The sequence below is a fragment of the Cibotium barometz genome, chromosome 27 (genome assembly GCF_041138505.1).
Source record: "Cibotium barometz isolate CiBa-2024 chromosome 27, ASM4113850v1, whole genome shotgun sequence".
NCBI lineage: Eukaryota > Viridiplantae > Streptophyta > Polypodiopsida > Cyatheales > Cibotiaceae > Cibotium > Cibotium barometz.
This window is the reverse complement of record NC_141072.1, coordinates 1,522,442-1,666,620: the sequence shown is the minus strand read 5'-3', so window position 1 is coordinate 1,666,620 and position 144,179 is coordinate 1,522,442. Positions and strand designations below refer to the sequence as shown.

General features: G+C 42.3%; 1 protein-coding gene across 1 annotated transcript; it reads right to left on the bottom strand.

The window, feature by feature from the left end:
- Positions 1 to 39,049: 39,049 nt before the first annotated feature.
- Positions 39,050 to 121,877, bottom strand: LOC147622985 (ribose-phosphate pyrophosphokinase 1-like). Its single transcript, XM_086821012.1, has 9 exons — positions 121,521 to 121,877; positions 111,648 to 111,830; positions 105,451 to 105,699; positions 85,535 to 85,678; positions 85,260 to 85,427; positions 40,212 to 40,281; positions 40,032 to 40,113; positions 39,768 to 39,927; positions 39,050 to 39,653 (listed from the first exon to the last, which is right to left on the bottom strand). Exons 1-9 carry the CDS (start codon positions 121,692 to 121,694, stop codon positions 39,615 to 39,617), a joined length of 1,269 nt encoding a protein of 422 aa, XP_086677138.1. The 5' UTR covers positions 121,695 to 121,877; the 3' UTR covers positions 39,050 to 39,614.
- Positions 121,878 to 144,179: the final 22,302 nt, after the last annotated feature.

Here is a 144,179-nt window from a genome sequence, read left to right as displayed (position 1 = left end):
AGATCATCCCTTTATGCCTTGCTCTCTTTGGCACCTGAGATGGTTTTCCAAAGCATATCGACTATGTTCTTGAATATGTGCATAGGTTCAAGAAGATGATTGGCTAGAAGATCACTTCAATATGGGAGTAGATGGATGCATGGTTCACATAATTATTCCTCGCTTTGTTATAGCCCTTTCTCCAAACTTCTTAGATGCATCATGCATTTGAATAACATCCCATAACATGCATAGCTCTCCAACTAATGGAGCCAAGTGGACGTCCATGTTCTTCACCTTGTACTTCCCTAGGACTATTAGGGGAAGTAAAAGGTTCCCCTTCTTTATCACTAATCATGGTGGCAGGTTATAGTACAGTAGTTGACTAGGCAAACGGACCATGTACTTCATGATGAACTTTGTAAGCCAATGGATTGACTCCATCCATTGCTAGTCTGAGACGAATGTGACAAGGCTCTTCCCCAATGTCCACCCACTTCACTTCCATATGCCTCCATGCTTGAGAATCAGTAGGGGCACACACATAACGTCATCTGTGGATTGTTTGAATACATGGAATGATGGGGAAGTAAGCCAATGGATTGACTCCATCCACTGAGACGAATGTGACAAGGCTCTTCCCCAATGTCCACCCACTTCACTTCCATATGCCTCCATGCTTGAGAATCAGTAGAGGCACACACATAACTTCATCTGTGGATTGTTTGAATACATGGAATGATGGGGAAGTGTTGTAAGACTTTAGTAGGAACCCTTTGTCCTTAGACATCTTTCCTATATCTCGATGAACCACATTGTGGACACTTGTGAAGAGTGACGTACTCTTGCCTAAAGAGAATACAATTCTTTAGACAAGCATGGTGTGTGTTAAACTACATCCCTATGGAGTGCATCATTTATTTTACTTGTGCACAATCCGAAGGCATTTCATTGTCTTCTAGTAGAACTTGATTCTTCAATAACATGTATGATATAACACAACGAATAGTAAAGGAGTTCTAAAGAGAAGCCATTCATGCAAGCATGTGAAACACAGAGAGGGGAAGGGACACATACCCCATAAGTTTTGAAACTCTTGTATCAGACTATCCATATATTGATTTCAAGTTCAATATAGAGAGGCAAGAGCACAAAACTGAAACACTTTCTCCATAGTAAAGTGGTAGGCGGGCAAGCCTACGTAGCTCTTTCTCCTCTCGAGAAGCATGCTCCACACATTGTCTGATGTCTTCTACTTCTTGGGCTATTTCGGACTCCGCATCATCATGATCGTCTACTGCGTGTGTCTGTGTCATTCATGGCATCTATCATGTCATCCATGTCATGTTCTAGAACTTGATCCAAGTCTGTTAAAGCTTACTCGAGCTCCATTCCCATCGAGTCTCTACCCTTGCTCGTTTGCTCCGCTCAGGTTGAATATCCACACGATTGACCACTTCATTGTTGTTTAGATGCACATTAAGGCCACTAAGTAGATTCTACTTGTTGTGCAAATTCTTTGACATTGGGCGACTTGTTACTTTCACAAATGACTGCACATGCACAGTGTTTTCTCCTCTAAATTGACAAAATTTAAAATGTTCATAGCACTCAACAAACTCCATGTATATTGAATATGCATGTGAATTAGGGTATAAATGAGGGGGGGGTGGAGCTTCTTTTATAGTTCACGCATGGCCTAGTCGGTATATTCTAATTTTTAATAGAAAGGTGTTGGCCCACCAAAAAGTTCAAATTTTGAATGAGAATTTGCATGTAAAGGTGACAAGATGCGAGAATCTAAAAAATCGTCGAAATGTGAATATCTTATTTTGACATTATTTTCAACACTTTTATTGATGCATATTTTGACGACTTATCCAACTGATATTTTGACTATGGGAAATTTTTAACAGAAGCACACTGTGTCACTTATAGCGTTTTCACATATTTTTCATGTTGTAGAACAAAACCTTATTTATCATGTATTCTCTCCTCCCCCTATCCCTAAACCGTAAACCTAAACCCTTCCCTCAACTCTTACTTCTCATTTTGTGTGTGTGTGTCTATGGTGTGTGTGTGTGTGTGTGTGTGTGTGTGTGGTCTTTCAAAATTTCTAACATGTTGTGTTTTGTTTGTTTTGTAGGCTCACAAGTGGTCTCTCATGTTGCAGACCCTAAACCCTTGAGACTTCAGCTAGTAGATAGCCCTTCTCCTTTTCCCTTGCTTTTTATTTAGTTTCCCTTGCTTTTGATTGTATGTGTGTGTGGTGTGGGGTGTCTATGGTCTTTCAAAATTGCTAACATGCTGTGTTTTGTTTGTTTTGCAGGCTCACAAGTTCTCCTTGGTCTCTCATGCTACAAACCCTAAAGCCTTAAGACTCTAGGTAAGCGGTATCCCTTCTCCTTTTCCCTTGCTTTTGATTTCTTTTCCCTTTCTTTTGATTGTATGTGTGTGTGGTGTGGGTGTGGGTGTGTGTGTGTGTGTGTGTGTGTGTGTGTGTGTGTGTGTGTGTGTGTGTGTGGGCACAAGCTCTCTCTTGGTCTCCCCCACTCAAGCCCTCCCTCAAGACTCCAATTAGCTTACAATCTCTTCAATAAGTGCCCTAATCCCTTTTTTAAAAAAAATACATCCTCTTGCTTTTGATGTTTCCCATGCTCCTCTCATTATTAGAGGAGTCATGGCATAAGCATGAGCATGTTAATGCCCCGTGTTTATGCCATGCAAACCCTAAACCCTAAACATTGGTGCCCTTGCATAATCATGCACATAGCCACCTTTAATTATATGTGTGTAGACTGTGGATTGCACATTAGATGACACACCCACATACAGCCCCAACATATGCACCGTGCCTACACCATAGACAATGTCCCCGCACCAGTTTATAATTTCATCTCACAAATGAGCCTCGATCAAAGGGCTATGGCTTAAGCCTACTTTGGGGGAGATGCTAGAACTTTTGCAAAACCATCAAAGCCCACCACCATGCAAGCCACATCGACGAACACTCCCCGGCAAGTCACACAAACCCTACCCATCACTCACTTGACTAACTCGAGTCGTAGGAAGATGGGATCGCTTGTTGGTTTGTTGCCATGGTGGTGGCTCCATAGACACTTCTACCCCTCAACGCGAGCGCCCACCGATTGCCATTTTGTGAGGGGACACCACGTTCACATTCATCCCGCTGCTTCGACACAAACCCCTCTACCCCTAATCCAGCTCGTTTCTTCCCAATACCAAGTAGTGGAGGGAAATGTGGTCCTCAACAATGTTGGCAATGAGATGAAGACTCAAATCCATGAGTTATTCCATATAGTCTTTGCTCCATGACTTTATGACTACATGGCATAAACTTGATAAAGTAAAGAAGGACTGATTCAGCAATCAAATCAAATCAAGAGTGAGTTTAGGCCATGACTTTATGACTACATGGCATAAACTTGATAAAGCAAAGAAGGACCGAGTCATCAATCAAATCAAGAGTGAGTTTATGCCAGCACCAGGTAGTGAAGAGGTCCATCTTAGATGGATTGGTGAATATAATGAATCACTAGGGCAGTAACTTACACATAGGGTAAATATAGGGGGAGAAAATCTATGGCATTGTGTACAAGAGATTTGGGATGAGGTGTGCAGGAAGCACGATGCAAATCCCCACAAGTATAAGTAGTAGGAGCAGGACAAAGCCAAGAAGATGGAGAGCATAAGGAGATCCCATCTTGGGAGTGGTGGGGCTAGGATCCTTTCCACACATACTTTGTAAGTATTAACAATACACACTCACTTTTGTTAACGAGCATTTCATTTCTGTTTAGTATTTATGCTTCATGCTCAAAGAGTGGTAAGTCATGCAACGAATGTTACAGAGGAAAGGTACACCTTAAAGCACGGCACGTATGCCCTCCTTGAGAAACTTGAGCAAGAGAGTGTCAACATCAACTGGACAGATGTGGCCAATCTGGTAAGCCTCTACATTTTTCACCCATCAAATAGTTTTTGCATCACTTGCCATTTCTAAGTTTTTTGTGTTATAAATATTCTTTGTAGGGACCAATGCCAAATAGGCCACCAATGATTAGTTTTATCCTTGCTCGCAAGGCACTATGTACAGGAGCAATGCCTTTAAATACGTTTTTGTCGACTCCATGTGTATGAGCATATATTGTAAACATAAATAAAATGCGCTATGTAACTTCTTATAAGTATAGATGTTGTAAGTACTATTCAATGCTGGCATAGTGGTGCATTCAACTCTGCAGAAATGCACCTAGATGTGCCATTATGCTCAAAAAAATTGCACCTGCCAAAGTATTATTTGGTATACCAGTCGAAATATGTGGCAAAGTACTGGCTTGTATACCAGTCGAAATACATGTTGGTAAAAGTGTATTTCAACAATTGTTTTGCAAAAGTTTTGATGAATATTTTGACAAAACGATACCGACGCTTGTATCAAACATGAATATCGATGGTTTCAAAGTTTTGATGAATATTTTGACAAAACGATACCGACGCTTGTATCAAACGTGAATATCGATGGTTTCAAAGTTTCTTTACATGTTCATTTCCGTCAAAAAAAAGCATCACAAATAGACCCGCCTGAATAGTGTTACAAAAATATTGATGCCTAAAAATGCAACCATAAAAAGTGTTCACGTATCTTCCATAATATCCCATAGTGGTCCAACACATGTTCCACCTATGCAATTAATACATAATCTGCCACTCATTCATTGCCTACATCCAAAATAATATTAGTCAATGCACACAGTTGATTAAACACATTAATCCTAACCATATCATACCAATGCAAATAGCTAATTAAACACATTAATCCTGGTAGACATCATATCAGCACATATAGCTTGATTAAACCTATTAATTGGAGTAGATGATATAAATAAAAGGTTCATCCAAAATAAATTATCCCCAAATAAAATAATGGGCATCCCTATAGAGATTATGACTAACAAGCCTACACTTTCACATTTCCTTAATCTCATCATTTTTGTTGAAATTGTTGTATGCTCATATTGAGATAAGATGTGTGTGTATGTGTGTAGCAAAACATATCATGTTGAGATAAGGTTTGTGTGCATCATCAAAACCTAGCCTAGAAGCTATAAAGGGATCAACTCTCTCTCATATTGTGTGAGAGGAGAAAGAAACTTTGTAAGTCTTTTTCCAAATTCTCCAATACAGTCTTTTAAGCAATCCATAAGCTTTTTGCTACATGTTTCTCCCTCTCTCCACGTAACCTTATCTTGTTTTCTTTCCATTGTTCTCATCCTTTCAACTTGGTATCCGAGCCAGCTCTCATCAAACATAGTAGCCTCTTGGTTTCTTGGTTACTGTTGTTCTTGTGTCTCTCTTCCAAGTGTGGCTCACCCAGGCTTTTGTTATCTTCAATAGACTGAGCCTCTTAGCAGTCGATTGATGTCTGCTACGCTGGGTTCTAGCGCTTATCCTCTAAGCGGTAGTATGGGCTGTAAAACCTTAATATAAGGCTTATAAAAGCCTTATTAGAAGGATTATAAGCCTTATTAGAATTCTTATAAAAGCCGTAAAAATCATTTTGCCTGTCCATTTATGTGCATCACCCTGACGTTCAACCCACTATGCCTTCATACAATCGACACAAGCGCTGCGCCTCTACCTCACCAGCTACCGCCACCTCTACAACACTACTCCTGAGTGTGAGGCTATCCTCTGCCCATCCTGAGTGAGAACCTAATTTTGAAGGCATCGAGGCAAATATCCTTGAAGAAGATCAACGACTAAGTGTGAAGAATGGAGGATCTACATCAACTTCTCCTACTACATCAAATGAGGTTCTTGTCATGAAGCATAACCTTAAATGCTCTTATTGTAACAAAAAAGGACATATGGCCGATCAGTTTCAAAAGGTATCCCCATAAGTTCAAATGTAGTAAGTGTGGAAAGCAAGGACACACTACTTCAAGGTGTCCATAATAACAAGCTTCTAAACAAGAGGCGAGGAACTTTGTATCCAATACCTCTACTCCTAATGAGGGACTCCTATGATAAAGGAGTGTTGTAATAAGCACATATTGTAAATAACAAGCTAATTCTTGTACAATCCTATGTCATAAAGTCTTTTACCCTTCTATTGGTGTATGAATATGTCCAATGCCTTTCCATGTCCCATGGTTAGCATTGAGGGGGGGTGTTGAAATTGTTGTATTCTCATGTTGAGATAAGGGGTGGGTGGGTGTGTGTGTGTGTGTGTGTGTGTAGCAAACCATCTCATGTTGAGATAAGGTTTGTGTGTATCAAACCCTATCCTAGAAGCTACAAAGGGATCAACTCTCTCTCATATTGTGTGAGAGGAGAAAGGCACTTTGTAAGTCTTTTTTTAGCTTAAGCAATCCATAAGCTTTTTGCTACATAGCTCTCCCTCTCTCCACGTAACCTTATCTTGTTTTCTTTCCATTGTTCTCATCCTTTCAACTATTTTGACAATCTGATAGAATGCATCCCAAGATCATCATTAAAAAAATGAGAATCCAAAAATATAAATCATTGAGGTTTTTCATGCTATGAAAATGCACACTTTTCAAGTCCAATAAACCTTTGGCACATGTCACTAGTCCATCACACCTACTTTGCTTTTAATTTCACTGTCATGATCGTTATAGCATTGCTATTTTGGATTTGATATCATCTATTGACTTCGCTTTCACTTTAATTCTCTTTCTCTCTCGAGTGTTCGTGTGCACCATTGCTTATAGTGCCTATGGAGGTAGTGCATGTCTCACCATCATCGTCTTAAGCAGCACATCAAGGACTTCTCAGCATCTACATCATCACCATCAAGGGGCTTGGATTAACTATACCCAAGTTTATGCTTCTTATTTTCTTGAATGCTTCTTTCCTTTATTTCTAGCATTGTGCTTTGAGTAAGAAACTCAAATCATCTCTCTGTGCATTTCCTACTGCGCTTTTTATTTGTTTCCTAACCCCCTTATTTGGATATCCTTTTCCCTCCTTTGTCCATGCATGCATGTTTATTATAAGAGAACACAACCCTTATCACCATATAACACCTCAAAAATCAAACTACTTGCATTGTGAAAATTTCTTCTGCCATGAAAAAACACACTAGTTTTTCATGCCACATCACCATGTCAAGGGAATTTGCCAAATTTCAAATTGACTGCATATATAAATGGCTAGTTGTTGCACTTAAATATTTACACCATCATGAAAACTAAACATTATCCAGTGGTGTATTACACCAACTAACACCTGAGGTAGAGTTCCCTTACTTCTCATCACTAACACCTTAACCTAACCATGTGGTGTTGCTATGCACTAAGGCTAGCTGGAGAACATTAACTAACACCTAAGATAGAGTGCCCATACTTCTCACTAACACCTCAGCCCCCTAACCACTATGGCATGGCTATGTACGTGGCCAGGGGCACATGATTGTAGCCATGTAGTAGTTGTACTGGGGGGACACAAAGTTGGGGTTTTGACTTCGGTCACTTCTTAGAATCAAAACACACTTGTATGAAACCTCACAGCCTCCTCACCTCCCTTTCTCTCCCTAGGTTAAGATGAAGATAAACAAATCAAATGTGACTCATGCATTCCTTCTACATCCACATCTATATCCACATTCACATACATCCACATCTATATCCACATTCACATACATCCACCTCCACATTCCCATTCACATCTATACATCCACATCTACATCCACATACATACATACATCCACATCCACATTCCACATTCACATCTATACAGCCACATCTACATCTATACATTCCACATTCACATCTATACAGCCACATCTACATCCACATTCACCTCTATGCATATACATCTTCATGCATGCATCCATTTTCACATTCATACATCCACACTCATCTTCATGCATACATCCATTTTCACATTCATACATCCACACTCCCATCTCCACATCCACACATCCACATACATACATCTCTTATCGCATTCTATCCCTTCCCATATCTATTTATAGAATATAAGGGAATTCTTATATTTGATATAAAATTTCTTTACGCATCTAATTATGCATAAATTCCATTTAAGGATACTAACACTTTCGAAATAAAAATCAACCTTTTATGCATCTTCCTATGCATAAATTCATTTTAAATGAGAATGACACTTTGAATTAAAATTCAATCTTTTATGCATCTTCCTATGTATAAATTCATTTTAGATGAGAATGACACTTTTGAATTAAAATCAATCTTTTATGCATCTTCTTATGCATAAATTCAATTTAGATGAGAATGACACTTTTGAATTAAAATCAATCTTTTATGCATCTTCTTATGCATAAATTCAATTTAGTAGGAATTACACTTTTAGAATAAAAGAATTTCTCTTATGCATCTAATTTATGCATAAAATCTATTTATGATGAAAATCACACTTTTAGTATAAAAATATCTTTTATGCATAACTCTATGCATGAAATCCAATTATGATAAAAGTAACATTTTTACAATATAATAATCACCTTTATGCATACCTCTATGCAAGAATTTCAAATGTGATAAAAGTAACACTTTTACAATAAAATAATCATTTTTTTTCATATCCCTATGCATGAAATTCAATATGCTAAAAGTAACACTTTTGATATAAAAATTTATCCATTATGCATACTTCTATGCATGTAAATAAAAATGATAAAAGTAACACTTTTGATATAAAAACTTATTCTTTATGCATAATATAAAAATTTAATTTCTCCATGATTATAATGAAATTCTTTCAATTAATCTAGGATGATAATTCCTAGAATATGGTAGGAAGTCCTCTTTTTATGCTTTGAATGAAATTATTTTATGCATAATTTTTATAAAAATTTTGCCATAGCTTCGCTGCTATGACTGATAAATCTCAATTTTTCTAAGGGATAAAGCTTATCATTAAGGAAATAATTAAAATGATCTCTAATTGGATCATCAATACATAATGGATTGAATCATCAATATACATAAACTAAAAGCATAGAAAAAAGCCATTAATTTGGCCTCAAGCATAGCTTAATCTTGGGTTAAGGAAAAGCTTTATGAAAAGCTTAATTTGGATTGATAATGGGTCATGAGTATGACCATTTCTTGAGTGAGAGAGAGAGATTACATAAAAACCATTAGAATTTAAACATAAATAAAAATTAACTTCAATAGCATTTATTAAATTATGTACTCTTCACTACTATTCACCAATTAACTTCAATAGCATTTTAAAAACCATACCAATTAAGCTTCTCAAGCTTGAGAGGGGTTGAGAAGAGAGAAACATTGAGAAATTATAGAAAAGATCCATATTCACTAATTACCTTACAAATTGCTTGATTCTTTGTTCACGGTAGAGGCCCCCAACCAATCAATTGGTTAAGTATGTTGATGGAGCCACTAATGGGGATTGAAGAAAGAGGGAAGCTCCAAAAACTAGTGAATTATTAAATGAATTCACAGTTCTTGGCTTAGGTGGAGTAGAGTAACGATGCATAAACACTATATATTTTTCAACAAGGGGGAGGCTTCTATTTATAGGAAAAATTGAGCTCCTAACCAAACAAACTGATTCTAGAATTTTCTAAATCAGTTTGGTCAATATTTGACCATTTTTAGGTCAGTTAAGCTAACTTTTTGGATCTAGACTTGAATGAGGAGAGAGGAGAGATGAAATATCTCAATTTTTATGAGTTTAAAACTCATTCAAGCATGTGAAATATGCACCTCCTTTAAAGAACTCCCCTTCCTTACATATGTGTCATAATGGAATCATTATACCCAAAATATCTCATTTTTTTAATATTGTTCATAGTTTTTTACTAATAAACCTTGTACATTTTCAACTCTTCATCTTATGTGAATTATGCACCTCCTTTAAAGAACTCCCCTTCCTTACATATGTGTCATAATGAAATCATTTTAATATTGCCCATAGTTTTTTTACTAATAAACCTTGTACATTTTCAACTCTTCATCTTATGTGAAATATGCACCTCCTTTAAAGAACTCCCCTTCCTTACATATGTGTCATAATGAAATCAATTTAATATTGCTCATAGTTTTTTTTCTAATAAACCTTGTACATTTTCAACTCTTCATCTTATGTAAAATATGCACCTCCTTTAAAGAACTCCCCTTCCTTACATATGTGTCATAATGAAATCATTTTAATATTGCTCATAGTTTTTTACTAATAAACCTTGTACATTTTCAACTCTTCATCTTATGTGAAATATGCACCTCCTGTAAAGAACTCCCCTTCCTTACATATGTGTCATAATGGAATCATTTTAATATTGCTCATAGTTTTTTACTAATAAACCTTGTACATTTTCAACTCTTCATCTTATGTGAGCATTTACTCATTTTTGGATACCCAAAATATCTCATATTTTTAATATTGCTCATAGTTTTTTACTAATAAATCTTGTACATTTTCAACTCTTCATCTTATGTGAGCATTTACTCATTTTTGGATACCCAAAATATCTCATATTTTTAATATTGCTCATAGTTTTTTACTAATAAATCTTGTACATTTTCAACTCTTCATCTTATGTGAGCATTTACTCATTTTTGGGTATCTTCTTTTACAAATTGGATTTATCTCCTCCCTACACATGGATTGATGCTATTGGCCCATAGGAACCTTAATTGGACCATAATCCAAAAATTTCTGAAAATCTAGACCCTTAGGCTAAGGTCCTTCATATCCATTTTCAATTAATTCTAATTGAACATTGGAAAGTTCTTTTTGAATTTCTGTTTCAGGGGAACTTATTTTAATAAGATGAGTTATTTTTCTACCCAAAAATATTCATAATCTGAATATTCTCTCTCTAGAATATTTTCTCTCTCTATGCCAAAACAGGCAGAGACAAGATCTCTTATATTTCAGAAAAGGGAATTGATTACAGGGGAAGATGCTGGACATTTTGAGAGGCTGGGGAGGAATCTTACATTCTCTCCCACTTGAAAAACGCGAGATGCCCTCATCTCGCAAACTGGGGGTAATTTCGCAAGAAGCACAAGTATGAGACTGAGAGAATTTTTTTTAATTAAGATTAATCACCAATTAAAAAAGTCTCAAAGAGAGTAAGGGTCAAGACAAGAACAAGATTTAAACTTATATTTATTCTTGGAACATATACAGTAAAGATAGAAGAACTCTTTACACTTCCATAAGCCCGTCCATCATATGATCACAAAAGCAGCACTCACAAGCTGCGCATGTATAAGGTAACTCATCTATAGGAATAATTCTGTTGGTTATTTCCGCACCTATCTCAGTGGTATGAGGTGTTCTAACAAAAGGACCTCTGAGAGGCAAGCCAAAAACGGGGTAAAGGCATATCTTCTGATGAGGAAGAAAACACGCCAGTAAGAAGACCCGCTCAGAAAACCCAAGATGCCTTGATCTCATGACGCAGTAGTATCGGGGATCCAAACCTAAGGCTTCAATAACCATGGCCAAGCGGACATTGTTACGAAAGTGCTGCTGACCCCAGGGTGTTACCCTAGTTATTTCTTGATAGGTCCGCCATTTGGTCTGAGCTACAGAAGTTCCTAGGTGAGGAAAAAGTGAGCGCTCATACTGTTCAATAAAATCTTTCTTCACAGACTCACTTGCGTCTTGAAGGTGAGAAATCATCATGGATAAAACTAATTCCTGTTGCCAAGCCATGAAGGAGATTAAGAAGAAGGGAGATCGATGGAAGTAAGATTACTGTGAGCGACAGGTAAAATTTATGACTTATATAAAGGAAGGAGTTAGCGTAACCTAGAAGCTAACAGTATCTCACTGAAGTTTTACCGTCTTTCCTTGATTTGGGTTTGGCACATATTTCTATGAAATACATTAAGAACTTTGAGATGAGGAGGTAAAAGGCTAAGTCACCTACTTTCATTGAATTCAGATATAAGGCTCACAATATCTGGGGGATAAGTTCTTATACTCCCCAAGAGATAAAGAACTTTTGGGCCGTACTCAAATGAAAACCAAAACCTTGGTATCCAAAACACCGATTTTCACTTCTGAACTCATTGTTCTGAATCCTTAAAACAGCGTGACTCCTGAGAAGTATTCTAGGGAAAGGGTCTTCCTTTTTTTAAACAGAATCTTTCTTTTATTTTAGAGAGGGAATAATTATAAGATCAAAAAGGGAGATTCTTACTCCTGTATACCTCGAAGGCAGGGGAGGAATCTTACATTCTACCCCACTTAAAAAAGTGCGAGATGTTCTCATCTCGCCAAGTAGAGGACAACTCTTTTTCTTAAGATCCAATTTATTCTAGGGTTCCTTATATTCTGGTCAACCCAACAGAATACGGGGATAAATATCCCTTATATAGAACTCATCATTAAATAACAATTCATTTCAGATCATATCATTCATATCTTTAACACGATAATGGTCCATCAGATCGAAAATTTTTCTTTCTGAACATTCCTCCACGGGAATTTCAGTCAAGCAAGTTTTCAATTTGTCATCCCTTAACTTGATATACCGAGTCAAGTGTTAACAGTAGCACTTTGACAGCACAATCCACTAATCTCATAGTGATTTGCTGAAATCACTATCATCATTCCAGTTATGAATATCATCACATGGACTCGTCCCATTCATCCTCATTGAGGTTTCGCTCAGCTTATTACACTTCAACCAATTTTCAGGGATCATCATTTTTCAATCAGAATCCAAATCAATTCATCAATTCTCAAACAGAATTAAAAATCATATCAACCACATTCGAATTCATCATCTGGATAGCATTAACGCTTATAATTTCAAGTCTTAGATTTACTCGTATATACTGTCAGTAAAGAGCTGCAGTTATACTCTCGGTATATACGGATAGTCACAGCCCTTGGAATTATAAGGTAAATACCATCATGTCTAGGCCTCAAGCAAGTCAAGGATTCTATATAATTGCGGTACTTCCATCTGAAGACCCAATTACCAAATTACGAATTTCAGTTTGAATATCAAATTGTATGAATTATATCACACAATTACAACCTTTTTTTTGTGCTTCTTGATAAATTTTTGACATATTTGGTTTCTCAGTTGATCTTTATTAGCCAAATGCTCTGATACCAACTGTAAGATCCCACTGTTCCCACCGAGAAACGGATTCAAGATACTGGCAGCGGAAGTAGCACTTCTCGCGCGGGACAGGGGTCCCACATTCAGGGCCTCACCCACGGATATCCGGATAAGAGACTAATCCGTCGGTTGTTCTAAAACCGAACCCGGAAAAACTTCCTTTACCGGAAAGCACGGGTGATTCCACCAAGAAAACTTTTTACTCTGACGTAGTCAAGATCATTTCTGATCAAACTGATCCAATTACATCTTCAAGATACTTGATCAGATCAAGGAAGAAACTTGCACTTGGATCATTGGAATCAACGCTTTTTTCCCCATTCAAGAGGCACAGCCGTTGATTCCTATCCATAGAATAATTACTGTCCGGGATTTACTTTATCTATCGTAATAACAAAAGTTGAGTCTCGATTTACGGATCCATCAGTCCAGCCTAACCCCATCCAGTCCCATGGGTTAGCCAACCGCCCAACCACTGTAGTGATGGGATCCAATTTGGAATTTGGTTAGGTTTGGTCCCGGGTACCAAGGAAAAGAGTTCCAAGACCCCCTAGCCGGAAGTTCAAGCAAACATAAAACTAGCCACACCACTTACACACCCAATATGAAATTGCCTTTTCCTTAGCATCAGCTAACTTTAAAACAATCCTTTAATGAAACCATAGTACCACTGATCACAATCTTCCAATTTATCCAGTTGATTCATAATTTCCCATCATTCCTTCATCAGAGTATCTATGGCATCATTGGCAACTAGAACGCTCACCACCTGTCCACACAGGGGCCTTTTCAATAGTTCCTAGCCCATAATACTCGAAAATATAATCATTTATAAAAATCAAGATGGACTCTCGTTGAAGATCAGCAAGATCAACCAACATATCCATATAAAGAGCCATGGACTCATCCATTGAAGACCAGCAAGGTCAATCAACCAGATCCATGCCCGGTTTCACAAAACAACTCTTACTCCTTGTTCCAATATCTTCCTCGACGCACGCGTGGGTATCCTGGGCGACCCAGAGCCCGAGCACCGTATGGTCAGCACCCTCTAGGATCCTTCGCAGGTGACCTAGCGCTTCACTCATAGGCCGCTTCCTTGGTCCCTCATCCACCGTACCGGAAGCTCACCATTTTAATCGAACCGAGGCTGGTCAAGACCTCGGCCGACCTTGCTACGCGAGACGTCCTCCATTGACTCTCCGTCAGCAGTTGCAACTTTATCAGTTAGGTCTCCACGACCTTAATCACAAGACGGTCAAAATGCTTTCCCAGCATTCTTGACATAAAACAGCCATTTACAAACAGCATTTACAAACAGTTTACAAATACAATTTCTATATTAACTCTCATTTTTCCACATTATCCCTCATATAATCCACATTACTTATTCCACATTCCATTTATATGTGTACTCATCCAATCACATCATTTTCCATCTCTTCACTTCAGATTCCTTCACATCACATATCATATATTCACATCCATACATCCACATCCACATCCACATCCACATTCACATCCATACATCCACATCTACATGCTTACCTCCATTTTCACATCCTCATTTATACATCCACATCCCATATCCACATTCATACATACACATCCATATCCACATCCATACATCCATACATCCACATGCATACATCCACTATCACGTCCTCATTCATACATCCACATCCACATACATACATACATCCACATCTACATCCACATCCACATTCCCATTCACATCTATACATCCACATCTACATCCACATACATACATACACCTATATCCACATTCCCATTCACATCTATACATCCACATACATACATCCACATCTATATCCACATTCACATACATCCACATCTATATCCACATTCACATACATCCACATCCATATTCCCATTCACATCTATACATCCACATCTACATCCACATACATACATACATCTATATCCACATTCCCATTCACATCTATACATCCACATCTACATCCACATACATACATGCACATCTATATCCACATTCACATACATCCACATCTATATCCACATTCACATACATCCACCTCCACATTCTCATTCACATCTATACATCCACATCTACATCCACATACATACATACATCCACATCCACATTCCACATTCACATCTATATAGCCACATCTACATCCACATTCACCTCTATGCATATACATCTTCATGCATACATCCATTTTCACATTCATACATCCACACTCATCTTCATGCATACATCCATTTTCACATTCATACATCCACATTCCCATCTCCACATCCACACATCCACATACATACATCTCTTATCGCATCCTATCCCTTCCCATATCTATTTATAGAATATAAGGGAATTCTTATATTTGATATAAAATTTCTTTACGCATCTAATTATGCATAAATTCCATTTAAGGATACTAACACTTTCGAAATAAAAATCAACCTTTTATGCATCTTCCTATGCATAAATTCATTTTAAATGAGAATGACACTTTGAATTAAAATTCAATCTTTTATGCATCTTCCTATGTATAAATTCATTTTAGATGAGAATGACACTTTTGAATTAAAATCAATCTTTTATGCATCTTCTTATGCATAAATTCAATTTAGATGAGAATGACACTTTTGAATTAAAATCAATCTTTTATGCATCTTCTTATGCATAAATTCAATTTAGTAGGAATTACACTTTTAGAATAAAAGAATTTCTCTTATGCATCTAATTTATGCATAAAATCTATTTATAATGAAAATCACACTTTTAGTATAAAAATATCTTTTATGCATAACTCTATGCATGAAATCCAATTATGATAAAAGTAACATTTTTACAATATAATAATCATCTTTTATGCATACCTCTATGCAAGAATTTTAAATGTGATAAAAGTAACACTTTTACAATAAAATAATCATTTTTTTTCATATCCCTATGCATGAAATTCAATATGCTAAAAGTAACACTTTTGATATAAAAATTTATCCATTATGCATACTTCTATGCATGTAAATAAAAATGATAAAAGTAACACTTTTGATATAAAAACTTATTCTTTATGCATAATATAAAAATTTAATTTCTCCATTATTATAATGAAATTCTTTCAATTAATCTAGGATGATAATTCCTAGAATATGGTAGGAAGTCCTCTTTTTATGCTTTGAATGAAATTATTTTATGCATAATTTTTATAAAAATTTTACCATAGCTCCGCTGCTATGACTGATAAATCTCAATTTTTCTAAGGGATAAAGCTTATCATTAAGGAAATAATTAAAATGATCTCTAATTGGATCATCAATACATAATGGATTGAATCATCAATATACATAAACTAAAAGCATAGAAAAAAGCCATTAATTTGGCCTCAAGCATAGCTTAATCTTGGGTTAAGGAAAAGCTTTATGAAAAGCTTAATTTGGATTGAGAATGGGTCATGAGTATGACCATTTCTTGAGTGAGAGAGAGAGAGATTACATAAAAACCATTAGAATTTAAACATAAATGAAAATTAACTTCAATAGCATTTATTAAATTATGTAACTCTTCACTACTATTCACCAATTAACTTCAATAGCATTTTAAAAACCATACCAATTAAGCTTCTCAAGCTTGAGAGGGGTTGAGAAGAGAGAAACATTGAGAAATTATAGAAAAGATCCATATTCACTAATTACCTTACAAATTGCTTGATTCTTTGTTCACGGTAGAGGCCCCCAACCAATCAATTGGTTAAGTATGTTGATGGAGCCACTAATGGGGATTGAAGAAAGAGGGAAGCTCCAAAAACTAGTGAATTATTAAATGAATTCACAGTTCTTGGCTTAGGTGGAGTAGAGTAACGATGCATAAACACTATATATTTTTCAACAAGGGGGAGGCTTCTATTTATAGGAAAAATTGAGCTCCTAACCAAACAAACTGATTCTAGAATTTTCTAAATCAGTTTGGTCAATATTTGACCATTTTTAGGTCAGTTAAGCTAACTTTTTGGAACTAGACTTGAATGAGGAGAGAGGAGAGATGAAATATCTCAATTTTTATGAGTTTAAAACTCATTCAAGCATGTGAAATATGCACCTCCTTTAAAGAACTCCCCTTCCTTACATATGTGTCATAATGGAATCATTATACCCAAAATATCTCATATTTTTAATATTGTTCATAGTTTTTTTACTAATAAACCTTGTACATTTTCAACTCTTCATCTTATGTGAATTATGCACCTCCTTTAAAGAACTCCCCTTCCTTACATATGTGTCATAATGAAATCATTTTAATATTACCCATAGTTTTTTTACTAATAAACCTTGTACATTTTCAACTCTTCATCTTATGTGAAATATGCACCTTCTTTAAAGAACTCCCCTTCCTTACATATGTGTCATAATGAAATCATTTTAATATTGCTCATAGTTTTTTACTAATAAACCTTGTACATTTTCAACTCTTCATCTTATGTGAAATATGCGCCTCCTTTAAAGAACTCCCCTTCCTTACCTATGTGTCATAATGGAATCATTTTAATATTGCTCATAGTTTTTTACTAATAAACCTTGTACATTTTCAACTCTTCATCTTATGTGAGCATTTACTCATTTTTGGATACCCAAAATATCTCATATTTTTAATATTGCTCATAGTTTTTTACTAATAAATCTTGTACATTTTCAACTCTTCATCTTATGTGAGCATTTACTCATTTTTGGATACCCAAAATATCTCATATTTTTAATATTGCTCATAGTTTTTTACTAATAAATCTTTCTGAAAATCTAGACCCTTAGGCTAAGGTCCTTCATATCCATTTTCAATTAATTCTAATTGAACATTGGAAAGTTCTTTTTGAATTTCTGTTTCAGGGGAACTTATTTTAATAAGATGAGTTATTTTTCTACCCAAAAATATTCATAATCTGAATATTCTCTCTCTAGAATATTTTCTCTCTCTATGCCAAAACAGCAGGCAGAGACAAGATCTCTTATATTTCAGAAAAGGGAATTGATTACAAGGGAAGATGCTGGACATTTTGAGAGGCTGGGGAGGAATCTTACACTCTGAATTCTCTAACTGGAAAAATAAATCCAGTTTCAAGCAAATTCGTTACCGCATTCTTAAGCACCTCCGCTTGCACTACTCCCGAACGCCTTAAGCTGCTGTACCACTGGCTTACTTTGGGACTTGAGATCAATCTTGTGCTCTACTAGGGTGACTTGGCGTACTTGTGATTGAGTAGCTATTTACAAAAAGATTAGAATTGCCTTCACTTGGCGAAGCCATGGCTTACCCAATATCAATGGGTAAGCCCTAGCATCAGGCTTTGTAGGAATGACTTGGAAAGTTGTAGGCACAGAAATACCACATACATCCACTCCCAAATTCCTAACAGTTCCTAAGGTTTTCACCCTAGTATTATCAGCAAGTTTGATGTGATAGGGAGAGTTAGTAGAAGACAACTTTAAATCGGCATCTTTCATTGTTTTTTCACTCATGACATTGATTGACGCACCTCTGTCAATGTATGCATTAGAAATTGTTTGCCCCTCAATGATGACATCAATTATAGGCACATCATCTCCTACATTAATATCCACCTTTTGAGCCATAGGAATCCCATTATCCCTCTTCTTCTTTTTCTTAGATTTCCTTGTGCTAGCCAGCTTGCCCCATTCTTTTCTAAGCTTTGGAGAGAGTGCCAAAAGCTGTCCAAATGTGATTTGTGCCGTTTTCTCCCTAAGATCTGTTTAGAGGTCATAACTAAGAGATCCTTGTCCACAAGAGGAAAGTAAGATTGTCCAATTTTTCTCGTAGACGACTTCGTCTTCTTCTTATTTTTCTCCTCTTCTTCAAATTTATATTCTTGTTCTTCTTTTTCTTGGCTCCTAGTTTTACGACTCCTTTTTGCCATTAATGGCATCAATGTTTCCTCTTCTTCTTCTTCTGAGCATGTTTCCTCTAAAAGTGCCAAACTTTTATCCTCTCTTTTTCTCAATTTTAGACACTCGTGCGATAGTGCCCCTTCTATCCCTAGGTTTATCCTCAACTCGTGGAACCCTAGGTGGCCTTGCGTTGACTAAGTGTAACTTCAAATCATAAAATTCTGCCATAAGTTGTGCAAGGTTATGATCCAAGGATGGAGCTTGTACCTGAGATGTTGAGGCTATCTCTACTCGTGGTGGGGTCGGCACACTCGGAGAAGATTGGAATGTGGACTGAGTGGCCTCCTTCTTCAAAGCAATACAAAGAGCCTCTTTAAAAATAGTGGGATCTTTGCTAAGAACTTTTCGGGGATCTAAAGCCATGATAAACTTGCTCATCTTAAGGTGCTTCATTGCTAAAGAACTCTTTGAATCTCCGATAGAAGGTGAAAAAGAAGAAGCAACAACATGTAAAGTAGCTTGTTGATATTTGATGAACAAGGCTTCATACCTCACTAAAAAGGCAGAAACTGACTCTCCTTCCTTTTGGAAAATCTGATCCAATTGCAATAGTAAAGCATTTGGTGACTCCACTGTCCCAAATCTCTCCTTCATTGCTTTGGTCAACCTTTCCCAATCATTCTTGGACTCCTCTGGCAAAGCCTCATGCCAAGCTAAGGCCACACCCTCCAAGAAATTTGGAAGTATTTTTGCCCTCTCTTTCATAGACCAGCCTGTCAAACAAGCGGCATGCTCAGTTAAACTCTCGCAGATAACTCCCCGGGTCTTCTTTTTCCGATCCTTGGAACACCAGAATGTTGTACATCTTGCACCAAAAGATGAGTAGCAGCAAGGGAAATTTACTTATTTCAAAATAACTTTTCTTTAACCATACGGGACCTTGAGGTTAAAATAGAATAATTCTAAGTAAAACTTGCTCACCGTCTCCACCAAAAGATGACACAAAGTTGGGGTTTTGACTTCGGTCACTTCTTAGAATTAAAACACACTTGTATGAAACCTCATAGCCTCCTCACCTCCCTTTCTCTCCCTAGGTTAAGATAAAGATAAAGATAAACACATCAAAGGTGAGATCATAATTCATGGAAGGAAAGATAAAAGGCTCAGGAGAAGCAAGAATTTTTGCCAGTCTTGCAGCTCCAAACAAGAGGGCAATTCTTTGTTGTTGGAAGAAAATCTTCCGAATCAGGATTATGTGAACGGAAACATACGAGGAATGTTGGTAAGGTTCATCCGTTCGAATTGGGCGATTTGGACGATGGACATCTTAAAGTAAAAGAATATAGCAATCACTTACAAGAGAAAAAGATACATGGGATTTACTTTTTGATAAGAGATTAAGAGAAATTAATCATTATTAAGAAGAAATAACGGCCAAAAGTTTATAAAAAACAGAGATACATAGAGAATTTCAGTTTTAAATTCATAAAGACTATACAAAAGAGGATTACATAGGTATGTAGAGCTTGAAGAGAGCTTCATGCCTGTATAAAAACTTTTGAAAACGGGCAACCAAGCAAAAAGTTATGAGCATTTTACTACAAGACTATAAAAGTGCTAAAATTCGCCTAAAAGTTAGCAACTTTGGGAGATATTCTGATCATCAATGAAGTAAAGGATTAAGAAATTAGTTATATGAGTGGAAAAAGCATATAAAGAGCTTCCTAGACATATGATCAATTTTAGAAACCAATACCTGAGTGATGAGTAAGTACCAGTTGAAATTCGAGTATTAGACCACAAAAACTGCACTTCCCTCTCTTTGCATGAAACCTCAATTTTCACATAGCCTCTTGCCTTTCATCTCCTTCATGATTCCAGCTAGAGGGTAAGGGTTACATTACTCAGTAGGCAGGCAATCGTAAAGATTTACCTATGGTCCCCATAGTCTTTCCACATGCTCATTACCACTAAAACCATTAGTACCTCCAAAGTAGGGTGGCAATAAGGCAAGGGCTACCTTGAGAAGTCACAGGCCCACCAAGATAATAACTCCTTATCCCACTTATCATGAATCATCAAAGAGGTCAAAAAAAAAAATTAAGCATGAGGAGCTAATGCTAAATGAGACATTCACATGTAAAGAGAGTGTTTGAATAAGGGTTTGAAGATAAGAGAATGGCAACGACAAAAAATGCTCAATTGAGGAGGCTTCATTCATTGATTTGAAAAGGAGAGGAGGGCTCCTTTTATAGGTGGAGAATCACTCTCTCTTCCATTGTTACAAATTACAACATAAAAATCTTCAACCCTTCAGTGACATAAGGGTAGATGTCACCATCATTTGTTCTCTTAGGCTAAGTCTTCTATTGATTATTAAATTGAAGACTTTTTTACTTTGAAAGTGTGATGAGATAATAGCCAAGTAAATAGAATGCTGTTATTAGGGTAGCCACCAAGCCGCCGCATCACCACATCATTATTCCATTGTGGGCGCCACAATCTTCTTGGACAAGCTTCCACCTTATTACCATTGAGAAACCATCAAAATATGTACAAAATTGAAAATGAAAGATATCAATTTGTCATGTCACATCTTTCCTCCCCTAGCAGATCCTCCATGCTAGTCTTGGGGGTCTGTTGGCCATGGTGCTCGTCGAGGGTAAAATATCTTTAGTCGGTACTCATTGGCATGTCTGAGAACCTCTTGGCCACTTGCATCCTCTAGAAGATAGGTGTTATTTTTTAACTTTTTCTTTATCTCCTGAAGGGGCCTTCCCAGGGTCGAAGAAGCTTCTTATCTAGTTGTTTCTCCACACGGCCATCATACCTCATGATGACTTAGCTTTCTTGCTTGAGTTCTGGCTTCTTCTTCTTCTTCGTGAGAGTGTCATGCCTTGCCTTACGCCATTGTTGTGCACCCTCCAAACTTTGAAGTCGCCTCTCATCCAAGGTCTCCAGTTGTACTAGGCGTTGGGCATGTGTTTCTTCTTCATTATTCAAGCATGCAAAAGATGTGCGAAGGCTTGTGATTTTCAATTCTATTGGCAAAATAGCCTCAATTCCATAAACTAACTGAAAAGGTGTGAAACGAAGAGAGAGTTTGTGAGTTGTCCTATAGGCCCATAGGACCTCTCGCAAATGCACGTCCCACTTTCTCTTCATGGTATCCACTAGCTTAGACAAAGATCCACAAAGCAGTCCATTAGTTTTTTCTACTAAACCATTACATTGGGGATGATTTCTCAATTTTAGACACTCGTGCGATAGTGCCTCTTCTATCCCTAGGTTTATCCTCAACTCGTGGAACCCTAGGTGGCCTTGCGTTGACTAAGTGTAACTTCAAATCATAAAATTCTGCCATAAGTTGTGCAAGGTTATGATCCAAGGATGGAGCTTGTACCTGAGATGTTGAGGCTATCTCTACTCGTGGTGGGGTCGGCACACTCGGAGAAGATTGGAATGTGGACTGAGTGGTCTCCTTCTTCAAAGCAATACAAAGAGCCTCTTTAAAATTAGTGGGATCTTTGCTAAGAACTTTTCGGGGATCTAAATCCATGATAAACTTGCTCATCTTAAGGTGCTTCATTGCTAAAGAACTCTTTGAATCTCCCATAGAAGGTGAAAAAGAAGAAGCAACAACATGTAAAGTAGCTTGTTGATATTTGATGAACAAGGCTTCATACCTCACTAAAAAGGCAGAAACTGACTCTCCTTCCTTTTGGAAAATCTGATCCAATTGCAATAGTAAAGCATTTGGTGACTCCACTGTCCCAAATCTCTCCTTCATTGCTTTGGTCAACCTTTCCCAATCATTCTTGGACTCCTCTGGCAAAGCCTCATGCCAAGCTAAGGCCACTCCCTCCAAGAAATTTGGAAGTATTTCTACCCTCTCCTTCATAGACCAGCCCGTCAACAAACGGCATGCTCAGTTAAACTCTCAGAGAGATAACTCCCCGGGTCTTCTTTTTTCGATCCTTGGAACACCAGAATGTTGTACATCTTGTACCAAAAGATGAGTAGCAGCAAGGAAAATTTACTTATTTCAAAATAACTTTTCTTTAATCATGCACGACTTTAAGGTTAAAATAGAATAATTCTAAGTAAAACCTGCTCGCCGTCTCCACCAAAAGATGTGACACAAAGTTGGGGTTTTGACTTTGGTCACTTCTTAGAATCAAAACACACTTGTATGAAACCTCATAGCCTTCTCACCTCCCTTTCTCTCCCTAGGTTAAGATAAAGATAAAGATAAACACATCAAAAGTGAGATCATAATTCATGGAAGGAAAGATGAAAGGCTCAGGAGGAGCAAGAATTTCTGTCAGTCTTGCAGCTCCAAACAAGAGGGCAATTCTTTGTTGTTGGAAGAAAATCTTCCGACTCAGGATTATGTGAACGAAAACATACGAGGAATGTTGGTAAGGTTCATCCGTTCGAATTGGGCGATTTGGACGATGAAACATCTTAAAGTAAAATAATATAGCAATCACTTATAAGAGAAAAAGATACATGGGATTTGCTTTTTGATAAGAGATTAAGAGGAATTAATCATTATTAAGAAGAAAGCCAAAAGTGTATAAAAAACAGAGATACACAAAGAATTACAGTTTTAAATCCATATAGACTATAAAAAATAGGATTGCAAAGGTATGTAGAGCTTGAAGAGAGCTTCACGCCTATATAAAAACTTTTAAAAACGGGCAACCGAGCAAAAAGTTATGAGCATTTTACTACAAGACTATAAAAGTGTCAAAATTCGCCTAAAAGTTAGCAACTTTGGGAGAAATTCTGATCATCAATGAAGTAAAGGATTAAGAAATTAGTTATATGAGTGGAAAAAGCATATAAAGAGCTTCCTAGCCATATGATCAATTTTAGAAACCAATACTTGAGTGATGAGTAATTACCAGTTGAAATTCGGGTATTAGACCACAAAAACTGCACTTCCCTCTCTTTGCATGAAACCTCAATTTTCACATAGCCTCTTGCCTTTCATCTCCTTCATGATTCAAGCTAGAGGGTAAAGGTTAACATTACTTAGCAGGCAATCGTAAAGATTTACCTATGGTCCCCAAGGTCTTTCCACATGCTCATTACCACTAAAACCATTAGTACCTCCAAAGGAGGGCGGCAATAAGGCAAGGGCTACCTTGAGAAGTCACAGGCCCACCAAGATAATAACTCCTTATCCCACTTATCATGAATCATCAAAGAGGTCCAAAATAAAGTTAAGCATGAATGCTAAATGAGACATTCACATGAAAAGAGAGTGTTTGAATCATAGGGTTTGAAGATAAGAGAATGGCAATGACACAAAATTCTCAATTGAGGAGGCTTCATTCATTGATTTGAAAGGGAGAGGAGGGCTCCTTTTACAGGTGGAGAATCACCCTCTCTTCCATTGTTACAAATTACAACATAAAAATCTTCAACCCTTCAGTGACATAAGGGTAGATGTCACCATCAATTGTCCTCTTAGGCTCCTTTTATAGGTGGAGAATCACCCTCTCTTCCATTGTTACAAATTACAACATAAAAATCTTCAACCCTTCAGTGACATAAGGGTAGATGTCACCATCAATTGTCCTCTTAGGCTAAGTCTTCTATTGATTATTAAATTGAAGACTTTTTGACTTTGAAAGTATGATGAGATAATAGCCAAGTCTAAGTGGCATGTAGGTGGAGTCTTCATTGATTTGAAAGGGCTCCTTTTACAGGTGGAGAATCACCCTCTCTTCCATTGTTACAAATTACAACATAAAAATCTTCAACCCTTCAGTGACATAAGGGTAGATGTCACCATCAATTGTCCTCTTAGGCTCCTTTTACAGGTGGAGAATCACCCTCTCTTCCATTGTTACAAATTACAACATAAAAATCTTCAACCCTTCAGTGACATAAGGGTAGATGTCACCATCAATTGTCCTCTTAGGCTAAGTCTTCTATTGATTATTAAATTGAAGACTTTTTGACTTTGAAAGTATGATGAGATAATAGCCAAGTCTAAGTGGCATGTAGGTGGAGATCCCACTTACACATGGCGGAATTTTCCTCTTCCATGTAGGAATTCTAGAAGAATCTTTCCCAATTATGCACCTACACACACTCCTCCACATGCCTTCCACACTCCCCCAACTTGTAGCCTTATGGTGAATACTATATTAATAATAAAATTAAAATCCATGTGAGCATGGAGGCCCACTTTTAATTTCCACATCCTCACTAGCCTATGTACCATACCAAAGTATTTATCAAGCATACTTGTGGCATTTACAATGTGTGCACCCTAAATCAAGTAAAACCATTATATTTGAAAATAAAATGCTGTTATCAGGGTAGCTGCCAAGCCGCCGCATCACCACATCATTATTCTATTGTGGTGGGCACCACAATCTTCTTGGACAAGCTTCCACCTTATTACCATTGAGAAACCATCAAAATATGTACAAAATTGAAAATGAAAGATATCAATTTTTCAGGTCACATCTTTCCTCCCTAGCAGATCCTCCATGCTTGTCTTGGAGGTCTGCTGGCCATGGTGCTCGAGGGTAAAATATCTTTAGTCGGTACTCATTGGCACGTCCGAGAACCTCCTGGCCACTTGCATCCTCTAGAAGATAGGTGTTATTTTTTAACTTTTGCTTTATCTCCTGAAGAGGCCTTCCCAGCGTCTCGAAGAAGCTTCTTATCTAGTCGTTTCTCCACACGGCCATCATACCTCATGACTTAGCTTCCTTGCTTGAGTTCTGGCTTCTTCTTCTTCTTCGTGAGAGTGTCATGCCTTGCCTTACGCCATTGTTGTGCAGCCTCCAAATTTTGAAGTGCCTGAAGTCGCCTCTTATCCAAGGTCCCCAGTTGTACTAGGCATTGGGCATGTGTTTCTTCTTCATTATTCAAGCGTGCAAAAGATGTGCGAAGACTTGTGATTTCCAATTCTATTGGCAAAATAGCCTCCATTCCATAAACTAACTGAAAAGGTGTGAAACGAAGAGAGAGTTTGTGAGTTGTCCTATAGGCCCATAGGACCTCTCGCAAATGCACATCCCACTTTCTCTTCATAGTATCCACTAGCTTAGACAAAGATCCACAAAGCAGTCCATTAGTTTTTTCTACTAAACCATTACATTGGGGATGATAGGGAGTCGACATAGCATGCTTTATTTTTAATTTCTACACCAAAGCTTCAATCAAGTCATTCCTGTGTGAATGACCTCCCCCCATCCGTAAGGATTTCTAATGGACACCCAAATCGGGCACATATGTGTTCCCTGAGAAAGGATGCCACAGCCACACTGCTTTATTATTGACCATGGCTTTTGCTTCTACCCACCTTGTTGCATAATCTGTGGCCACCAATATGTAATACTTCCCATGTGAGGAACGACGAAGTGGGCCCACAAAATCTAATCCCCACCTTTCAAATGAACCATATGCTGGGATAGGGTTTAAAGGTCCGGGAACCAATTGCTTATGCCCATATGCCTGGCATACCTCACAGCTTTTTTACACCACTCATAGACATCTTTTCTGAGTCGAGGCCAATAATAACCTGTGTTAAGGATCCTCCGAGTTGTGCTAGTGGCTAAGGCAAAGTGACCTGAACATTCATGACATAATTCCATAATCCTTTTAGATTCTTGGCTCACTACCCTCCTAAGAATCTTATCCTTACCTTACTTGTAAAGAACATCCCCTATAATGGTGTAAGGATGAGCTTTCCTTGTAAGCCTTTGCTTCTGTTGAGGATTCAATCCAGGAGGGAAGTATCCTGTATCTAAATAGTGTTGAACATCTTGGAGCTAAGGCCAACAACCTATATCCATTAATGCAAGCATAGCTACTTTGAAAGAAACCAAAGTTTTAGTAGCCAAATTCATCAACCTTTTGATTATCCTTCCTGTTAACATGCACAAATTTATAAAACTCAAAAGCTTCTTTTAACTCCATTGCCCTTTTATACAATTCATGGAGATTAGGACTCTTTGATGGCACAATTGGCTCCATGATGGGGGTAAAACCTCAACACAGTTATTGAAAGCACTGTCAAACCATCGAATATCACTATGTGATGTTCTCAAAGAAACCAGCAATGTAAAAAATTGCTCATGTACAAAAATGAAAAACAAAACCTAAAGAGGAAGCTAAAATCTCTCCTTTTCTTCTTCTTCCTCAAGCTTTTGGGTGTTTTTTCAACTTTTTTGTGTGCTTTTAAGATTCCACAATCCAGGGTCTCCCACAGCTTGGATTCTAGAATCCAAATCACATAACACTAACACACTAGCAAACTAAAATGAGATTCTAGAATCAAAAAACTTTAAACATCTCCTCACAAATTTTGTTACTTGAAGCCCACCTCTCGATGGGATTCTAGATTCTTATTTGTCTCTCAACCTACATACGTGGACACACAAACAGGATTCCAGAATCCCAAAAGTCCCAATGCTTCAAAACATAAGAGTCCTTTGATGTAAAATTTAGTGAAAAACTAGAACTTGGAAACTATTAGCCAAAATTTGGAATCTGAAATCCCATATCTAGATTTCAAAATCATAATCCTAGATTCTAAAATCCTAATCTTGGATTTTTTATTTCTAAAATTACCCAACACACTCAACGACATCAAAAGCAAACTTTTTTGTAAAGTTTTTTAAAAATTTGAGTCTATAACCACCAGGAGAATGGATTCTAGAATCCAAACTAGAGACTCGCACCTCTAATTTTTTTTAAAGCTAAAATTTTAACCAAATTTTGCTAAAAGTATCCTTACAAGACTGTGAAAAGCCAGTCGACTAGCATTAAATGCTGGTCGGGTATTGTACCATCAGTCGGCTGACCATTTGATGCTGGTTAGAGGATTATTCCCTGTCGCGGCTGTCTATTGGCAGGTGTTTGCATCAAGGCCTATCAAGTGCTACCCGATTGTGAGGCAAAGGCCTTGGCTGCCTTTCCAAGGCTAGCCAAGCTGAGGCTACTTTGCGGGCTGGCTCCCTACTATGTGGATGCACCTACAATGCTCTACATGCATCTAAAGCTAAGGTTGACATGTAAATGCTCCTGAATGATGCTTTCTCCAAATGGGTTAAGAGGATTAACAACTGATTGACCTCTAAAGCTTAGACACTGACCTACATAGCTTGTGCCTAACTATCCCTAGACTGAGGGCTCACAATGGGGTCACAATGTGTACGACAAATATTCCTAGAAAAGGTTCTACTTCTGTACAAATGCTGCACTAAAGATCATGCCATAAAGATCATGCCAGTGAGCATGCTTGAAAACCCACAGGCCTCATTGGAATTAGGCAAATTCACAGCACATTTTATGGTGCCTCAAATTCGCGCTGTCGTCGTCATTCTACGCTGAAATCGCACGATTCCTTTAAGCTATGTGTAGGCCCTTGAGTCTAGTATGAGCTTCTAAAAGGGCTTGGGCAATGGGTATGTGTGAAGGGAGAGAGAGCTCCTCAACAGCTGGGGGTACAGTGGCTAGTTGAAAAAGAGCTAAAAATTATATTATCTCATAATTATGATTAGTAGAATTATTAGTAATGTAATTAGGCTTAGAAACCAGATGAATCCTAAGCTTGGCTCTAATACCAAGTTAAATTTACAGCAAAGTGATGAGCTATGGTGGATCAAATGCAAGAATCAACATCATTCCACTAGATGCCACTCACCTTTTCACTGCTACCCACTCATTTATAGACTCTCTTTTACAGCCTCTTGCTAAGGGCTTGTTCCTGCACACACCCATTCACTTGTATATTTCAACATTCAATCCACTAAGCTCTTCATCCTTTGTGAATGCTCCCTTTAAGCAATGCATACAACTAGCGGGAGTATGAAACTCACTAATGCAATTCTTTACACGTCATTGCCACTCTAATTTGGTTCATAATCAAGTTGATCTGGGGAGAATCACCTTCCCATCAGGTCTGCACCATGCCCATAAGTGCTGCGCATACAATCCTGTGATAGTTTTCCAAAGCATATCGGCTATGTTCTTGAATATGTGCATAGGGTCAAGAAGATGATTGACTACAAGATCACTCCAGTATGGGAGTAGATGGATACATGGTCCACATAAGTATTCCTCGCACTCTTGTAGCCCTTTCTCTAAACTACTTAAATGTATCATGAATTTGAATACCATCCCATAACGTGCATAGCTCGTCCAACTAATGGGGAAAAGTAGACGTCCATGTTCTTAACTTTGTACTTCCTTGGAACTATCAAGGAAAGTAAAAGGTTCCCCTTCTTTATCGTTAACCATGGTGGGCAGGTTATAGTATAGTAGTTGACTAGGCAAACAGGCCATGTACTTCATGATGAACTTTGTAAGCCAAATGGATTAACTCTATCCATTACTAGTTTGAGGCAAATGTGACAAGGCTCTTCCCCAAAGTCCACCCACTTCTCTTCCATATGCCTCCAAGTTGGAGAATCAGTGGGGGCACACGCATAACGTCATCTATGGATTTGGTGTTCTGATGTCGAGTCATTAAAGATGTAATGGATTTGGATCTAAACATTGTTTGAATATGTGGAATGATGGGGAAATTTCTTAAGACTTTAGCAAGGACCCTTTGTCCTTGGACATCTTACCTATATCTTACCGATATCCTGATGAACCACACTATGGACACTTGTGAAGAGTGACGCACTCTTGCCTAAAGAAAATACAACTCTTTAGACAAGCATGGTCTGTGTTATATTCCATCCCTATGGAGTGCATCATTGATTTTGCTCGTGCACGGTCTGAAGGCATCTTATTTTTTTCTGTTTGAATTTGAGCCTTTAATAACATGTATGATATAACACAACAAATAGTAAAGGAGAAAGAGAAAACATTCATGCAAGCATGTGAAACACAAAGAGGGGAAGGGACACATACCCCATAAGGAACGCTCGTATTAGAATACCCATATATTGATTGCAAGTTCAATATGCAAAGGCAAGAGCTCAAAACTGAAACATGTGCTCCATGGTAAAGTGGTAGACGGGAAAGCCTACGTAGCTCTTTCTCCTCTCGAGAAGCATGATCCACATGTCATCTGATGTCTTCTACTTCTTGTGCCATTTCATGCTCTGCATCATGATCATCTACTCTGTGGCTTATGTCATGCATGGCATCTATCATGAACTTGATCCGAGTCCATCAAAGATTGCTCAATTCCAATCACATCAAGGTTGTCTCTACCCTTGCTCGTTTTCTCCGCTCGTTGGATATACGTGCCATTTTTTCAAATACTTGTTGAAAATTCTTTGACATTGAGTGACTTGGTACTTTCACAAACGACTGCACAAGCACAATGTTTTCTCCTCTAAATTGATAAATTTTGAAATGTTCATAGCACTCAACGTCCTCCACGTATATTGAATATGCATGCGAATTAGGGTTTAAATGAGGGGGAGGGGGAGCTTCTTTTATAGTTCATGCATGGCCTAGTCGGTGTATTCTAGTTATTGATGGAAAGGTGTCAGGCCACCAAAAAGTTTAAATTTTGAATGTGAAATTGCATGTAAAAGTGACAAGAAGTGGGAATCTAAATAAGCATCAAAATGTGAATATTTGATTTTGACATTTTTTTCAATGTTTTTTTTAATACATATTTTGATGGCTTATCAACTGATATTTTGATGCTTATTTCGACTATAAGAAATTTTTAACAGAATCACACTATGTAGCGTTTTCACATTTTTGCACGTTGTAGAAAAAAACCTTATTTATCATGTATTCTCTCCAATCACCTCCCCCCATCCCTAAACCGTAAACCTATCCCTCAACTCTTGCTTCTAATTTTGTGTGTGTGTGGTTTTTCAAAATTGCTAACATGCTGTGTTTTGTTTGTTTTGTAGGCTCACAAGGTCTCCTTGGTCTCACATGTTGCAAACCCTAAACCCTTGAGACTTCAGCTAGTATATAGCCCTTATCCTTTTCCCTTTCTTTTGATTTAGTTTTCCTTGCTTTTGATTGTATGTTTGTGTGGTGTGGGGTGTGTGTGGTCTTTCAAAATTGCTAACACGCTATGTTTTGTTTGTTTTGCGAGCTTGCAAACGCTAAAGCTTTAAGACTCTAAGTAGGCAGTAGCCCCTTCTCCTTTTGCCTTGATTTTGATTTCTTTGCCCTTGCTTTCATTGTATGTGTGTGTGGTGTGGGGTGTGTGCGTGTGTGTGACATTTCATTGTTTTGCTAATATGTCTTGTTTGTGTTTGTTTTGCAAGGTTTTCACTCATTTTCTCTCAAGGCACAAGCTCTCCCTTGGTCTCCCCCGCCTTAAGCCCTCCCTCAAGAGACTCCAATCAGCTTACAATTTCTTTGGTACGTTCCCTAATCTCATTGTTTTTTATTTTTTTAAATACATCCTCTTGCTTTTAATGTTTCCCATGCTCCTCTCATTATTAGAGTCATGGCATAAGCATGGGCATGGTGATGCCCCATGCTTATGCCATGCAAACCCTAAACCCTAAACACTGGTGTCCTTGCATAATCATGCATATAACCACCTTTAATTGTATATGTGTAGACCAAGAATGGCACAACAAAAGACACACCCGTATACAGCCCCAACATCTCCAATGTGCCTACACCACAGGCAATGTCCCCACATCAATTTATAATTTCATCTTGCAAATGAGCCTCGAGCAAAGGACCATGGCTTAAGCCTACTTTGGGGGAGATGCTAGCACTTTTGCACAACCATCATAGCCCACCACCACACAAGCCACATCAACGAGTACTCCACGTGGCAAGTCACACAAACCCCGCCCATCACTCACTTGACTAATTTGAGTCATAGAAGATGGGATCGCTTGTCAGGTTGTTTCCATAGTGGTGGCTCCACAGACACTTCTACCCCCTCAACGCGAGCACCCACCCATTGCCAGTTTGTGAGGGGACGCCATGCTCACATTCATCCCACTGCTTTGACGCAAACCCCTCTACCCCTAATCCAGCTCATCCCCAATACCAAGTAGTGGAGGGAAATTTGGTCCTCAACAATGTTGGCAATGACATAAAGACTCAAATCCATGAGTTATGCCAGACAGTCTTTGCCCCATGACTTTATGACTACATGGCAGACTTGATAAAGAAAAGAAGGACTGAGTTATCAATCAAATCAAATCAAGAGTGAGTTTAGGCCATGACTTTATGACTACATGGCATATACTTAATAAAGCAAAGAAGGACCGAGTCATCAATCAAATTAGGAGTGAGTTTAGGCCAGCACCAGGTAGTGAAGAGGTTCATCCTAGATGGATTAAAGATTACATGGTGAATATAATGAATCTCTAGGAGTAGGCATCTTCTATTTTTTTTTACTCTTGGAAGTGGCACCAAGAAGAGAAGTACCACTGACAAGAAGAAGAACAAGAAGAACAAGAAGGAGTGGAATTAGGGCATTTAGGTATCATCATTGGTTGATAGTGGTTCTTGTCAAGCATGATAGGTAAAGTAGGCAGGATATCAGAGCCAAGATGTCTCTAGTTATGGTAGGGTATTTTTTGCATGCAGGTCTTGCTCTAGGAGCAGGCATCTTCTATTTTTTCTTACTCTTGGAACTGGCACCAAGAATAAAAGCACCGCCAACAAGAAGAAGAAGAAGAAGAAGAAGAAGAGGTGGAATTAGGGCATTTAAATATCATCATTGGGGTTGATAGCGGTTCTTGTCTCAACAAGCATGATAGGTATAGTAGGCATGGGTACCTTGCATTGAGCATTGGGTGTTTAGCAAAAGAAGAGGCAAGCTAGAAATAGAAGAGAAAGTGTGAAATGGAGAGAGAGAGAGAGAGAGAGAGAAAGAAGGTGGTGCATTGTCTTCGCTTATAGAAATTTCCATGGATAAAAGGGCCATTAACTTAACTTGAAAGCCTTATTTAGGCCTTGTCTAAGAATGACAGGGCTAGTAGGCATGGGTACCTTTCATTAAGCATTGGTGGATCTAGCAAAACAAGAGGCAAGCTAGAAATAGAAGAGAAAGTGTGAAAGTAGTAGCAGAAGAGTAGCGGTGCTACTGCTCTTCTGCTCAAGAAAAAGCAAGAAGATCTCGAGCAAGCAGTAACACTAAGCAACAAAGGAGCTACCAACCACTACCCTAACCTAATTAATCCATATATTGTAAGCCACTAAATGAGTAGGCAAGTCTATGTGTTTGTAAGCACGCTTTACCACCTACAAGTAGCCAGAGAGAAACTAGGGGAAGTGATGCAAATGTAAACACTCTTGACCACCTAAGAGTAGGTAATCACCTAGGGGAGAGATGTCCTATGTTTGAATCCAAGGGTCAATCCACTTATACCACCTACATTAAGGGGGTGGGGGGTTGAAGTATTTGTAAAACTCACATCTGACCACCTTGGAGTAGCCTAAAAAATATAGCACCAAGGGGGGTAGTTGAGAAATGGGGTGCCATTAAGCGTAGGAGTTAGTAGGGAGTGAGTATGAGTAGTTCAAATGAAGTACAAGCCTAGCAAGCAACCACATGAGAAAACAAGGAATTATCCCACATGAGCTAAGAAAGCCAATGTTGTACCCACCCATATAAAAAGGGGGTCATTTCAAGCAATGAAACATAAAGAAAAAATTTAAGCATTGGAGTACATATTGAGTAAGTCTTGCATTTGGTTCTCTTAAGTTCTTTGTTTGCTTAATCTTAAGTATGTTTTTGTTTCATCCTTCATAGCCATAGCTTGAGCTTGATCCATGTTTCTTGACAAAAAGAAGTATAACACCAAGAAGGTGCAATAGTCACCTATAAATTGGATAAAATTTTCCTTATCTACTTATTCTAAGCACTCAAAATCAAATTGAGCTAACCTAGGGGGTTTTCCTACACGGTGAACGTCACTATGGGCTCAAAATTTGGTAAAATCGCTTATATATATCGATTTCAACATTGTGGGGAGATCATCAATAGCTTGTGCTAAGCCAAGATTAAGATTTATTTAATACACTCAATCCATTACTTAATAGCTTTAATCTCAAGAAGTGAATGGCTATTACTTTCTCCAAAGTATCTCTAGCTCATTCAAGCCTAAAATGCCCAAATCCACACTCCAAGGCATCACTATTTTCTTCTCATAAACGGTGAAGTAGTTAAACTTATCACTACTTAATTAGGCTTAATCTCTATATTTATGTGTAATTTGGTGGTTTGTTCACATTCTTTTCATTGCATCCTCAAAATTCCAAGTCAAAATGAATCATCTAATAGAAGTTACGTTAAAAAGAAGATTAAAAAGGTCAAGAAGAAGCCACACTACTATGCTAATGCAAGGGCCATAGATTTACGTGAATTTTTGAGCACTAATATGCATATGTATGGAGAAGGTGAATTCTATTTTTTTCCATTAAATTTGTAAAAGACCTAGACTACTTTCCAGGTATTTATCCCAAATGTAAAACCTTTCCTAATGGCTTATGCATGAAGATACATAAGTTTAAAGGTCAAAACAAAAATTTTGTTCACTTTAATGAAGAAAGGATTGTGGAATGTTGCAAATGGCAAAGATAAGAAGCCCAGTACAACGGATGCAAAAGCTACATTGCGAGCTAACGAGATGACAACGCACTTGCCATTATAGCCTTAGGTTTGAGTGATAATTTGATCGATCACATAGATGGGAAGGACACCTCAAATGAACCTTGGGAAACACAATGTGGTGTTTGGGGCACAAGCTAAAAACTCCGAAATCTATCTTCTTATAAAGTTTTTTGAGCTAAAAATGAATGTGGGGGAATCTCTTCCCACTCACCTAAATTACATGAAGACTATTTTAACCCAACTTCCTGGAATCAACAAACACATTGAAGATGATTAAATCACTGTAGTATTTCCGGTAACATTGTTACCTCACTTACCAACCTACCCTCTCCTAAACTAATTGATGTAGAGGCCTCTCTCCTCGAAGAGGAAAAGAAGATCAAGTAAAGCCAGGGTCACTATTACAAGGAGGAAGCTAACTTCAACAAAGGAGGCTGCAAGAAGTATGGACAAAAGACATCTTTCAAAGGACCATTTCAGATAAAGGAGTTTCCTAAGAAGTCTTAGCAACTTCTGTGGAAAGCCCAACCATGAAGAGAAGGATTGTTTTGCCAAAAACAATGCCCAAAAGGCCTTACTTGCACGAGAAGAAGAGTAAGTGAAGATGAAGCAAAGGAAGAATAAGGAGCCTTAGTTGAGGCCAACTACCTTGAAGATAGCTAGGCTTTTTAGAGTAACTAGAATCTACTCTCCTGTCGTCATCCCTTTATCCTAAACTTGCATAACTAGGGTCTAGCATCTGACATCATGAATGGCATTGTAAACCTAGGCACAAGCATGGTCATCATACCCATCATTGTAAATAGTAACTAGGACTAGCATTGTCACATCAACTATAGTCATGGATATTTTATTGAGGGAGGGTGTTGGATTAATACACCAAAATATCTTGTATGACATTAGGGGACAAGGGGCTAAGGTTTTAAGGTTGTTTTATCCATGTAAAAGCACCAGTAGATTAGTAAAATGTTAAATCCCATGAGTTACGGAGAGGTGGAGAAAATCTAGGCTTTATGGAGGAGGTTTACGAGAAGAAGTAGGAGTTACCTCCTCAATTCATGCACACGAGTTTCTATGCAAAGACAATGTATACATCAAGCCTATTTCAAAGGCATATTGCTTAATACAATGTTTGCTTGATTATGATAATCATCTTGGTGATTAAGTTACGTCATGTGCTAATCTCTTTGGCTTAAGCTTTGCATTATGCATAATCATGTTGCTCCTTGATCACCATGAGCCTCCATGATGCTATTACAAAATGTATTCTTGCTTAGCTAGATTCAATAGCTACAATCAAGTTCAAATGGCACCTGAGAATCGGGACAAGACAGCTTTTATCTCATAGAATCAAGTTCAAATTGCACAACATGGTATCAATGGTGGTCATTTTAAAGGTGATGTCAGAGGCTAAAAGACACTACAAACATGTTCATGGTGGCCACCAACGGTATGGGAGATGCTTACAAATTGGACAAGCAATTCGTAATGTATGCTAGAGGCTCGGACTACCATCAAAGAAAGCACACAATCTACTACTATCACTTAGCCATTTTAGAAGTGGGGATTGGACTTTGTTGGTTCATTCAAAAACCAACCCGTTTCACAAGCAATAAATATATTTTGGTGGCTATAGATTTCAACACCAAATGGTTAGAGGCCAAAGCTTTGAATGACACTACAACCAAATTTTTGTATAAGATGATCATACGTCCCGATAGAATTGGTCAATCATCAAGGTAAGCATTTTATGGATGATGACATTTGATAATTGGTCACTCAACACCTGACATCATTGGTCACTCAACATCATTTACAAGAAATCTATCCTATACAATCCACAAGCAAATGGCCAAGTGGAGTCTACTAACAAAATCCTACAACAAATTCTAAAGAAGTTGGTTAATAAGAATCAGACTTGCTCGAATGCAAAACTTTATTCATCATTATGGGCTTTTCACATAGCTTACAAAGTGGCCACAAGTTTCATGCCCTTTCAATTGGTGTATGGGGAACAGAAACAATAATTTTGATGGGATTCTTAGTGCCAAATCTCTGAAGTCTAGTAGAGCTAAAAGGCTAAGAGTCTGAAAGAGTCCCTTCCTCATAGACTTGATCAGCGCTTGTAACTGGATGACTAACTCTTTTTGTAGCCAATATTAATCAAAGGTGGTGCAAGAAGTGGATTGATTGGCATTCCAAATTTCAACTGTTTAAGAAATAGTATATGTTACTCATGTTCTAATCTTGATGGGTCTTCATCCCGGGAAGCTGAAGCTAAGGTGAAATGGTCTATTTTAGATAGTTAAAAAACTTCTATGATGGCACGTTCTTGCTCTATACCCTAGCTGGAGAATGGTTTGAGAAGCTACTTAATGGCTATAGTCTAGATCGATTTTGTCTTAAAGAACCTGGTGCTTCTAGATCAGGTTTAAGAATAGTTTTAGATTATTATTTTTTTGCTACTAAGCTGACATGTCCAAATTCACGCATCTAGACTCACGTCTCCAGTCTCACGTCTACATCTTCACGTGTGTGAACTCACATAAATAAGTCCATCTGTCTATGCTCACATGTCCAAGTTCACGTTTGTAAGTTCATATGTTTAGGCTCATATCTCTTGCCTTACATATGTAGGCTCACGTGTCCACATTTATGGATGCAAGCTCGTACTCCTTTTTCTTTGTTTGAACTTAGCTCACATACTTCCCTGGTCCACACCATATCAAAAATATCAAAAATACCTACCTCTAGGCTCACCTCTTTCATGACTGCAAGTTCACATACTTAGGCTCACCTCTCTAGTAGGCCTAGTTTTTGGTGGTTTTATGATTTTTTTTAACTTAAAGAGGAGATTAAAGATCCTAATCCTAGTTCATAGTTATACTATAACTAATTATTTGTTTTTTCATTATCTTTTAATAATTTCCCATATATCTACTCTACCAATTCCACAATGCATGAACAATTTATGAAAAAATATGAAATGCATGAACAAAAATTGATAACTTCAAATTCAACCTAAAAGAGCTCCATGTTTTCGGAGTGGATTCCACTCCTAATCATAATTTCTAAGCCATTCCTTGGATCAAAGCAATGAAATCTATCTCTTAGGCTCTAATATCATGCAAATCACCAAAAAATCACAATTTTGCTTTACCAATAGCTGAACATAGATTGCCCTAAGGCAAAATAAAGTTCAAATGGAAATCAAAACCAACAACAAAAGCATCCATTACTCCAAACTATATGATTTTCAAAGTGACAATATTGAATAATCCCAATAACTTGGAATGGACAAAAAAAACGGAGCAAAATCATAGGCTACTTCCCACCAGCACATGGTTTCCCTACACAATGCTACATGACCTATCCTTATGTGGCCAATCATGCATCATGAATCTAACAAGTCTTACGTATACATGAAGTTCAATGGGATTGAATTAAGAAAAATATGTCTTTTTCATATATGTTTGCCTCAATTGGAAGACGAGAGTAAGTATACTAGGATGATTTTATGGATTTAAGGTTGGTGTGGAAGATGGTTATGATATGGATAAAATAGAAGAATGTTCCTTAGCATCCCTTGTGTAAGAGCTCATAACAAGGATTGAGTCTATATGTAATTCCTCATAACAAGTCTTAGTAATGTGGTAAGTGTGCACATTGTTCCTTCTATAAATTTTCACCTACCCTCATCATTTGACATTTGAGGGTGTAGCTTTATGGTATTGGTTTTGTGGTGTTTCCATATTGGACTCTATTTTACTCTCTATTTTGTGAGGATTTAAACTAGTAAAATGATGCACCTTCTCAAGGATAAGCTTATTGAATTTTTTGGGTATAACTTGGATCATTTGCTGGTGCAAGTGCATTTAGCTCTTGAATTGCCATCCTAAGCATGACAACCAGATAAGAACAAAAAAAGTTTTTACACTAGGTTTTCAAAAAAAGGGCTTTGAGCATATATAATCCCTTTCTAAACACTCCAAAAAAACAAAATTTCAGATTCAAGCAGACATGACTTTGCCACCAAGAAAAAGTTACGACGATCCTTGCTGTACAGCAGCTTCATTATCAACTTAAATTTGTCGCTTTAATATCAACAAATCATTGACAACATCAATCGCAACATCGCAAATTTTATGATCGTCACAAATAAAGTGGTCAACAATATAATGTTATAATGGAGCAAGCATTTTCATTGGTGAAAATTATCATTGCTTGAATCACTTATTGGTGAAATTTACGAATGCCTAAATCACTTATTGGTAAAAATCAATTCCTAAGTGCAAGGATGAAAATTAGTTTAAAGCAATCATGTATTGTAGTGAGTGAAAACTAATGAACTTCAATAGGCCAAAGAGAGCCCCTTTACCTCAGTAGGGATTATATAGCTCAACTTCAGTAGGCCAAAGAGAAAGGAACATGGTCCATGCAGTAAGCAAAAATCAAAGACAGTGGACACCTATATCTGGGTGGCATTGGCATGTCATAGTAAGAATTTAATGCATTGAGTCTTTTTGTTGCTTGTGCTCATGATATTAGTGCACCTTTTGGGTTAGGAACCTCCCTAATCCAAGGTTACATTTTCTCGTGCCATGTCAGGAATTCTATCGGGAAAATCTTCAAAAACAGCAGAATAGAAAAAAGATATCGATTTTTGAAGGACTAGTTGGTTGCACACCATAGACATTCTGGCAAGTAGGTAGATATCTCTATTTACCATGATCCCTGATAGGGATGCTAATGTATTGGTTTCTCTCACAGATTTGAGTCAAACCCTAAACTTTTCATACATGACCCCACCATAAGGATACTTGACTTAACAAGGAAACCTACATAACGCTTCGGTTGTGCTGGCAACCATAGATTGCCCAAACAAGGTGACGTCTTTTTCTTGGCAATCATGTTTTCTTCACATATACCCATCATTATGTACCGAATATAGCCCACAGCAACGAAGACCATGTAAGAAAAAGGAAGCAGGCCAGCGGGCCTGACAAGGCAAGGCACCCTTGATCGGCACCCAAAACATAGCAATGTTCAACCAAAAAATCAATCAATGCCAAGGCTTGAGTGCCCTTCAGAATCAGCCTGCATTTGAGATACAGATTAGTATGCAACAGATATGAGATACAACTTTGTGAAACAAAAAACAAAAAACAAAGGTTTCACACACCAACACGAAATTTGGGGAACACTACTCACAGAACTATCATCATAAACACGCCAGATGGTCTCTCCCAGAAGGTTTGCCACGGACAGGACTGTCAATTGAGGGAAATAATTCTTTTCTTTCACAGGTATGGTGTTCGTTATTATAACTTCTTGGAAAAGGCCTCCAGATAAGCGCTCGATAGCTGGAGGACTGTTCAACAAACAGGATAGCAGGTTACATTTACAAACAGGATAGCAGTTACATTTCTTTTTTCAAGGTACAACAGGAAATTATAGGCTTGGCATCTGATTGACCTGAACACTGCATGTGTGCTGCAGGCATAAACTTCACGAGCTCCTTCTTGATGTAGAAGGGCTGCTCCATTGGCGATGGTCCCTAGTAGAGCATAACAATACAAATACAAAATCATTCTTACATGCAGCATGCCATTTAGCTACCCCCAAAAAAACTTCTGGACACCACAGTTTCCTAACCAGCTGTATCAATCATGTCATCCACCATGACAGCAACCTTCCCTTTCACATCACCAATGAGATTCATGACCTGCATATGCCAGAATGAAGATCCCTATGAGTCTAGATACAACTGTTTAAACTCAAAGAAACAAGAGCACAGATGTAGCTGAAAAAAAAGCTTCAAATAGGGCTTTGTTTGAAGGCCTCCCTCTCTCTTGGACCAATAGCACCATTGTCCCCACCCAAGCTTAGTTAGTACGAAAGGTACGATACGGTACGGTATGATAAAATACGGTACTAATTGGTACCTTAAAAATTTTTGAGGTACGGTATTAGTACGTTTTTTTTAAAAATACTTCCTAAACTTAAAAATTGTAGACAAGAAGTTACAAAATAGTAGAACCATGAACATGCCATTAGAGCACAAAATTGCTACAAAAGGATAGGCCAAAAAACTCATGGCATGGGCGACCGCCAACATGCATACATACATGATACTACATACTACAATACATCATCAATGAGCTAGAAGGAGATAGATGCCCAATGCCTAGAGAGCTATAACATATCAAAAGTCTACATCATCACCACCATATGCATGATCATCAACATGATCACTACTAGAGTGTCCATCAAGAGAGTTCTCTGAAGAGGACTCTTCGAAGGTGGACGAGACACTCTAGGGATCATTCTCGCTAAGTAGGTTGCCGTCATCATCAAACAAGGGCTCTCTAGGCAGTGGGGTATCATCATGAGGGGGCAATGGAATATCATCATGAAGGCGGGGATTGGAGCTCGAGAATCCCCGCCTCACATATGTGCGAAGGCCACCCTCTGCCGATGTCGAAGGCGGAGGCCTATGAACTCCAACTGCGCGGTCCCGTCCATGCTGACTCCTGGTGCTGCGAGTATCTGCTGCCACAAGCTCACTATAGAGCTCCATGAAGATTGCCTCCTCCTCATCAGGTTGTTGATTGACACTTGCAAAGTTTTCACTCGTCAACGTGAAAGTGTCAACATTAACATCGTCATCAGGCTTTTATAGAAGGACACAGGAGAGATGAAAGGAAAACAGCCAAAAAAACGGACAGAAAACGGTTAGAAAAAACGTGCAGAAAAACGGCTACTTCCAACGGGCAGAAATAGGGCAAAATCGTACCTGATCGTACAGATACGTACGGTACCGTACGTATGATCTGATCCGTACGACGTACGGAACTAAGCCTGTCCCCACCCATAATGTAGGAGACCGCGAGGACCCCAATAGCTACCAAACTATCATGATTGGCCATATATAGGCCAAGATTTATGGTGTAGTACTGGAGGCCAGGGTTGGCTCCTTGGCAGAGAGAGAAGAGAGACAAACAGAGATCCACCAGTCAGGCAGGGTTCAGGTCCCAGGAGGAATAACTTGACACTAGATCATATCTTCACCCTCATAGCTAGCACTATCATTGAGCCAAGCAGCCATGTCTGACCAAAGAAGATGTGAAGTGTGATGGCATTGTATGAGTCAGTTACAAGTTGAGGACCATGAGGTCTGTCCGGTGAGATTACATGACACCATGAGGTCTATCCGGTGAGATTACATAACACCATTGGGGTCAAACAGGGCTGCCTAATATACGCTACACTATTTGGACTATATAAAGGGAAATCTAAAAGCTCATTGACAGATTGGGTAGTACAGGTTCTCCGCTATATGACAGTCCTATGTGCACACTGCAGATGCCACAGTCCTCATTTCAGATTCAGCAGAGGGGTTACAAAAGCACCTTGATGCACTTTGGTGCTTTTGTGCTGAGAGGGACCTTGCAGTGAACCTTCGTATAACCAATTAACACTCAAATCAGGTTGCATCCAATCTTTCATGTTAAGAGGTGATGTGGTTGAGTTTGCCTCTTCATACGTCTACCTTGGGGTCACCTTCACTGGTCCGATCTTCTCCATGCAGCTGGCTCCCTTGGCGAGAGGTTATGCGCCTTGGCCTGATTAAAGAGACGTTGCTTTCAGGCCCATTTCTGAGAGCCAACACTAAGCGCTTATTGTTTGACACACAGGTTAGACCCAATGTGATGTATGGTGCCTTGTTTTGGGGACCAAATTTGGGTGAGTCAGATTGTAAGAGGATAGAGAGACTATAGGTGATTTTGTTTTTCTGAATAATCAGGCGTAAGCCATCAGTGCCACATGAGATTGTGCTTGTCCAGTTTCATGGGATCCATTACTCTTTGATGCTCTTTTTCAGACCATCACTTACATTTACCATGCATACACAGTGGGTGGCATCTCCCGCGGTTGGCACCCGAGTCTAGTCTTCTGGGCAGCTTGCACAAGAGGGACATCGCACATGTTGGTATTCCTGCATTGTCAGTTGGTTTGACTAACATAGTCTGAAGATGGATCACCCAACCCTCTCCCCCCTCTTCTAGTACATCCTTGAAGCACCTCCGCACTCAAGGGGCAGCTTCATGATTTACAAGAGCCTCTTGTGACCCTAGAAAACAAACCAAGCCCAGAAATGAGGACCCCACAGAAAGAAGAAACTATTGCAAAGGTGAACGAAGGGATCAAGCAAGATCTACATGAGATCGTCAGTAGCATCAAGACAATGGTCAAGGAAAATTTGAGAGAACACATCAAATTAGAAGTTGCAGCCGAAGTCGACGGCCCTTGGTCACCAACCTGGGCTTAACAGTCACCAACTATTCCTTAGTTTTGCGGCTGTCCACACGATTATGCAATTCAACAGCTCCAAACAGGCCAAAACATCACTTAGACCAATCATTTTGCATCCCATGAAGCTGTGTTGAAGCCTGGCACAACCTGTGTCTGTACCATCTCAAGGAAACCCATGAAGTATGGCTGAGATTTGCCAACCAATAGAGAAGCAGTAAAGGAAGTCGACTAGCTTTAGGGAGCAACTATGCAACTCGATTGGCCCCTGTAGCCTGTATCCATCCCGACCAGCACTAGAGAAAAGAGGAAACGTTGTAGGCCAGCCCTGTAGCTGATGTTTCAACAGTCGACCAACCACATATTCACTGTTCCATCAATCAGCCAACTGTCAGGCAGCAGCAGCAGATGGAGTCGGCCAGCCACATAGGTCTCTTCCTTGTTCAACGGCCCTATGTTCCCTAGAGAAGCTGTAGACCAGCTCTCTTGGCTGCCCTTCCTTGCTCCACACCCCAAGCACCCAGAAAAGCAACTCGTGTCTGGCAAAAATAACCCCAAGGTTACTTTAGAAACTCGTGGGTTTCTGGTCCATGCCCGGGTGCCCAAACCTAAAAGTTGGTCCCAGTTCAATAAAATAGTCCAGCCCAATGTGAACTCTCACTTATAAATTATAAGTTTGTCCGCCCAAACTTTAACGAATGTGAACCTGCAACCATAGACTTTAGTAAACAAAGAAATAATAATTAAATAAGGTTGAGTGTGCACACTTACCACCTGCAATACACCCAAAATTCACCACCTTAGTCCCAAACATGTGTGCACACGCACATCCAGGGGCATCCACGCGTCCCAAATGCCCATGGACATTCACATGCAAAATACCATGCAATGTTCAAGCAAACAAAACAAGTCACACATGCAAGTGCACTTCACAAGCAAATGCTTGTGCGCAATGATTTGGATTAAATCTCCCAACTTGCCATCTGTCGCAACCATGGGCACCACCCACGCTAGATCCAAATGTTGTACTCACTAGAGCCATTGCCCTTGCATGAGCGTAGCTAAATCACCAAGATCACCAACCTTTCCATGAGTTAACATACTCACTGACCACAGTCACTAACTCTTTCATGAGTTTATGCAAACACTAGGGTTGCCAACCCTTGCATGAATGCATAACTACAGTAGTCAGAGTCACCAACTCTTGTTACTGACTTAGAGACACCAATTCTAATCACTCATTAAAGTCACCAACTCTTACATGAGTGAATCCATCATGCTCCAGGAAATCCTTCCGCATGGTGCAGATCTCTCTGGAGGATTGTGACATCCCCCTTGGCTTCTAATCAGTTGTCCTCAACTGAAAAGCGTCCATATATGCTGTAAGGAGATCCGGGTAGTCCTTAAAGTATTCTTCATCAACCCACTCCACATCAAGTGCTAGGTAGTTTTTGAGTTTAACCAGATATCTACGAACAAGATTGCCACGAGGCGCTATTGGTTCCTTGTGAAAGACAATCTGCTCAAGCTGCAAGATTTCTTCCAATTCATCAATCTCTGGTAGGTCCTCTACTACCGGTTCCAAAGGATCTGTACCAACATATGGTTTCAAGAGACCAACATGAAAGGCATTATGCATCCGCCAATGATCTGTTAACACCAATCGAAAAGCTACCTCATTGATCTTCTCCAAGATCTGAAATGGTCCATAATATCTGCAAGATAGCTTGGGATACATTTTCTCTTTGCATGTCTTCTTACTGAGGCGGTTTTCGAATTTCAATAAAAACCAATCACCCTCGTTGAGCTACAACTGTTTCCGATGTTTATCTGCAACCTTCTTATGCTTTTCCTAGGATCTCTGTATGGCTGTCCTGACCTGTGAGAAGGCAATATCCAAATTCCTAACATACAAATCCGCTGCAAATATTTCATCCTTGGTGCGTAGGATAGGAGGCAAAACCACTTTGCTATATACACAATTTCAAACGGTGCCTTACCCATAGAAGTATGCACTGTATTGTTGTAGGCAAACACTGTATTGCTGTAGGCAAACTCAACAAGTGGTAGGTACTTCTCCGAGTCTGATTTGCGATCAAAAACATAAGAATTCAACAAATCAAGCACCGCTGAATTTGCAATTTCACCCTACCCATCCGTCTATGGATGATATGCCAAAGAAAAACTCAGCTTGGTTCCCATATTATCAAATAGTGCGTGCCAAAAGAGACTAGTGGTGCGAGGATCACGGTCCCCCCCCATAGAAGTATGCACTGTATTGTTGTAGGCAAACACTGTATTGCTGTAGGCAAACTCAACAAGTGGTAGGTACTTCTCCGAGTCTGATTTGCGATCAAAAACATAAGAATTCAACAAATCAAGCACCGCTGAATTTGCAATTTCACCCTACCCATCCGTCTATGGATGATATGCCAAAGAAAAACTCAGCTTGGTTCCCATATTATCAAATAGTGCGTGCCAAAAGAGACTAGTGGTGCGAGGATCACGGTCCCCCACAATTGTCTTTGGCATGCCACGATGCTTAAAGATTTGGGCCAAAAAATAGCTTCACCATATGCTCTGGCTTTATGGTCTTCCGCACTGGAATGAAATGTGCTTGTTTACTGAACCTGTCCACAAAAGTCCAAATAGCATCAGTCCCTTGCCGCATTTTCGAAAGATAAAATCCATGGTGATACTTTCCCAAGGCTAATTCGGAATCGGCAAAGGTTGAAGCAACCCTGGAGTCTTATGTCTGTCAAATTTGACCTTCTAACAAACCAAAGAGTGGCGAACATAATCCTCAATGTCTTTACGCATCTGAGGCCAAAAGAAATACTTTTCCAAAGCCTGCGTAGTGATAAGAATGCCTCTATGTCCTGCATAAGGTGGTACATGACATTCTTCCAACACTTTTTGCCTTAAGTTTTATGCACACAAAGGGGGTTGTGCATCATCAAATACCCATCACGCATGGAATAATTCAAGACTGAATTACCCTGCTGTAAATCAGCCCATATATGATCTAAATTATCATCTCTGTGATAGGTTTCTCGCATATCTGAGAGTTCTTGATGATAGGCCACAGTAATGGCATGAAATTGAGGCCTTCGAGAAAGCGCATCAACCACTATATTCTTCTTTCCGAGAGTGTGTAGAATCTAAAAATGAAACATAGAGAGGAAATTTGTCGATCTCATATGCTTTTTCAAACAACTTTATTTGAGTAAGAAAGTACCGAAGAATTTGATGATCCGTCTTAACGGTAAATTCAGCTCCACATCGTGAGGGTATGACTGATTGCTAGAAGCTCTTTTCCATAAACCTACAAGTGAAGTTCCACATGTTGTAGTCAACAGCTTTCATATGCCACACTATGTCCTTCTTGGTTTAATACGGCGCCAGTACAGTCTCCAGAAGCATCACATTCAACAGAGAATGATTTGTGCAAATTTAACAAAATCAAAACCGGTCCAGACATGATGGCTTGTTTTAAGCCATGAAAAGCCTTATTTTGTACATCACCCCACTGAAAAACGCCCTTTTTCTTGGTGAGATCATGTAATGGCGAAGCAATTTCAGCAAAGTGCTTACTGAAGCATCGGTAATACAAGCATAATCCCATATAAGTTCAAGTTTCATGTACCGTAGCAGCTTTCGCCAATCCTTGATTGCTTGCAATTCGACAGGGTCCATGCATATGCCTTCTTTGATACAATGTGACCAAGACAATGAATTTCTGATTTAAAAAATTCACTCTTCTTACCATTTATGTAGAGCTTGTGACTACAAAGCTCTTCGAGCACAATAGCCAAGTGCTCGCGGTGTTGTTCCTCATCTTTGGAAAACACAATGATATCATCAAAGAAGGTTCCAGTAAACTCTCTATGCTTTCTGAAAATCATGTCCATTATCCGATTGAACATGGCTGGTGTGTTGGTAAGTCCAAACGGCACTACCAAGAACTCATAAAGCCCAAACTGCGTTCGGAAAGCAGTTTTATGTACATCTTGCGATGCCACTCGTATTTGATGGTAGCCACTCTTGAGATCAATTCGGCTAAAACAAGTTGCACCTTCCAACTTAACAAGAATGTCATCGATGCATGGAATAGAAGATCATCTGTTCTTTATCGTAACCTTGTTAAGGGCACGACAATCGGTGCACATCTTGTATGTTCCATCTTTCTTTTGCACCAATAACACAGGTGAACAATAAGGAGATGAGCTGATTGTATCGACCCTTTCTCAAGCAAGTCATTTACATGCGCCATAATCTCTTCTTGCTGGCTAGCACTTACCCTGTATGGAGGTCGGTTGGGCGGTGTGCTACCAAGTATCACATCAATACGGTGGTCTTCATTCGGGTGGTACTTCACCAAGAAGCGCATCACGAAAACAATCACTATAGTGATGGAAGAACTCTCCTCGCTCTCAGTTGATACTCGGCACTCTTTATTACCTTATTGCTATGTACATGACTAACAATAGGTATTGTACTTCTCGGAGTACCAGCATCTAAAACAATCTCTCTACCTCTATGCATAAATGAGATCTCCTTTTCTTTGTATGATTTCTTTGGCTCCATACGAGCATGCCAAGGCATTCCAAGCAAAACATCACAACCAATGGCAAGAGCAACCATAAAGTTCTCATGATCAAGGTAGCTCTATATGTGAATGCAGAGCTTGCTAATAATTTGCGTTACATTCACTCCTTCATCCTCAAAAGCTGCATCTACATCCATTTGAGTGCCATAACCTGATACATCCAATCCTATGGCGGTAGCCATCTGCAAAGAAATCAAATTGTCCATGGATGCATCATCAAAAAGAAACAATGCAGGTTGATCTTTTAGCTGTCCCCATGCTTTACATAAGAGTCTTTCAGTGGACTTGTATTTCCTAATACATTTGGAACAACATTTACATGTGGCTTTTCGGTGCCACTATCTGCATTTTTCGGGTTTCGTGGACACCCATAATACAAGTGATCTTTGCTTCCACATCCAAAACATTTACCCTCATGTGCATACTCAATCCTTTGCTGTTTTGACAGCCAATGATCTTTGCCTTTGCCCCACGGCTTCTTGAATGGACATTCCTTTGTACCCTAGGCATCTTTTTGATCACTTTTTAAGGGTTGTCCGCCCTTTTTCTAGTCAAAACCAGACCTCTTTTTGGCCTTGAAAGAATCTGAAATTGGCTTTGATTTATCATGTTTTATGCGAAATGTCTACGCCACAGCTGCCGAATGTGTTAACTGCTGAAGGGTTTGGTTTGGGTACACTTCAAGGCTCTCTTGAATGATCAGATGCAACCCAAACTCAAACTTTCTTTTCTTCTCTTCATCAAAGAGTGTTATGAAAGGGGTAACTTTCAGGAATACCTTCCAATATTTGGCGATGTAAGTCTCAACGACTCCCCTTCTTCCTGTTTCAGCCAATCCCATTCTTTCGCAAATTTTTAGCAAAGTTTGGTGGTAAGAGTTGATCATAAAATTGAGTTTTGAATTCAGCCCATGTGCGGGCAGCACTATGATCCAAGAGTTTGGCCATCCACCAATCACTAGCTGTATCTCTTAGGTGGATACCCACATGTCTCAGTTAGACTTCTCCGAGAAGTCTTCATTGCAAAAAGCTATCTCAAACTGCCGAATAAAAGCAAGAGCTTTGGTAACTTCCAGCTTCCCAAAGAAGTTCTCAAATTTGATGTCCTTATCCCTTGACTTAAACTGTTTGGCATCCTTCTTTGAATGAGATCTGCCATGCCCATCAGTTTCTGCCATATGAGTCATATCGACCTCTCTTTCCACTATCCCGGGCAGCACTCGTAGATCGGGTGGAATCAACTTGATAAGAACGCTCTCGACGTGAAGCAATATGATGAGGATGAGATATGGCCTCTGTCATGGCCCTGTGAAAATGGAGCAGGACAAGTGTGGGCATGGTGGTTGCAGAGTCAGAATATTTTATGATTCACATGGGGGGTGCCCGGACAGAGTTTAAGATGTGTGGACATCCCTAGGTGTGAAGGGGGGAACTAGAAACATTAAGTTTTAATGTTTATTGGAGTTTGCCCCTAGGCCTTAGTGGCCCTAGGAACTTATTAAAGTTGGGGCCCTAGGGATTAAATTGGGGAGGAGTTTTCTCTCTCTTCTCTCTCTCTCTTCCCTTTTTGGGGAATCGTGTAGCAAAAGGAGAAGTTCCTTCATGCGCTTGAATCCTAGCGTGGAAAAGCTCAAGAGGAGGAAGGCGGCTGTTTTTCTGAGTGCTGCTGCTGAATTTCTGAGTGTAGATCAGCCGTACAGCACTGTACGGCCAGATCTGTGTGAGCACTCTCTTTCTCTCTCTAGCACAGGCGGCGGGTCTTCTTCTCTCTGCTGGATTCTCTGCGCACAGGGACTGGACAGACTGTACCAGCAGGTACAACAGCCCATACCCTACTGTACGACTGCCGTACAGTGTACGGGCAGTCAGATACAGCAAGTACTGGTGCAGGCGGCGCTTTTCAGGGTGCTGGACAGAACTGTGTATGCTGATTCAGGCAGGTACAGAAGTGGACAGCAGGCTGTTTATGCAAGTACAACGCCTGGCACGTATCCCGAGGCGGTACAGACGGGTACTGTGCTGATTTTCAGATCTGTATTTTCAAGGACAGCATAGGAGTGAGCATCAGGAGGAGGATACAGGCAAGTGCAAGCACAAGTGTGAAGCAGGATTGTGGATTCAAGTGCCTGCAGGCACAGATTGGTGCTGTTGCTTCCTCCAGTGTTGTTTCACGAGCTGAACTTGGTAAGCTCTGTTTCTGTTCATCTATCTCTCTTTCTATTGCTTGATGTCTATTGCAGATATGTGTTATCTGGCCCCTTGTGAGAGGAGGGGTATGGCAGATTGACAAGAGATTAAGACAGAGATTGGACAGCACATGTATGTTTGAGCTGAGAAGATGTATCATGCTCTTGAGTTATGCCAGATGTATGCCCATGGCTGGCCTGCTTTGTGATCTTGGCTGATCAGAGGGAGGCACAGTGTGTTGCTTGAGGACACAGATCTGTGTGCATAGATCCTCTGTGCTGAGAAGGATTTGTGGGCCGTCAGATTGGACTTACAGGTGTAAACTCTTGGCTGGTCTTTGTGTTGTACTCAGCCATACATATTATTTTAATTGAATAAAGAAATACCGCAAGGGGCGCCAAGCTTTGGGGCCAACAGGTGTCGCTGTGTTTTCAGATTTGGGCACTCTAGCCCCAATCTGTGTTTTGTTTATCTTCTAGACTACAAGTGGACGGGTGATTGCTCCTACCGCACTCTGGTTTCTATCAGAGGCCGGTTTCAAGGTTCCGTTGCCGGGACCAATCATCAACTTTCTGAAGGGGGTGAGCTCGTGGTTGCTTTGGAGAAAGCCATCGCTGAAAATTCAGCAATCATGTCTGATACAGAGGAAGAGTACTTCTATCATGAAGAAGAAGAGCAAGAGTCTTCTCCTGAAAGAGATGTATCTGAGGATATTTTTGCAGGAGAACAGGCTGCAGATGTTGAGCCTTATGAGGATGTAACACAGCCAGAAGATGTGCATGGTAAAGAGGATGATGATGCTCGGTTCAAAGATCGCTTGGTTAGTGTTATGGATACTTTTATGCAGCTCACACAGAGTGAGAGATTTGCTGAATTTTTGAGATCTCGCACAGAGCCCCGCACAGAGCCCCAGAAAAAGAAGTAGAAGGTTCGTTCGAAGAATCTTCCTCAGGGTCATAGTGGTACCACTCCACAGGATCCATCTCCTGCACAGTTTCCGAACATGCAGCATGCTTTTGGTGCTAACCCACAGAGTTCCTTCTATGGACAGCCACCTATTCCTCAGCAGAATATGCATCCAGGTTATTTTGGTGGTGGCTCGGTGTTTCAATCCATGACTGGGGGTTATCCTCAGGGAGGCATGGGTATGTATGGGCCTTTTGGAGCCAATTTTCAGCCTGGCATGCAAGGGAATATGTATGGTGGTATGCAGTCCGGTATGCAAGGAAATGTGTTTGGAAGCATGCAACCTGGGATGCAAGGCAATATGTTTGGTGGCATGCAGCCAGGTATGCAGCATGGAATGTTTGGAAACATGGCTGGGATGTATGGTATGCCTGGTGTTGGAATGGGAAATGTTGACCCAATGATGGGTATGAATGTTGGGGGCAGCAATCTTACGAAACCACTTCCATATGATAATCTAACGCCTATGGGCAAGGCGAAGGATTATAAGGAAGGGGGAGCTGCAGTAAAGTTTGACACTTTCAGTGGGGCCAAGGATAAATTGAAGGCACTTACCTTTTTACAGCAGTTTGATGCTGCTTTTTCTGGTGGGAATTACACAGAGTCCTCAAAGGTGAGGAAAGCTGCCACTTTTCTCAAGGGCAATGCTTTGCAGTGGTGGTCTACTCTTCTTTTGCAGGGCATAGCACCCACTACATGGGTCCAATTCAAACAGGTTTTCTCTTCCGTTTGGCTCACATCTACATTTGAGGTGGATGTTATGACAGCATGGCACAAGCTAGATGCTTCAAAGTGTGATAGTTTGGAGGATTATAACAAGAAGTTTTGGGAAGCTCTACTCCCAGTGACTTCTTATCGTGCCGTGCCATTATCTGAGCAGGTTGAGAAGTATTGTTGTGGGCTGCCCAAGGAGGTACGAGATTACTGTATAAAGACGAGAGTAACGAACATGTCACAGATGATTGAGAATGCTATGACAGCTAATGCGTTACTCACAGGTGGTTCATCTGGGTTTAAAGGCAGTAAGAAATTGGGCAAGAAAGCTGAAAAATTTGGGCATGCTTCTCGTGATGCTAAAGGGTCTACAGAGACAAAGTATAAGAAGTTGCCAATGCCCAAAAGGACTTCTGAGGAAAGACAGGCTTTGAGAGATGCTCAAAAGTGTTTTTACTGTACTGAAGAGGGGCATATGTCATTCAATTGTCCCAAAAGAACGTCCAAGAAGGACCCTGACAATAAAGGAGAGCCCAAGCCAAAGAAACCAAAGCCTTCTGCAGGCTTAGTTCCTGATCTTGTGGGTGAGCAGCTAAGTGGTGAAGCTACAGAGTTGTGCAGAGCATGGGGCAAAGTGAGAGATCAGAATGCTTTGATCTTCTTTGACACAGGTGCTAGAGCCAACTTCATTTCACCAGATTTGGCTGGCCGATTGGGGATTCGCGCAGAGGAGATGGGACCATTACATGAGGCAAATATGGCTTGTCCAGGGTATGCAGAACCTGTTACTCCTATCATTGGGAAGCTTCGGCTTCATTTGCAGGGTTATGTGGACAGCGAGGAGTTCTCCATCATGCCTTTGGATGGCTGTGATGTTTTGTTGGGGATGCCATGGTGCCACAGGGTACATGCGGTGGTGGATACTTACAATAGGAAAATTACTCTGACTCATAGAGGGAAAGAGCATGTATTGGATGTAAAACTCAAAGGGAAATCTGTTCCTATTGTATCCGCTTCAGCGATTTCATCAGTAATGAAAAAGCATCTTTCAGCGTACTTGATTTATGTAAAGGATGCACAGGATGATGAGTCTAAGTCTAATTTGTCAATGTTAGATAAGGACAGGGCTGATTTCTTAAGTGGGTTTCAAGACTGTTTTTCCGAGTCATTGCCAGGAGAATTACCTCCTCAGAGGCCAGAAGATCATGCCATAGATCTGATTCCTGGTAGTACTCCACCGAATAGACCGCCGTACCGTGTTAGTGCAGCCCAACAGGAAGAGATTATGAGTCAGGTGCAGGAGCTATTGAATAAGTGGTTGATTCAGCCTAGCTCATCACCCTTTTGCTCACCTGTGCTCTTAGTGCAGAAGAAGGATGGTTCTTGGCGCATGTGTATAGATTACAGGGCGCTGAATAAGAATACCATCAAGAATCGATTCCCCATACCGAGGATCGATGACATATTGGACCGCTTACAGGGCTCCACAGTTTTTAGTCGTATTGACTTGAAAAGCGGGTATCATCAGATACGCATTAGACCCGAGGATGTGCATAAGACAGCATTCCGAACCACGTTTGGGTTGTATGAGTTCTTGGTTATGCCCTTTGGTTTAACGAATGCGCCTGCCACATTTAACAGAATGATGGACAGGATTTTCAGGCCTCATAGAGAGTTTGTGGGCACATTCTTTGATGATATGATTGTGCATTCACGAACTGAGGAAGAGCATAGAAGGCATTTGGCCATTGTGTTTGCAGAACTCAGAAACCATAGATTGGTGGTTAATGGCAAGAAGAGTGAGTTTTTCTTGCAGGAGATACATTTCTTGGGGCATATTGTGTCTGGTCATGGAGTCCGTATGGATCCAGCAAAGGTGGAAGCAATACTTAATTGGCCAGCTTTGAGGACCGTGCATGATGTACGCAGCTTTTTAGGATTGTGTTCCTATTACAGGCGTTACATACGGCACTTTGCTGAAATTGCTTCGCCTCTTCATGCTTTGACGAAGAAAGCAACTCCGTTTAGATGGGCTGATCGGGAAATTACAGCATTCAAAAAGCTCAAAGAAAAGCTTACTTCGGACCCAGTATTGGTGTTACCGGATCTCCAAAAGGCTTTTGTTGTCCAGTGTGATGCATGTGGAAGTAGCATTGGTGCAGTTCTCATGCAAGAGGGACATGTGATAGCCTATGAGAGTAGAGTTTTGCAAGATGCCGAGAAGCATTTACAGGTGTATGAGAAAGAGATGTTGGCTGTAATTCACGCTCTTTCTACATGGAAACACTACTTGCTTGGGGCTGATTTCACTGTGCAGATAGATCATCAGACCTTGCGATATTTCCTCACGCAGACTAAGCTTTCAGAGAAGCATATGCGTTGGGCAAACTTTTTGTCAATGTTTCACTTTCAGATTGTGCATGTGGAAGGCAAAAAGAATGTAGTGGCAGATGCTTTGTCACGCAAGCCACAGGTCTCTGCAGTTTCACTTGCTTATCATCATGAGCTTGATGAAATGAAAGAGCAGTATGCCCATGATGAGGATTTTGAAAGGTTGTATGATCAGATGTCTGAGGGTCAGCGGCATGAGCATTACACTCTCAGAGATGGGTTTTTATTGATGCATGGCAGACTGTGTGTTACCAGGCCATTGCGACTCAAGGTTATGATTGAAAGTCATGCTCCACCGTATGCAGGTCATAGAGGTATTGACGCCACGGTCAAAGCAGTGGAGACTTTCTTTTATTGGCCAACCTTGAGAAGAGATGTTGATGCCTTTGTGAGGCAATGCATCGTATGTCAGAAGGTAAAGTTTGACCGTCAGAAGACACCTGGGTTATTACAGCCTTTACCTATTCCGGATAGACCTTGGGAGAGCATTGCCATGGATTTTGTATTTGATCTTCCACGGACACAAACGGGAAATGATGGCATCTGGACTATCATATGCAGGTTCAGTAAGCAGGCTCATTTCATTCCCGTGAGGAAGACAATTAAAGTGGATCATATGGTGAAGTTGTTCATGGCGAACATCTTCAAGTATCATGGCTTGCCTACGTCTATCATTAGTGACCGTGATCCACGGATGACGAGTTTGTTTTGGAGAGGGTTGTTTGACAACATGGGTACAACTCTCAAGTTTTCATCGTCATTTCATCCACAGACAGATGGTCAGTCAGAAGAGGCTAACTCTACAGTGTTGGATCTTCTCAAGTGTTATGTGTCAGAGCACAAGCAACAATGGGAAAAGTATCTTCCTTTGGTGGAGTTTGCATATAACAACACTGTACATAGCTCGACAGGCAAGGCGCCTTTTGAGATTGTAGAAGGAGGGAAGAAGGTTCCACCCATTTTGCATACAAAGGATAAGATCTTTGAGGCTGATCAGTATGTGGAGAGCTTGGATGAAGCTTATCGGAGAGTTAAGTTGGCCCTCCAGAAAACTCAGCAGAAGCAAAAGAAAGCCGCAGACCGTCACAGACGTGATTTACAGTTTGCATTGGGTGATTGGGTTCTTTTGCGCTTTGAAAAGGCTAGACTCAAGAAGATGAAGGGTAAAGAGCGCTTATTCCCTAAGTTGAGTATGCGATATTATGGGCCTTTTCAGGTTTTGGAAAAGATTGGTGAGGTAACCTATCGTTTGAAGTTACCAGATCACTGGAAGATTCACAATGCTTTTCACGTGAGTCTTCTTAGACCTTTCCGTGGGGATGTGCCTGAGGATGTATCAGATGAGGCTCAGCCGGAAGTTGAGGAACTTGATGAGGTTCTGATTCCAGAGCAGATACTGGCACATAAAGAAAGGAAGGTACGAGGTAAAGTTTCCCGTCGCTATCTTGTGAAGTTCAAGAACTATTCACCGATGGATGCGAAGTGGATGGAGGAAGGTGACTTAACAGATTCACCTCAGGTTTTGCAGCTTTATCTCGATGCCTTTGAGTTAGAGCCGACTCTTATTGTGGCTCATTCAGGTTCAGCAGAGCATGGGTCTGGAGCATTACCTGATGCTCAAGAGGGGGGTAGCACCTCCACTCCCTTGATACAGACAGGCTCAGATGACATCTAGAGGTCGCTTGGTGCAGATTTTATCTCATCCGAAGGTACTGAGGCTGACAGTACATCTGTTTATGGGACTTCTATGATATATGTGTACTAGTCACATGGAGATTTTTGTGGATATGTATGGTTCACAGTGGTATACAACTTGGACTATTACTATGCCATTGGTTTGCAGTGAATGTTGATACATGTGTATGGCTCAGAGAGATTGGGACGCTGATCTTGCCATATTGTATATTTCACTTTGGATATTTTGATGCATCACCAGAATGCAATCGAGGACGCTTGCCATCTTTCAAGAGGGGGGTATGTCATGGCCCTGTGAAAATGGAGCAGGACAAGTGTGGGCATGGTGGTTGCAGAGTCAGAATATTTTATGATTCACATGGGGGGTGCCCGGACAGAGTTTAAGATGTGTGGACATCCCTAGGTGTGAAGGGGGGAACTAGAAACATTAAGTTTTAATGTTTATTGGAGTTTGCCCCTAGGCCTTAGTGGCCCTAGGAACTTATTAAAGTTGGGGCCCTAGGGATTAAATTGGGGAGGAGTTTTCTCTCTCTTCTCTCTCTCTCTTCCCTTTTTGGGGAATCGTGTAGCAAAAGGAGAAGTTCCTTCATGCGCTTGAATCCTAGCGTGGAAAAGCTCAAGAGGAGGAAGGCGGCTGTTTTTCTGAGTGCTGCTTCTGAATTTCTGAGTGTAGATCAGCCGTACAGCACTGTACGGCCAGATCTGTGTGAGCACTCTCTTTCTCTCTCTAGCACAGGCGGCGGGTCTTCTTCTCTCTGCTGGATTCTCTGCGCACAGGGACTGGACAGACTGTACCAGCAGGTACAACAGCCCATACCCTACTGTACGACTGCCGTACAGTGTACGGGCAGTCAGATACAGCAAGTACTGGTGCAGGCGGCGCTTTTCAGGGTGCTGGACAGAACTGTGTATGCTGATTCAGGCAGGTACAGAAGTGGACAGCAGGCTGTTTATGCAAGTACAACGCCTGGCACGTATCCCGAGGCGGTACAGACGGGTACTGTGCTGATTTTCAGATCTGTATTTTCAAGGACAGCATAGGAGTGAGCATCAGGAGGAGGATACAGGCAAGTGCAAGCACAAGTGTGAAGCAGGATTGTGGATTCAAGTGCCTGCAGGCACAGATTGGTGCTGTTGCTTCCTCCAGTGTTGTTTCACGAGCTGAACTTGGTAAGCTCTGTTTCTGTTCATCTATCTCTCTTTCTATTGCTTGATGTCTGTTGCAGATATGTGTTATCTGGCCCCTTGTGAGAGGAGGGGTATGGCAGATTGACAAGAGATTAAGACAGAGATTGGACAGCACATGTATGTTTGAGCTGAGAAGATGTATCATGCTCTTGAGTTATGCCAGATGTATGCCCATGGCTGGCCTGCTTTGTGATCTTGGCTGATCAGAGGGAGGCACAGTGTGTTGCTTGAGGACACAGATCTGTGTGCATAGATCCTCTGTGCTGAGAAGGATTTGTGGGCCGTCAGATTGGACTTACAGGTGTAAACTCTTGGCTGGTCTTTGTGTTGTACTCAGCCATACATATTATTTTAATTGAATAAAGAAATACCGCAAGGGGCGCCAAGCTTTGGGGCCAACAGGTGTCGCTGTGTTTTCAGATTTGGGCACTCTAGCCCCAATCTGTGTTTTGTTTATCTTCTAGACTACAAGTGGACGGGTGATTGCTCCTACCGCACTCTGGTTTCTATCAGAGGCCGGTTTCAGCCTCTCCTGAATCATCAGAATCTGCATGTGCTTCCCAACGAGGAACCTTTGTTCCACTGGAGTCCTCGGATACATCCCTTTGTCCTCTTAGATAAGACTTTGCCCATTCACGAGGATCTTTATATCCCATCTCTGTTGCCATGGCCTCAAAGGCCGCATCATCTGGAAAAATTTTCCTTTTTGTACTCAAGACTTTTTGCACATCTTTATCCTTTGTCAAAGATCTCCACTGCATTGTCTCATCATGATATCGTCTAACTTGCCGCCTCAAGACCTCCAACTTAGACCTTACATCAACAAGATCTGTATGTGCGGTTCCAGCAGTCTTTCCAACATTTGTCCTCTCTTGCTCAGAAGGAGTATAAGAAATTCCAACAGATCCCTCAGCATGTGACCTCTCCTACCCAAGAGACTCAGCTTGAGTGCTCATGTTATCTCTTCTCTATGCTTTGCCAAGAAAAATTATGTATGCCCAAAAATCGCTCTTTCTCAAGTAGAGAGAGAAGCCTTTGCTCTGATACCAATGTCACATGCGAGCACGTGTAATACAGAAAACCAGTGGCCCAAATCACACCATACATTCAACATACATCTCAACATAAGCATGAATCAACACATCTATCACATACATCATGTACTTATACATCCACACACCACATATGATAATCTTGCACATGACACAACACTAGGGGTTGACGTAATGCCCCCCCTCCCCACGTATCTTTATTACCAACAAAGTAATCTCTTGTACAAGATACGGGTGCCCAGGAGTTCCACTCCTCTAATGGCACCAAATTTATCCAAATCTGTGCAAAACAAAGCAATACAAGCTCTCGGTCACCAACCAGAGCAAGGCAGTCACCAACTGCCCAATAGAGAAAACAAATCCTCGGTCACCAACCAAGGCCAAAGCAATCACCAACTACTGTCGAAATAAAGCCAACCCTCGGTCACCAACCAGGACCAAAGCAATCACCAACTCTTGTCCAATGAAACCAAGCCCTTGGTCACCAACCTCGGCTTAACAGTCACCAATTGTTCCTTAGTTTCACGGCTGTCCACGCAATTGTGCAATTCGGCAGCTCCAAACAGGCCAAAACTGCACTTATATCAATCATGTTGCATCTCATGAACCTATGTTGAAGCTTGGCACAACCTATGTCTGTTCCATCTCAAGGAAACCCATGAAGTATGGCTGATATTTGCGGTAATTCACTGCAGTAGAGGAAGTCGACCAGCTTTAGGGAGAAATTATTCAACTCGACTGGCCCATGTAGCCTGTACACATCCCAATCAGCACTAGAGAAAAGAGGAAACATTGTAGGCCAGCCCTGTAGCTGATGTTTCAACAGTCGACCGACCACATATTCACTGTTCCATCAATCGACCAGCTGGCTGGCAGCAGTAGATGGAGTCGGCCAGCCACACAGGTCTCTTCCTTGTTCAACAGCCCTATGTTCCCTAGAGAAGCAATAGACTAGCTCTCTTGGCTGCCCTTCCTTGCTCCACACCCCAAGCACCCAGAAAAGCAACTTGTGTCTAACAAAAATAGCCCCCAAGGTCACTTTTAGAAACTCGTGGGTTTTTGGTCCATGCCCGGGTGCCCAAACCTAAAAAACAGTCCCAGTTCATTTAAAATAGTCCAGCCCAATGTGAACTCTCTTATAAATTATAAGTTTGTCCACCCAAACTTTAATGAATGTGAAGCTGCAAGCATAGACTTTAGTAAACAAAGAAATAATAATTAAATAAGGTTGAGTGTGCACACTTACCACCTACAAAACACACAAAATTCACCGCCTTAGTGCCAAACAAGTGTGCACACGCGCGTCCACGAGGTGTCCAAGTGTCCCCGATCCCCGCAAACATTCATACGCAAAATACCATGCAATGTCCAGGCAAACAAAACAAGTCACACAAGCAAGTGCACTTCACAGGCAAATGCTTGTGCGCGATGATTTGGATTAAATCTCCCAACTTGCCATCTTGTACACAAAAACTGTCATGACCATGGACACCACCCATGCTAGACTGCTTCTACAAACACTACACGAACACCAATTGGCCCCAAAACGCAGTGGCGCCCCTTGCAGTATTTCTTTAATAGATTATAAGAGCTTTGAATACATTAAGACTAGAAACTCAGCCGTCACAGTAGAACTCTTGAAGCTTGCAAAGACCCTGCATCATGGCTTCATGTTCACTCCGCATCCACACACAAGTCCAGCCATTGTTCACATGAAAAGATGTTGGGGTAAAGGCATTATGCCCACCCTTATAGTGTGTACTAGCCCATAAGTTATAGTACATAGTACACTTAGTACTTTTAATGTACTAAGTGCACTATGTGTACTAGTGCAAATATACATGTGTGATAGGGGAGTCACACACTCATATCTTGAGTTGACTTATCCCCATATATGTCTCTCTCTCTCTCTCCCTTCTTCTCTGTGTATGTCTCCCACATGAAACCCTAATTCTTCTCCCATCGGTGCTTTCACGCCCACTTGCAGCTTAAAGCAAAACATTCGCAAGCGTTGGCCGGGTATATACACGGCAGCTTCTTTTGCAGCACGCCTGAGAAGCTCCCCCCTGAGGAACTGCCATCTGCACAGCTTTTCTGCAACAGCATCAGCCAGTTCACAAGGCTATCCAGTAAAGGGGCATTCACAATAGCAGCACCTCATCAGAACAAATACGACTCCCTACCTTTTTCCTGCAATAGAAATAAGCTGATTTCAAAGGTATTTGCTTCAATTTTTTTTTGGGATTTGCAATTGAGCAAGTACAATCATCAATTGAGCAGGTACAGGTGCCAAATTGCTCAAATTTTGAGCAAAATTGGCAAAATTGGGTGACATTGGTCACAATCAGAGTCAATTTGCAAGAAATTGGATGTCAAAATTTGGGGCTTTTGATGTAATTGTGCAATTGGGCTTTCATACATGCTGTATGATGTGAGCAATCTCACATTCGGGCCAAAATTGCAAGAAATTGCAGTGCAAATCAAAGGGCTTTTGTGCCGATTGGGTTGATTTGCATGCACGCACTCGCATTTGATGCTTTGGGCAATGTGTTGATGCCTGTCAAGCACTCAATGTGCCTGTAAATCAAGGGGCTTTTATGTACTGGATGTATATGTGGCCAGGGGGAAGCACTGTGAAGACTCTGGATGCCTTCATGTGCGTGAATGTACCATGTATGATCAAAAATTGATCTTGAATCAAGGGGCTTTTCAAGATTTTATGCTTGTTGAGCTTGGCAAAGCAGCAGGCAAGACTTTTATGCCTTGAATGCTCAGAAATCCACTTGCAGTCAAGGGGCTTTTGCTCAATTTCTGTCCGGGACTGTTGTATGCAGTGGTGGGGACTGTAAAAGTCTGATTTTCACTCATTTGGACAGCCAGGAGAGCATTTATTGCTACTGTACTTGCTGGTACAGATTTGGTACAACTTTGTACAAGTTTTGGCATGGCTGTACATTGATTTGAGTGAGCAAAAGGTTCATTTTCAACTGTTGTACTTGCCGGTACAGGTTTGGTACATCATTGGTGAGCACTTAGTACTGCTATTCAGTACTTTGGAAGGAGAACAGAGCACATCTAAGGTGCTGTCCTAAATCTACAGCAACCAGATTTTGGTGCTTTTATCACATTCAGTGGGAGTAGAGTTGCATTTGTGCTTCCGCAATGGGAGATAAACTTTGGGAGAGAAACTTTGGGAGAACAACTGTGAGCACTTTGTGTGCTTTGGTGCAGTGTTTACACATCTTGCAAGGAGTCAGGCATTGACTGTGTCAGGTTGCATATTGCTATGGCAACCACAGGTGAGAGCTCTTCATTGCTTCATATCAAAAAGCTTGAAGGCTCACATAATTATGACTTTTGGCAAACCCAGTGCTATAATGTGTTGCTCCAGAAGAAGCAGCACAAGCCCATCAAAGAAAGGGGTGTAATGCCCGCTTCTCTTACTGCTGAAGAATGGGAAGATATGGATGAGCTGGCAAGATCTACTATCATGTTGTCTGTGTCAGACTCTTTACTTTTCAGCATTCGTGAAGAGAAGACAGCTTGGGGAATGTAGCAAAGATTGCAGGACTTGTATGCCCAGCAAAGTCCCTCAAGCAAAGTGTATTGGTTGAAGAAACTCATAGGTCTTCAAATGAAGGAAGGGGCGTCTATGGCAGCCCATCTAAATGAGTTTAATGGTGTTGTCAGCCACGTAATCAATCAAAAGTTGGCAATGGACAATGAGTTCAAAGCCACCTTTCTCTTATGCACTTTGCCAGAGAGTTGGGACACATTCAGGACAGCCACTAGCAATTCAAATGCTATGCTGTCATATGCAGATGTGGAGGGTGCTCTTCTTCAAGAGGAGATGAACAGGAAGAACAACTCTGTTGGAAAGTCCAATGCAATGAATGCACGTGGGAGATGCTACAAATGGAAGAATGATCAAAAGGAAAAGGGCAAAGGAAAAGACAAAGACAAAGATGAAGCGAAAGATGCAAAGCCAAAGGGCAAAAGTGGAGTCAAGATTGAAGAAGTCAATGTGTCACATGCAGGTGACAGTGAGGATGAAGTCCTATTCACGTCTTCACTTGATGCCCATTCACTTCTTGCAGGAGATGGTCATGGTATGCACTCATGGATCATTGATTCAGGTGCCTTCTTTCATGTCACAGGTTGCAGAGACTTGTTTGTCAGGTATACTGCTGGCAATGAAGGAGTAGTTTATTTGGGTGACAACCATGCATGCAAGATTCTTGGCAGAGGTGATGTGAGGCTTGTGTTTTCAGATGGCTCACAGCTTATGCTCCATGATGTCAGGCATGTGCCTGAGATCAAGAAGAACCTGCTTTCTACTGGACAGCTTGATGATGCTGATTATGTTACCACATTTGGTCGTGGAAAGTGGAAGATTAGTAAGGGCTCACTGGTTGTTGCCAGAGGCTCTAAGGTGGACACTCTTTACTTCATGCATGCAGGTGTTTGTCACCATGCTAATGTAAATGCAACCGAGCTGCCAGAAATCTCTATGCGGCATAGCCGGTTGGGACACATGAGTATCAAGGGAATGGAGCAATTGTCTCGTTTTGGTTACTTGCCTTCTCTAAAGTTTTTCAAGTTTTCAGTTTTGTGAGCATTGTATATATGGCAGACAACTCCAGTGCCCCCACAAGAAAGCTCTTGGACAGAAAGATGCTCAGTTAGAGCTTGTGCATACAGATGTATGTGAGATGCCTCAGCTTTCTTTGGGAGGGGCAAAATTTTGTGTGTCTTTTATTGATGATGCCACACGCAAGGTGTGGGTTTATCCTCTTCGTTTAAAGAGTGATACATTCTCAGTGTTTGAGAAGTTTGTTGCTCTTGTTGAGAATCAAACTGGCAAAACACTGAAGGCTTTACGTTCCGACAATAGTGGAGAGTATATGTCCAAACAGTTTCAGGACTTTTGTGATGCTAAAGGCATCAAGAGGGAGCTCTCTACTCCTTATGATCCTCCACAAAACGGGACAGCAGAGAGGATGAACAGGACCATTCAGGAGAAGGTCCGTTCTATGTTTTCACATACTGTGTTACCTCAAGGTTTTTGGGTTGAAGCTGTTATTACAGTCGTTCATCTTATAAACAAGTCACCTAACACAAGGCTTGGTGGAAAAGTGCCAGAGGAAGTATGGACAGGGAAGCCTCCGTCATACAAGCACTTGAGAGTGTTTGGTTGCGTTGCGTACGTGCACATACGCAGGGAAATGCGCACCAAACTTGATCCTAAGTCTCACAAATGCATATTCCTAGGATATGGCGACAGAGGTGAAATGGGGTATAGACTTTGGGATCCAGTGAATAGAAAGATTATACGCAGCAATGATGTCATTTTTGATGAAACATGCATGTATAAGGAGCCTGCAAGGCAACAGGAGCCTGGCAGAGTCATCTTTGATGATGATGGCCATCATGGACAACAACCAAGGGCTGTAAATCAATCATTACAGCATCAAAACCAGCCCTTAAATGGTGCTGAAAATGGTCCAAATGGACAGCCAGAGATGGCAAAAAATATCCCTATGGATATCCCACAGATAGAGGAGATACCGGGCATGATCTTTCAACCTTATGGCATGGAACAGGAGCCACCAATAGGTGATATGCAGGCTGGACAGCAACCTGCAAATCATGGTCATTGGGTACGGAGGTCCACAAGGCCCTCCAGAGCCCCTGACAGGTTTGTTCCAGGGGTTGACTACTTGATGCTCACTGACTGTGGGGAGCCCTCATGTTATAAGGAGGCTTTACAGAGGGCAGACAAGGCTCTATGGGAGCGTGCTATGAAGTCAGAGATAGATTCTCTGCACAAAAATGGAACATGGAAGTTGGTGCATTTGCCTACAGGCAAGAAAGTTTTGCCATGCAAGTGGGCTTACAGGCTCAAAGTTGCACCTGATGCAAAGCCAAGATACAAAGCCAGGTTAGTGGCTAAGGGCTTCAAGCAGGAATATGGTGTGGACTTTGATGAGATCTTCTCTCCAGTGGTCAAAATGACCACACTTAGAGCTCTATTAGCTTTGGTTGCTCATGATGATCTGGATTTGATTCAGATGGATGTGAAGACTGCTTTTCTTCACGGTGATCTCCATGAGGAGATATATATGCAACAGCCAAAGGGTTATGCAGTGAATGGAAAGGAGAAGCTTGTATGCAAGCTGAAAAAGAGTCTTTATGGGCTCAAACAGGCACCAAGGGAATGGTATCATAAATTTGATACATTCATGAAATCCCAAGATTTCAGGAGAAGTGACATAGATCACTGCTTATACACCAAGAAAGCTTTGGATGGCAGTCTATTGATCCTCATCTTGTATGTTGATGATATGTTGATTGCCGGGAAATCTTGTAAAGAGATGGATGCCTTGAAGAAGAGGCTGCATCAAACCTTTGATATGAAGGATTTGATGCAAATCACATTTTGGGTATGCGGATACTTCGGGACAGAAATCAACATGTGTTGTATTTGTCTCAGAAGGAATACATTGGCAAAGTTTTGCAGAGGTTCAATATGGACGGGGGGAAGAAGACTAGTACTCCTTTGCCTCCATATGTGAAACTCAGTGCTATGGACAGCCCATAGTCGGATAGTGACAAGGTTGATATGGCCAAGATTCCGTATGCTTCAGCTTGTGGCAGTCTCATGTATGCCATGGTTGCTACTAGGCCGGACATTGCATTTGCAGTGGGAGTAGTTTCTAGATACATGGCCAACCCTGGCAAGAAGCATTGGGAAGCAGTGAAAGGTGTCATGAGATACCTGAAGGGCACACGGGATATGTGCATATGCTTTGGCAAACAGGATGCATTAGTGCATGGTTACACGGATTTGGATTATGCCGGTCATCCAGATAACCGGAAGTCTACTACCGGTTATGTGTTTACATTCACAGGAGGTGCTGTGTCATGGATATCCAGGATGCAGAAGTGCACTGCCTTATCTACTACAGAGGCCGAGTATATTGCAGCCACAGAGGCTTGCAAGGAGGCATTATGGCTATCTCGGTTAGTGGTTGATTTGGGTTATACAGGGGATATTCCATTGTTGCATTGTGATAGTCAGAGTGCCATCCAGTTGGCAAAGAACCTTGTCTTTCATGCAAAGACAAAGCATGTGGATGTGAAGTATCACTTCATCAGAGAGGTGATAGAGAACAAGCAAATTCAGTTGATCTGTTGACAAAGAGTTTGCCTCCGGAGCGGTTTGCTCATTGCAGACACTTGATAGGCATAGGATGAGGCCAGTTTCAACCTTGATATGGCCTTGTATATTATCATGTACATGCTGATTTTTCTTTTCCTTCATTTAAGAGCACTTTGCCTTTAAGTGGGAGGTTGTTGGGGTAAAGGCATTATGCCCACCCTTATAGTGTGTACTAGCCCATAAGTTATAGTACATAGTACACTTAGTACTTTTAATGTACTAAGTGTATGTGTACTAGTGCAAATATACATGTGTGATAGGGGAGTCACACACTCATATCTTGAGTTGACTTATCCCCATATATGTCTCTCTCTCTCTCTCCCCCTTCTTCCCTGTGTGTGTCTCCCACATGAAACCCTAATTCTTCTCCCATCAAAAGACTCCCGCACATTGAGTCCTGCATACAGAAGCTTTCTCCCATGATTAGGGATGTCACCACCATCCATAGCCTCTCACCCTATGAAGAGCATCACACCCTGACACATCTAGTGCTCCTGCATCACCACGACGACTCCAAAATTGTTTCCCAAAAGAGAACTCGCATGACAGCACAGCACACCATCCAGTCGACACACCTGTACCAACCCTCTTTGCCTTCCAAGGGTACTATCCATCTCAGTCACAGATTCTCGAACTCCTACCCAATCAGTAGCAAGGTTGTACAAAACATGTGTCAATCCTGTACCCACTGCCTGCATGTGACCTATCTCCTGGAGAAACCATAAACATGTTTCCTCCATAAACCTACGACCTGTTTTAACATGAAACGCTTAGGCCCGTTTTCCCCATGAAACGTTCGTCTTGTTTCCACACAACACCATTCAAAGACACTGCCAACAATGGCATACATCCAGTGACTTGATTCCTCATGAAACATTTGAAAAAAATAGATATGCCCACAACTGTAGGTCCCTCTGTTCCTTTCAAGCAGAAAGAAAGCAATATCATCTATGAACATGCACCCATGCAACCTTGCATCAATTCCATGCCACGAAACACATCCAAGTGACATGTACTTGCAGCCCACCAAAACAACCCAAAAACAATCTCAAAATAATCCTCTGGTCCTCTTGTAGTTCTATCTGCCCCTCTTCCAAACAAGAGAGAAAGAAAGAAAGAAAGATATATTAAGCGTCTACTAAAGACCCAATGGGCTTATGAGACCAAAGTGATATAATAATGTCCATGGCATATCTTATCATGGAATGAAAAATACAACAAAAAGAAAACATAAACATAGCTATCTCACTGGGGTGATACAAAAATATCCATGCAAAACTCATCATGAAATACTAAGAACATAGAAACATGAGAGCAACATCAGCTCCGAGTAGATGGTATACCACTCTCCAAAATATCAAGCATGGGACTAATGAGTATAGCCGAGAGGTCTCCCTCAGCTATGTCAGGTGGAAAGGTCGCTCGATGGTGGTGGAGCATGTATTGGATTTGTCACCATTTGGCCACCCAATTAGTCCACCCGTGCTTTCTTATCATGTATGCACATTGGACTGGTGTCCATGGCAGTTTTATATGCCGGGGATTGATGCCACTCATGTGATACTGTGGACTTGGCTTTTTGTTGGGACTTATGCCTTCGTGTACATGCCCAAAAATGCATGGTGGATTGGTATTCTGTTGGGTCTGGTACCTCGTATACTTGCCTGGAGCACGTCTGTTTTAGTAGTGTATCATGAACGGGGATTGTCCATACCAATGCTACATTGCATAGCATCTTTATGTGCTTGCTTGCAATTGAAATTGCATGATGTTTTCATGCTTGCTTGACCAATGTGTAGTTTCGGGTAAGGGGACGTCCGCCCGCAAACCGTGCATGTGAAACTGTCTGCTGACATGGTTATGTGGCATGTGACAGGTGGTAAGTATAGGTCATAAACCTAGCCTTACGAGTTAGGACTAATTTATAAGTGAGTGTGTACACACTTCATTAAGTTTTGGACGACCAAAACTCACTTATAAATTATGACCAGCCCAGTGTTCACACACACTGATGTCCCGAGGTGGACATAACCCAATGTTTACCGCCCAAACCTTTCCAGCCATGTGTCCACTCTAGCTTGCTCCACAAAGCACTTGCCTGCCACCTACACTGGACAACTCACCACCTCACTCCTCTCTCTAGAGATTGGCGCCTCCTTCAAGAGGACTGTTGGGCTGCAATTCCTGCACTTTCTCCTTCCCAACTCCATTTCCAAGCTTGCTAAGGTGATTTTCAAGCTTCCAAGAGTGTTTCCGGATACTAATCACTCTCTTGCACACTCCCAATGACTGAAATTCAACAAAACAGCTCTCTTTATTGCTGTAATTTTTGGTCTTTTGCTGAAAACCCTAATTTCAGTCCTCCTTTCTCAAGTTGAACCATAGGGGAAGCTTTCCCAAGGTTCCCTTCATCCTCTTGAAGACTTTTGTCGCAAAGAAATGTGACAAATCAACGATCTCTTCACTCCAAAGACTTCCATCACGAAGACTTCCGCTGTCATCGACTCTACAGCTTTAATGCTTAAATATGGAAGCAAGTAGCAGGAGGGAGGAACCGGATTATAAGATCACATACCCTGTGTAGTGTTCTCTTGCCCTACGGGTAGTGTGGATTGCCAGTCTACATCGACAACCACTTGTTTGCAATATTGTATTCATATGCATTGGTATGGAAATCTGGTCAAAACTGCCCATGACACTATGTACTTGATTCTCCCAAGATTAATATACTTTATTTGAGGGAGGGGTCGGCCGTTCCGGCTCATTGTGTGTCTCTTGTCAATTCAGCAATTTACTTCTTGTATTTGAGCAAGTGTCCATCAAATCTTGGTGTATTTAAGTGTATTGATTAGCATTGAGTTCAACCAAGTTAGAAGATCTGGAGCTAATGAGGTAATCATGGCCGATGGGGGGGGTCGAGGGCATCAAGCACGCAAGAGTGCAGAGGCTCGGTCCGAGGTAAATCCTTGCGGGCGAGGTAGGTCCAGAGCGGCTCATTGAGGATCCACAAGATCCACTATGTCGATGTCCTCCACGTCTTGGGTTTGGAAGAATTTACTGATGGTTGGCTATCGAGGGAGGGGGCGGGGTGGCTGGGGCCGATGCTCTCTCAAGAAGGTGTCCCTGTGCCTGCGGAGCTCAAGCAGGAAGAGGCCGAGGCAACGCTGGTCCTTGAAATAAATGATCCTGGAGAGTGGACCGAATCCCTCACGAAATAGACAGCGATACCTTCTACAGATCTCATAGTATACTCGACAGCGGCATATGTAATGCTCCTCTGTCTCAACCTCTGTTGGGCATAGTCGGTAGATCCTCTCCTCTCTACGTCTCCGTATGAGCTTCTCGGCTCTAAAGATGCGCTCAGCTCTACCTATCTCCACTCTGAGGCGATGGGATGAAACCCGTATCTGGCCAATCGCAATCCGCATGGCATGGGACATGTGAACGCTCAAGTAGGCCTGCTGCTGGATGTATCCATCCTCAGTGAGTGTGAGGAAGTGATCTCTGTGGAAGTGCATCTTCGTGGGGAGCTCCAGAGGTGTGATCCATGTGCAATGTGAGTAGAGGCTGAGAAGATTTAACCGGATAACCCGGTTGGTATCCTCGTGAGACAGCTAGAGAAAAGGGGAGTCCAAACTATATTGAAGGGGGGGGGTAGGCGGTCCATGGAGAGCCCATATACTGAGAACCAAGTGGAAACTAGTGCATACCATACTCCAGAGTACCCCTCAAGTGCTAGCTGCGTAGAGGACTCCAAGGCAAGCAGACTCCCACTCATACCCGACTATGTATGGTAAGCCCCTCTCAGGGCTCTGATGAGTCTCTGTATAAAAAATGACATCCCTACCTCTGAGAATCTCACTCAAGCCTCCTGGATTTGACCACAGCGTGCCATTGAAGTTCCATACTGCCAACCTCACGTGTTTGGTCTCATAGACCCCGCGTCCCTATTTAGGACGGCGCTCAGTGATAATGACTCTACCATCTCTGTAGATAGCCCACTTGCCTGCTCTATGGGCCTCATGAAGAGTCACCATCACCTCACGCTGGTGTGCCACCTGTGCTAGAGTGAGATCATCTCCCATGTACACCTATGTGCCCTTGAGGGCAGCCTGCCTGTCTTAGAAGGCCTGTCTGCTGGTGGCATCAAGAAATCTAATGATGAGGGGACGCACTTGTGTCATCCTTGCCTGCCCTCTAATGATAAGAGGGGGGCGATCTCGTCCACTCCTAGCATCTAGCAAAGCGTCATGGCATCCTCCTTGGGGGAAGCCCCCACCTATAGCCCCCGTACTCGCACATGGAGGGCCCTATCCTTCCTACGTTTCTCCTCCTCGAGAGTCTCATGTATGATGCTCTGTGGGGGTTTGTGCTTCTTCACCACCTCCACCCAATCTTTCTAGTGGTCTACAGTTCTTCCCGCAACTTATCACTTGCGGCTTTCAACTGCTCTAAATCAGTCCTTAAACCCTCTTGAATATTCAGTTCCCCTTCCTCCATTGTATGGTCCTTGACCGTAGCCTTTAGGGCTTCCATTTCTGCCCAGAGAGAGAGAGAAAGAAGGGCTGCGGCTACTGTTCAGCCCCAGCCCGCCAACCTTCCCACTCGAGGTAGCACCCTCCCATGAAGCTGCAGCCAACTTGCAATCATGGCAGCCGGCCTGTTGCAAAGAGGGAGAGAGATAAGCCCGTGGTTGAGCCTGCTGAACTGTACGCTACCTGCAGTCTGCCCACCTGTACTCCCTACTGAACTATGTGCTGCATGCAGTCTGCCCGCCCACGCTCCCCGCTGAGCTATGCACTGCCTGCAATCTGCCCGCCAGCCCACCAAGGGAGAGTGAAGGAGAGAGAGAGAGAGAGAGAGAGAGAGAGCTTCAGTCCTGTGCGGCTGCAGTCCAGCCTGCCTGTGTGCCAAGCAAGAGAGAGAAAGAAAGAAAGAAAGAAAGAAAGATTTTATTAACGTCTTCCAAAAGACCGAACTTGGCCTATGAGACAAATCGGAGTACATGTATGGGGTATCCTCTGTCATCCCAACAAAATGAAAAAGTACTGAATAAAAAAAGCTGAATCTGGGTGTGCAGGGGATGGAGCTCTATTACTAGGAGAATGCAAAGCTATATGCATGGAGTATACAATCATGATATGCAACCTAGCTAGCTCCATCCTGTACCATACTGGGGGTATAAAATGGTATACATCAGTGAAGGGGGTGTCCACAGCTCCCTGAAGAACATGCCTGGGTGTGCTCTGAAGCGAGCCAGTCGCTCCGCACCCTCTCTGTGAAACTGAGCTCTGATCTCTGTCATCTCTCTCTGGTATAGGCGTGGTGTCCGAAAGCCAGGTGTCCTCTGTCTCCTGCGGGCTCTAAGTGTCTCTGCTCTCTGGAGAGTAATTCCCTGCCGTGTAGAGGCTGGGAGGGGTATGGATCTCTGAAAAAATGTAGTAATCTGTGTCTGTCGCCCCCCCTCTGGAGCTGTCTGAGCCTGTAATAATGTCTCTCTGTGGTGCTGTATGTCTAGAATGTATCTCCCCAGTATGCGCTGGTCTGCTGCCTCAAAGATCTGGCGTAGGGAATGTGGCTCTCTGAATAAAATGGGATCTCTCTCTCTGATGGCTGTATATGCTCTGCATCTGCATACATAATGCTCCTCACTCTCCACCTCCTCTCTGCACAATCTGCATACCCTCTCCTCTCGGGGGATCCGTGCTGCTCTGCCAGTCTCAATCTCCAATCGATGTGATGAAACTCTGAGCTGACCAATAGCCACTCGGGAGCCGTGTGGTAAAAAGCCCTCCATGTATCTAGGCCTCTCTATAAATCCATCATCAGTGATACTCATGAAGTGATCTCTGTAGTATAGCATCTTCGGTGGAAGAGGCTGTGTAGGCGATATCCATGTCTCTCCTGTATAGAGCTGCCATAGATCCTGTCTCAATACTCTGTTCCTCTCACTATGAGAGAGACGGATATGTGGTGCATCCCTGTCATACTGGAATGGTGGTAGATGATCCATGTCTAGGCCATGCTGTGAGAACCAATGTGTGACCTGTGCATACCATGATCCTCTGTCTCCTGCCTCAGCCAACTGTCTAGATGCCTGAAAAGCTCTGTATGATAATCTGTCCTGTGGCATCTCTCTGAATCTGTCTAGCAGGCATATAGTCTGAAATATGGCCTCTACCATCATAGGAGGCGCAGCAAACTCTGCTCGGATAATGTCATGAGGTACTGACGGTTTGCTGCGTATCATGCGTGCCATCATGAGGGCCTGTGGTCTCTCTATCTGTGTCCACCAATGGGTAGCAAGGCCTGGCGCCCATACTGCTGCTCCATACATCAATGCCGGTGTGACTAATGTGTCAAATAGCCACCCCTTCGTCCGGGGCTCCTGAAAATGCGCCTGGTGGCACTGTCTCTCTAGCATAGCCAATGCTGCATATCCCCGTGTCAATCTAGCTCTGGCTGCTGAACCCATGGTAAAGCGTGTGGCTGCTGCAGAGAAGGTAACCCCTAGGTACACGTATGATGTCACCACCTCTACCTGGCATCCTGCGAGAGTGAATGTCAGCTGACTCCTGCCCTGTCTCGATGTATGAAAGACCATAACCTTGGTTTTCCCAAGGTTCACAGTAAGACCCCTCTGTGTGCAGAAATCATGGAGTGCATGTAGATGCTGCTGTAGACCACCTGGGGACTCAGACACTAATACAATATCATCAGCATAGAGCATAATATGTACTGAGGTACCTGCTAAATCAACTCCATCTCCGCCTCCCCGTGTAATGAAGTCAGCCACCTCATCAATGTATAACCCAAATAGCGTGGGGGAAAGTGGGCATCCTTGCTTCACACCAATGGTGCTAGCAATAGTCTCGGACATACCTCCTGGACATCTGACTCGCCCAAAAACCTGCTCATATAATGCATAGATGCCCCATGTCATATCTGCTGGTATGCCAAGAGACTGCAGGCGCTGAAAGAGCCTCTCTCGTGGTACTGTGTCAAATGCCTTGCGGAAATCCACAAAGCAGCAATAGAGCTTTCTCTTCCTCACTCTGGCCTGATCAACCATACATCTCAAAGTGAATACATGGTCAGTGGTAGAGAAAGCTCTCCTGAAGCCTGCCTGCCCTGATGAGCGTAAACCTGCTCGCTCAGCATATAAGCTAAGCTCCTGCTCCAGCACTGCACCATAGAGTTTGGCTAGCACGTGGCCAACCATAACCGTCCTGTAGTTGCTCGGATCGAGCATATCCCTTGTTTTGTGAATCGGCACAATGGTGTGCATCGTCCACTCCGCAGGCAAACCCTCTGCTAGTGCCCTGTTAAACAGGTGTGCAAGAAAAGGAGCTAAAGAATCTACTGCATATATGAGATGCTCACCCTGCAGGCCCATATGGTCGGCGGCCCGTCCATGCTGTAGGCGGCGGATAGCTTCCTTTACCATCGAGTGGGTAAAGAAGCTAGCTGTGGTAGGTCGAGGCTCCTGTGGCTGAGGTATAGGTGGCTGCTGTGGGGCATGGTATAGACCCTCTGCATATGTGTGCCATGTCTGTGGGTCTGCAATAGGTGTCAGGGTCCGGGGCTCTCTGAAGTGCCGCCATGAGACAGGGCTATCTCTACTCATGAAGAAATGAAAGATCTCTAGCTCCTGTATCTCTGCGAAGGCCCGCCTTTTGCGGCGAGTAAGTCTCCTCATCTCTCTCCTCGACTCCTGCTCTGTGATGGCTCCCAAGGCTCTCTGTATGCGGAGTCGTGAGTATAGGGCTCTGCACTCGTCATCATACCATCTGTTCTGGGGCATAGTCCCAGGTCTCGCAGGCTCTCCTGAGTGTACACGATGTGGGAAGCTCTGTAATGCAGCCGTGTGTAGGAGTGATGCGAGCTGGGCTATAATGGTATCCATAGATGCCAGGGGATCCATGAGTAGGAGCCCATCCTCTACTCTGCCAGTGTATATGTCTGCCATGTCATGTGAGAGAGAGAGAGAGAGAGAGAGAGAGAGAGAGAAAGTTGTATTAACGTCTACTAGAGGCCGAACTCGACCTATGAGACAAATCAATGTACAACTGTCAATGTCTTCTGGATGTCCAAAAAAAAAAGAGGACAAAATGAACATGAAATAAACTATGAAAGTACTGAGCTAGTGGGGGGGTGTGATGGATGGGGCACTACTGCTAGAGGCTCAGTATGCAACCTATATGCGTAGGGTATACAAGAATGCAATGCAAATCTGTCTAGCTCCAACCAGTACCATAATGGGGGTGTAATATGTGTGTGTGTGTGTGTGTGTGTGTGTGTGTGAGAGAGAGAGAGAGAGAGAGAGAGAGCAAGCCCTGCGCTGCAGCTCTGTGCGCCACATGTGCTCCCTGGTGACCAGCTGTCCAACAGGAAGCACCCTTATGTGGAGCTGCAGTCCCTTTCCAAGAGATAAGCGTGTCTCTGCAGCCACCAGCCCCCTCCTCACAAAAGACGCATAGGCCCCCAATGATAGCATAGGGGCCACTATTATCCCCTAAAAGGGGTTCTTTTATTTTTAAGGCTTTTAAACCTTTGTCCCCTCTAACCCCTTTGTCCCCATGGGTTATGAGAAGGGACTTTAATCACTTGGCCCCAAACTGGTGCCATTCACACTGTCCACCATGTCCTCGTGCACATTTGCAGACTGTCAAGAAAAAAACACAAGGTCGTAACAACTACTCCCTTTGAAGTTCTATGGTCTGAAATTTATTGATGGCCAAGGATCTGTGGGGTTTGTTAATGGTGATGACGACATCTCGCGGATATTGCACCTCCACTCCTAGGCGAGGTGGTCAGCAAGCTCCAACACCTGCTCTACCACTCAGGAACAGAGAAGATGGGATGCATGAGATGCCCATGCCATGGCTTTGATCTCTCTGTGTGGTCAAGAGATCAGTTATCCTACACATCCGGTCATGCAAGACTTAAAACCGTGCATAGGATGTCCTTGTATCAAGCAAAGAATGCTAGAATTGCATACCTCAAGAAAGAACTTGAGAATCTAGAAAAGCATAAAGGTGACAATATGGCCAAGCATCTTACGAAGACCCAAGATCTTCGAGAGCACTTGCTAAAAAGGATACTACTATCAGTACAAGCTAATTATGGACAGCCATCAAGCAAAGCAAAGAGTGATGCAGATCACCCCAAGAAGAAGGGCAAGTGTCATTATTGCAAAAAGCCAAGGCACTACATCAATGAGTGCATCAAGAGACACGCCAAGGAGAAGAAGAAAAAAGGCTCTTCTAATGCTCCTAGAGGCAAAGCCGATGATTCAGCTAACTTTGTGCAAGAGGATTGGGCTTTTTGGTGCAGTTATGATGCATCACAAGAGCACTTCTCTATCAACGTTAACAAGAAACAAGTTATTTGGTATTTTCATAGTAGAGCCTCCACACATATCACCTCCAAGAGGGATTTGTTTACTTCATTGAAGGCTGCCCTAGAAGGTTAGAAAGCCACATGTGCAAAGAACTCTTCTTATCCTGTCAAAGGCATTGGTGAGGTCATACTCACAGCTATAGATGGTATAGACCTAAGCATTTCAAATGTACTTTATGTGCCAAGGATAAAGAAGAATATGTTGTCAATCCCGTCTTTTGCCAAAAGAGGACTTTGAGGATGATAGATGCACAGTGAGAGATAGAGAGAAAGACTATGGGATAGTCACTTCTCGGACTTTGTACCAAAGCCTGTATCACTTGGACTCATTTGAGAAGAGAGCACAAGATGCATGTTTGACCATTACTTCTACTTCCATGCAAGAAGCCAAGTTATGGCAGGCCAAGTTTGGGTATGTGAATTATGGCAGGTTGATGTTGCTACAAAGGCATCAAATGGTGTAGGATATGCCTCATGTGGAGCTCCCACCTAGACATGTATGTGAAGGGTGCATTTTGGGCAAAATGCACAAGAATGCCTTTCCAAACGATGTAAATCTAAGGGCTATCCGGAAATTACAGCTCATACACAGTGGTGTGTGTGGTCCCATAAGGACACCATCACTTGGAAAGCATCTTTATTTTGTGACCTTCATTGATGATTACTCTAGATTTGCTTGGGTGTACCCTTTAAAAGAAAAATCAAAGGTGCTTATGTATTTTCAGCATTACGTAGCAAGAACTCAAAATGAAAACGGTCGCACAGTCCAAACCCTGCGCTCAAATTGAGGGGGGCTAAGGCTCTCATTGACAAGCCAGGTGGTATCACAGTTGGAAATGGGTACATTCAGGAACGAGTTTTCATCTTCCACATTGCAGAGGCAGCCTTGTTGTTGAGTCCAATTGCAGTGTGGGCTCCCAGATTTACTTTGCACCATGGAAACACGATTTCTCCTTGGAATCGGACCCCTTGGTGGAGGCAACTCGCATCCCAGTCATGATATGCTTTCCTGGTCTTCCCAAAGAGTACCACTCCAACCAAGTGGAGACCCTTATTTTCTCCTCCCAATCTCATCCATCCCCTCAACTCTGACGACTCCCCTTGACACCTCATGGATCACCCGTTATTCCTTTTGTAGATGCCCCCCCTTCGACACCCCTTGACACCTCATGGATCACCTGTTATTCCTTTTGTAGATGCCTCCCCTTTGACCCAAGCTCTCTCAAAGAGGTAGTGGCAAAGAGGTAGTGGTGTCTTTTTGGGTGTGTCTGGTCCTCCACCACTCCCATCCTACACCCACAGATGTCAGAGCTGCAGTGTACGATGTGCATATAGCCTAGGAGACCCACATCTTCATCTTCTTTCACATCAGCTTTGCAGCTGAGGGAGGGTGCTTCACTTACCTTCACATTAATGACCTTCACCCAGGTGAGGCTATGTCATGTGCCTCATTTGAGTGAGACTTTCTGACAGGCCGAACCTGCGTCCATTTAGATATTGAGAATTGCAGCTGGATGCCCTTCTCCATTACCCTCCAACCTTGCAAGGATTGCAGCCCCAACACCCCTTCCAGTCAGAACCATAGGCTCTAGACAAGACTTTTTGGCAAGTGTCTCTTCGGTAGCAGATTTGAAGAAATGGCTCAACCTACAAATAATGCAGCCACAAGAGCTCGACCACCACCGTTTGGCGATGGTAAGTTGGATGGTACCAACAACAATACACTCTGGAAGTTCAAGTTGAGGTCCATTTTGGACTCTTATATGTTGTGGGAGACCACCAGTGGGCTTGATGCGAGGCCGGAACCAACTCTAGGTCCAACAGATCCAACCCAAACAATTCCGCTAGTTCCAGCTCTTGCTAGCATCATTATTTCTATGATAACTATGATTCAGCATACAACTATCATAGCTGAGGCATGGGTGGTTCTTCCAGTACAAAATGACAAATCAAACGAGGATCCAAAGCTAGTAACCCCTCTTCTTCAACTGGGAAGAAAAAGAAAAAGACGATGAAATGCTGTTACTGCGACAAGCCCCGTCACATACAAGCTAAGTGCAAACAAAGGAAAAAAGATGAGAAGGATGGCACGCTGAAGCCGTCTACAAAGGGAGCGTCCCGACACATGGACAATAAAAAAGTCCATCTTGGTAGTGGTTGGTTCTTCCTCTTACCTTTCTTTGTGCTTGTTCAGGACTCTAGCAGCCCCTCTTCTTCATTGTGAAGAAGAAGAAAAAGATGATGAAATTCTTCTACTGCAACAAGCCCAGTCACATACAAGCTAAGTGCAAACAAAGGGAAGATGAGAAGAATGGCAAGGTGAAGCCGTCTACAAAGGAGTCAAGTAACAGTGTCGAAGTGGAATTGAATCTCTTTGTAGCAATCGAAGAGATTTGCGCAAAATCAAAGCATTCCTCAGCACCCAATGGTTTGTGGACCATCGACAATGGAGTGTCCAACCACATGGCCAATAGGAAAGTCCATCCTGGTGGTGGTCGGCTGGTAGCGGTCAAGAATAATGCCAATGCCCAACAAAAGGCACAAGTGCTATTTCTTTTGTGTCAAGCAATTGTGATACTAATACACCAACCGGATGTCCTCAATGTACCAAATATCAAGCAAAATCTTACTGTCCGTTGTGGCCATGATAGATCGTAACCTAAGGGCTCACTTTGATCGGACTGGTGCAGTCATCTTGGATGCCAGTGGCAATGTCATTGGAAGAGAAACCAGACCCAACAGACAATATGAATTGTCAGCCTTCACTGCTCAAGTTGATGTGGGCACAAGAGGTTTGGACACCTACACTATGTGGTCCTTGAAAGAGATGAAGAAGTCTGGAACTGCGGAGCACCTACCAACGTTTTCAAAAGTGTCAAAGGCATGAGAAGCTTGTATGATGGGCAAGTAACATTGACAACCCTTTCCGCGAGAGAGCCGCAATTGAGCTGAGTCTCCTCCAGAGCTTCTACATGCTACCCTTTGTGGTAAGATGATTATAGTAGGAAGATGTGGGTGTATTTTCTTCAGGATACGGCAAATGCATTTGAAAAGTTTACAGTATGGTATAAGACCACGGTAGAGAGTTTACACCAGGTGAATTTAATGTCTACCACAAGGAGCATGGATCAAAAGAAATTTGACTACTGCTCATACTCCTCAGCCAAATGGATTTGTGAAGAGCTGCACTGTCGTGGAGATAGCTAGGAGTATGCTAAAAGGGAAAGAATTGCCAAATACCTTTTGGACCGAGGTAGTTAACATTAGAGTGCACATTCTCAACAGGAATCACCCCAACATAGTGAAGGGCCGCTCCTCAACAGGCATAGAAGCCTTCACTGTGATTGTTATGTGCATGTTACAGACTCATGAAGGACCAAGTAAGATTCCAAAAGCCAACAGTGTATCTTGCTAGGGTACATTATGCCTGCAACTGTTTGCAGGTCAGAGAGAATAGAGGAGTGAAAGAGGGCTCACACATTGTCAACAAGGCACTTGTGGCTATCAAGAGCTCTTAGAAATAGAACAATTTCTGAGTGGTTGATTGAATGGAGAGATCATGTGTATAAGGACAACACTTGATAAAATGTTGCTTCACTCCACTGACAGCTTCCAAAAATGTTTCTTGATCTTCCTTTCATTGGGAGAGGAAGAAACTTATGTCTTATTGTCTTTACATAACAAGGCTAGCATTGAGGATGGATCATTGGTGTGAATCATATTATTGCGTTATATATATAGTTGGGTTACAATAGTTTTAGAAGAGTTGCTCTATGACACTTGGCCCTTGAAAGAGCGGCCTCCCAAGGGCCTAGCTATTCGATAACCCACTGGCTTGTCACATCTGTGACACCCTTGGTGATTACAGGTGCATGGTATGGGACATGCATGCCTTCATGATGTGGACTAGGCCAGGGTTACATTGGTCTCTAGCTTGGGGGTGGTGGCTTGACATTGTATCCGGTTTCTAGCTTCTGGTAGGGCAGCAAATTCTAGCCGAAACCCACCTTTGTCCCTTGCTATAGTTGATGTGTTTGCGATCATGGATTACAGGTTACTTGATTTGCTTTAGAGATGTTTTTATATGTGAGCAGATCTTGGGCGAACACTCAAGTAATCCAACTTATTATTTTGGGGTGTTTTACTATCATCAATACTGAACATTGGAGCCTCACAACATATGAGCAGCAAAAAAGACCCTCACACTCTTCCCTCGGCCTTCAAGGATATGCAATCAACCTAATGGACTCTAAGCTCACACTCAAAGAAATCAGTGAAAATTCACTCTTCTTAACATTCATAGGCTTGAAGAGATTGGCTCAGCATATCATACAGCATTCTGATCCCAAAAAGCAATCTTCAGATCATTCCCCCTTTGAAAGGCAAAATTGATGAGAACTGCCTAATTTGCATGCGGAGTAGTTTCCTTTGCAATAGACCTCCATCAACTAGCACCCAATTGTAGAACCTTGGGTTAGTCATGGAACGCCTCAAAATATATCTTACAAAGAAGCTACTTGACTGAAAGATTATCAAACCCATCCCAAGGTAGGCAGCAGTCCAGTATATTGGCACATGATGTAGCATTCAGAGCTTGGATGTTGAGCAGACAGCATAAACCTCCTTTAATCCAAATGTAGTTGACAGAAATACGTGGCGGTTCCAAGGTACTCAAAATCCAAGACTCAAAATACAGAGGTCAGTTGTGCAATACACAGGCTCTCGTTCTGCTAGACAGGTGAGCTTGCGCTGCTGATTCCTGCCCCCGCTGCCCCTTTGCTGCCCCCGCCTGCCCCACTGCTGCCCCTGCCTGCCCCCTTTGCTGCCCCAGCTGCTCCCGCCCATCTGCTCCCGCCTCTGCCTCCCCTTCTTCTGCACCCGCCTCTGTTGCTCCCGCAGTCTGCTTCCGCCTTGCTGCACCCGCCTTGTCCTCCCCTGTTTCCCTTTTATTTCAGCAGCATTTTTTTTGGATTCAAGTCGGCCGCCCACACTTTCTCGATTGGCTTTATGGCTTCTTTTGCTGCAGCCAATCTTTTGTCACCCCCACTGGCCGGGAGAACCATCAATTTTTCACAAGATGAGCTCACCTCTCTTCAGCACGACATTGACCTTGAGGTCCAGACCACCCTTGTTGCAGAGTTTATGGTTCCCACCCCTCTCGTTCGCAAGCCCGTGAATGGCTTCTAGCAGCTCTTCCTTTGGAGCTGATTGTGCACTTCCAGGATACTCGTTTGCTTGGTCGAGGCTTCTTCCAAGTGGACTTTCATTCTTCAGAAGCTACTTCTCACGTTTTGGCTGGCAGCCCCTTCCCTCTTGACCCTAGGAAGATTTTCTTCTTTCAGTACCAGGGCTTTGATCCGCTAACGGAGGATCAGCACCTTACCCCGGTCTCACTACGGTTCCCTGCTCTTCCTCGGTCCTATTGGAAGCTCTTAGCTTCCACAGGGACATCCTTTGGCCAGGTTCTAGAGGTACCTTTGGCCAGGTTCTAGAGGTACGAGTCCTTCTGAGCTCTCCCGCCTCGGCTTCCGTGGCTGTTACTGCCACTCTTGATGGTGTGTACCCCGGGTCCTTGTGTTTGTTCCTAATCCATCGATTACGGACAATCATATTATGCTTCAAAGACCTCACAAATCTCATTTCCACTAGAGGATGGAGATTGCAAGAAGACCTGACCAATGTCGGATTTGTCGTCGACAACGCCACATTGCTAGAGATTGTCCCATATCGAGGGGCCATGCTAGGAGGCGGCGTGGTCCTACCCATCAGATGCCTTCTGCAGTTGCTGAGACTCCAGTTGCTCCTTTGCCACAACAGACCACACAACATTGGGTTGTGGTTAGGGATGGCAAGCACCCTCGCACCCCCCTACCTGCCCCTTCACCCAGACCCCTTGTGGAGCACCTTAACCCTTATGCAGCTCTTGCCTCACAGGATGTTCATCCTTCTTTGGAGGATGAGGCTTTGCAGGTACATGATCTGGATCCTTCACAGGCGGATGCTGCAGGATGATTGTACCCTTGAGGATGATGTTGCGCAGCGGCATTGTCATGGTACCTTTCCAGTTTTGAGGACTAGCCTTGGCTTTTTCCCGAAGTGGGAGAGAGAGGTAAGGTTTACATTGTCAGATTTTCCCTCCCTTACCTATGCGAGACGTACTTCCGCCTCTAAAGGGGGTCCTTTGTCAACCAGGAGATCTGGTCGTTCCTACTCTCAGTCCTTATGAGGATTGTCTCTTGGAACATTCAAGGTCTTGGGGGTTTTTTTCCGCGTCGAGACGGAAACAAATTGTAAAAACCTAGCTTCATTGTGCAATCACACATGGACCTATGGATGTATTGCTCTTGCAAGAGCACAAACTGGATGCTAGCCAGTGTGGGAGATCAGGCAAGCTTCTCTCGGGACACACCTTTTGGTCACCAGCTGCTGGTACCAAGGGTGGTGTTTGTATCTCTCTTTCAGCTTTGATCTTGCCTTGCATCATTGGACATGGTGTCATTTTGCTTGCGAGAGCGCAATGGATCCTTCTTATGCAGGGTACTACACGCATTGGTATTCTCAACCTCTATGCTCCTAACTATAGAGATGAGAGGATTGCCTTCTGGAAATCTCTCACTACACTGATGCCTCTTGCCGGACATTGGATTATTCGTGGGGATTTTAACATGGTTGAGATGCCAACATATAAAAGAGGTGGACTCGAGGGCTTGGTGCATCCTCTTGAAAGAGCGTATTGGGAGAGGTTTATACTCTCCATTCATGGCAGAGATTGTTGGCATGAGAATGACATTTCGAGGAGACCATCCACTCTTCTTTATTCATGATCTAACAGGAGAAGGGATGCAGAATGTATTTATGCACGGTTAGACAGATTTTATGTGGATGATTGGGTGCTTGACAGAGGGGGGCATACCTTTATTGCTTCAGGCACCTCTAAATTGGATCATTGCCCAGTGGTTTTATGTATTAGAGATCCGAATTGCCATGGATCAGCACCCCATGTACGCATCCCTAGTCATTTGTTTTCAGACGCAGAGCTATCACGTCGTATGCTTGATATTTGGAGATCTCATGATTTCTCACAGGCTCTCAAAGCCTGGCCACTGCTCTCTGTGCTATTAGTGACTTTTATCACACATGTGCCCTGTCTAAGAGGCAAGAGGCCTTGGATTTAGAAAGGGCTAGTAGACGTAGATTGGCTACCTTACCGAAAAAGCACGAGAACATCCTCGTGCTCAATGGGTTGTAGATTCTTTATGTAGTGTTTTGCCAGAACTTCATCACTCTCTTGGGCAACGTGCAGAGTACCGTTTCCATGCCCAAGAATCCTTTTGGACACAGATGGGTGGCAGATGCAACAAACATTTCTTTGCTACTCACGGCCCATCTCATGCCAGAGATAGTGTAAGGCAGTTGTAGGATTCACATGGCACTCTTCACTCAGATCCTCTTATGGTTAGACAGATTGCCACTGATTTCTATCGCCAGCTTCTTAGTGCTGAGCCGCACTCTGATTTGGGACACAGGGCATAGAGGAAGGTTTGGAATGCATTGCCACATTTGATCACTGAGGAGATGTGTGCCACTCTGGATGTCCCTTTTTCTATGCAAGAGTTGAGTCATGCTCTTCATGTCCAGGGGAGGATGGCCACTCCCCTGTTTTTTTCATTACTTTTGGGATGAGATTGGGACTGAGATCACATCGGCTCTCCAAGAGATGTGGGACACAGGTTCTATGCCTTCTTCTCTCACTGAGGGGATTATTTATCTTGTTCCTAAGAGTGGGGATAAGACATTGATTGGCCAGTGGAGACCTATCACCTTACTTGGGACTGCATATAAGATTCTTGCTAAGACAGTGAGCATCAGATCGCAGCCAATTTTGCAGGATGTCATTCATGATACTCAGAATGGATTCTTACATGGCAGAAGCATCTTTGATAACATTTTCTCCTTTTGGACGGCCGTCGAATGGGCTAAAGTGAGCAATCAGCCCTTAGCCATTCTGCTCTTGGATTTTGAGAAGGTCTATATTGGGACTTCCTTGAGGGTACTCTTAGCCATATGGGCTTCTCTCAGAGGTGGATCAAGGGAGTTTCATGCACGTATCGTGATGCCCACAATAGAGTGCTCGCTTATGGTGATAGAGGAGAGCGGTTTCAGATTTCTCGCTCAAAACGACAGGGTTTCCCTTTAGCCCCATTATTATATATCATAGTTGCAGAGGCCATGAGCATCTTTCTCCACTCCACTGTTGGTATTTATGGATTGAGGTTGCCTCTTCGAAGTCAAGGAATTTGTTGACTTTGAGTTAGCTGATGACACAACCATGTTCTTGGAGGCTTCACATATATGCTTATGTTCCTTCCGGGTAGCACTATAGGAGTTCTGTTTAGCAACAAGGGCACTCATTAATTGGCAAGAATCTGTTGGTTTTTGGGTTAGTGATTCACTGAGAGTTACTTGGGGTGCAGAGCTTGGTTTTAGTTTTACTTGGATCAGTAGAGGATGCACTGCTAGATATTTGGGATGCCATGTTGGGATTGATATTTCTCTTGCACAGCAGTTTGCTCCGATACTTATGAGTATCCGGAAGAAGCTCCTTCATTGGAGCTCGAAGAGATTAGATTTAGCTTCCAAAGCTTTGGTGGCTAATCAAGTATTGCTTGCCTCAGCTTGATTTATTGCCTCTTGTTGGTGCTTCTCTCGTGCGTGCATTGGTCAATTGCGGAGATTGATCCACAATTTTCTCTGGTCGGGTTTGGATGGCACCTCAAACACTCGTGCCAGGGTAGCTTGGTTCACAGTTATTCAACCCAAGCGAGAGGGGGACTTGAATATTATCGATCCGGATGTCCAGTGCAGGGCGTTGCTCTGCAAACTTGTGGTCAGAGCTTTCCTACCAGGCACTGAGCCTTGGAAGGAATTTTTGTTGTCTCAGATTTCCGAATGTACACCCCGGGTCGGGAGAGACAGGATGCCCAAGACACGATTTTTGTTCACAGAGGCTGATATCAGGGCACCATCTTCCCCTCTTATTGCACCCATTGTCAGAGCATGGAGAAGAATGAGATCTTATTTGCGACAAAGGCTTCCTAGGTCTCTGCATGAGGTTGACCGACAACCTATTATGTGGAACGAGCTCATCAAGGATGAGGCCGGTCGGCCACTTGGTGCACTCCTTATATGCAGTGGTCATGATGGGAGAGATGCGCATACGCAGCTCTTGGAAGACCTTTAAGAGTCTTCCCTAGGATCGGAAAGCTGCATCCATTCAGCATCTTAGGGGCTCTCACATTCGTATTGATCAGATTGATGATGCAGCTATTCCGCATGAGTGGCTCTCTGGGACCTTTCATAGAGACTATCATCCGAGTTGGCTGGGAGTTTTTTTGAGGATAGGCATACCTCTGCAAGTCATTGCTCTCCCGGGCCAGGAGGCTACAGATTGCATCATTTACTCTATCATGCCTGGAGGGAGATTGAGGAGATGTAGTATGGAGGAGATCATCTCAAAGACTAGGCTTAGTCTAGTGAGGATTGTTGGTCGTTCAGGGAAGCATTCGTTCATTGACCCTTCTCCTCACATAGTGACTCATGGCTCTTGGTGTTTGTGGTTATATAGTGGTAGTCCTATCAGATATCTTCAGTGGGATCCAGGAGAGTGGGAGTGGATTGATGCCTTCAATCCTTTGAAAAGCCTTCCTTTTTTCAGTTTCACTGTCCGGAATGCCAAGCTTCTCCTCACTCGACAGATACATAGGATCCCTACTCTTAGGCCTCATTGGGAGAGCTATGATATATTTCTCCAGTGATACAACGCAGATAATTGCATAGACTTTGGCACTCATACAGAAGGAGCTAGATCTCTCATTTCTTTTGGTTATTCTTACATGGTGGTCTCCCCACCAATAAGTGGAGATCGGTTTTCGGTGTAGCTCCTTCCTGCCCTAGGTGTGCGGAAGATTCTGAGACTATACAACATTGTTTATGGGGATGCAGCACTGCACATCATATTTGGGGTTCTGTAGCCCAACTTATGGGCAAATTCAGTGGCCGAACCATGCATGTAACTTGGGAGGTAGTTGCTTGGCTCTCCCAGTCCGGTTCGCAGCTCTTTTATGAGGGCAGTGGTACAGATTCTGCTATTTTCATTCGTAAAGGTATTGCCCAGCATGGTTTATTGCAGGATGTCCCTCACTCTGGTTGTGCACCCCCCAGACAGAGGATTGACACCAGTTGGGAGATTGTTGCCAGTATTACAGCATGACAAATCTGGAGAGCTAGATGCAAGGAGGCTATTGAGGGTGTCCAGATTTTGGGATCTGAGTGCATTAGTACTATATGGGGTGATATCATCCATACTCTTATGGCTACTTGGGCTTGTATTGAGGGGTCCTCTCGTTCTGCGCAAGCAAAGCGCGTGATATGTATGCGGGAGTGGGACCGTGGCATCTCCTTTTCCTCTAGTCCCACAGGTCTTTCGTGGCATCATGATGCTCCTCAGTGGTTGAAATCACCTTACATATTGGGTGATTCTATTCTTTTCCGGCTTATAGCTGTGATTGTTGTATGTCTTTTTCATACTTAATAGAAGTCTCTTTCTGAAGAAAAAAAATACACAAAGGTTCCAAGATACTCAAAAGACTTTACAGAGAAAGGACTATGAAGCCACTCATTAACCAAAGATGACACAGCATGGCATGTTAAGGTAACATGGCCCCAACTCTTTTCTCAACTAATCCATCCCAGCCTTGGCTTGGGAATTCAAATACGTTCTATGACTCTAGGATCTCTACTACTTGACATAAGACAATAAAGCATTCTGTAAAGACAAATATAGGGCCAGAAAGACCAAAGCTTAGCATATAAAACCAAATTTAACCATATGGCAACATTTTCCTTCATGATTATTAAAGTGAGTTAACAAAGGAGAAACAAACTATCATAAAACCAAAGGTTTACTTCTGCAATATTGTGTCCTTGCCGCCTTTTGTCCACTATAGCAAGTGGTGCATCTGATAACTTTTTCGCAAAGGCTCGTGCCCGGGCAACACCGCCAACATCAGGAGAGACGACCACCAAATCTTGTGACGAGATCATCTTGCTGGCAAGGTAGTCCAATATAACAGGCTGAATGGGAGCCAGATTAGAGACTCTATTCGAACCAGAAATGGTTCTTCATAAACAAGACTGAAGGTACATTCAAAACCATAAGAGAGACAAAAGTCTAAAACTACCTGCCCGTATACATGGTCTACAGGTATGTCAAAATATCCAATAGATTGTCCAGAGTGCAAATCACATGCAAGAACACGGTTTGCTCCTGCTTCTGTGATCAAATTTGCAACAAGTTTTGCAGCAATTGATTCCCGGCCATGAGTCTGATCAGACAAGATCTCATTATAAATTGATTTTTTTAGAAATTGTACTCACACACCCACGAGTGGGTTCTCCCCCCACCCCCTTCCAATATCACTCCCCACCGTAGCTAGCGAGATTCCAACCCAGGAGCTTCCCTTGAAACTCTGAACCTCTCACTACTTTGCTACGAGGCGGGAGTGACTACTGGATTTAACAGCACCAAATTACCAAAAACTACATTAGACATCATTAGCAATTCAGAGCAAGCTTCGAAAAATGGTTAAGCAAGCATCATGTCGTGTCTCAAAGAATTTAGAACCTCATCGATTTAGCAGTCTCAAGAAGTTACTAGAAATCAATGTAGCAGCACCAAATATAAAAAACAACATTAGACACCACTAGCAGTTCAGAGTGAGCTTTAAAAATGGTTAAGCAAATACCATGTCATGTCTCTAATAAATTAGAACCTCACCTATGTATTGTTTGTTGGTAGCTTTGATTGATAATAGGCTGTTGTAAAATTTAAAAAAACCATACGTTTAACCTTACCCTGAGAGCTCAGCCATGCTGTGGCTAAAAGACGGCAAGGCAGCAGACACTACTTTTGGCAGTGGTGTGGGAAATGAGTTTATTTTTCTTAATGATGATGCAGAGGGGGATCCCCGACAACTTGTGCACCTCTTGTTTAGGGGCCACATGCCTTCACACAATGTCCTTGCAAATTGGAGTTCCTAGGCCTATAACCCTTTAATTCCACAGTATATACTAAGATGTTTTTGGCTCAGTTTGGATAATTTATTGCCTGTATATGAAGGGTCATCCATATTCTAGGCTTGGGTTCTCAAAATCAATACAAGATCATTGTAGAGTGCTAGTATATGATTGCGGTTGTGCAAATCTTCCATTGTTCATCTTTCTTTGTTAATACTCTAATAGCTCCAGTAGGTCTACATTTGCTATCAAAGCCTAGAGGTCCTCCAAAATTTCCTTTTCCAGCATCTTCTATGTGGTCCCTGCCTGATTAGGGATCAGCCCCTAGAATTAGAAGCAACCTTTCGGGATTGGGAAAAGTCACTCTTGGGTACCTCAGCTTTCATCATGGCCACAAATGGCTGCTTTTACCCATAAGGGTGGCCAAAATGGCAACTCTCCGGCAAGAGCTAAGGCAAGAAACCATCCTCAAGGGACTTTAGACCCCACCTCAATCACAGCACTGCCTTCCACTCTTCGCTTCAGGAGGACGACCCCAAGCAGGAGGTGGAGCAGCCGATGCACTCCGAGCAACTTAGTGAGTGGCATTTCAAAAGACGCTCCCGATCTTGGGAACGATCCGATCATCATGCGAGCCAATGCACTTCGAGCATCTTAGTGAGTGGCATTTCAAAAGACACTCCCGATCAGGGGAATGATCCAATCATCATGCGAGCCGGTATGGGTGCCGCTAGCTGCATCACACTCGCCATTTAGACGGCACCGCCAAAGGTCCCATAAGCTAGACGCGTTCCAAGCCACGGGACTAGCAGAGCAATGTTTCAAGTGTGACTCTACCAAGCATATTGCAAAAGATTGTCCGACAAACATGAAGGAGCAATCTCAACAAGAGGCTACGTCAAAACCAAGGGATGATTATGGAGGAGATACCTTCGATTTGAGTGTTTTGGCTCGCTTTATCTCTAAGGTTTGTCATAATACAAGATGAAAAATCTAGATCCTATTATGCCAGGTATAGGGTGCAATAAGTGATGGTATATTGGAGAGATGAATAAAAACAGTCAATCAACCCTCTACGTCAAGCAAGGGCCCATCCAAGATGTTCATCATGGTGATACAAGAAGGTTAGAGATGTCGAAAGTCTACTGTGAGAATGAGGCTGCTCAATGATGGGCTAGGATCTCCTGAATCCAGGGCTGATGAGTTGGAGGTGGTCGGGGTCTAATGAGACAAGGGCATCTAGCTCTCTGGAGTGTGCATGACTCCCATGGGCCTGCTGCGAGAAACCATTGTGGTATAGGCTCCCAAATCCACTGTGATGGACTCCGGCGCCTCCCTATCCACCCCTCTAGGTTGGAAAAAACTAGCGATGGTAAGTTGAGAGCAGGGGTGTCGGGAGCGAGGGTCTCTGAGCAGTGACTCTCTATGTCGGTTGAGCTCCAATAGGAAGAGTCCAAGCCACCTCCGATGATCTCGGTACTCCATGATCCGGGATAAGGATCCAAAGCCCTCTCTAAACAGGCAGGGAAATCTCCCTCTGATCTCATAGAAGATGGGGCACTGGCAAACATAGTGCTCCTCCGACTCAACCCCCATCTAACAGAGTCTACATGTCATGTCCTCTCTGGATATCCGCTCAGCTTTGCCAGACTCTATCCTCACTCTATGGGATGATAACCTTAAGCTGGCCAATGGCTATCCTCATAGCATGGGACATGAAGGCATCGAGATAACTTGGTCTCTGTATGAAACCATCTGCTGTGAATCTCAAGAAACGATATCAATAGTACTGCATCTTGGTAGGCAATGGACCTACCGGTGTGATCCATGTGTTATGTGTGTATAGCCCCAATAGATTGTATCAGATCACCTGGTTCCTGTTCTCATGTGTAAGCCTAATGTATGGGGAGTCTGGACCATACTCAAATAGAGGGAGCCAATCCATTTGTAATCCATGTGCCTGACACCGAGTGAGTTCTATGCCATACCAAGATGAATGCTCTCCTCCGGCCGCTATTTGCTGTGATGAGTGTAGTGCAAGACAGGGGAGTCGAAGTGGATCCATCTCCCTCGGTGGGTAGCGGCATCCCCAAATCCTATGCCAAGCCTTGTTAGAATTCCTGCTCAAGAAGAGTTGCTGCTATTTACGACAATGTGCTCGTTTCTTGCGGGTGCGTAAGGTACCGGTTAGTCCATTCAGCTTCATGCTTCTCAATTTGGCCGGTAGCTAACTCACGCAAAAGACATGCACGTGTGATATAGCATTCATCGTCATACCAACAATTCTAAGGCATGGTACTTGTGCGGGCTTTGGCGGTGGACTGGAAGGGGTGTGGAAAACTGTCGATGGCGAATGTGGATGATTGTTGTGATCTGTGAGGTGAGGGTGGTGAGGGGTGCAAACGGATATACGTCCAAGCGACGACGGTAGAGCTGATTTTCACAGATGGGTGAAATTGATCTGGATGTAGTTTGAGATGGGTAATGCCTGTGTACTAAGGTAGGTGGTGTGAAGATAGAGGTGAAGGCAAGGTAGCTATGGTCGACACCAAGCAAGCATGGTGGGATGGTGAAGTCAAGTATCAGCGAGGCTAGTTCCGGAGATGCCATAAGATAATCGACTGTGCTGGTGCCACTCTTGGTCTTAACATTGAAGTCCCCAAGTAAGAGAACCTCGCCTAGTCCCAAGAAGCCAGTGATATCCTCGAAGAGAGTTGTGTATGGAGACTCCCTCCGCTCCTATGGGGCATATCGTGGAGAATCCACGACAAAATAGCATATTGGCACATAGATGTCATAATCTGTAACTAAACCCACATGTAGCAAGCCTCCTCATCCCTCTTGACTATACTAACCATGGGCTATAAGTGTGTTCTGAATAGAATATTTACTCCTCCTGATGCCCTTACCCCTCCTATTGTTCAAGTCTCCCCCCAATAAGATGACTCCCACTACTATCCCGATACATGTGGTAGTCCCCTCTCTTAGCTCTCGTGCATCTCTGTGTAGAAGATGATGTCTCGTCCTTTGAAAGTCTCCTTGAATCCCCCAATGTCCAACCACAAAGTCCCGTTGCACTTTCCAAACTGCCATCCTCCGATGTGTGGTCGATCTATGGTCCCATATACACCCTGTCCCTATTTGGGACGTTTGTCTGTGATGATGACCTTGCCATCTCTATAAACTGCCCCCTTAAACACCTTACGGGCTTCAAGCACTTGCAGCATGCTCATTTTCATATGCTCCACCTGTGTGGGAGTGAGGTCATCACCGACAGAAATTTTCACCTTTGAGGGCTGCTCTATGATCCAAGAATGCTTGGTGTCCTTGAATTTGAGTAGTATAGCGGGCACCCGTGGTGTCCTTACCTGCTCTCCATGTCCTCCGCCTTCTATGCATCATCCATGCATGCTACAGTCATCTGGTGAAGGTAACATATCATCCATAAGCATTTTCAGCACATTTACATAGCTTAGAACAGTCCACCGCAGTCCTTTCTCAGCCTCACGTGTGCAGCCCTTCCTCATGCCCTTGGGAAGAGTGCATAGGCTCGAGATCAGTTCATTGAGCTGTTTCTACAGCCGTGTTCAGTTCAACCAGGCTTCCGATCCTCCGAGATCTTGCGTCTGGCTTATCTACAGTCCACAGTCATTCTCTCTAAAGTAATAAAGCAAATACTCTCTCGTTATCGGGATAGGGGGCCCTTCAGTGGGTAATTTGGGACCCAATTTGGTGTCAGTTCTCATATATCTCTCTCTCATCTCTTTAAAGTTTGAAGTATTAAAATGGATTGCTAAACTCACGAAACTCAAGATACAGAAGACGGTGTGAGCATTTGTGTGACAGGATCCTCCAATACGAAGACTTCCGCTGCATATTACTCTGATGTCGTAGTAGAGGAACTGTTGTGGGCAGTGGATTCCGATGTGGATGTGTGTACCATAAAGAAATATGTGATGGCTCTCTGTAAGGTGTCCTGTCGGAGCATGAGCTATCTCTCAACAACACTACATCCTTGTGTCATCTAAGCTCCATCAAGTACATGCCTAAGCAGTGAGCACCTCTGGTCCGAATCCCTCACGGAAGAGGCAGTGGAAGCTCTCTCGTATCTCATAGTAAGCCAAGCAACTGAACATATAATGGGCCTCATCCTCTATTGCTCCTGTGGTGCATACTGTGCATGTCCTCTCCACATGTGGGATATCCTTAGCTCTGCTAGTCTCTACTCTGAGGCGGTGGGAGGATACCCTTAGCTGGCCGATCGTGATACACATAGCATGTGACATGTGTATCTGTATGTATCCCGGGATCTCAAAGAATCCATCCTTGGAGAGTCTCAAGACGTGATCGCTGTAGAACTCACTCTTCTTACCAATATCTGACGGAGACACCCATGTCTGGTGTATGTGTAGCCCGAGTATATCTAACTGGATAATCTAGTTGATCTCCTGTCACATGGGAGATCAAGGTAGGGGGAATCCAGGCTATACTGAAACGGGGGGAGACGGTCCATCTGTATGCCATGTGCATGAAACCACTCAACTACCTCAGAGTACCATGCATGTGTTGGTAATGGTGGCGGCTGTGTCGCTGAGGAGGAGGGCAGTCCAGCTCGTCTCAATCGAGCCCTCTCCCTCTCACCGTATAATTGCATAGAGGACTCTATTGCTAGTCGTGGGAGGTGATCTCTGTCAAGCGTGTATACATGCTGAATATAAGTGATAGTTTGAAAAAGGGCATCTGTAACCAGTGGGGCCACCCCAAACTCTGCATGTAGAATGTCATATGGTACAGATGGCTTACTCTTGATCATGCATGACAACATCATCACCTGTGGCCTCTCCATGCTCCTCCAGATCCTTCCCTAGGCCTGGCCCCCAAAAGGCTCCACCATACATAGCCGCTGGTCGTACTAGAGTATCAAAGAGCCAGCATTTAGTGTCAAGTGCTTGGAAATGTGCCTAGAAACAGTCTCTCCATATGGGCTAGGGAGGCATGCCCCCTAGCAAGTCAGTCAGTGGCAACTATGGTCATGCAGAACAAAGGGCCTATAAAAGTGACTCCTAGATATACATACTTCTGCACAATCTCCATTGGGGCATCTCTGTATATGAAAGAAAATCGTGTGGCGACTGCATAACCTTGGTTTTCTCCAAATTGACCTTAAGGTCTCTCTTCCTGGCTGCCAAGGGAGGGCGCGGGGTGGCTAGGGCATGTCTCTGTCTCAAGGAGGAGTCCCTATGTCTGCGGAGCTCAAGCAGGAAGAGGCCCAGGCAACGCTGGTCCTCGAAGTCAATGATCCTAGAGAGTGGACCGAATCCCTCACGAAATAGACAGTGAAACCTCCCGCGGATCTCATAGTATAGTGGGCAGCGGCATATGTAATGTTCCTCCGTCTCAACCTTTGTGTGGCATAGTCGGAAGATCCTCTCCTCTCTGGGTGTCCGTATGAGCTTCCCGACTCTGAAGAAGTGCTCATCTCTACCTGTCGCCACTCTGAGGCGGTGGGAAGAAGCCCGTATCTGGCCAATCGCAATCTGCATGGCATGGGACATGTGAACACTCAAGTAGCCCGGCTGCTGGATGAATCCATCCTCAGTGAGTGTGAGGAAGTGGTCTCTGTAAAAGTGCATCTTCGTGGGGAGCTCTGGGGGTGTGATCCATGTGCAATGTGTGTAGAGGCTAAGAAGATCTGACCGGATAACCCAGTTGGTATCCTCGTGAGACAGCCAGAGAAAAGGGGAGTCCAAACTGTACTGAAGGGGGGGTAGACGGTCCATGCAGAGCCCATATATTGAGAACCAAGTGGAAACTAGTGCATACCATACTCCAAAGTGCCTGTCTGGAGGACTCCAGGGCAAGCCTCGGGTACCTGTGGGGATCCATGTGACTGATGCAAAGGAGGTATGTGACTGTCTGGAAGAGTGCCTCCACTACCATTGGGGCCGCAACAAACTCTGCCTGGATAATCTGGGTGAGACTGATGGTTAGCTGCGGATCATACGAGAGAACATCATGACCTAGGGCCTCTCAACTCGCTGCCAATCCTCATCGGATAAATCTGGCCCCTAGAAAGCTGCTCCATACATCAAGGCTAGTGTGATGAGGGTGTCAAAAAGCCAACCCTTCGTCCTAGGCTCCTGGAAATGTGCCTCGAAGCACTGCCGCTCAAGTAAGCTCAAGGCTGCATATCCCTGTGTCATTCTGGCATGTGCTGCGGGAAGCATGGTGAAGCGTGGGCCACTGAAAGTGACACCAAGGTAGACATAGGATGAGACAATCTCCATAGGATCCCCTCTATATGTGAAGCTCAATCTGGATGTGAAGGGGTGAGAGGTATTGAAGACCATTACCTTGGTTTTACCAAGGTTAACTGAGAGGTCCCGCTGAGTGCAAAAATCCTGTAAGGCATCCAACTCTCTGCAGCCCCTCGGTTGAGTCTGAGAGGAGGACGATGTCATCTGCATAAAGTAGTATGGGGATCAATATGCCTGCCAGTGTGGGACCAGCCCTGCCTAATCCATCAATGAAGCTCGAGATCTCATCAATAGAGGCCGAAAAGAGTGGGTGATAGAGGGCAGCCCTGTTTCACCCAAACAGTGCTGGAAATCTCCTATGATGTACCTCCTGGGGCACTCACTCGTCTTGTGATGGGCTCATAGAGGGCGATGATGCTCCAAAACCATGTCAGATGAGACTCCTATCTCCTGTAGACGATGTAGGAGGTGGGCTCGGGGTATAGTATCAAGAGAGCACCGACATGTCCGTACTACTACTTTACCTGTTGAACTCTCCCGTGAAGAGCCATTTCTTCATGCTCCCATCTCCACACCCTCTCCGGATTATGCTTATGCTGCAAGAGATAGTGGTGGGGCTACACACATGCATGCAGGTACAGCACATGGTTCACGTCCACCTATGCCACCTATGTATGCAGGAGCATCTATGGATGCCAGGGCTGATCCACATGAACGAGGAATCAAGAGGAAGCATGGGGATTATGAGCATCATGTTCATAAGCAAAAGGAATTCAAAGCCGGGGACAAATCCGTCAAGTTCGAGACATATCATGGTAAGTTTGATGCTTCCAAGGCTATGTCATTTGTTTCCCAGTTTGACATTGCTTTTAGTGATGAGGATTTTTCAGAAAAGTCCAAGGTGAGGCATGCCAGCATGTTCTTGAAGGGCACGGCCGCTCATTGGTGGCTTGCTGGAAAGCTCTCAGGCACTCCCGTGGACACTTGGGCTGAATTCAAAACTAGATTCTATGCCCAATTCTTACCCCCTAATGCCAAGAAGAACATCCGCAAGAAGTGGGATTGGGTTAAGCAGAATGAAGGTGAGTCAGTTCATGCTTATGTATCCAAGTTTTGGAAAACACTCTTGGAAGTTTCCCCTATTACGCAGGTAAATGATGAGGAACGCAAGAGAAAGTTCGAATCGGGACTCCAACCGGTTTACCAATCGGGCTTGGAGTTGTACCCAAACCACACTCTACAACAGCTCATTTCAGCTCCTTTGGCCACCGAGCAATTGGAGCAAAAACTGAAGCAAAACTATAGAGATGGACATGCTCAAAAGGGGAAGGACAAGGCTGTCCCAAATCTGCATAAGGGTGGACAGCCACCTAAAAGGGACTCCAATGAAGTTAAGGGAGCTCCAAAAGCTGAAAGTACCTCAGAGAAGAAGCGTCCCAACAAAAGGCCTAACTATGGACTTACTCCGGAACAAAGGGTGCAATATATACGTGACGGTAAGTGTTTTTCTTGTGGTAGTAAAGATCACATGGTCCGGCAATGCCCAAAGAAAGCAGGCAAAGAGGATGCAAAGGAAACCAAGGTTAATGTGCATATGGTGCCCGATGTACAAGGGGGGACAGCCCATGATGCTTTGGATAGGATGGTATGCAAGGCATGGGGACAGCTCAAAGATCAGCCCGCATTATTTATGTTTGATGATTGTGCCACGGACAACTTCATATCATTGGAAATGGCTACAGCATTGGGCATTAGTGTGGGTGACATGGGACCGGAGATTGAGGCCGGAAGTGCATTTGTTGGCAAGAAAGTCAAGGTCACACCTCTTATTGGCAAGCTTCGCATGCATATTCAGGGATATTTGGACCATGAGAACTTCCTCATTGCACCATTAAATGGGTGTGACGTATTGCTTGGAAAGCCTTGGCACTCCCGTCTTGATCCTCGCAAGGCTTACAAGACCAACCGGATCACATTTATGCATAGGGGCAAAGAGCATGTTATTGATGCCGGTGTGGAAGGGAATTCTATCCCTATTGTATCCCACATACAAATAAATAAAGCCATGAGAAAGGGTCTTTGCTCGTACATGATTTTTGTTCGTGATAGAGTAGACCATGTTGATCATTCTCTTGATTCTCTCACATGTGATAGGCTGGAATTTTTGAAACAATATGAACATTGCTTTACAGATTCACTTCCAGGGGAGCTACCACCACCACGGCCGGAGGATCATCGTACAGACCTTGTGCCTGGCAGTTCTCCACCAAATAGGCCGGCATACCGTGTGAGTGCATCACAGCAGGAGGAGATCATGAAGCAAGTCAATGAGCTCATGCAAAAAGGTTTGATCCGCCCTAGCTCTTCACCGTATTGCTCTCCCGTACTACCATTGAGCTATTTAATGGTCCTCTTATCTTCTTGTGTGAGCTTTGGGCTCTGGATGAGCATACTCCGTAGTGGTGCTCCATCGCTAGGACTGGCACGGCGTGATTCGTAGTGCCAGGGACGGGTGGATTGCACACGGTGTATGTTTCTGGATTACCACCGCTAGGACTGGCACGGCGTGATCCGTAGTGCCAGGGACGGGTGGATTGTACACTGTGTGTGTACCTGGAATTGACTTTCCGGTGGGCCTGCTTGTGCCCGGAAATGTCAAGTATTGTGCAAGTACATGAACGGAGATTATCCTTTAACAATGTTGCATTGTGCACTCATGTTTGCCTGCCTTTGAAATGTTTTCGCGTGAACTGGTTTCGTTTGCATGCCTGACATGTGTGTCTAGCTCAGGGGTCGGGGACGCCCTCCCGTGAGCCGTGGAATGCCTTGTCTTCTGACAGGTTTTGTGGCGTGTGAACAAGTGGGAAATCCTTATTTTAATAAGAGTTTTAAGTTATAAGCCTTATAACTTACAGGTTTCATACTTCATTAAAAGTAGATGGACACTTTATAAGTGTGGGCACCCTCTTTTGGCCTGGGCACCCTTTTATAGCATGTGGGGTGGGGGTTGGCCACCTACCCCACCTACCACACCCAATCCTTTGCATGGGAAGAAGGCGCCTCACTTCCAGCCCTCTCCCTTGCATTCGTGAGGAGAAAAACACGACTGCTTGCTGGGATTTTGAGAAAACAGGCCGTACAGCAGCTGGAGCACTCATTATTCTCATGAAACAGGTCGTACAGCTCCTATTCCAACTATTGTTTGAGGACTGAACCACACAGCAGGTACAGCAGGTATATTATCCTCATTTCTTGCTGATTCTGGTCGTACAGTAGGTACAGCAGGTACAGGAAGTACAATATCATCATTACCTGTTGATTCTGGCCGTACAGCATCTTTGGAACCCTTTTCCCATGGACTGAATGGTACAGCTTCTCTCTTTTCACTTCCACGCGTGGATTCAGGTCTGGACAGCTCTCTTTTTCTCTCACGTGTGTACTCAAAACAGCTAGCAGGAGCCCTCTTCACTTCCCCGTGTGATTCAGGTCAGTACAAGCATTCACGTGTGATTCAGACCAGCAACAGGTCTCTTCACTCCCACGTGTGATTCAGGTCAGGCCAGTGGGGTTATCCGCGTGGGTTTAGGTCATACGCATTCCCTACAAGTGGCCCAGGTTGTTTCACTCTTCCTACTGGCTGTACGGTGGCTCCAGAAGATTTTCATCGCGAAGAACGAGGAATTCTCTTGCTCTCCTATGTCTGGACTCCTCTTCCATTCACCGAGTCAACTCCGTGAGGGTGCCCCATCGCTAGGACTGGCACGGCGTGATCCGTAGTGCCAGGGACGGGTGGATTGCACGCGGAGTGTGACTCTGGAAGGTGCTATGGACGGGGCAGCCCTTGGTGACTGCAGACTCGGCATCAACAAACATATTCGGGTTTGATACTTTGTTTTCATTGTGCATTGCTTATTGGAAATCTGGCCTTGGGCCCGTGTACTTGTAACAAATTCTCCCAAGTAATAATATCATTCCTTGGGGGGGAGCCGGCCGTTCCGGCCTCAGTGTGGTGTCATCTATCTATGCTCAGAGTTGTTAATTACTTTTTTTTGCTATTTTGTCTTGTGCTATTGTCTTTTAAGAGTGTATATTAAAGTGCTAATTGGAGAAGTGAGTCCAGGAAGGGGTGACCCCATGCTTGGGTCTCGTTTCACTCTGCATCCCTGGCTCTGTGCAAATGAACTGAGCTCCGCCTCTAGCACTGATCCATAGAGTTTGGCCAATGTGTGGCCAATCATGATCGTCCTGTAGTTATTAGGATCAAGTGGATCTCCGGCTTTGAGGATGGGGGTGATAGTGTTGGTGAACCAAGAGGGTGGAAATCCTTCACAAAGGGCTCTATTGAACATGTAGGCTAGTAGGGGCGCTAGGGTATCTTGGGCATACGAGATGTACTCGACAGTGAGTCCCTCGTGATCTTGGGCTCACCCATTGCGTAGTCTACGAATGGTCTTGAGGACCATGCCCTTTGTGAAGAAGGTGGAGGTGGTGAGGCGGGGATCTCGTGGTGGGGGTAGGGGTGGCCAATGGGGGATATGATAGAGGGAGCATGCATAGGAGTGCCATGTGTCCGGGCAAGTGATAGGTTCGGGAGGGCGATGTTCTCGGAGTTTCCTCCATGCCTCTTTGCAGTTCAGCCCTAAGAAAAGTCGGTATAACTCATCCTCTTTTCCGACCATAGAACTCCTGTTTCTTGCGTTGGGTGAGCCGTTGAGAAATCCACTTGGCGCTTCGTGATTTGCCCAATCCGTACCTCAAGCTTGAGACGGGAGCGTGTGCCCCGACATTCGTCATCATACCAACAGTTCTGGGGCATGGAACCGCAAGGTGGCTTAGCGGTAGACCGCCACGTGCAGATGAAAGAAGCTGTTTGGCGGATGTGTGGAGTATGGTGGTGAGTTGTGTTGTGAGGGTGGATAGGGGAACAGTAGGTTCCACATCCTGGAGTTGGCGGTAGATGTGGCTGGAGTAAACAAGGTCAAGCTCGTGATCAAAGAGGACCTGAGTGTAATGTGAGATGGGGGGGGGGTGGTGGAGGGACGGGTGGTGTGCAGGTAAGAGTGAAAGAGAGGTACACATGGTCACCTTCAAAAGGGGGTGGCGGAATGGAGAAGTCGGGGATAAGGTGTGCCAAAGCCGGAGATCCCATAAGGTAGTCCACAACGCTAGTACCTCCTGAGTAAGGGAAGGAGGTGAGGGCGCCGAAGGAGGGCCATCGGGACATCCGTTATAGATAACAAGACCATGTGCAGCTCCCAACCCTAAGAAATATCTCCCATACACTGTGACCTCCTCACGGTCCTGTGATGATCATTGCAGCCCTGTGTCAGTGATGTCTAGCTCCTTCCTGTAGTTTGATAGGATCGTCTAGATCGAGTAGTCGGACCTGCTGAATTTCGTTCTGGCGTTGAAATCCCCGAGCAAGAGGACTTCCCCCAACTGTGAGAACTCCATGATATCCTCATATAATGGTAAGTACAGTGGCGGGCCATGTTGTGCGGCGTAAGGGGAGTGGCGTGGTGCAAAATAACACAACAACGTGGATGACTCTGTCACTGCTAAGCTGTAGCCGCACCCAAAGATATCGTGCATCCTCGTCCTTCCAAACGATACTGAGAATCTGTCGGAGATGGGATCTAAGAAGGACAGCTACCCCCCCAGAGCCACGTTGTGCGGGTCTCGCCTCGAAAAGCAGACTCCCACTCATACCCAGCTATGTATGCTAAGCCCCTCTTAGGGCTCTGATGAGTCTCTGTATAAAAAATTGCATCCCTCCCTGTGAGAATCTCGCCCAAGCCTCCTGGATTCGACCACAGCATGCCATTGGAGTTCCATACTGCCATTCCTAGGTGTTTGGTCTCATAGACCCCGCGTCCCTATTTGGGACGGCCCTCAGTGATAATGACTCTACCATCTCTATAGATAGCCCACTTGCCTATTCTGCGGGCCTCATGAGCAGTCACCATCGCCTCACGCCGGTGTGCCACCTATGCTGGAGTGAGATCATCTCCCATAGAGAGAGAGAGAGAGAGAGAGAGAGAGAGAGAGATGATGAAATGAAATGATATATTAACGTCTCTAAGAGGCCATAATGGCCTATGAGACCAAAACTGAGAGTACATCTGAAGTTGGTGTCTCATCAAAGAGAACAACTAAATGAGACTAAAAAGTACAATAAACTGGTTGTCCTACAGTTATAATTACGGAAATGTACGACTCTGCTATGATACTAAGTACAAAATACTGGAAAATATTGAAAAATGTATATCAAGTAGATCCATGTATGCTGATCAGTTGAAGTGTTTCCCTCTCCTTAGATCAAGTATCTCCGCCATGGGGCTGCCTAGAATGGAGAGGTCGTAGAAGCGAGGTAGGCGCCTCCGATGCCGAGCAATAATGGCTCTGATCTAGCGATGGTGAGGATGCCGTGGTCGGGATCCTGGTGGGCACGGCCGACAAGCACAACATAAGATAATTGCTCTATCAGTGGTGACTTCCTGGGAGCGTGGTCAGTGCCTTGATGGGCCAATGGAGGAGGTATTAGGAGGTGTGTGGGCTGGGTTGCTGGTGCTGGTGCCGAAGAAATCTGTCAGGGTCCTCTGTCTAGGTACATCATGGCTCGGCCTCCTGTTTGCCAAGAGGGTCTCTCTGTGTCTCCTGAGCTCAAGTAGAAACAATCCCAGGCATCTCTGATCCTCAACTCCATGACCCTGCGTAACGGCCCAAAACCCTCTCGGAAGAGGCAGTGATATCTCCCTTGGATCTCATAATAGACTGTACATCAGCAAATGTCGTGTTCCTCTGTCTCTACCTCGTAGTAGCATAGTTGACAAATGCGGTCATCCAAGATCTGATGCACATATCGCCCTGTCTCAATCCGCAACAGGTGTGATGAGGTTTGGATCTGTCCAATGGCACAACGTATCCCATGTGATAGGTGTACATCCATGTACGCCGAGCGGGTGATAAAATCATCTGGTGAGAGGTGTAGAAAATGGCTCTTGTAATGAGCCATTTTCGTGCCTAAGGGCTCAAGGGGGCTAGTCCATGTCCTCTCTATGTCCACTCTGATGATATCCATCTTGATCACGCGGTTTTGCTCTGAGCGGGTGACATCCAAAAATGCACAATCCAGAGTGTACTGAAAGGGTGGGAGTGCCTCTATCCGCAAACCATGTCGGTCAAACCATGATCTCATCTGAGCATACCAGCAATGAGTATCTCCATCCTCTGCCAACTGTATGGATGAGGTCAATGCCAATCGGGAGTACCTTTGCTAAGGGAGCTCCCATAGCCGCTCTAAAAAGGTAACTACCTAGAATAGGGCCTTGGTTACTACCGGTGGGGCACCCAGCTCAGCCCGAACAATCTCATGTGGTACTGATGATTTGCTCCGAATCATGCGGACAATCATCATAATCAGTGGTCTCTCCATTTGCCTCCATCCCTCATCTGTCCCTCTCTGAGATCTGTGATGTATACTGGGCCCCCAAATTGGAGCTCCGTACCGGAGGGTCAGTGTGACAAGCGTATCAAATAGCCACAATTTGGTGCGTGGCTCCTGAAATTGTATGTGTGCACACTGCCTCTCAAGTGCCCCCAAGGCTGCATGCCCTCGAGCTAATCTAGCTGCTACTGCCTCCTCGGAAAGTGAACTGAGGCTCTGATCTCGTCACCCATGCCTGTGAGGTGTTAAACACCATAACCTTGGTTTTCCCAAGGTTCACTGTCAGATCTCTATCCGCACAAAAAGCCTGTGATGCATCCAGGTGTCTCTGTAGTCCTCCCGGAGAGTCTGAGATTAGAACAATATCATCAGCATATAACAAGATGGGTATCAACACCCCTGCCAGGCATGCCTCTAGGCCTCCCAATCTGTCTACATAATCAGAGACCGCATCAATGTATAGTCCAAAGAGGGTGAGCGATAGCGGGCATCCCTGCTTCACCCCTATCGTGCTCGTCACCCTATCAGATAGTCCGCCTAGAGCTCGGACTTTGCGTGTCACAGACTCATACAAAGCATATATCCCCCACTGCATATCTTCAGGTACCTCAATGTCATGCAATCTGTGCATAAGCTTGGCACGTGTTACGGTATCGAAGGCTTTGCGGAAGTCCACAAAGCAGCAGTATATCCTTCTCTTCTGTGCCCTGCCCTCTTCAATAAGTGCCCGAAGTGTCATTATGTGATCCAAAGTAGTAAATCCTCTCCTGAAGCCAGCCTGTCCATGTGCTCGATAACCATGCCTCTCTGCCCATCGGCTTAGCTCCGACTCCAATATAGAGCCATATAGTTTGGCCAAGTAATGACCAATCATGATGGTCCTGTAGTTGCCTGATACCATGGGGTCCCCGCACTTAAAGAGTGGTACAACGATATGCTCTGTCCAGCTTGTCGGGAAACCCTCACAAATGGCACGATTAAACACATGTACGATGAGCGGAGCCAAAGTGTCTCGTGCATATGAGAAGTGCCCTCCAACTAGCCCATCATGATCCTATGCCTTTCCATTCTATAACCTGTCTATCGCATCTAGCACCATCCCCATAGTAAAAAAGGTGCTGCTAGCCGGTCTAGCTCCCAGTGGAGGGGGGGTGGGGGGCTCTCCTGGTGCATCATATAGCTCTCTAGCATAAGTATGCCATGCCTCAGTTGCAATAATCGGAGTACCAGGCTGTCTCTCCTGAAACATCTTCCATGCCCTCTTGCTGTCCTTCCCCAGGAAAAGTTGGTAGATCTCCTCCTCTAGCTTAGCCAGATAGGCTCGTTTCTTCCTCCGCACAAGGCGCCGAAAGATCATCCCAGCCTGTCTATGCGTGTGAGACCCAATGGCAATCTCACGCTGTAGTTGTGCTCATGTCTCACGACACTCATCATCATACTAACTATTCTGTGGAGCAGTGCTGCAAGGGTGGGTGGAAGGGATCATAGTGCAGGGAAACGCATATGAGGCGGGTGCATGTAGTAAACCTGCCAATCCTCTCGTGATCTCGTCCAGATGACTATGCGGGTCTAAAGCGAACAAGCCATCAGATACTGCATCTCGATAAACCCCAACTGTCTCACGTGTAAACTGATATCTCCGGTACCTAGGTAGATGAGTGGCTGGCCCATCTCTCGGGGATCTACCTACTAGTGTGAAACTCAGGTATGCATGATCGGCTGTTATGCCAATGGGCCTACTGGAAATCGTGAAACCCCGCACATCAGGTATCAATGAAGGAGATCCCATCAAGTAGTCCACTGTGCTCGCTCCCCCTTTAGAGTTCCAATGTGTGAGAGCATCTCATCCTTGCCATCTCGATAAGCCATTGTATATGACCAACCCATGTGCACTCCCGAGTATGAGAAAATGCATGCCATAGTCTGTAATCTCCCCCTCATCTTGTGCTGATCTCTGCAACCCTACATCCTCTGCCATGATCTCCCGGTACATAGCCTCTTGAGGCTCATACAACTCTGTCTACTCTGTGCATGTACGTGCATTAAAGTCTCCCAATAGTAATATGTCTCCCATGCTGGCAAACCTCATGATATCATCATATAGTGGTATATAGGGCGACTCTCCTGATGGCGCAAACCTGGAGTGGGCTGGGGGAAAGTAGCATACTGCCACATATAGCTCGCACAGCCCCTCTCTGCATATTCGGACCGACATGTACCTCGCATCTGCATCTCTATGTACCACATGTATTTTGTCAAGAAGCTCCTCCCTGTAAAGTATTGCCACTCCTCCAGATCCTCTGGTACCTCCCACTGTGCGTGACTAAGGGCGGAAAACTGATTCCCATCTATAACCTCGTACGTTAGGAAGCCTCTTGTTTGTGCACTGATGGGTCTCCGTATACATAGCAATATCACTGTGTCTGAAAGTATCCTCAAAGTATCCTGCATCTATTCTAAGGGCTCCGTTGCAATTTCCCACCGTGAATCACAAGGTCTCATAGGCCGCGCACCTTCAAGCGGTGCGCGGCCTATGACTCCGCCATCTCTATATACCGCCCATTTTCCCTCTTTCTTTGCCTCAAGCACACGCGGCATGTGTTCCTTCCGGTGTGCTATCTATGCCGGTGTAAAGTCCTCATCCAAATAAATATTTTCCCCCTTAAGGGCCATCCTTTTGGAGAGGAAGCCTTCTTCTCCAAGTCACCAAACCTGATGATCAATATCTTCGCCTTGGTTTCATCTCTGCCTACTCGCCATGCTCCGGTAATGGGTACATCAGTGTCTCCAATTTTTGTTGCAAAAGCTTTTGCATCCTCTTAGGGATTTCCCTTATCTTCCCACCCAACTACACGTACATGTAAGCACGTGCCCGTCTCTTGGCTTCCTCTTCCAATGTAGCATTCATCGCCTCTACTTTTTTGACTGGTGTATCCTTCTATTTTTTTACTACTTCAATCCATGGGTTGACTTTCTCAATTTGTTTCTTTGTGGCACTGGCAATTTCAACCCATGAATGCATTTCCTTCTCACCTACAGCCACTTTTGCCTTACATGATTCCAAAGTGTTTTGCATTTCTGTGATGTCTTTTTAGCAGTCAGCCATACATGTCTTCAAAGTGCCTTCGTACGATGCAACTGTTGTGCCAATCTCTCGGCATTTCTGCATCTCTTTTTTCATTTCCATGTGCATCAAGGCTTGGCCTAATTCCATCTCAACCCGTACTTGGGCTTGCATTTCTCCCTTCAATTGGACATATATCTCTTCCTTCAGCGTTTCATATATCACTTTCCTTTGGGCATGCATCTGCTCGGTCCATTCCTTTTCAAGCTCCTGTCGCATGGTGTTCATCTCTGTCCTTATGTGAAGCTGTATCTCCTCATAAAGGGCCCCATCTCGTCGGGCCATCTTCATAATCCTTCGTGAGCTAGGGGACATGATTCCTTCCCTCAATCTTCTGTGGTAGGCATTTGGTGCCTTCGTGGGGGTGTGAAAGATTGTCTCACCATCCTGTTCCCCCTCCAGGGGTTGAGACATGTTTTCCCCTACTAGTTGCTGCATTGGGGGCCTGAGCAAGGGTGGGTGGGGAAAGGGCGCGGACCTGAGAACTGGCTGCGCACAGAGTACAGCAGAGAGGCGTGCAGGTGGGTGCGCATAGAGCAGGCGCAAAGTGCAGAGGCGCACAGGTCAAGCAAAACTGGCTGTGCACAGAGTACAAAACTAAGAACTGGAGTTAATGACGGTGTGTCAATCGAGAGAGAGAGAGAGAGAGAGAGAGAGAGAGAGAGAGAGAGAGAGGTAAAATAGAACGTAAGAGAATGAGAAATAAGTGATTTTTGATGAAAAGAGAGGTAAATTAGGTGTCTGTGTGTGTGGCTACTAGAGGCGAGATAAGAGAGAGAGAGAGAGAGAGAGAGAGAGAGAGAGAGTGCTACTGTAAGTCCCCATAAACCTATGATGACAAGGTATGAGTAATTAATTTTTGTAGTGCAGGGCAGCCTTGCACCAAGTCTCAGCAAGGGCGCATTCAGTGATGACATTGATACAGAATTGATAGGTGGTGTTCGGACGCCTCAGTTGTCAATCCGACAGCCAATGAAACTATCGCACTGCATATTAATATCATGAGAGTCGGATCTTGAAGCGCTTCAACCACATAACTCTGCATTGATTTTTAAAGAGCATATATGAGTTGAGTGTAGAGAGAGAGAGAGAGAGAGAGAGAGAGAGAGAGAGAGAGAGAGAGAGGGAAGAAAGAAAGATATATAGTGAGCGTCTACTAAAGACCCAATGGGCCTATGAGAACAATAATGTCCATGGCATATCTCATCATGGAACGGAAAATTAAAAAGAAACAAAACAAAACTATCTCACTGAAGTGATACAAAACTGTCCATGGAACTCTCATCATGGAATACCAAGAACATGAAACATGAGACTGAACTGTAGAGAGAGTATTGCTGCTATATTTTCTAGACATCATATCTGATAACTCTGTTCATTTAGCTCAGAACTAATTTACGAGGTTGCTCATTACACTACAGAGGAGGCCCATGTGAAGTCATCCACCTATGACACAAGCATATCAACAATATTCTACTTTCTGTAAGGCCAGAGCATCAATGGTGTGAAATCAAGCCATGGTAACCAGTGTCTGCCCTTTTGGTAGTCTCCTACGTGTCACGGTCCCTATATGCATGTAATCAATTGAAATAAGCCATCCATGAAAAGTTGGCAGTCTTCAAACTCTGCTACATTGATGTCGAGGGCTATACTGTGCATGAGTCATGAGAGCATCTTGACCTGTAATCCCTCTTCTTGGCCCCATTCCAGAGGTGGGAGGTCCACTGCCAATAGAGCTGCCCCGTGCATTGCTAGAATTTGTTAGCAGTCTAGTCGAGCCTGAGACAAGGGCATATGGAGAAGGTGAGACTTAGCATTGTTTCCGTAAGTGTAGGCTTTCATTATCTTCCTAGTACCTAGTCTCCCGGCCCCTAGCTCATTGGCAGCCTTGACCTTGATTTTTCGAAGGTTGACTTTCAAATCCTTTTCTTTGCAAAGATGTATGGTGAATCACACTGTTTCTACAGTTCCTGGTAGCGTTCATGTATACAAGTGTGAGGATGATCTGCATAGTAGATCAGCATATACCTAGTGATGTCTATATCTTCGTTCTTTAAAATATCATGCAAATTACTGTGGTACAAACAAATGTAGCCACCAATTTCAAAACATCAAATTTTGAGATTGAGGACAGAGGGACAAGAAGATTAAGATAGAAATAGCAGTTGCAAACAAAATGTTGGTCATGCAGCTATCTCTTTTCAAGTCAGAAACACACAACCTTGAATGTATTCAAGAACAGCCTAAGATTACCTTTCGATCTGCCCTTGCATAACCAAAATATGGAATGACAGCAGTTATAGTTTTGGCTGAAGCTCTTCGGCATGCATCAATCATCACAAGTAATTCCATCAGATTTTCATTTGCAGGGGGACAAGTTGGCTGCACCAAGAACACATCACACCCTCTCACGCTCTCTTGGAGCTGCACATAGATTTCACCATCTGCAAATCGTTTGATGTTGATTTTGCTAAGGTCAAGTCCCATATAACAGGCAATCTCCTGCAAAATTCCAACAGCATAGTCCAATGATAATAAACAGCATACTCCAATGATGCTTAAGGAATCTTTTACAAAAAGCATAAGAAGAGGGTCAATAATACAAACCATCATGCTGAGGCCCAAGGGGCACAATGTGTCACGGCATAAATTAGGAGGTACAGAAGTCTCAAGAACCACTGCAAATATAACATTTATGCTTTGAAAGTCAAAGTCCATCTGAATTAAATTACTGTATATATCACAGTCCAGCGATGCCTAAGATTTACATCACATTGAGTGGCTGACATGTTCTAAGATCTACATTGAACTTTAAGGAGGCTGTCATGTTCCAATAAGAAAAGCTTTGTCACTGAGATAAACTCTGAATGGTAATGGTAATGGTAAAAGCAGCAAGTTTACCATGATCAGGTGTGTACCACATAATTGTGACAGTCTACTTCCGAATATAAAATCTTGTCTAACAGTATGTAAGACCTTCGTGACATGACTCCAAAAACGTGAAGTATGATAATGAGTGCAAAACAATGCATAGATGTTGCAATGAGCAAATCTACCAAGAGCATCCCTGTGCAAATTAAACAAAACGAGAATGCAAACTCTTGGTCATATGCAAGATGTGTGTGTTTCTAGAAGCCAACGAGCAGGAACAGGGTAGAAATCCATAAAGCAGTAGCTCTAAGGATTTTGGTTCAATGTTTCTAGAATGAAATCAGCATAACCCCTTAGAGACCCAATGATTTGGAAAGCCCACATTGAGGCCCTCTACACCGTACCAAACCAAACCATACTTGATCTCTCTGAACTCCCGAGTCCCACCAACTACTACTACATCTCTGGTCTCCACCAAAACCACCCATATTTGAGAAAATTGGCAAAGCATTATCAGATCAAACAGGGGTGCCCACTCTCCCCTAAGACTCTTCGGACTCTACATAAATGAGCTAGCTAACTCACCATTTGGTTGAGGACACGGGGTTTCTCCACAACTGCAATTGCCAAGAGGAGGAGCTTGTTCGCAGACCAGTGAAGTCTACTTTCAGCCAACTCTATCACATGCCTAATAATCAGTACAACCCGCTGGGCATCCTCCGACTATATCATGTAGTCTACTCCTACCTCAAACAAGCCCTCGCCACCGGCAAAGCCACCATTCAGACCATCCATGTGGCTTACCCGCAGGACATCTCCATGGACAAGGCACAGGAGGCCTTCGCCATCATCAACTTTTGCCTCCAACTAAGAAGACCAAAGGAGGAGTTTCTACACCAAGTTTCGGCGAAGCTATTATCAAGAAGAGGGCCCACAAGGTGGCCATGGCTCAAAGACTGTATTTGGCTGTCCCATATGGAAGAGTTGTTTGTTTCATATTGCAATCTCTTATTTCAATTGTGTGTCTACCCAATATTCATTGTAAAAATAAACCCTCAAGCCTTTTATGTGGTTATGTGCCAGATACCAAGTTCTAAACACTCTCCTTTGTGTAAATGAGATTGTGGGTCTTACATACTTTCCCTTGTACGCGGGTTTGCTTTTGTTAAGAGTGTCATGCCTTGTGTGAAGAGAACTAGAACTCAAGCAATTCCTCCTCTCAATAAAAAACCCAAGATGAGAGTGATATCTAATCCAGAGAAGGTAAGAGCATATGATGCAAAAATAGCTTACTTTAGATCACGTAATGAGTCCTGTACAAACAACTTTTTTTGTGAATAACACCAAAGATGTAGCCTTTCAACTTTCAGGGAACAACAAATAGCCTTTAGCCATTTCCTTGTAATTCTTTCTTTGGATTGTGTTGGTTACACAATCGTTGTTAGAGAAAGTTCTTGGTAAGGATTCACGCATTTGAGGTGTGCTTCTTTACAGTCTTTACTTTTCGATATTCTGTAACACTTAGATAAGCCAATCAAGAGAGTTCAATGCCCCTTTACAAATGGATGTGAAGCACTTCACATAGTATACATTTAAACCCACACAACAACAAGAGGCATTACCAAGCCCATGTGTGGTGGCACTACATGTCTCCATTATCATCAAAGAAGAGCCACCCACACTACCAAACCCCCAAGAAAACACACACTGTAACTATTTGGCCCTCCTAGCACTATTCACATGATGGCACCCTTGCCCGGACACTGGACAAGTAGAAGAAGGCATGGGAACAAGGACCATGAAGTTTTCCCATGGAAAAGCGCCAGTCTTGGTCAAAAAGCTGACAAAAGCAAAAAGTCAAACTAGGTTGACCATGAGCCACGGGCATCACTGGCGAAAGGAGACTGAGCTGGACCAAAAAGCTAAAGCCGCTTTTTCAAAAAGCAACTCTAGGGCCGAAAAACAAGGCCCTATAACCAGAAAAGCAAAACAAAAGAAATTTGACAAATGATGAGTAATATTTTATTATAAAAAGCAAAAGAGGAAAGTTAAGTGAAAAAGGTAAAGCAAAAGCATGATAGCTTTTGGCAAAAACCAAGACCTCTCGTGTATAAAATAGGGGTGAGTCCCTCTTGAAGATCATGAACAAGGGCGTGAAGATCATCAACAAGGGCATGGAGTGCTTCATCATTGCCAGGACTGCTATCCATACCACCACCAGCTGCCACCCATCTGCGCCTGTAACCAACCGGCTGCCACCGTCCTCTGCTAACGCTGTTGTTGTTTGCCACTTCTGTTGGTTGCGCCACCCTTGCCTTCCAGTTGCTGCCACCTGTCAAGCCAAACAGGGCCAGCACAGCCAACCAACGTTGTCAAGCCAGCCAGCACCAGCACATACCGCCGCCAGCTGCCACCCATCTGCGCCTGCAACCAACCGGCTGCCACCGCCCTCTACTAACGCTGTTGTTGTTTGCCACTTCTGTTGGTTGTGCCACCCTTGCCTTCTAGTTGCTGCCGCCTGTCAAGCCAAACAGGGCCAGCACAGCCAACCAACGTTGTCAAGCCAGCCAGCACCAACACAACCAGCCATTGCCTGGCCACCACCCACAAAGCCACCGCCAAGTACAGTGCTGTGCCACCACTTACTGCCTGAACTGTCAGCACCTGTTGCCCTTCCGTACAGCTGTTGTACCTCTATTGTACGATTTCTCTGCTGAAGCCATACACCTGCAGACATTGACTGTTGCTGACTTGTACCATCTGCAGATTGCCGGCTGTGGTCTTGACTTGAAATATACTCCCTTGTGAGGCCACTCTTTGTGGACTGCTCCTACTCCGGACTGGACATTGAGCTTACTATTTCATCATATTCTTCAACATCTAAACACATCCCCTGTGGAACTCATGTAGAAACGAGGGATTACTTGGATTGGAGTTGGACTTGGATTTGGTTTTTGATTTGGATTTGGATTTGGACTTGAAACTTGGATTTGGGTCATCCCCATGGTGTGCTCGGCATCAAAGATCTCGTGCCTTGACATTGATTTCGACTTGGACATTCTACATCGGCATATTTGTTTGCTTTTGTATTCATTGATGTATTGATCCTGGCTTGCGAGCCCGTGGATTGTTCCTGAACAAATTCCTGAAAGGGGACGGGGCCTATTCCCCACTCAGAGTGTGTGTACTGTGCAAAGTTCCCTGTACCCTTCTCTCACTCCCTCTCTCTATCTTCTCTCTGTGTATTTCTATCTCTTGGATACGTGGTTGAATCTATCACGGCACGCCCCGCCAGGCTTATAATGGTATCAGAGCAGGATTTCCTTCGAGGAATCTTTCTTGGGGTGACAAAACCATGTCGAGAGTAGAGGGCAACCAAGGGCCTAATAAAGGGAACAACTATGAGGCCGATCCAAGACTTCAAGATGGGAACCAACGTCATCGATCCATTACTCATGAGACCGCGGCCATGTCATCAGAAGAGTACCATGATTTTCAGCAATTCATATGTTTGCTCAGAGATGAAGAATTCATTACTTGGAGCTGATTGAAGATGTTACAAAGATTGGGTGGATAGATGAGACCTTGAACACATCTCGCAGCATAGAGAAGTTTGTCACAAAGAGACCCAAAGTATTTGTAATGTGTCAAGCCAATAGTGATCTAGAGCTTCTCAAGCCATCAAAGACCAATTTGCCTACATGTTTATTGTGGTTGAGAGGCCATTCCTAAAAGCCTTCTGCTGAACATCTAGGATTGCTTCGTGCTCTAATTCCAATTGTCCTTGGGTCGGGGAGATAGACATTGAGAAGGTTAAGATTATCCCAGAGATTCCTAAAGATAAGTGTGACATCTATGCCATGCCTTATGAGTAGATGATGGCACCAGCGCATGTCACACGATCACATGTGGCAGCAAAAAGTGCTAGAACCAACGCAGCAGCAAAGACCAACGCAGCACCATAGACACATCTACTTGAGGCATCCTCTGCTTCTAACACTGAGTCAGAGGTTTTGAAGGAGCCAGATGATGAGGACATTAGGATATTCAAGACCCACAGGATACATATCCTTAAGGCTTGGTCCTTGGATCTATGTTTTTTTGCCTTTTTGTATCCAAACTTCCAGTTTTTTTTAGTGATCACTAAGTTACTGACTCACTACTGAAGGAGGACTCTATGAACCATTTTTGTCATATGGATTGCAACTTGTTGTTTTGGCTCTTAAAGAGCATAGATGCCTTGGTTTTGATATTCATGATTCACTGTAGTAGCTAGTCTTGATTCTTGAGTATTGACTCTTAGTTTTCTATCAAAATCTTGTCTTGGTCCGGAGTCAATGGTTAAAAGTTTAACTATCGAGTTTCAAGACACTATGTTTGAAAAGTAAAAAGTAACTTTGAAGTTTGAAACATGAATAGGATGTATCATGTATGATGTATTCTCTGCAGGCTGCATGGAACAGTGTGCACCCAGGCCCCAGGGGCCAAGGGCGAGGAGCCAACCTGCTCCTCATCCATGCATTTTTTTAAGTGTATTACATTGAGGTTTTGAATGCTCTACATTCGATTTAATCTTTACAGCAATATATAATCAATATTCTTGTTTTTTTGGGCCTTGTGCCCCCCTGTATGACAAGTTTATGAAACGTCTAAGAAAAGTAGAACACTTCTGAAACGTTTATGAAACCCCTTTCATGAAACGCCTGGAAACTATGATTGCATCAAGCAGCCAAAATTTCAGTTTCAAAGCAAACAACCATCAGATCTAGCAGTCCACAATCTTGCAGACCTTCAACACTTGAAATAAAACATTTAGAAAGGTGCACCCAGCAATACTACTCAAATCTCTTCTACCATGCCTGATCACATTCACAGTAAATGAGCTCAATAATTTGAGCTCATGCTGAGCTTGAGGTCTCAACCCCGAAACTCAGAGTGAGAAAGAAAGAAAGAGAGTTATATTTATGTCTTACAAAAGACCCGATTGGGCCTATGAGACAAAAGATGATTACAAGTATCCATGGAATATCATCATCATGGAAAACTGAAACAAAACTGAAACTGGAGAATGAGGATGACTTCATTGAGTTGTCGAGCTTAAAGACGGCTGGGACTCTTTTAACATAAAACCCCTACAAAGAGGATTGTTGCCAATGCTTTCATGTCGTATACAAATGCAGCTAGACATTGACTTTCAAAGCTAAATTTAAACTTAAACAGTCAATACTTGCAAACCCAATGCTAGCTTCCAATCAACCCTAGTCTCCATGCGATTAGATGATGGCATATTTGTGTCGTTGATTTGTTATTTCGTCTAAGCAAGAAACAAGTCAAAGGTTCCTTTCAGCTTACATTTTGAGGCTAATATAAGAGGGTCAATTTTTTCCATTCTCATTGGCATGTCATAGCATGGCTGATAGGGGCAATCAACCTTATGGGCCTGCTTGGTGGGGAAATACAGCAACGGTGGATGGGTTATATCACAATGCAGATCCTTCTGATTTTGAACATGCTAGCTGAACAATCAATCAGACAACAAATAGACAATGAAGACGGGCAAAGGGAATTGTAGCATGCACCTGAGCCAATGGTAGATTAGCCGTTCCTGAGAAAATTCGAAGACGAGTATCATGAGTATCTTCTAAGCTCACATCTTTCAGATCTCGTGGGTAAAGGAGCCCACAGCTTTGAGCTTGCTTTGCCGGTAGCGGTAGTGTTTTTGGTCTTCCATTCAACAATGCAGGATCGATGAGGGTACACCTCTGCATGAAAGCAAAACCAACCCCAATGAAGGTGCTTGCTGCATGCACACAGACAAGAAAAAAAGTCTGGAATCTGGATAACATAAAAGCAAGCACTACTCAGTGACAAGGAATCCAGTCAGTAGCCACGCATTTTGCTAGTTGCAGTCACAAGTGTGGGCTTCTTTTATAACAAAAAATGCCTTCTTGAAAGATTAGTTAAATAGTCACTTTGTAAGTTAAATATTCCTAAATATTGAAGCAGATAGCACAAGCGAGCATAAACAATAAACATATGAGAGAGTGCAAAGGAGATTGAGAGAGTTGGACAAGATCACCTTTTATAAAGGCAGTAAAGCTTTACAATGGCAATGGCCAGCAACTAAGTGTTGAACTATGTGCAAGGGAAATGGATGAATGAGTGAATAAAGGGGAACTCCTTATATAGTGAAGTAGGGACCTGGCCGACTGCCTCTAGGGAAATGGATGAATGAGTGAATAAAGGGGAACTCCTTATATAGTGAAGTAGGGACCTGGCCGACTCCCTCTAGGGCTGGCCGACTGACCGCAAACCAAATAAATAGGAGAAAATAGATAAAAATACCAAATAAATGGTAGATCCCCAAAACAAAGATGCACAAATTCTAACACCCCCTATGCAACTCATACTGTGCAAGAGTCGAAAGAAGATAAGTTGAAGATGCAACCATGGACCCTCCAGCATCGCAAACACTAGAATCACCTCGGAGAGAGCACCCACCAACCTGTTTTCTCGAAACAAGATGCCACCACGAATAGCAAGGAACTTTTCTTGGCCACGAATTCCTACACAAGTGTGTAGTGAACCCAAGAATAGATGATGAGCTACTAGACACACCGCGCCCATAATCCCCAACAATGGACAGAACACATCACGTCCCAAAAGCCTCGAACAATGAACCTGGAACAGATCCAGTTCATAATCTCTGTTGTACACCAAAGATAACCGAGTCCTGCCAGATGTCTAAAGCTTAGAACTCCGAATCATGATCTCTATGCACCAGTAGGTGGAGCTGTAATCAGCCCCCTCTCCCGCCCACAAGCCTCTTCTAGCTAGAAGCATATAAGGTAGTCTTTGGCAGCCCTAGGCTGCCCATGAAAAGGTGGAACTCTTCCTACCTAACCTATTCTATGACCTAACACCCAAAGAGATGTCAAATAACAAGCACTGAGCCAAGTGCCTGCTTAAATAGGCCTTTGAAGAGCATGTGGACTGGCCGACGTGCTGTCGGCCAGGTCCTTGGACACAAGTAACCTCCTGCAGCCGACACCATCTACTAGATCTTCTATCTGCTGGCCAACAGGAACTTGGTCCATCCCACTGCCTTCCATACCTTTTACAGTTGCTGAAACTCCAAAATCTGTCCTTTATCCATCACCTTTCAGGGATTAGCACTTGGATTTGCATGTCCATGTGCATGCACATGACAAGGAGCATGTAGAAGACGCTTAGCAAAAGGATGAAAAGGCTCTAGGCCAGCCCTTGGTCTAACCTATGAGCCTTGGGCTTGTGGGCACCATGGGCCATACCTAAGAAGGCATACAATCCAGTCGGTGAGTTCAGAACTAGTCGGTCAGCAGGCAGACCACAAAAGCAAAGCAATGACATAAATTACAGCATTTAATGCTGATTTTCCTCAGTCGTGGGCTTTCTTATCTGGCCGACAGCTGCATAGATGAACCAACCAGCAACAAATCCCATATATAAGCTCCAACATTGTCTAAAATCATCTCATTCTTCATTCTATTCAGCAGTAGAAAATTGCAGGAATATGTGTGTCTAAGATTTCTGTCTTTTGCATACATCATTCTCAGCCCAAGCACCTTAGTGCTTCAGTCCCTAGGCAGCCCGAAGTTTGCTTAGCATTCAATCTCCCCCAATAGATCTGGGTATGCATAAAGCTCTTCGAAGTGGCTTCAAAGTTTTCTTCAACCCGTTTGATGGTTTAGTAGACGTTTGGTCTACATTGCCCTTGCATTTGGCATTCTCTGTCAATCATTCTCAGTAAGTTTTTCGGCATTGTCACAAAAGTTCTCCAAAGCAATAAAGCAAATACTCCTACTTGTGGGAGGGGGGCCTTAAGTTGGTAGATTGGGACCCAATCTGGTGTTGTCTCTGCATTCTCTCTCTCTACGGCTCTATCTCCTCTAAATTTAGATAAAAGTGGAAATCACAAAAGCCAATGATTCATCTAGCCAAGAAAAAGGAAACCACATAAAAAGCCTAAGAAATATATCCTCCCCATGGAGATGGATCTTCACTCCCTTTGCTATCTTGAGCTTGTGGATTCACATGAAATCTACACTTAACGGCGGTGAGAAAAGCGATTGACTTCAACAAAGTCACTATTTTGACCAAGAAAGTGGTCTATAAAAGTGACAAGGAGTCCGTGAGCTCCGAGCAAGCCAAGTTCTAGCAAGTTGCCAAAGGAAAAGAAGGAAGTAAAATTCAAAGATCTCACCAAGCCTCAAGAGAGGAAGATCTGAGGTGTAAGATTCCTCCCTCCGGCTTTTGAGGTGTGCAGGTGTAAGAACCTCCCCTTCTGATCTTATAATTATTCCCCTCTCTGAAATAAAAGAAAGATCATGTTTTACCCTATTTTGGCCTAGAGAGAGTTGTACATTATGAATATACTGAAAAATACAGCTATCTCTCCCTCGTCTCTCCATCTCTGCTTTGCATTTTGTATCTCTGTGTTCCTATGGAAAGCTGTTTAGGGCTGAAACTTCACAGAGCTTCCGCACATGTAACACTGATGGTGTCCCACATGCAGGTGCACAGTCCAAGGAGAGTAACGCAGCATGTGTCAAGACCTCCCGAAGCTGGTTGGTGTCAAGCAACGGGAGCGTTTCATGAGAGTCAATAGCCAGGGGCTGCCTGTTACGTGCATCCCGCACTTGGATGCCATGTAGACGTGTCTGTACAAAAGGTGCAAAACCTGGGGTGGAAAACTGGTCCCATGTGAGCCCAGTCCGGGACGAGTCAGCCAAGGTTCCACTTCAGTCGTCCGAGGTCACGTGTGCATTGTCCTGCACATGCGTCCAAGGTCAGGTGTGCAGTGTCCTGCACATGAAGCAGTGCCAATCCGCGCTGTGAGTCTCCCTCTGGAATGATGTCAATTGCTCTGTATGTTTGGTCTGTGACCAGATCTCAGACGACTGTGTAGAAGTAGGTATGCATAAGGTATGGGCACGGGGAAGACTATGAGCCATCCCAAGGGGGCCAAGAAGGCCCCAAGCCTTGCCCACCAGCCCTAGTGTGGGCTGGGCAGGCTGTCGGCCAGCCTAAGGGGCTGGCCAGGCAACCGACAAGGCCTTTGGGCCAGCCCAGCCAAGCAGCCAGGCCAAAGGGCTGCCCAGCAGCCAGTCGGCCAGTGCCCAGGGGCTGCCCAGCAGCCTGCGCAGGCCTGGACAGCAGCCCACAAGGCAGCCAGGGCAGTAGTGTGAACATGTGGGCTTATTTAGCATTAAATGCTATTTTTGCAAGTCGTGGAGGGAAAATATAGCCAGCCGATTGGATACATTAGGGGGTATAAATACCCAAGGCATAAATTAGTTCATTCATCTCATATTTCATCAAGGTGCTGAAGCTAACTCCAGGACCAAGACAGCCAAGGAGAAGCTAACACAAGGGTGAAGGATTGAACGTCAAGGGCAGAGGATTCTCCTCAGCCAAGAAGGTTCAGGTTCAGTCTTTTATTTTCAGTTTTGCATCATTCTAATAAAAGCAAATACACCATTCGTGGTGGTGCATGTGGTTAGATCTGTTTGGAGACCTGACCAATGCTGCCACCAAGTAATAGCTTCCCCCATGAATTGTGGAACCACCAGATGAACTGTCTTGAAAATCTACAATTTTAGCCAATGGAAAATATGCAACAGATTGATGTATAAATTGCGAGACTGCCCAATGATCACACTTACCACATACTTATTGAAATTCGGTTGAGCTCATATGACAGTGGTTGATGGAGTGGTTGAGGAGCTAGGAGACCAGGTGCCAACTTGGGAAAGGTTGCCATAAGACTCGATGTAGGGTTGCTAGCAACTGTTGGCGTGGCTTCTCGATCAAGCTTATATTAATACTCCAACACCACGTGTTCTACGCTTCAGCCTCCCTACGTTTGGCTTCAGCCTTCCTCTATCTATCGTTCCCCAACAAGTTCCCATCTTCTTTGTTGCTCCATGAAAGAGAACATGTGTTGAAAATTTAGACCTTGCTCTGTAAGCTACTCTTTCTTTTCTTTTGCTTCTTTTGCCTACTGTAGTTGTAGCCTGAGTAACCTGTTTTACTCCATTAGCTCTATAAGCTCTTGAAGGAATATATTTCCATTTCGCGAAAGCGTTTCTTATTTTCTTGCGTCTTCGTGGACACTTTGTTCTGCAATGGTGTCTTCGTGGACACTTTCTTCTACAGTGGTGTCTTCACGGACACGATCTTCTATAGTGTGCCTTCTTTGAAGCTTCTTTCTTTTTGGCAACACAGTGGCATGTAGAGAACTCCCAACAAATGTCACATGCACCCATGCACTAAGGTGCAAAGGGACACATTGGCTCATTATCAGTGCTATACTCACATAGAAATGGTACCTTTTAGGAACCTTTGTCGTCCGCCAGACCTTATTGTGAGCCCTAGTCCAGGGACATGGCATGAGCTACGTAGGTCATTCCAAGCCGTAGGTGTCAAAGTCTATCGCTTAACCCACTTGGAGAACAATCAAGCATGTAGGTTTACCCTAGCATTGCAAGCATTTAGAAGCATGTAGAAGATGCTTAGCAAAAGCATTAAAAGACTTTGGGCTTGCCTATGAGCTTGGGCTCGTGGGCACCATGGGCCACACCTAAGAAGGCATACAATCTAGTAAGCCAGATGAGAACCAGTGGGCCAGCCAGCCAGACCACAAAAGCAGAGTGATGACATCAACTACAACATTTAATGCTGATTTTCCTCAGTCGTGGGCTTTTTCACGTGGCCGGCAGCACCATAAATGTACCAACTATCAGCGGATCCCATATATAAGCAGCCTTCAGCCATTGTCTAAAATCATATCATTCTTCATTCTATTCAATAGTAGAAAATTGCAAGAATAGGTTTGTCTAAGACTTCTGTCTTTTGCATACATCATTCTCAGCCCAAGCACCTTAGTGGTTCCATCCCAAGTCTTTGCTTCAGCATTCGACCTTCCGTAGTGCATCTCCCTCAACAGATCTGTGTATGCATAAGGCTCTCTAAAGTGGCTTCAAGGTTTTCTCTAAGCCATTTGATGGTTCAGCAAACGTTTGGTCCACATCGTCCTTGCGTTTGGCATTCTCCATCAATCATTCTCAATAAGTTTTTTGCATTGTAATAGAAGTTTTCCAAAGTAATGAAGCAAATACTCCTGCTAGCAAGAGGGGACCCTTAAGTGGTAGAGGGGTTAAGTGGTAGATTGGGACTCAATCTGGTGTCGTCTCTGCATTCTGTCTCTCTTAATGTTGCACAATCATACCAGTTGCATGTTACATTGGTGTTAGAGCTTCTTGTTGTGAACCAACTTGACTACCTAAAGTGAGAGCAAGTCTGTGAATGGTAAAACTGAGGTTGGGAAAAACCACCCAGCCATTCACTATGTCAAGAGAAGAAGAAAGAAGTTTCAAAGAAGACATCACTACAAAAGAGTGTCCACACGACGACACCACTACTGAAGAAAGTGTCCACGAAGACACCGCTGCAGAAGAAAGTGTTAATAGTTAACAAAGACACAAGAAAAGAAGAAACGCTTCCGGAAAGCGCAAATATATTCCTTAAGGAGCTAATGGAGCAAAACAAGTTACTCAGGTTACAACTACAACATGCAAAAGAAGCAAAAGAAAGAGTAGCTTACAAAGCAAGGTCCCAAAAATGCTTCTTTCCATGAAGCAACAAAGAAGACGAGAACTTCCTGAGGAACAACAGACAAAGGAAGCCAAACACAAGGAAGCTGAAGATTGACACCAAGAAAAATGTGCGGTGTTGGAGTATCTATAAAAGCTCGATCGGGAAGCCATGCAACTCTAGCTTCAACAGTTGCTAGCAACCCTACAAGCGAGTCTTACGGCAACCCTTCCCAAGTTGGCACCTAGTCCTAGTTCCTCGACCACTCCATCAACCACTGTCATATGAGCTCAACTAAACTTCAATAAGTATGATGGTAAGAGTGATCATTCTCCAGTCACGCAATTTATTCATCAATTTGTTGCATATTTTCCGTTGGCTCAAGTTGTAGATCCTCAAGGCAAAGTCCATATGGCGGCTCCACATCTCATGGGAGAAGCCGTTACTTGGTGGCATCATTGGTGAGGTCTCCACACAGATCTAACCACAGGCACGTCTCATTACGTCTGGGATACTTTTGTGTCTAACCTATACGCTAGGTTCCTTCCACCCTATTGTTTGACCAATTTGAAGGATGAGTTTTACAAACTCTCCTAGAATGAGTCTCTTGTGTTGACATATTCAAACAAGGTCATAACCATGCCACAACAATTAGGGAAGTCGGACGACAAGAAGCTGAAATAGTTTCTCAGGGAGTTGGATACAAACATTAGGTTTCTTGTACAGAACTTCGAGCCTCGATCTTATCACCAAGCTTTGACTCTGGCTCAAAACCAAGAAATGATGAAGAACGGAGGCAAGTCCAAGCAAGTCGAGTCAAGTCCCAAACCCCAACAGTAGCAACAACGGTCTTCATCCTAGCCAAGTAAGAATACTCAGAACACTAAAAGACTGTAAGTACAATAAGTCTCAAAGCAACTCACGCAAAAAGAAAAACACAGAGGCCAAGCCTAAAAAGGTGCCTGAGAAGAAGGCCAAGGAGAGCATTACTTGAGTGCATTACTTGAGGTTATCTCCAACCAGATGAGAAAAAGTGGTACTAAGAAGAGAACCGTTGTTTTTTCTACCATCAAGTAGGCCATGGCAAGAAGGATTTGCACTAAGTGGCAAATTGAGAAAGCCACCAAAGCATCATCTTCTATAGTAGCCGCCAATGAGGCTACACCCACCTCTTCACCTTCAAACACGAATGTTGTTTAGCTATTACCCTCTTTGCATCTAGTACCCCAAGTGGTGTTTGATGATATGCACGAGGGTGAGGCTGAAAGACGAACAAAAGCTCTCATCCGTGCTTATGGCAAAGCAAAGGGACAATTGTCCATTGTCCTATTTGGCATGGGCAGCTTTGAGGATGCCATCTCTCCGCAGTTGGCTATGTAGTGTCACATAATTTAGTTGTGGACGGTTTCACACTTGGTCTCGGCACACACATCCTTCATAAAGCTCAACACTTTTGAGTTTAGTGTTCAAAAGGCCACATTCAAGCGAGATTTCATTGTTTTACCACTTCTGGGGTGTAACATGATTCTCGGCATCTCATGGTTCCACGAACATGCGTTCACTCCTGATTGGCAACAAGACCAAAGCAACAGGGGACGGGCGGGAAGGGGGCACAGGACGCAGGGACGCCGTCCCGAAACGCGGGGCACAGGGATGGCCATCCCGTCCACAAGGTGGCGTCCCCTCCCACGTCCCCAACAAGGGAACATGCATCTCGTGCCAAGGGACGAGGGGAGACTCGCCGGTGCGTAGTGACGGGGGACATTTTCAAAAAAATTGGACATTTTGCCCTTGCGTCTCTGGCCGGCCGCATCGTGTTATGCGTTTGTCTTCTGCAGCGCCCTTGCGCAGGCCAGCCTCCAAGCTTTGCAAGGCTCAAGCGGCAAGCCAGTTGTGCTGCAGCCTGCCCCTGCCCCCAGGCCAGAGTCTAGGGCCCAAGGGCCAAGGCCAGCACCAAGGCTCACCCCGCTGTTACCTGCACAGTGCCCTCTACCCTCTGCTATCAACGCCCAGCACTCGATTGATGAGTCTCTTCAATCTTGCCCGCAGCCCACGACACTAAAATACTGACAAAATATAACACCGTCCCAGGTCCCCGTCCCCTATTTTTGGCCGTCCCCGTCCCATGTTGCTATGAACAAGACACCTTCACAATTGTTGACAATTTACCTAAGCCATCATAATTTGTGGAGATAGGAGCATTCACAGAATCCCACTCATTTCACATGTCCAGACCCAAAGAGCTCTAAGAAAAGGAGTTGAGTGTGCGTTGGTTTATGTCCGCGCCCAATAGTTTGCTATTCAACCTACGACACGTTGACAAGCCTCCTTTCGAAGTTTCAAGACATCATGTCGAGGGACGGCCTCCCACCCATTCGTCTCGAGGATCATCGCATTGAGTTGGTCCCTCGCACAGAGCCACCAAGTAAGTTTCTATCACCTTTCTAAGGCATTGGAGGGCGAAGTGGAATGACAGTTTTCTCAGTTACACTGGGCTGGATTTATCCACCCATCATCCTCATTGTTACACCGGGCTGGATTTATCCACCCATCATCCTCATTGTTACATGCACCTTGCATTGGAGGGCGAAGTGGAATGACAGTTTTCTCAGTTACACCGGGCTGGATTTATCCACCCATCATCCTCATTGTTACATGCACCTTGCATTGGAGTGCTATGTGACACATTGGCTCTACATCAGTGCAATATTTCTACAGTAAGAATACCTTTTGAGGAATATTTTGTCGTATGTTGTGGCCTCATTGTGAGCCCCAAACCGGGACATGTCAGACACAAACCACGTAGGTCGGTCTCCAAATCTATAGAGCGTTTACATGTGTCAATCCTCTTACCCACTAGGAGAATTCATCAAATAGATAGATATATGTAGAATTCAACCCTAGCATTAGGTACTGCATTCGCAACCATCTTAGGGGCATATGCACATGGGCCAGCCCATAAGGTACCCCATCATGGGGGCTGCCTTGCATATGGGTCTATAAACCCTATGCCAACTCACATGAGCAGATCAGCCAGCATAGAGCTAGCATATTCAGCAGGTCAACCATCAACTAGCACCATGGAAGGCATGGGCAGCCAGTCGGCAGCATGTAGAGGCCTTCATAGAGTAGTCAGCCAGCATAACAAGCTTACAAGCAAAGACTTGCAAAAGCAGCAGTAGGCCAGCATAAAGGACAACATTGGGAATAATGTGCAGCATTTAATGCTAGCTAAAAGGCATTATTATGGTCCAACAAACAAGCCAACAGCATCAGTACAAACCGACCAGCAGCAAAATGCATATATAAGCAAGCACTTATTTCACAGCATAAATTATCCATCACAAATCAGCCTACAAGCAGTAAAAAAGCAGTGATGTGTGCCTAGAGCCTTCAGTCCTTGCGCATACAATCAGCATTCATAGACCAACCATGTCCAAGGGTGCTTCACAACACGATCTCATGAGAGCTTCCAAGACTTCCCCGCTCCCAAATAGTCATCCTAATCATTAAACAGTAGTGGGTTGTAAATCTGCAAACGACACCCTGCAGAGGTGGCTGCTTCGTGGCCTGGATTTGATGCGGACATGCAGCATCTATGTTGTCTATTACTTATGCACATGATGAGGGATAAATTTCAAGCTGGGCAAACAACAGCGAAAAGGGTGTTAATAATTCCTAATGCTGGGAAAAGAAAGCGTGCCTGTGTATGCGCACAAACATTTAAAGTCCCGCCGCCGCCCCCCCCCCCCCCCCCCCCCCCCCCCCCCCCCCGCCCCAAAAAAAAACTCTATTAGCAACACTTGCCATGCGGTTACCGTGGTTTGCTTGATGTTCCGATACAGAGTTCTGAAGCAGGTAGCGATGTCGTTATGTTTGAGGATGCCGTCATAAAAGTGCGACTTGAAAGAGGAATGGACATCCGCAGCTTGCACTCTCAAGCTGTGTCCATCCATAAGCAAGGGTAGCGTTAACGGACTGTTGGACACCATCTCTCTCTCTCTCTCTCTCTCTCTCTCTCTCTCTCTCTCTCTCTGTGCGTGTGCGCGCGCTCTTGCTGCTTGTGCAAAGCTACAGCGAAGTTGACACGCTACACCAACGCATCCCTCCTCTCGAAAAAGAACAAAGGAGAAGAAGGTGGAAGCTTTGCAAACGTCTTGCGATTTATGCTCAAACTTCAGATCGGTTTCAAATTAACGTTTCAAATGGCCTCATTTTTAATTTTTTTGGTGCTGCATATTATTCACTCGAACCTTAGACTTCGTCCCTTACGAAGTCTAAGGTAAATATTTAAAAATGATAATTTTTAAGGCTCTTCAACCACAAGGTTGGAAGGTATACGAATTCATGAAAGTTGCAAGAACAAGCAAATCGGATACCAGAAATTACATATTTAATTTGAAGAAATTAATAATCAAGAAACAAAGAGATTTGTAAAAATCACACATGTTATACATTTCAGAAGCTTACAAACGATGGCGGAGTAATTACATTTGTGGAGAAAGAAAAGACGACACTACACAAAACAAGCCTCTTCTTCTGTGAGGCCAACAAACTTACAGACTTCTGGGGGGAGAGGGATGAATTCATCTCCATCCACGACGGCTTTTTTAAATTTATATGCTCTCTCCCATACATATAGATAAGATGTGTTGTAGTCATGTGGTGATTGGTTTTCTTGATCATCATCAATAACTATTGGATTTGCTTGTGTCCCTAGTACAGTACTGTCGTTGCCAGGCATATTTTGGAGTCCATCGTCATCGTCACTTTCATCATCTTCAGAATCTCTGTTTGCTCTAGCATTGTTGGGATTGAAGTAATCTCTTCTATATCTATGCAATGGGTAAGGTGCAGCACTTTCATAACTTTCCACACTGCAGCAAATCTTTTTCTGCTCATACCCGAGCCAGTCTTTGGAATTATCCATGAGGTTGTCGTGTAGTACTCTCCAATACGAACAATTTTAAGAAGAGTTGTTGCAAATATGTGCCAAGCTTATTGGATATATAAGTATCCATGTAGACATATGCTCTTTCAAAAAGATTGACAAGGAATAAGCATACTTTGTTTTTTAAGTCAACTTGGCCATATAAAGCATATATCTGACGACCTCTAGTTATCTCATCAATAGATATGTTGTGCGGCGAGAAGAACTTAAAATGTGGTTTGTGCAAATCTTTTCATACCATAACCTACCATCCCTTCGAAGGTATGCATCTTAATCTACCTAAGTCCTCTGCACATAACTAATGCACCCTCAAGCTTAAATAAATCCCATCCCAAATATCTTTTTATAGTTTTTCCTATACTTATAAGGGATGGGAGCATCAAACTAACAACCATCTGAAAGTGCAAGTGGTGTAAGGTGCCACCTTTTTCAAGTGCAAAGAGACATTTTAAACACTTTATTTTGACAAATTCCTCCAAGGGCTCCCAACATGATAACTTAATATCTCCATTCCCAATAGCGATTGTGACGAATACTTTGAAGAGCCTACATTTTTTTGTCTGAGAGAAAAGAGGGAATTTTGTGTACAGAAGGCTCTGTATTTTCTTCGTTCTACATTGGTTTTTTCCCTTTAACGTCTTGCTTGTTGGATTCTTTAAAAAAGGTATGCAAGATAGCACCAAATTAAAAGATGAATTAATTGCGTATGTTGTTGCATGTCGTGGGTGCATACAATTGGAGAGAATGTAGGAGTGCATATGTCTGTGGTTGCATTTCGTGGGTGTGAGTGCATATATGCATGTGCTGGGTGTATACAATTGCAAAAAAGCATATTCAATTAATGAAAATATTATTTATTTTCTCTACTAGTTATTTGCAGAAAACAACGATGCAATGTATGCAATCCGAGACATGACACCAATAGAAAAAATAAATATAAGTTTCTTTTTTCTGTAGACATTACATTTAGCAACATTACAGTGTGTCATCTTCTTATAGCAAATTACACGACCGTTATTAAATACATATCGTAAAGACAAAAGAAACAAGTTCAGTAAACTCATATTATTATATTATATATGTTATGGGTGGATATTATATCGCAATTAATTGTGGTGTGCATATTATATCGCATATTTCTTATTCATAAAGTATGAACGAAACCTGACGATAAAGGGAAAAAAACCAAATTATCAGTCAAATATGCACCCATAATGAAGTTATTACACAAAAAAGATGCATGCAATGCTACGAGAATACATACCGGAAGACCTTGCTCTCTGTTTGATTGCATGCAGGTTATGAACTGAAGTAGGACCCTCCAGAGGAGTGACGATATGATTAACCAATGAAGCACCTTCTTGTCTGGGAACAATCGACGTAGTTGGCATCTCCAAAACTGTTGTTGCTCGTGGAAAGGTTGAAGTTGATGGACGAGGTTCATCGAAAGGAAAAGATGAAGGTCGATGAGCCACTTCCATGATATTAGTGATATCATGCATAGGCTTTCTTTTAGGAGTCATGACGATGAGCAGCAAGGGAGGAACTACCAAACAGCATAGCGACAGACAAATAAACAAGAGAGGAGACGATATCGTTAAATAGCAAAGAGGACCATAACTTGCCATATATAAATTATCGAGAAGGCGATCCACGTCCACATAAGCGAATCCGATCAGAAAAATCCAGATCAAAACTCCATACATGTTGGTATGGGAGGTTTGAAGAAGTCAGATCGACAAGAAACATCCAGCAAACGACCACCGCAAAATTTGCAAAAGTAGAAGGTAGCCACCACCAAAAGACCAACCAGAAATCAACATAATGCATGCGCCTAGAGGCATGGCGAACAGCGCATGCACGTAGCCCAAAAAAGAAGGAAAAGAACATTAAAAAAAACTTTGTGTAAAGGGAAATATACATGTAAGTAGAGAAATGCGGGAGAAATTAATAAATTAATTGAACCCACAAACATTGTGGGTGCATATTGGCCTCATTTTATTAGCCAAACAAAACAATGAGTAATCATTACTTGTAGACATCCAAATTCCTATTTAAAAATATATATATTGTTTATTTGATTTTTTAAACTAAATGTTGAGATTCAAGAGTTAATATGATGACATGGAATTGATGCGAACTTAAGGATGTGGTGCACTAACTTGTTAAATGATGCATTCTCATGGTTAATAAGAAAGCTAACTTTTTAAATCGATATGGGATTGATACAAACCAAGAAATATAATAGACAACTTTATGGAGTGATAGTTTAGCTAAGATAAGAGAAATTGATTGTGATTGCTCTCATTACTATGTAAACGTGGATGCTACCTAATAAAATTTTGAAAGTAATTGTCAAGAGTAAGGAAGATGCTCCAATTGTTGAATATAGAAGCTTCATATAGAATCCTTGAATAATAACGTTTTAAACAACATAAGTCGTCTATGAATCTAATCATTTTGATCATGCCAACACTTCTTTTGTGAATAAGTAAGTGAGAAAAGAAAAAGACCATACACAAGGTATGGCTGAGAGGTGGCACAAGTTTTCTCTTAAAACTATAATCATAGGGGAACATGCCATTCCCCCATTCTGGAGAATAACATTGTAGAATAGTAAATTAATCACAAAGCCATAAAGCAAATAATGAGGTACTTGCATTTTCCTTGCTCATTTTGCACTCATTTCACTAATGGCGTCAAGCTTTCCATGGTGTTCTATATTTTCTTTAGCTTTCTCCTCACTTATCTCATTCCTCTCATACTACAAAGGTCGTGCTTACTGATGACAAGCCCCTCAATAATGTGCCCATAGGGAGCTTAGTGCTAGATCCACCAAACCTATTATCCTTGAAAAAAGTCTTTGCAAATATTTTCATGCTTTACTAGTATTTTTATTTTTAGTTTTTATATATATGAGTTAGGTTGCTTCATTGTAAGTATTTGTTATATTTGAAGTAATGTAACTACTCATCGATTGCATGATTATCTTACCTATTTTCACGTAAATGAATTGGCATTTGCCATTGGGATGCAAAGTAATCATTGTTTATGCATGTTAATTATCATCGCATGTATGATTTACATTTGCACAATACGTACTCATTATAAGGGATTCTTGCTTCATCATTTTGTATGGAACTAGTCTTTGCAAAGCTTTTCATTTTAAGTATTACAATTTTGTGTTTTTATTTCTATGAAGTTTGACATGTAGTAATCCCTACGTAGGTATATTTTATTTGGTTTACTTGATGGTTATTACGGCATTTATTTTAATGCAATGATTTGGGGAGAAAGAGCACAACATAGAAGAGACACGGTGAGCAAGGTTGCATGGAAAAAAGATGTAGTATCTCTCTTGATTATTCATGTGAAGTGGGTAGACAATATGTGCATGCCAAGTAGGAAGACGTCAAGTGTTAATGGTAACCAAACTTTTTCAACACAAGAAAGAGTGATAAAGAAACTAGGATTTTCAATGCAAAAACATTTTTTAAAATTTTCTCTGTAATCAAGTGATGTTCCATTGAAAACCTTTATAATCCCACATTAGATTTAAGCACATTTTATATAATTGTGTTTCCTTTAACATCTTTAATTTTAAGTTTCTTATTTTGCAATGTACCTATAACATCTTTAACTTTAAGTTGCTTGTTTTTTGCAGTGCACCTTTACGTCATCTCATCCAAATGGAGTCCAATACAGTACTTTTAACGCTTTGTAAAATTATTTGTTGCAAATATATAACTATTATGAGTAGTTTTCATTTAGCTATTTGTTGATATGATATTTTTGCATATTTACATAAGCGGTTCTCCAAAATATAGTGAAGGATATCACTAATGAGGTTCAAGTAAATAGAGAAACTCTCAACAAAACTTTTGGGCATGAATGTTCTTAAAGAGATTTCACAAAACTACATGAATTCTTATACTCTTTCAAGCTACTTTGGAACATCTCTCTCTCTCTCTCTCTCTCTCTCTCTCTCTCTCTCTCTCTCTCTCTCTCTCTCTCTCTCTCGCTCTATATATATATATATATATATATATATATATATATATATATATATATAATGAGAAAAATGTTATTGTAAACTTCAATAATACATAGTAAATAGATCATCGATTTCCATTGTTATTTATTCATTTTACCCTCTTTGCAAAGTGTAGCTTGGAGAAGCATTATAGAAGTTATTGATCTATTAATAAAACACAATTCATTGCTTTTAATTTTCATTTAGCTTTGTGCATTGGACTACAAGTACCATTGTGTTTTAATTGTTTTAAAATTTAGCACTCATAAAAACTAATGGCTTCACAATCATCATGTCTTTTTATTATCTTTCAAAGGCTTTGAATTTTCATTTTAAAATTATATGGGTATAAGAAAAGAAATAGTAAATTTATTTTTAAAGGACTTACAATAAAAAGATATAGTTGCTCTTAATTTTTGGAAACGTTTTCTCTTAATTAATGTAGTAACTAGAATAATCTAAAATGAACTGAGTATAATCATACATTCTAATAATAAGAAAGAGATAATTATTAACATAGATTAATAATACCCAAATAGATAGAATAAGTATTCAAAATTCAATTCATTTTTTTAATAATGAAAATGAGGAAGTTAACAAAAGACATTGCTAATGTTATTAATTTAATCAATATAAACTATAATATTGAATTGATTGACCTGAGAGTTATACTTTATATTTTAATCACTAATGAGAGTTCTAATGTTATTAATTTAACCAATGCAAACTATGATATTGAATTAACTAACCTGAGAGTTGTACGTTATATTTTAATTACTAATGAGAGTTATAGTTCATAATTTAATCATTGAATCAACCTTTAAAAAAATAAAGAAGTTAAAAAAATAATTCAATCACAACCTACTTTATCTTCCACCAGTTTAACAAATTAAAGAAAGAAGCCACACTAATTAAAAAATAAAGTGGGAATTCCCAAAGATATGATAAAAAACCATGCATGAATATGGTACTATTGAATACAATAGGCATTTTAGGGGTTATGCTACCACATGTTAAAAAAATATGGTATTACCATGCATAAATATGGTAATACTCAATATAATAGTCATTCAGGGATTATGCTACCACATGTTAAAAAAATATGGTATTACCATGCATAAATATGGTAATACTCGATATAATAGTCATTCAGGGATTATGCTACCACATGTTAAAAAATATTTGCTAGGTACTACAAGGCTCAATGCTTGAATATTTTAAATCAATAATTTTTTTTGATAAAATTCTAACTCAATGTGCAAAAATACTTGCAAGGAATAAAATAACTCTTATGAGTTCTTTAAATATGTGTCACCTTGGTTAACCTATTTTGGGGTGTTACCACTATACTTCTATATCAAATGACAAAGATAGAGACACCAAAACCACATAGGATCAATCTATGAAGCAACACGGTCCAAATCTACAACTTGGATGTGAGTGCCTTGAAATGGTATGATGGAATATTATGGCAGTTCTCACTCCAAGAGACACCAAAAGCACATAGGATCAATCTATGAAGCAACAGGGTCCAAATCTACAGCTTGGATGTGAGCGCATTGAAATGGTCCAACTGAATATTACGATGATTTTCGCTCCAAGAGTGTGTGGCAACAACAAGCTCGAATGGATTCCCTCTGAATGTACTTCACACATATATTATGAGATTTAGCATTATATGAGCAATATACCACTTATGAGCCTTTGTTCGTCTGGCCACCACAATTTAAGCCATTTAATCTCATAATCCAACATACTCTCCCATTGTGCAATTTGAGTTTTACTCTAGTAAATCATGTTTCTAATCTTCTTCTCTAACACATACTAGTGAGTGTGTGAGTTGTGTAAGGTGAGAAGAGAGATAAGGACCCATAGTCCAATGTGACAGTGTGACAATGCTCGCACAAGATAGTGACGGAAACGGCTACCCAAATAAGTGTGGAGCTCTTGAAGTAGTGTGCTCGAGCTTGACCATTAGAAAGATCCCCACGACAGTTGTAGCGTACTAAGGTAATCTCTTGTAAATGTGTTTCTAGGAGAGGCCGAAAACGAGTAATAATATTTTTGGCATTGTGGGAGAAATCCTTCAGCTTTTTCCACTATTTGCTCTCTAAATCTACAAATATTGCCCATACTCTTTAGTAGTGGATTTCTACAAAAAAGGATTGGTTTGGTGGAGATTTGTGGTGATTCTAGTTACTTTTTTCTTTTTTCTTTTGGTCTTGAAAAGAATGAATTTTAGCTTAATTTGTTGTTTTTATTATATTTAGATTGATTTAGATGGTTCATTTAGCATCCACATAGGTTAATCTAGGCTTAGAATGTATCACTTACATTACATTAAGCATTAGGAAGCATTTTAGTAAAACTTTTACTCGCTTTTTGTATTTTTTTACATAAGACTTTAAATGCTAATTTTTACACTTCCAATGAGTTTTTTGTTGCATTTAAGTAGATTAGAGTGTTAGCTTAATTTTAGTTAGCTTTAGATGTTAATTTATTACACTTCTAATGAGTTTTTTGTTGTATTTGAGTGTTAGCATCTATTTTAGTTAACTTAATCATCAAAGAAAAGTTTAAAAAACCATTAAAAAACTCATAATTTTTTTAATAATTTTAATAATTATATTGGTTTTTAAATTAGAAAAGCGATTAGTGAAGAGAAAAGGTGAAAAAACCCAAAAATTAGAGGTTGTAGTGATTATTAGATAAATATGAGCTTAGAAAAAAGAGATTAGGAGTGCATAGAGTGTATGTTAATACATTAATGTACCAAATTAACACATAAAACTCACAAAACAAGAGAAGAGCCCATTATTAAGAGCTTAATTAATCTTTAAGTATTTATTAATTCACATATTAGGCAATGCATATGCTTATGTTTGAATTATTTGTTAATTAATCTTTAATTATTTATTAATTAATCTTTAATTATTTGTTAGTTAATCTTTAATTATTTATTAATTAATCTTTAATTATTTATTAATTAATATTTAATTATTTGTTAATTCACACATTAGATAGTGCACATGTCTTTGCAATTCAATGTTAAATCTAATGATGTGATTAATTATGTGAATTAACTAATGATTATTAATTAATTAAGACCCTTGATCAATCTAAAAGGAAAAATTTTAGTGAAAGGTTTAATCTTAGATTAATACCTATTCACTTTTTCTTAAAATTCATTAGTGGTTAATGTGCATTCAATGTGATGAAGCCTTAAGAGTTGGTTAGAATTCACTTTTGGGATTTATTTATGATGTGTAAGAGGTGTGTTAGGGTGTAAAGTGTTGACTTCCACTTACCTTTTTGGGAAGAAACCTCTTTTACTTCCTAATTTGAATTTCAAAACCACCCCCTCCACATAATTTGGATTCCAAAAACTACCATAAAAACATAGGGAAAAAAAATGCCTAGCCGATGACAGTCAAAAAAATCATATTGAAAAATCTCAATCATGTCAAAAAATCCCGATAATGTCACTAATTTTTTATTGCACCAAAAAATATGATCATGATCGTAAACTATTCACGCCTCAAAATCATGACCGTGACTATATAATCATGCCAAATTTTTTAACAAAAATTAGAGCATGTTTGTATGGCTATATAAATCTCCCCAACCGTGAGTCCGGTGAGAACGTGTTCTAGGGATCATCTTAAATATTTTTGTGGGCTCTTTAAATCTTTCCTTAAGTGGACCAAGCTAATTTCTATCGTTCTAGCCTCTGACCAACAGCCACAAAAGTTGACCTCCAAAAATTGAGGTAAAAAATGTGCTAAAAGCAATACAGTTTCAGACTAGTGTTTGAGCTACCAACTGCAAGAAATTTGACAAGGTGAGAGGAGCAAAGTTATAGTACTCCAAAAATACTTCAACTCATAGAAGCATTATTTGTAGAACACTTAAAAAGGGGCTACAAAAACTGAGTGTCATTTTGACATTTAAAAAAAACGTGTGTTGATGATTTGATAGCGATGGAAAATAGGTTTTGAGACCTCTTCTACCATTTAGAAAACTACTAGCGTGTGCACATTTTGAAAAAATATTTTTTAGGAGACATTCAAATCCATGAAAACGAGCCCTCTTTTAAGATAATAGGGGGTAGACCAAACATACAAAGGTCATTTTAGGCTACAAGGAAACCGAAAAACAAGAACAAAAAGCCAAATAACCAAAAAAGGAGAATGGTGGGGCCGTAGGGGCTCACCTAGAAGGGTTAAATGTGCCCATATCACAAGTACAACCCCCAATTATATTTGCTTTGTATTGGACCAACATTATGCCTCTAATTGTGCCACCATGTTATAAATCCTTTATGACACCAATCCCCATAGTGACTGGTCCAATGCTAAATGTAACAATGGGCCTGAATTTTTTGTAGCTACTTGGAGATGGTACCCCATAAACCTCGTAACCCCTTGATGCCCAAACTGTAATAATATTGAAGAAATGGAAGCTGCACGAGGATTCCAAAAGACATGTACATGACCCAAAGGAGTCATCTAGAGTCGTGTCCATAGAAATTTCAAGCTTATGGGCAAATATGATAAATCTACTAATCTTGTTCAATTTATGCAAATGTTTAAGCAATGATGTAAAGCATTTAGAAATCTAGATTGCCTTATCAAGGTGTGTGCAGTCAATCTATGCTTGATAAGTACGGCAAGTAGATGGTTCATCATGTTGATGCTTGTGATTAAGGTAAACTTTAAAACTCTAAAGAATCTCTTTCTCTCTCTCTCTCTCTCTCTCTCTCTCTCTCTCTCTCTCTCTCCCCCTTTCACTCTCCCACCCTCCCTCCCTCTCTCTCCTTGTCCCACCCTCTCTATGCATAATCTCTTCTTCCACCTCGTTTCTCTCTATCTCCCTCATCTTTACATGCATTTGCATAGCATTGCAAATGTGAGTGTATTTTCTACATTTGTATTTTTGCATTTGCATGACATGGACTGCTCTTTATTACCCAATTGCATGTCAATGCATGTATGTGCCATTACAATACATTGCATTGCATGGCATGGCATTGCATCTGGATGTTACTACATATACATGATGTCATTACATGGTACTCCACGCCCTTTGCATAGTGTTGCATGTCATTGCATGCCTTTATTATCCAATTTCATGCCTTTATTATCCAATTGCATATCAATGCATGTATGTGCCATTTGACAATACATTGCATTGCATGGTGTGGATTGCATCTAGATGTTATTACATGTGCATGTCATTTTACAATATATTGCATGTCACTGGCATAGTGTTGCATGTCATTGCATGTCTTTGAATGTGATTTCATATCATTTGAAGCCTTTTCATGTGATGGCATATCATTGATGTGAGTATAATTAACAAGGTGAATAATTTCAAGAATTATATATACAAGATAATTTCATTCTAGGTAAGATATCTACTATGCCTTGCGTAAAAAGCAATGAAGAATGTAAATTTAATAAGGTCAATAATTTTTCAATTATGATTGAGATCATGACCTAATTATTTGAGAGGAAGAGGGAGTGAGAGAAAGAGAGGGAGTGAGAGAGATAAGAACATGATAACATTACATCCTTAGGATAAAAAATATCGCTTTTAGTTTACAGATAAAACCAAGTTCATTCACATACATCTTCCAAATACAACTCTTCTATCATAATTGTTATTCAAAACATACAATAAACCAAGAAATTGACATAATTAATCAAAACAACAACAAATCTAAAATTTTCCAAGGCAATTAATACAAAAGACAAGGTGATCTATAGTTGAGACCACTTTATTCCAAAAAAGGTTATTACATGGGCTACTACAATCTAACATTGTTTAAAATTGAGAACATATCATAACTACTTATATAGATCCTACACCTATACACTTTTTTGGACTATATTCTTTAACTCCTCCCATAGAGGCTCCTCTATCTCTTCGGTAATATATCCGAAACTTTGCCAAGTGCTAATGGTGCTTCCAATCTTCATGTTCCACATGAACAAATCTCCAGAATCAATAGGCTCATCTGCTAGCATCTTCGTCCAAAAATTGCGGGCCTCTGTTGTGATTCTGAGATGTTCTGTCGTATCTCCGCCCGTTTTGTTGCATAAATCTTTGCAAACTCTTTTTAGAGTTTTCTTTAGAGTATAACTAGGGCCATTAGAAGAAGCCATTAGAGATGAACAAAAGGTTAGTTGATGTTTAAGGAAGAGAACGATAGTGAGGGAGAGAAATATGATGAGAGGGAGAGGGAGGCAACAAGATTTGGAAGTGAGGATTAGAGTAAGAGGCAGGGGTCAAATTTATAGATACACAAAGCAAAAAGTAAAAAGGTGCTTTGCATGGTTATCCACTAAATTTAGAAAAGTAGATGCATGGTTATCCACTTTATTTAAAAAGTAGATGCATGGTCATCCACTTTATTTAAAAAGTAGATGAATGGAATGAACATATATAAGCCATCGACATATAACTATATTAATTATCCTACTAAAACATTAAAAAAGCGAAAAGTAAATAGTCCTTGCTAGAGAATTGAGACAAAGGACATTTTATTATTGCAACATGAAGGATCTTTTCAAAACTACAGTACAATGTCATCAACAGTACTAGGTCCTTTTCACATTGTTCTCCTGCTGAACATTCTCACTAGGTCCTTCTTTTTTAGAGTGGGTTGATGTATAAACATATTATGGTTTGTATCTAACCCAAAGATACATAAATATACAAAATAAAGATGCTTGCATGCACAATATGGTCGTCTAGCACCTAACCTGATTTGAAAATCGGGACATGTGCATGATGGATTCTTTCCCATAGTCACCAGTTTATTATTCATTGTGTACTAGTGATTCCTCAATCTTAATTACAAACACTTCCATTTTCCTGACCTTAATGACTAAATGCTCAAAGACTGTAGTTATACTTGAAATTGCCGAATCTATTCTCTTGGTTTGCCATATTTGATATGCCACTTTTGTACCTTGTTTGATCGTTGGCTTACATCATTTTCTTCCTGACATTGTTCCTTTTGCAACACAAGCCCACCAGTCTCCAATGCTTGGATCTCATCCTCCATAGTCAGTTTTGTATCTTACCTCACTCGCCAAACAATCAGGGCTCTAGATGGTGTTACATACTCTCCAAGTATGATCCATGTTGTTGTTACAAAACCACATGAACTAACGCCTTTGCCCCCAGACCATTCTCTCATACCATAGAAAGAAGGAGCTAGAATACCTTACCTGCCCTTCTTGATACTCTTTTTGCACTTGCCATCTTGGCCACCTAACCATCCTTGGCAAGTTACCTTGCTATATAGAGATGTTCAACATATAGCCCACATTGAATCGTGTATGTCACCCTCCATAATTTCCTACACCTCTGCTTCAGTTATCTCTCCCTCTGCATTGTGTTGACCACCTGTAGCTAAAGGAATACTGGGTGGAAAGCTTAATCTCCTACTTTGTGTCTTGCATGGCTAGTTTTCTGTAACATACTCTGAACGATGTGATGAGTTATCTTCCTCAAGATTTATAACTGTGGGAACTGTGGGTTTTCGATGCCGACTAATAGTAATGTTATCACCAAAAAAGTTTGGTTACACGTGCATTGGTGTGCCACTCAATGCTTCCCCCACCACTAATCTGTTAGTGCTTGACGAACTTGGAGCTTTTGATGTTTTGGCCTTCTCCATTAACTTTGTTATTGCCTGCTCCGTGATATTTACCTTGCATGAATGCATGCTTCTTTGTGGATTGCAAGAGGGCATTAGCGAGGTCTAAAACAGCTACATCATATAAAGAGATGGTTCCCCTGAAACCCTCTCCTACTAACCAACTTGCATGTTTCATTTCTGCTAGATTGGTGGTCGGCATGTGTGGCATACAAGCATCGTCGACATCCTATAACAGGAGATTAAGTTAATTGGCAAGCTCCAATCGCATTCTATAACCAGATAGTTAACTTGACAATTCGGATTCAAAATACAAGCTATTCTTTTTAAAAACCAAGAAAATAATACTTACCTCTATAAGATATTTCCTCCGATGGGGATATCTAGTATGCCACCAACTAAGCCAACAATCCATGGTTTGCATCAATGACTTTATCGTTCATCCACCACGATCTAATGTGTATGTATTTTAAAAGTTTTTCTTCTTGACTCAATGCACAATGCCACTATAACGACATAGTTGCTTATGCTTTTCCTAAAAAATTCCTATAACTACATATTATTGTATTGTATGGATGTTGAAGCTTTGTTCCCAATGAAAAAGACACGAACGCTCATGACCTTCCAATATATTCTCTAGTCCATTATTATAGTTTGTCCTAATTGCCCTCTAGTTGGCTCCAGCCTCATCAGCCCATGAAGCCAAAAAAATATGGCTTGGAAAAGCCTTTTTGGACCATAACATTGTTAAACTTATCCCAGAAAAGCACTTGTGCCACTGTGTCCTCCTCTTTCATTTCGTAAGTTGCAATTATCTCATGAGCTCTTGTACAAGTTCTCTTATCTTTTGTAATGCTTGCCTTGATGTGCCCCTTTGCACCTTATGCAAATGTTTCCCTTGATGTATCATCAATCTCGACATATGTGGATCAGTAGTAGGCATACAATAGTACACCGTAGCACCACACAATCTTCTACATACAGGGTTGTTCTTGTAGTAACAACAAGCTAGTGATCCACATCCATCTGTATTTGGTGTGCCATTCATAGTTTTGCTTCCACACAAGGCATAAGTGCACTCAAATAAGCGTCCACAAGAACTCTTTCGTACAACTCTAGGAAACTTCACACGAGTCTCTGCAGATTTCACCCAACAATGGCCATCATGTGCTTGCTACATTCCTTGCATTGGAGAGGCTGAAGGATCACGTACATTTGGCAACTCAAAAGCCACATTACCATTATAAATTTGACAAATCTCTTCTACTTTCTCAATATGTGTGCTTGCTAATAACAATTTACGAACACCGGCATGAGATTCCTCACACAATAAATATTTGACCACACTCTTCTGAAGTGGTGCACCTGTGGGAAGAAACTCCTATTGTAAGGTTAATAATGACTTTTGTTGGGATCATTGCTATAGTGTTGCTTGACTCTTCTATTATTGGAATAACAAGGTATTCTATTGTTATATTTTTATTAAAGATATAACATTGTTCCTCTCCATCAGGTCTAGCTGACTGGATAAGTATAAGATGATCTACACCATCATCCTGGTTTGATTGCAAAAACTTTCAATCTAGAGTGGACATAATATTCCATCAAAATCATCAGTTTTAGTAATATAAAAATGACCCTGTATAGTTCTAACAATAGGATCACTCTCAAAACCTCCCACAAAAATGTGAAAAGAAGTGTTCATGGCAAGAAAAGCTCTTAGAAAACTAGCTCATAAACACACAAGCTCTCAGAAAACCAACTCATAAACACACAACAAACTAATGACAATGAATTCAAAATCTAAACACAAATTCTTTACATATTAAGAATTTTTTTAAAAATTATACTCATTTTTTAAAAAATGATCATTATAAATAATGTCATTAATACACAATATCTAAAATTCATTTTTAATAATTATACTATATAATAAATGCATGCATAACTAACTCTCATTTAATGATTATTCCATAACTAACTCCTATATAATGATTATTCCATAACTAACTCCTATATAATGATTATTCCATAGCTAACTCTCATATAATGATTGCATAACCTTTATATCTCTGTTGTGATCCCAAATTAAGCTATAACCTTTCTGTCATCTCTTTTTATGATATTTTCATTTCAAGTAAAGAGTACATCCTTGTATTCTATAGTTCTTAAGAAAGTGATTTTAACCCCGAGTAAAGATGTGCTTGAAAAGAGTGGGTAGTTTAGGCATTGCTTGGAAAGAGTGGGTAGTTTAGGCATTGCTTGGAAAGATTGGGTAGTTTAGGCACAACTTCCTAGCATAAGAGAATGCGTATGCAATGTGACATAAGAACAATGTCCTTCCATCACCCCATAGAGTCGATGCTAGATAATAGCATCGTATGTGTAATTGATAAATTAATTGAGAGAGAGAGAGAGAGAGAGAGAGAGAGAGAGAGAGAGAGAGAGAGAGAGAGAGAGAGAGAGAGAGAGAGAAGTATTAGTTGGTGGGGGATCACGCCCTTAGTGGGTCATGGTTCACTGTGAGGGGCCGCCCTTAGTTGGCGAACCCCCCCACCCACTAAGGTCCGATCGCTCTTAGTTGGCTTGGGGCGGGGGGGGAGGGATCACCCTTAGTTGGCGACCCTCCCCCACCCACTTAAGGGCGATGGTTACCCTTAAGTGGGTGGGGGGGCGGGGTTGCCCACTAAGGGTGACCGTCGCCCTTAAGTATGTGCGGGGTTGATCACCCTTAGTTGGCGAACCCCCCCCCCCCCCCAAAAAAAAAACCCACCCACTTAAGGGCAGCCGTCACCCTTAAGTGGACGGGGGCCCACCCACTAAGGGCGACCGTCCCCCTTAAGTGGACGGGGGCCCACCCACTAAGGGCGACCATCACCCTTAAGTGGGTGGGGGAGCGGGGTCACCCAATAAGGGCGACCATCCCCTAAACCACCCACTTAAGGGCAACTGTTGCCCTTAAGTGAGCAGTGGTGCGCTTGTGCCAAAGTTTTTTTGAGCGTAGTGTAAGCCCATTGACATTCATCAGTCCACTTGAAGACAATGAGGAGTCCGTAAAGAGGTCGAGCAATATCAACATACATAAAAATGAATCACCGATAGTAGCCGACGTGTCCCATAAAATGTTAGACTCCTTTGAAGTTTGTGGGTGGCGTGCAGCTCTATGATGAGCCGCACTTTGCTGTCATCATCGGTAGAGATTCCCTGCTTGGAGACAATGTGTCCTAGGATCACTCCATGCCAAACCCAGCATTGGCATTTGAGGGGATTCAACGAGATACGGTATAGCCTGCACTTTTCTAGCACTTTGCACACACATGCAAGGTGCTCCTTCTAGGACGAATCGACACAAAGGTCATCCATGAACACCTCAAGGAATTTTCAAAGATATTCCTTGTATGCTGCACATAAGATGTTGGAAGGTTCTAGGGACATTGGTTAGCCTGAAGGGCATGACTTGGTATGCGTATGTGCCCCATTTGGTGGTAAAGGCTGTTTTGTGCTAGTCCTTGGGATCGATCAGCACCTGATTGTATCCAAAGAATCCATCGAGGAAGTTGTAAACTTCCATTCCTGCTACTTGTTCTAGCATATGTTCATTAAGGGATAGTGGTCCCTAATGGTAGCGGCATTGACCTTTTTGAGGTCTGTGCACACTGACTTTTTCGTTCTTCTTAGGCACTATCACAATAGGTGATACCCACACCGTATGCTCGATTTCATAGATGAATACAACATCAATAAGTCTCTCAATCTCTTTGTGGACCATCTTGGAGTATTTAGGGTTCATTGGATACGCCCATTGTTTGACCGGCCTGGCTCCATCAACCATTGGAATGGTATGTTGGACCACTTCTAGAGGTACACCTTTCATGTCTATGTACTTCCAAGCAAAGAAATCCTGGAATTCAGTAAGTAGAGCAATAAGCTCATTCTCTTCCTCTGTAGAGAGGTCATCACCAATATACACTGGCCTTGGGTCTTCCCCCGGGCGTGCCAAGTTTATCTCCTTAACTTTGGCTGGACCATCATAAGAGGTCCCTGGTTTCCCACTGTCAAAACTTTGAGCCAAATCATATTAGATAAATAGGTCAGCCATCTAGAAGGTCTTGAAACGTTGGTCTCTCCAGCTTTAGTACTTTCTTCATCGACTAGTGTTTTGGCTTTCTTTTCAGCTTGTGCTAGCTTTTTGTTGCATGCTTTGCACGTTGAGCGATAAAGCTTTTCTGAGTCTGGTTTGGGTTCACTGGGTTCTGCTGGTTGTGGGATGGTGGAGTGGATCAAAAGAGAGCTATTGAAAAACTCATTTTGCCACATTTCATTCAAGTGGTCATGCGCTTCCACAGCTCCCATATACTTCAACCAATGGGTATCTGAACCGTCTAGGAAGATGTATCGTTCTAGCCCAAGGAATCCCTCATGCCTATGCATTCTATGGGAGCGTGTACCCCCCCTGATGGATTTGTTCTAATAACCTGTTCAAGTTCTTGGGTGGTGACATTGGGCAAGTATGTTGAAGTGAACATGTATAGCGATGTAATCTCTAGCCCGTCTACCGTAGCAAACCTTGTACCAGTGCGTCCAGGCAAAATGTCTAAGGTAGCAAGAATATGCATCCAGTTCTCAGAGTCTTCAAGCTTTGGAAGCGGTGCACACTCCTCACTCTCCCTTTCATCTTTAACTGTCTTATGGAATGTTTGGCACAAATGGACTGTAGTGGATTGCATCATTGTGATAGAGTTCTCTACGAATGGTCTGCCGCTCATGGGGTGGACCTTCCACATGCGTAGATTGATCTTGAATGTTAGATCTTTTTGTCGAATGCATATGTGGTCTGTATCCCAATCATGAATCATTTTTTACTCTCTCAAGGATGGTCTACAAAGGATGCAATCATAAGAGAATGGCTAACGTCCAAAATTCATCACCACGAAGGTGTGGCAGTAAGTAGTTCTTAAGATCCCTCAATAGACCAATGGGTCTTGCTGTGGCACTAAGTAGTTCTTAAGATCCCTCAATAGACCAATGGGTCTTGCTGTGGCTCCATCAGCAAGCTTAACTTAGTAAAGTGGTGTCATCCGCCGAGGCGGGTGTTCCCCATTTTTCCTAGCAATGTTTAGTAATAATGCTCACTCTTGCTCCTCCATCCACGATTGCTATAACAAAGTGGCCATTGAAGGTTATTGGCAAGGCTACATTGAAATTATCACCTCGAAGTACTGTCCGAGCTTGTTCACTCAAACCATAGGGGTTCTAATTACCTTATGGTGTATACGAAATTCTTCTTCCTCAAATTTGTTAGAGCTATTAGGCTCCATGGTTTTGTGTATGCCTGCCCTGAGGCATCCTTCCATCTAATCCTTCAGATCATTCCATAGACTTGGGCTACCTTGGAGCAAAGTGCCGATAGGGATTTGGACTCGAGATAAGAGGAAAGAAGAGAGACCTATAATGTCTCTTTGGAACGGGTGCTGTTTTGCAAAAGGAAGGTTGGTTTGGCTCAGTCTTAGGCTCTTTTGTGTGTAAGGGATGGGAATAGGGATTTTTGTGCTCGCTTCTCTAAGGTGTTCATCCCCCAGTTTTTAAAGATATTCGGCTACCCTATTTCCTTGCTAGGGGGTAGCTGCTACTTCTGTTAGCCTTTATGGGGGTGGTTGGTCTAAAAGCTCTCTAGGATATACCTGAGCTTCTTCAATGAGTCTCAGGTTTGAGACCGATGGGCATGGCTCAAGGTAGGTGGTAGGAGGCTCATCTTCCAATTGCGCTTGGCATTCCCTGGCCAACTCTTGGGCTACCAAAAGTCTCTCCTTTTCCTCAATGGGGTTAGGATACTCGGTGAGGTTTTTTGGTAGTTGATGCATGTCTTAGTGGAAAAGCCTTATACATGTGATCAATACCACACCCTACACACAATGGGGTCATGACATGAGCACCTACAGAGGTACTTGCCATTCTCTTCTTGTTAGGACAATTAGCCACTCAGTGAGGTCTCGCGCAATCATAGCACTATGTGGGTGGTCGCTTTGTCATACGATTCATGTCTCTGGCTCTCGTGGTGTTAGGGATGCTAAGTACATGGGGTACATTTGATCTCCCTCCAGTGATTGTAAACATTTACCTTGTTATTACAATAGGCATCATTGGTATCTTGATACATGGGACAAGATGTGAAAGTATTACTACTATAGGGGCATTTCTTAGGAGTTCAAAGGATAAGGAATCCATTTGTTTACAACAAACCCTTGATGGTATAGGACCCCTTTGAAATTTCATTTTTTCATTCATCAACATATTCTTTGTTGCTTTCTCTTTGACCCCAATGCACCTGACCAAGTAGAAATCAACACCTTCATTATCAGCCTTAGCATTTATTGTAAAATTTTTCCCAACACACAAATGTACACTTAAAACATCATGATGACCTTCGTAAGTTGCTTCATCATATGCATCTTCATCATTGCACCATCTTTCTTTAATTGTTCGTGCATCAATGTTCTTTTTTACAACATCGCTAACCCCATCATGCTCTCCTTTGCCGTAAGTAACCACTTGCCGAGAAGTTCCATATCATCTCCATGCATGTCATTCTAGCATAGCTTGTGACAAAGTAAAAGGGTCTACAAGCATTGAAATGTGAGGTAGCTCCATTTGACCACACCCAATACCGTTTGGGAAGTATCCCCTATTTTTGTAACCATTTTACATATATGCAATAAGAAACAGTGTTGACCACAGAGTGTTTCATGACTCTATCATCTAAAATGTTGAAGTGGTAAGTTTTAATGACTTCACCTTGGTACCAATATTGTCACATATGTAGAATGCCAATGCATACTTTGAATTGAATTTTTCTCCTTAAAGGCATATTTCTTTGGAAATTCCACTACTGACACAACCACATCAGCAGGGAACTTGAGAATACACTCCTTGAATTGTAGACCTTGCTAATGTGCAAGGTAGTTATGCGTAATGAAAAACACGAGCTTTCTCTTCAATAATAGAAGAAAATCGTGACATTGCATTTCTATTTACACACAAGATCTTTTCTCTTCTTGTTTTCCTTGTTTGTCAAGTGTTTCCACGTATTCAAAAACCTTCACTGTAATACTCTTTCCTTCCTTGTTTCTCTCAAGGGGGCAACAAGCTAGTTTCTTCACATCACACTCTTTGCAAGTGCCCATTAGACACTCCCACTAGTGAAAGGCTGCCTCAAGATGTTTTGAGCAGATTATTGACTACCAAAGTTGCATTGACACTTGTGAAAGTATACAATGAAATTAAACATCCCTGGTGTGGTATTACCACCTGCACAAACTATGCACTTGCATTGACATGAAGCTCCATGGAGGTCCAAAGGATTGAAACCACATCTATAGTTGTAAGCATCTTTCAAAAAAGACATCTACACTTGGTATTCACAAGCCCTTGGTCTTAGAGCACGAGATGGATTTTCATAGAGATGCAAAATCGTGGATTTAGCCTAGCATTTGAGGACAGATTTGCATCCAGTCTCTTGCGTGCTTGGGATCATCTCAGGCTAGCCCTTTAGCAATAAGCTCTAGTAGCATCCGAGGAGCATTTTTAATAGCCTTTGGAACCCATTGGCCCATCTACCTAGCTAGTCACATGCTTGGGGCTGGCCCACACGTATTGTGAGAAGAAACCCCATGATTGAGAAGATCTAAACTCATTAATGTGGTTTAGGAGGGAAAGAAGGCTTTTGAGCATAGTTACTAAAGAAAATAAACACAGATTTGAATTTTCTTTGTACAAAGGAGGGAAAATGAAAAACCTAAAGCAATATCTCATCAAAGCAAACTAAAATCGCCCTAAATTGGAAAATCTATTTTTCTTATGTTAAAATATCTAGAGAAGTCTCTAAATGAAGAAAAAATTCATAAACCTACAGGATACTTAATGAAAAATGATGAAAATTAATAGTCACACTCTTAGAGCATAGAGGTAGGCGTGGGTAAAAAGAAATTCAAAAATGTGATGTCTACATCAAGTTATTCCATTTTTTAACTTCTCCCATTTTGAAATACGTAAATGCAATCTATTTGGAAGGATTTAGAAGCTAAAAAGTCATGTGGGTATTTAAGAGTGTCACATCTTAGATGGTTCACGTTTTTAGATCAAATAGAATATTATTATTTCAGATTTGAGAATTTTGAGGACAGGTGGTACTAACTTTGGACATTGGACAATACTACAATAAAATAATAGGTGAATCGCTTTTAAAAACAATATAAAGAGATCTCCTTGATTCTACAAGTGCTAATATTATAACATTATTTTAGAATCTTTTTCTAGAGAGAGAGAGAAGTGAGAGAAACCCCTTAAGGGGCAAAATGGAGAGTCCATATTTCTCCTAATGTGATGCTCTTACCTATGTACCGCTTCTTTCCTTGCTTGTTCTTGCCTCTTGCTTACCTCCTTCGCTCTCATGTAAACTGGATCTCTGATACCATAAAGAGAATGCGGGGGGGAGAGGGAGAGCTTACGTTACTTGCAAGCCAACACACACACACACACACACACACACACAAGAGAGTGCAAAACATAAGAGAGAGAGAGATGAATGGTTGAATTTTCTTCTATCTTCTTCTCTTCACTACAACCATATAACTAAAAGATAAGAGTACATACATAAAGGGAAAGTACTCTCCTACAATAATATACAATGGTCAGTCCATAGTGTGAATTTGACTATATGAGTTGGCAGTATAACTATGCCATAACTTTAGTACTCCAAAGTGGCTATCACATAGCCTGTCATCTATTGGCGGCATATTAACCATAAGCTCACCAACCATGCCAGTGGCATAAGTGCAAAAGCTATCACCCACGCAGTCATCAATGTACAGTAACACTAGTTAAGCTTGATATCTCAACATTGTCATACCACACAAGATACGTAACTTTTACTCTCTCTTCCTATTTTAATGTTCAAATTTTAGGCATGGGCAAATATTTACTCCATCCTACTGGCTAGTAGTTATTTGATTCCCTTTATGTGATCCCGAATCAAGAACTATGGCGTCGGGAGGACTTTGAGAGAAAAGTTTTCGATGTCTTATTGAGGTAATTTGGCTTTGACTATAACTCCAATGGCTAACCAAATCTTTGATCTTGCCACTCCTCTTAGCTATTAGAAACACTTCGGGGCCCCACATTCATAACTTGGTGGAAAAGCTCATCGACTATGAGCCTCCTCCTAGAGATTTTCTTGATAGAATGCTTTGGGTTCATGGAATTGTTTGGGACCTAGCAACAAAAGTGGTAGACTTTGACATCACTTCCTTGACTCGAAATGCCTACCCACATGCCTTATCTTGACGTTAGATTTTTTCTTTAACATGGTCTTATAAATACGACTCCATATCCCAAAGAGCAAAGAAGAATTTCATATTGTAGCCATTACCCTTCTCACAAATACTTTTCCTTGTTAGCTCCTCAGACTATATGAGTGTGGCATATGGCATCCTTAGCCATAGAAAAAACTTCTCGGTGCGTTTCTTGTATTAGAAATTAAATTATTATATAATTTCATGTACTTTTTATATGTTTTATACTTCATCTACTTTTAAACCAATTAATTACTATAGCTTTATATTTACTTATTAAGAATCGTAATTCGCAATTAAGGTCAGTTGAATTTTGAAGGTAAGGTTCCACTCATTTAATACTGTTTCGATTTCACACCATACGATCTTGTGAAACATTATTCTTTTATCAATTATTAACATTTATTATAGTCCAATTCACGTAATGTATGTTTATTTTAAACACGCCTATTTCATATGAGTATTTATCTATCAATC

Excerpts from the sequence above, each read along its gene's own strand:
- LOC147622985 (XM_086821012.1), bottom strand. The coding sequence starts at position 121,694 with ATGGTGTCCAACAGTCCGTTAACGCTACCCTTGCTTATGGATGGACAC. Across the intron at positions 111,831-121,520 it reads GGAACATCAAGCAAACCACG|AGGTGTACCCTCATCGATCC; the intron begins GTAACCGCATGG and ends GCTTTCATGCAG. Across the intron at positions 39,928-40,031 it reads AGCACACATGCAGTGTTCAG|TCCTCCAGCTATCGAGCGCT; the intron begins GTCAATCAGATG and ends TTTGTTGAACAG.